The 144,179-nt window shown below is 42.1% G+C and overlaps 1 protein-coding gene across 1 annotated transcript; it reads left to right on the top strand.

Annotated features, from left to right (window-relative positions):
* Nucleotides 1–18,110: 18,110 nt before the first annotated feature.
* On the top strand, nt 18,111–113,756 carry KITLG (KIT ligand). Its single transcript, XM_077265450.1, has 10 exons — nt 18,111–18,448; nt 58,584–58,685; nt 68,777–68,839; nt 86,753–86,914; nt 91,577–91,733; nt 91,818–91,883; nt 101,915–102,027; nt 109,134–109,207; nt 112,399–112,457; nt 113,161–113,756. The coding sequence occupies exons 1-9, from the start codon at nt 18,434–18,436 to the stop codon at nt 112,436–112,438; spliced, it is 792 nt and encodes a 263-aa protein (XP_077121565.1). The 5' UTR covers nt 18,111–18,433; the 3' UTR covers nt 112,439–112,457; nt 113,161–113,756.
* Nucleotides 113,757–144,179: the final 30,423 nt, after the last annotated feature.

A 144,179-nucleotide genomic window follows, 5' to 3' on the forward strand; every position in this document is an offset into this window, starting at 1 on the left:
AATGGGGGGACCCCAAGCCAGATTTTTAAATTATTTATTTAAATAATTTTAAAAAATCAGCGTGGATACCCCTCTATTCTTGATAACCAGCCTTGCTAAAGCTGACATTTGAGGGTTGTAGCCCCTAGATGTCAGTTTTGGATGGCTTGTTATAAAAAATACAGGGGAACCCATACTGTTTTCTAATTTATTTATTTATAGTGCATGTGGCGGGTGATAAATACTCCCATCAGCCGCCGCCTGCCATCACTGCTATTAGCTAAATATAACTCTCATCATTCTCTCCTGATTGCACTGATTGCCAGCAGAACAGGGGAGAATGAGGAGAGCTGTCTTTAATCACCCGGCGCCTGGGATCAGCGCTAACTGTACCGCTGCTTCTCAGGTGCAGGATGTGTCACACGGATGTCTTCTCTGTATCATCTATGGGCACGTTTACGCTCCGTGCTGCTGCTAAAAAGCATTCATGTCAGCTTATTTTGCCCATGGACACATGGTCCGTAGAAACACAGACTGACATGTGCACCGACCCATTCACTTGAATGTGTGAAAACTGTTACCACTAGTGTTGAGCATTCCGATGCTGCAAGTATCGGGTATCGGCCGATACTTGCTGTATCGGAATTTCCGATACCGAGATCCGATATTTTTGTGATATCGGGTATCGGTATCGAAACAACATTAATGTAAAAATGTGTAAAAGAAAGAATTAAAATAAAAAATATCGCTATACTCACCTGTCCGACGCAGCCGGGACCTCAGCGAGGGAACCGGCAGCGTTGTTTGTTTAAAATTCGCGCTTTTACTTGGTTACGTGAATTCCCGGCTTGTGATTGGTCAGGGCGGCCATGTTGCCGGGACGCGGACCAATCACAGCAAGCCGTGACGAAATTACGTCACGGCTTGCTGTGATTGGTCCGCGTCCCGGCAACATGGCCGCCATTAACCAATCACAAGCCGTGACGTCACGGGAGGCTGGACTTGCGCACTTTTTAAAAAACGCGCGTGTCCAGCCTCCAGTGACGTCCCGGCTTATGATTGGTCACGGCGCCATGTTGCCGGGACGCGGACCAATCACAGTAAGCCGTGACGAAATTACGTCACGGCTTGCTGTGATTGGTCCGCGTCCCGGCAACATGGACGCCATTAACCAATCACAAGCCGTGACGTCACGGGAGGCTGGACACGCGCGTTTTTTAAAAAGTGCGCAAGTCCAGCCTCCCGTGACGTCACGGCTTGTGATTGGTTAATGGCGGCCATGTTGCCGGGACGCGGACCAATCACAGCAAGCCGTGACGTAATTTCGTCACGGCTTGCTGTGATTGGTCCGCGTCCCGGCAACATGGCCGCCCTGACCAATCACAAGCCGGGAATTCACGTAACCAAGTAAAAGCGCGAATTTTAAACAAACAACGCTGCCGGTTCCCTCGCTGAGGTCCCGGCTGCGTCGGACAGGTGAGTATAGCGATATTTTTTATTTTAATTCTTTCTTTTACACATTTATATGGTTCCCAGGGCCTGAAGGAGAGTTTCCTCTCCTTCAGACCCTGGGAACCATCAGGAATACCGTCCGATACTTGAGTCCCATTGACTTGTATTGGTATCGGGTATCGGTATCGGATTGGATCCGATACTTTGCCGGTATCGGCCGATACTTTCCGATACCGATACTTTCAAGTATCGGACGGTATCGCTCAACACTAGTTACCACACAAGTACAGGATACACTGACATGTGAAAGAGGCCTAAGAAATAGGCTACCACCACAGATGTATGAAAGCGGCTCTTTCATAGAGAACACAGAAGAACCCAGAGGACCAAGAGCTCCTGTGTTTGAGAGAGTCTTGTGAGATGAACCATCGTTTTGCCGAAAGTGTATAGGGGTTTAATCTAATGCTTGTACTCATACTGTACATGGCCTCGGTTAGGCAGCTGCATTTTTAGTCTGTGTGTTGTCCTTGTGCAACTGACAGCACACTGACCCTATAATGATCCATTGCCAAGTCTGACATATTAAGGATCAGAACTATCATAAGTACATTAATAGATAAGCGAGCTTAAAACAGAGATCAATTGCAATGTTAGGTCAGCCCCCACATATACAATTGTATCACATGAACCTACAACTCCCAGTATGTCCTTAATAATAGTAAGAAGATGATGGGAGTTGTTGTTACCAGCTATCATAAGACTGCAAACTATACAGGAACCACAGTACTAACGAGAAGCAGGCAAGAGCACTATTAAACATTTAACCCCTTCCCAACATGCTGCGGGAGCTGCGTTCCCACAAACAGCTGTGCAAATATATGGTGCGATGATCGCGTGGCTTCACGCCGAGAGCCGTCGCGATCAAATTCGAGTGTCAGCTCTATGTGAGAGATGACACCCTGCAGCAACGCCCATGATTGGTGCTAGCACTGATAATAGGCATTTAACCTCTCTTTTGCCGCTGTCTCTGCTCCTATAGGCACAACGTGATTACTATCGCATTGTGCACACGGTCTCCACAGTGATTCACTGTGTGAGAGACACCAATCTAATGCCGTGCAGTGCAGAAGTATTGCAGAGTATTAGATCAGTGATCAGTCAGAATATAATTGATGTCCCATCCTGTGACCACGTAAAACAACAAAAAATGAAAAATATTAATCCAATAAATACATTTATTTATGTAAAACAATTATAAACAAAAAAGTGCACATAATTTGTATATCCGAGTCCAGAACAAACTGACCTACCAAACTGTCCCACTAGTTAACCCCTTCGATGAACACCAATAAAAAAAAAAGAAAAATGAGGCAAAAAACGATGCTTTATCATCATACTGGAAAACAAAAAGTGGAATAAAACACGATCAAAAAGAAGAATGTAAATAAAAATGGTATCTCTGAAATTGTCCATCTTATCTCACAAATAACAAGCCATGATACAGCTTGATTAGGGGAAAAATACAAAAGTTATAGTTCTCAGAATAAAGAGATACATAAATATGTTTTTCTATAAAAGTTTTTAATGTGCAACAGCACCAAAACATAAAAAAACTATATAAATGTGTAATCGCCGTAGTCGTACTGACCTGAAGAATAAAGCTGAGTTATCAATTTTACCACATGCAAAATGGCATTAAAAAAGTATTACCTGAATTGCCATTTTTTGTTCATTTTGCCTCCCAAAAATCATAATAGATAATGATCAAAAAAATGCATTTTGCCTGAAAATAGTACCAATAAAAATGTCAACTTGTCCCACAAAAAACAAGCCCTGCATCCACTGAAAAATTGTTTTTGCAGTAAAAAGCATCTTTAAGTGTGTGAGAGAAGTCAAACATTAAAAAAATATAAATCTTGTATCACTGTAATCGCACTGACCTGAAGAATAAATTCACCTAATCACTTATACCGAATGAGAAATAGAGTAAAAAATAAATAAAAACAATTCTTAACCTGCTGTTGATTTGTTCATTCTGCCTCCCAAAGATCTCAGTAAAGCTCTACTCACATTTGTTCTGAGCACTTACCCCGGGGTTTAAAAGTAAATCTGTGAAATAGGTCATACTGACAGAGATTCCTTATCAAGAGTCAGATGGAGGCACTGTGGATGCAGTCTGGCCTGTGATCCAGTGTTGTCTGTCTTTTTAGGCGTTCATAAAAGCGCGGTCTACCACAGTTTTGTGCACTTATTGAAAGACGGACAATGCTAAAAAAGAGACCAGATGGCGTCCAGAGTAACTCTGCTGCCTCAATATAGTGAGTGGCTCCCTCGTGCATTTCATCTGAATCATATCACTCAGATATTTATGTTCAATTTGATTTTATTAATCAATGTTCAAAATAAAAAAATAACATGACCAAATATATTATGATCAGATAAGTCACACAGGACTTAACAAAACTTGCAATGATAAGAATATTTATGCGGAAATATAAACAGGTCACTCAACATTGCAGCTGCTAAAAAAACTACATACATTTTCATATCAGCAAATGAAAAATTATTCTGAAAATTCCAACATAGAGATTAGAAAGAGAGGGAAAGAGAAAATTTTTTTTAGGGAAGGGGAGGATTAGAAGGGAGAAGAGGGTTCAAAAAGGAGGGGGGTTAACAGGAAGAAGGGGTATGGAAAAAGGGAGGGAGGGAGGGAAAGATGAGGGAAATGAGGTGACAATCTTGAGGTAAGCACACAGCACCAACCCAGAACCACTTCATGTGAGAACGACCCATCTATTGGAATAGTTTATAAAAATCCACTGAGTACTGAAACAGGATCCAGTAACTGCACAATCTCCTAAGTCCATCACGGCGTCCAGAGCTTTCGGCTGTGAGTTCTTCCATCCTACAAATATTAACCCTCTCGGCAAACCATTCTGACATTAGGGGAGTATGGGCTGTTTTCCAATGTCTTGGAATCCCTGACCGCACTGCAGTTAAATTGAATCGGAGAGTATCTTTCTTATGGGAACCAATTGAAGAGGGAAAAATAGAAGAGCAATCTTAGGGTTGAACGCCAAACTTATACCTGTAACCGAAGAGTAATTTGAACAAACCTTTTCCTAGAATGGCTTCATTCTACTGCAATCCCACCATAAGTGTATCATATTAACTCTATCTCTTCCACATTGCCAACTTGTCTCAGGAACAGATGAAAAAATAGCATGCAATTTTGAGGGATAATGAATTATTTTATAGTTTTTTTCCTGTGCAGGGCAAAGGATTAATAATAAAAATAATAATCTTTACATAGCGCTAACATATTCTGCAGCGCTTTACAGTTTGCACACATTATAATCGGTGTCCCCAATGGGGCACACAATATAGATTCCCTATTAGTATGTCTTAGAAATGTGTGAGGAAACTGGAGTACCCGGAAGAAACCTACGCAAACACGGGAAGAACATACAAACTCCTTGCAGATGTTGTCCTTGGTGGAATTTGAACCCAGGACCCCAGCTCTGCAAGGCTGCAGTGCTAACCACTGTTCCACCATGCTGCCCATAGTTGATAGTTTATATGTAAATAGAAATCCTTTCTCCCACTCTGACTGAGATAAAGATTCCCCAATTTTTCAAAAGAGGAGGGTGTGAAGTGGCATAAGCGTTTTAGACCCTTATAAGACATAAGAGATTGAAATTGCACATATTCAAACCAAGAAAGGACTTTGGACGGGTACTGAGCCTGCAGGGAATTGAATATGGGCAACTTACCATCAATAAGAATATGATGTATACGGGTGTCCTCCATTACCCTCCAACCGAGAAATGATGTAAGAGAACTGATCCTTACTGAAAGTGTGCCATATTTTGAGTGTCTTTAATGTGAAATTATTTAAGCCACCAAGTCTGGAGACCTCTGTCCACAGAATCCACGGCAAGTTAAAGGTATATCCCCTCCTTCTTGCTCAATCTCAACCCATTGCTTCTTAACCAGGGAAAAATGACAATCTATGAACCGAGCTATGGTAGAGGTTTGGAAGCATGTTTTAAAGTTAGGAAGCCCTGCACCTCCCAATGCTTTAGGGCGTGTTAAAGTTTGCATACTAATTCTAGGCCAAGATCTACCCCCACAGAAATGTTATCATAGCAGAACGAAGCCCATCAAAAAAATCTGCAGGCAGGAGATACAGGTGTTGTCTGAAACCATGATGGGTCTAGCTCTGCTAAATCTAGATGGCAGGCTGAATGGTTGCATGATGCAACCATGCAGCCTGTCATCCAGTAAACACTCAGCACCATGTGCTCAGTATCTGCCTGTGATCTGCTATTCCATCTGAGGTCACCGCAAGTGTGAGAAAGTTCTCCTGCTTGCGGTGCCATCAGAGAGGTCTGCGAGTTCACAGCCAATGAACTCATTTCACCTATGTGATGTGAGCACGGTAGGAAATTTTCCCACGGCACTCGCACTGACGTCAAAAAGGTGAAGTGAGTTAATTGGCGGTGAAATCGCAGGACCTGTCTGACAGGACCATGAGCAGGAGAACTTTCTCACGCTCGCGGTGCCCTCAAACAGGGAATTGCAGTTCACAGACAGACTAGATGCGCCTAATCTGGGCAGCTGTGGGCTGCAATTTTTAGGCTGGGGTGGGCCTATATTCATGGCCCATTACCAGCCTGAGAATACCAGCCCCCAGCTGTCTGCTGGTTGTCAAAAATGGGGGGGATCCCATGCAGGTTTTTTTTTATTTATTTTCAGCACAGGAGCGGCTAATGAATACTCCCATCTGCTGCTCCTGCTCTCACTGTTATTAGTGGCAGCAGGTGTCAGCTGATGGGAGCTGTAGTTCTATCAGCTGACATCAGTGACCAGAGGTAAACTTTATACCTCCGATCACAGCTGAGTTCTCACGCTTTCTTCTGACAGCGTGGGAAACGCGGCTCTCTGACCGGCAGGCATGATTTCACCGCTGATCAGAAGTACTAAGCCTGTGTTTCCCATGCTGTCATACTTCGTGGGACACACCGGCTTTTGTGCTGTGTATGCAAATTCATCGATAATGAGCAGAACCGATTATTGAATAATTTGCTCATCTCTAATCAGGAGCTCTTTAAACGCAACATGGCATCCACTAAAGATTCCAGCAAATTTTGCATTCAAAAAGTCAAATAGCGCTCCTTCCCATCCGAACCCTCCTTGCGCCCAAACAGTAGTTTTCCTCCACATATTGTGAATCAGCGTACTCAGGAGAAATTGCACAACAAATTGTTTGGTGCATTTTTTCTGTTACTCTTGTGAAAATAAAAAAAATTGGGGCTAAAAGAACATTTTTGCAGGAAAAAATAGATTTTTTTTATTTTCTTGGCTCAACGTTATAGACTTATCTGAAGGACCTGTGGGATCAAAGTGCTCATTACATATCTAGATAAGTTATTTGATTTATTTGAGGGGTCTAGTTTCCAAAATGGCAAAATGGAGTCACTTCTAGTGTTTTTCCACATCAGTGGCTCTTCAGACACGACATGGCATTAGCTAATGATTCCAGCAAATATTGCATTCAAAAAGTCAAACGGCATTCCTTCCATTCAGAGCCCTGCCATGCCCCCAAAACAGTGGTTTTCCCCCACATATGAAAAATTTGTGTCTAAAGTAACATTTTTGGAAAAAAGTTAAATGCTCAGTTTTTCCTTCCATATTCCAATAATTCCTGTGAAGAACCTGAAGAGTTAATAAACTTCTTGAATGTGGTTTTTAGTACTTTGAGGGGTGCAATTTTTAGAACAGTGCAAGTTTAGGTTATTTTCTGTCATATAGGCTATTCAAAGTCACTTCAAATGTGATGTGGTCCCCCAAAAAATGGTTTTGTAAATTTTGTTGTAAAAATGAGAACTCACTGATCAACTTTTAACCAATTTAATTTTCTTATAAAAAATGTTTCAAAAATTGTGCTGATGTAAAGTAAACATGTGAGAAATGTAATTTATTAACTATTTTGCATGACAAAACTGTCTGATTTAAGGGTATAAAAAATAAAATTTGAAAATGCTAAATTTTTAACATTTTCGCCAAATATCTTGTATTTTCACAAATAATCACAAGTCGTATTGAACAAATTTTACCACTATCATGAAGTACAATATTTCACGAGAAAACATTCTCGGAATCACTGGAACCCATTGAAGCATTTCAGATTTATTACCTCATAAAGTGACACTGGTCAGAATTGAAAAAACTTACATGGGCAGGGTTGTTAAGACGGGTTTTGGTGTGAAGAAGAGTAACTTCAATTTTAGCATTTTTTTGCTTGTTTTAAGTTTTTTATTCTGAGATCAATTAGTTGACTTTGTGGAACTTTCTTCCGTCTCCCTACGACATCTCTGGAGCTCAACCACAGTGATCTTGGGGTTCTTCTTTACCTCTCTCACGAAGACTCTTCTCCCACGATTGCTCAGTTTGGCTGGAAGGCCAGGTCTAGGAAGACTTCTGGTTCTTCAATTTAAGGATTATGGAGGCCACTGTGCTCTTAGGAACCTTGAGTACTGCAGAAATTCCTTTATAACCTTGGCCAGATCTGTGTCTTGCCACAATTCTATATCTGAGCTCCTTGGCCAGTCCCTTTGACCTCATGATTCTCATTTGGTCTGACATGCACTGTGAGCTGTGAGGTCTTATATAGACAGGTGTGTGCCTTTCCAAATCAAGTCAAATGACACGTCACTCCTTAGTATATGATGGTGCTCGGATAAGGGTTACCAATCCCTTTATCATATGTTCAAAAAAAGGATCCGGCACTCTGAGAGTTAATGCTTAATCAAAAATTGTTTTATTCAAGAAAAATAATCCAGCATATAACGTTAAATTCTTGATTATTTTTCTTGAATAAGACAATTTTTGATTAAGCATTAACTCTCAGAGTGCCGGATCCTTTTTTTGAACCTTTCCAAATCAAGTCCTATCAGTTTAATTAAACACAGCTGGCCCTTCAATGAGGCAGTAGAACCATCTCAAGGAGGATCATAAGGAAATGGACAGCATGTGACTTAAATATGAGTGTCTGAGCAAAGGGTCTGAATACTTAAGACCATGTTTTATTTCAGTTTTTCTTTTTTAATAAATTTGCAAATATTTCTACATTTCGGGTTTTTTCAGTCAAGATGGGGTGCAGAGTGTACATTAATGAGAAAAAATGAACTTTTTTGAATTTACCAAATGGCTGCAATGAATCAAAGAGTGAAAAATTTAAAGGGGTCTGAATACTTTCCGTACACACTGTATATGAGCAGTACTTGGCACAGTATACTTAAATCACTATGTACAGACAAAGTTAGCATCTTATTCATTTAACAATCAACCCAGTTCATTGTTATATAAATGTGTGATTGATAGTGTTGAGCATTCCGATACTGCAAATATCGGGTATCGGCCGATATTTGCTGTATCGGAATTCCGATACCGAGTTCCGATATTTTTGCGATATCGGAAATCGGAATCGGAAGTGTGCGGTGCGTATGGTTCCCAGGGTCTGGAGGAGAGGAGACTCTCCTTCAGGCCCTGGGATCCATATTCATGTAAAAAATAAATTATAAAAATAAAAAATATGGATATACTCACCCGTCCGGCGGACCCTGGACCTTAGCTGTGTAACCGTCAGCCTCCGTTCCTAAGAATGCAGGGAGTGAAGGACCTTCGATGACGTCGCGGCTTGTGATTGGTCGCGTGAGCGGTCACATGAGCGGTCACGCGACCAATCACAAGCCGCGACGTCATAGAAGGTCCTTGACTGTGCATTCTTAGGAACGGAGGCTGCCGGTCACAGCGCGAAGGTCCAGGGGCCGCCGGAGGGGTGAGTATATCAATATTTTTTATTTTTATTCTTTATTTTATACATGAATATAGATCCCAGGGCCTGAAGGAGAGTTTCATCTCCTTCAGACCCTGGGAACCATTCCGATATTTTGTGTCCCATTGATATGCATTGGTATCGGTATTGGCGATATCCGATATTTTTTGGATATCGTCCGATCCAATCCGATACCGATACCTTTGCATATCGGAAGGTATCGCTCAACACTAGTGATTGAGGATAATGTCACATTTGCATTTAGTTGAAAAGTGGGGCCCTGGAGTTGGTTTCTGGTGGGCCCTCCTTCACTGTTGATATGACACTGAGATTAAAGCTCTCCGAAATTTCGGATCAATGCAAATCCCTATATTCATCACTTGCTCCAAAACGTCTAAGAAGATTATTTGATCAGAGGTAGTCCTATCCCTAAGAAAGGTACCTCCCCACCTCTGTGTCAACAGATCTCAGTCTTGTTGTCTTCTTCCCAGCAAAGCTCCCTGCTGCAATCATCTAGTCGCTACAGGAGGATCCTACCTCAATGGAAATGGAAGTGTTAGCTCTCTTTCTCCTCCCTTGTTAGAATTAGTTTTTCTCTTCCAAGCTATAACTAATCCCATATGTTCAATGTGGAATTCTACTTCAATGGAGGTTGAAGTGTTAAGGCCCCGTCTCACATAGCGAGATCGCTAGCGAGATCGCTGCTGAGTCACAAGTTTTGTGACGCAACAGCGACCTCCATAGCGATCTCGCTATGTGTGACACGTACCAGCGATCAGGCCCCTGCTGCGAGATCGCTGGTCGTGTCGGAATGGCCTGGACCTTTTTTTGGTCGTTGAGGTCCCGCTGACATCGCTGAATCGGTGTGTGTGACACCGATCCAGCAATGTCTTCACTGGTAACCAGGGTAAACATCGGGTTACTAAGCGCAGGGCCGCGCTTAGTAACCCGATGTTTACCCTGGTTACCAGCGTAAATGTAAAAAAAACCAAACAGTACATACTCGCCTTCTGATGTCCGTCAGGTCCCTTGCCGTCTGCTTCCTGCTCTCACTGACTCCCGGCCGTACAGTGAGAAGTGAGAGCACAGCAGTGACGTCACCGCTGCGCTCTGCTCTCACTGTACGGCGGCTCAGTCAGAGCAGGAAGCGGACGGCAAGGGACCTGGACACCGAAAGGCGAGTATGTAGTGTTTGTTTTTTTTGGTAACCAGGGTAAACATCGGGTTACTAAGCGCGGCCCTGCACTTAGTAACCCGATGTTTACCCTGGTTACCCGGGTGCTGCAGGGGGACTTCGGCATCGTTGAAGACAGTTTCAACGATGCCGAAGTCGTTCCCCTGATCGTTGGTCGCTGGAGAGAGCTGTCTGTGTGACAGCTCCCCTGCGACCACACAACGACTTACCAACGATCACGGCCAGGTCATATCGCTGGTCGTGATCGTTGGTAAATCGCTTAGTGAGACGGGGCCTTTAGTAATTATTCCCATATGTTTGATGTGAGGGTGATATGTCCCCTCTCCGGGGATGTCTTATGGATTTAAATTTTTCTCTATGACACACAATAACTGTGAAACATCCACTCTATCAACTACGGCCTATACACTGTCCCTCTTACACACTGTACCTACACTATGAACTATACCCTCCTAACTGTACCCATCTTCAGTGCCCTTCCCACAATCCCCCCAAAATGCTCCCTATATACATTGTACTCCCTCCATACTGTGCCCTCAATAAATCCCACTCCCCTCACTGTCTACAGGAAATATTCCTTGTATCTTCATCTCACTGAAGGAGTGCTTACCTTCCACTCCTTTGTGGCACTCTATCACATACAGTCTGCACACCATTTGCCACGTACATACAGCCTGCACTTTCATGTACTTCTCCATATACAGGCTGCTCCCCCATGTCTGCCACACATTCAGACTGCATCCCTTCATGTACCCATCCCATACTTCTTGCACCACCATATACCCACCACATACATCCTGCACTCACCACATACATTCTGCCCATTCACATGTATCCCGTCTCTGCCCATACAGCCCCACAAACTTTTTGCACCCCATGTACCACCTACATAAAGCTTGTACTGTCATGTGTATCCCCATAGACCCTCCACCCCATATGTACGACCATAGAGCCTGCACAACTGCATATAGTCTCCATAAGTAAATACAGTCTGCTCCCCCATATGTAACCCACAAACCACGTGCACCCCTTTATGTACCTCTATCAAACCTGCATTCTATATGCACTCCCACACAGTCTTCCCCCTACTTGTGCCCGAACACAGTCTGCACCCCCACATGCACCCCCCCATAGAGCCTGCACCCCCATGTGTACCCCCTTACAGCATACACCCCTTCACACAGCCGGCACCCCCATATGTACCCACACACAGCTTGTACCCCCATGTGTACCCCCATATAACCTGCACCCACATTTGTACCTCCTTACAGCCTGCACTCCTGCATACAGCCTGCACCCCCATATGTACCCACACACAGCTTGCACCCCCCATACGTACCCCCATAGAGCCTGCACCCCCATGTGTACCCCCCATATAGCTTTCTCCCCCATTTGTACCTCCATATAGCCTGCACCCCCATATGTACCCACACACAGCCTGTACCAACCAAACGTACCGCCATAGAGCTTGCACCCCCATATGTACCCCCATAGAGCCTGCACCCCAATATATATCCTTCATATAGCATGTACGTCCACATATAGCCTGCACCCCATGTAACCCTTTTCCCTAATTACCTGTCACCAGTGCCCCTTCTTCTTCTGCTCCCTGCCGGAGAAAACATTTCCCTTCCTACAATCAGTTTCATGGCTCTTCCCACAAAAGTCATATGAGCATGACATCATCACAGGTCTTTCACTTCACTTCTTGGATTTATCTTGTTCCATTATGGCAGGAAGATGATCAGTGCGCCTCTGCCCATGTATCCCCACACCCCAATTAAGATAAGGTAAGAAGGAGGAAATTAAAAAATATATACATATGTTTTTACAACTTGCTGCCCTAGGCACCCGCCTTATGGTGCCTAATGGCAAATATGGACAAATACGCTGAGTTTTATGTGCAGATTTTCCCCATAGAATTTTTAATAGATGTGGAAAATCTGCATTTAAAAACTTACATGTGGTTTTTGTGCCTTTCTGCTACAGAAACACACAAAAACATATGTAATCCGCACATGACTGTATCAATGAAGTTTTTTCTAAGCCAAATACTAGGAAGTACCAAAAACAAAGCAGCTTTATTTACAGCACGTGTAGGAGGTTTTCCCCATAGATATCAGCGATGAAGACAATATCTACATTCATATTCTTCAGGTAATGTATTGTTCCATTTGGAATTACGTTTGGATCTGCAAAATCAGCTAAATGTAAAAACTGTATGCTTGTCTTTCCAATTCCTTGTCCTAAGCTAAGCTCTGTTCATACATCTCCAGTGATGCCATGAGGTGTCGTCAGACTGGAGCACCTTGGGCCCACCAGAGAAAATCGTTCTTGGGGCACACTATGTAGCTACATAAAAATAAATACAAGACCACCAATTGTGTGGTAAAACACGCTAATATTAGGGTATAATCCAAGGTAATACACGTCTTAATGATATAGCAGGGATTGGGGTAGCCCTCTCATAGAACATAATGTAGCCCCCCTCATAGAATATAATGTAGCCCCCTCATAGAATATAATGTAGCCCCTCATAGAATATAATGCAGCCCTCATATAGTATAATGCAACCCCCTCATAGAATATAATGTTGCCCCCTCATAGAGTATACTGCAGCCCCCTCATAGGGTATAATGCAGCCACCCCATAGAATATAGTGTAGCCTCTTATTGAGTGTAATGCAGCCCCTTCATAGGGTATAGTGCAGCCCACTCATAGGATACAATGCAGCCCTCCCCATATAATATAATGTATCCCCCCTAATATAGTATAAAGCAGCCCCCAAACACTATAATGCACACCCTTAGAGTATAATGCAGCCCCCCATAGAATATAATGTTGCCCTCTTATAATATAGCCCCCTCACAGAACATAATGTAGCCTCCTCATAGAGTATAATGCAGCCCCCTCATAGGGTATAATGTAGCCCCCCAAGAATATAATGTAGCCCTCTCATTTAGTATATTGCAGCTCCCCATAGAATATAATGCAGCCTCCTCATAAGTTATAATGCAGCCCCTCATAAGGTATAATGCAGCCTCCCATGGAATATAATGTAGCCCCCTCAGAGTACAATACAGCCCCCTCACAGGGTATAATACAGCCCCCTCATAGGGTATAATGCAGCCCCTCCATAGGGTAAAATGCAGCCCCCTCAAAGGGTGTAATGTAGCCCCCTCATAGGGTATAATGAAACCCCACTCATATAGTATCATGCAGTCCCTCATATAGTATAATGCAGCACACCATAGAATATAATGTAGACCCTCATATAGTGTAATGCAGGCCCCCAATTAGAATGTAATGTAGTCCCTCCTTAGAATATAATCCAGCCCCACAGTACTACAGTATTATTTCCACCAGTACTCACCAATATATATATAAAAAGAAAAAACACAATACTCTCCTCTCCTCCTCATTCTTCAGTTGATCCCGGCTCAGCTTTGGACTCAGCAGCTGCACTGCCGTCTGTCTGCCACACAGCATGGTGCGTGATGATGTGATGTCATCGCACCCACTTTGTCAGAAGGGAATGATGGCGGAGGGAGTGTCATCTGACTCCCTTTTCTCCATTATTGTTTTCAACTGTATTGGCATCAGGCGGTGGGTGGGCACTATTAGTGACATGCCACTGGCTGCGGGCCCCTGGTGAACAAGAGACCCTAGTCTGGCTGCCCCTAACGATGGCCCTGATAGCAGGCAGAGGTAGCCGCAGCCGCAGGCTTCCTGCTGTTGGGCGATTACGTGTGCCCTCTACTAAAGGGAATGAATTTTCACTGCTCTTCACTCCCATGGGCATGGGAAGCAGTGATTAATCATTCTCTTCAGTAGCGTGATCGCCCAGCTGCTGCTTACTGCTCTCCACATCCATTGGCATGGGGAGCAGTGAATATTAATTTCTCTTTAGTAGCAGGCTCAGGCTTTAGCTGCTGCAGCCGGCTCCTGCCTCCTGTCTCCAGGTGCTCCACCGCTGCTGCTCTGCTGGCACCAGTAGGCCCCCCTGACTCACTGGCCCCGTAGCAGCTGCATGGTGTGCCGCTATTAGCAACATGCCACAGACTGGGGGTAGTGGAGGCTCTGAGCAGCTGCTGGGCCTGTATGCCAGCAGACGTCAGAACTTGGGCCCACCGGAGAATGAGGCCATGGATATTACCCCCCACCCAGCCTAAAAATAGCAGCCCACAACAACCCAGAAAGGGCACATTTATTAGATGCACCAGTTCTGGTGCTTTGCCTGGCTTTTCCCACATGCCCTGTAGTGGTGGCAAGTGAGGTTCAAATTTGTGGGGTTGATGTCACCTTTGTATTGTCCAGTGACATCAAGCCCATGGATTAGTAATGGAGAGGCGTCTATAAGACACCTATCCATTACTTATCCTATAGTTATATGGTAAATAAAGACACAGCAAGAATAAAGTCCGTTATTAGAAATAAAACAAAACACACTTTTACTTTATTTAAAAATAGCAAACACTGTTATACTCACCTAATGCCTAATTCCACTGAATCCCTTGACTCCTGTAAAAAAAACAAAAATAAAAAACAACATCCCTCACCTGTCCGTTGTTCTGTCCCACGCTGTAATCCATGTCTGAGGGATTAACAGTTTTCAAATTTCACGGTGCCAAGATGTGACCAGCCAGGCTGAGAAACACTCTGGGTGACTGTGGCTGCTATTTTTAGGCTGGGGGGCCAATATCCATGGTCCCTTACCAGTCTGAGAATACCAGCCCCCAGCTGGTTGTCAATAATGGGGGGATGATTTATTTAAATAATTAAAAAATATGGAGTGGGAACCCCTCTATTCTTGATAACCAGCCTTGCTGAAGCTGACAGCTGAGGGTTGCAGCCCCCAGCTGTGAGTTTTGCCTGGCTGGTTATCAAAAATACTGGGGAACCCATGCCATCAGCCGCTCCTGCGCTCGCTGTTATTAGTGAGGCTAGAGAGATTCACCGCACACTCTGTTTTTTGTTGATACAAGTTTTTTTTTTATTTCGTGCGAACAAGCAAAAGAGCAGCAGCAGCCAGAGAAAGGAGTGCTCCATCCGGGGAGCACAAGCATCGTGCAGACCAGCGTCTGCCATCTCACGCCACCAGCAGCGGGGATTAGAAAGGGAGAGTGATGTGCAGTGTGTGCCTGATGACTGCGGAGAGAGGTGCAGTGTAGCGGTGACTACCAGAGAGCAAGGCGCCAAACGCACCCTGTCCGTGAGTACAACACATGTGCCTCATAAGAGTGACCGGGGACAGGACAGACCCTTGCACCCTGACTGTGCCATTATAGATTTGCTGAGCTACGTTGGCCTTGTACAGGACTGTGGCCCGTACCCTTGTCAGACACTGCAGCAGGGACCAGTGAGAGCTTTGGTCCTAGAGCATCCGTACAGCATAGACCCGTGCCCAAGCACCGCCACCGCTGACAGAGACTGTTAGGGTAGTCGTGCGGGTGCCACGTCGGGCTCAGTGTCGTGGCCCACGCTTCTCCAGCCACATCAGTATATGGACTAGGGCTCAGCGGAAGGTACCGGAGACCGACCGCTGCCACCACAAGATGGGGCATTGATGCCCACAGGACCTTCTTGGAAAAGATACTGTGCCGGTTCCTGTCGGTGCTATCCATTTTATGGACTTAGAAACCACTAACTTTCTACAGAACTCCCGTTGTCTGAACCGTTGTCCTTCCACTCCCCATATCCTTTACCTTTTATACTGTTTCAAGCCCCTGTTTAACCCATTGCATCCCTGCATGGAGTATTCCCTATTAATAAACCTGTTAACCCTTGCTCTGTCTCCTGCCCGTCACTGCATCTCACGTTCCTGCCTGAACCTTACACACTGTGCAGTGAGGAGGTGGCATGATGCTACTCCCTTGTTGATAAGACCTGGCCAGATTCTTGTGCTTTGTCTGCAGTCTCTATCTGAGGCACAGTAGATTTATGGTGACTGCTTGAACATATACACAGATCGGGTCATCGTCAGTGCTAGTCGTCCCAGCATCACCCAATCTGTAAAAGACTTCAAAGCAGCTGCAGTGACTAAGGCTAGGTTCACATTGCGTTTACAGCAGCCCGTTCAACACATACGGTAGTGGGCAGCTGTAAAAGCAAGTGCTGGTATGGCAGCACGCTAGCGCAGATAGGGCATCTGCTAGCTCTATCTGAGCTAGCAGTGACGGACCCGGAAACGCTGCAGCCCGCGTCTCAGGGTCCGTCACTCGACGCGTGTGCTAGTGATGCGTCCGACATTGGAGTCAATGGCGGCGTTAAACAGACTACGTTACACCGCGTTATGCCGCGGTGTAACGTAGTCCACCTAATGGACGCCTCTAACGTAATGTGAACCCAGCCTAATAGACGTGAACCTGGCTGCAGGACCCCATAGATGAGGATATTTGACTCTTTCCCATAATATATATAAAAAACTTCCTTCTCACCCCCCAATGGGGGTGGTTGTTTTTTATCCTTTTTCATTCTCGGGTCCTCTACCATAGGCCTGGGAGTTTAAGGGTTCTGCGTGGAATCTTAGTTGTTCAGGTGTCCACCCATCTCTAGTGTCAATATGTCATCTCTGGAGCCAGATCAAAAGCCAAAGAATAGTGGGGGACCAACGAGATCGCAGCATTCCGTGAGGCGGCAGAAGGCTGACAGCCACTCTGCCTTTGGATCGGAGACCCCACGGCACAACGCGGGGTCCCAATCTTTGTCACGGTGACCCGATGTCGTCATGATGACATCTGGGTCACCAGACCTAGAAAACGTTCTGATCATGCAAAGTGCACCCCCATGCTATAGAAGCGATCTGCCTGCAAAAAATGATATTCCCATAGTGGGACAAAGTAAAAAAGTTAGAAAAAAGTTTAAAAAAAAAAAATGTTTTAAATAATTGTAAAAGCTAAAAAAAAAAAATAATAATAAAAAAATCAAAAGATATTTTATCTCTAAACAAATATTTGAATGAAAAAAATATAAACAATACACATTTGATATTAATGTGTCCGCAACGACCCGATCTATAAAACTGTTCCACTAGTTAACCTCTTTAGTGAACACCATAAAAATAAAAAAACAAGGCAAAAAACAAAAAGGGGAATACAACGTGATCAAAAAGACCGATCTAAATAAGCACGCCACTGCTGAAAATGCCGTCTTGTCCTGCAATAAACAAGCTGCCATATAACGCTATCAGCGGAAAAATGAAAAAGTTATAGCTCTCAGAATAAAGTGATGCAAAAATGATTATTTTGTTCTATAAAATAGTTGTATAAAAGCACCAAAACATAAAAAAAACTATATTATTGAGGTATCGCTGTAATCATACTGACCCGAAGAATAAAGCTGTCTTATCAATTTTACCACACAGGGAACAGCATAACCCCCTCCCTCCAGAGTTATGTCCTCATAAAGGTACAGTGCTCAGAATTGTAAAAATTAGCCCGGTTATTAACATGCAATCCACCCTCGGGGGTTAATTGATCTAGCTGTTTCTTCACATGACAATGAACCATAGTGATTTAGAAGAATTGTAATCTGCTCTGAAAATCCAGATGATAATCCAGTGGAATGTGTCATCCACCTACTCTGTGCAGATGAGGAGGGATTCCCTGCTGCCCTTGTCTGCCTCTATCATGTACAGATTATGTCAGTGCCGGCTGGGATTGCAATGTGTTAACGAGCAGCAGCAGCAGCAGCGCAGGCAGCAGAGCAGGCAGCAGGCAGCAGCAGGCGTGGCCGGCCCAGGGATGAGCAGGAGGGGGCCGGCTGCTATATAACTAGTGATTGGGATCAGAGTGCACAATCCCACCAAGTGACTATGAGAGAGGATTACTGCACAGTGCTTCAGTGCTTGCCATCACTGCTGGACAGGGAAAGCCAATGCACGGACTAGCTGAACTATGCTGGGGCTCCACAACAGCTGAACGGCTACTCTACAAGCTACCTGGACGAGAGAGCGCCATCCTTTCCTTATGAAGAAGACAAAAGTAAGTAGCTCCAAAGTGACCTAGAGCAGAGGTGCGATGTGCTGCTGCAGCTGGCCCAGACATATATATATATATATATACTAGTGTGAACATGCACTTCCACCTGGTGCAGCAGGGGTTAATTACCTGCAGTGCAGGCAGCAGAGCCTCCGGAGGAGCAGCTGGAGCCATACAAGGAGCAGTAGGACACCTGGAGCTAGGTGGCCGCTGTCCAGCCATTGCACTGGTGCTCTGGACTTCTGGCATGGAAATAAGGCGCAGGGGATTTGTTCCTTTTTCCATGGAAGGACAGTCTTGTTGCTATTTGCAGCTCTTTTGAGACTTATCTGGCTTCCATCCTACTGAAAATTATTGTTCACTTGGATGCATTCACACATTGCAGCAGCACTTTTCTTAATATAGTGATCTATAATCTGCAAATATTAATTGCCCAACAATTTATTATTCTGCTTTGCTTGTATAGCACTATTAATTGCACAGCACTTTACACACAATATCGGCACTGTCCCCTTTGGGCTCACAATCTACAGTACCGATCAGTATGTCTTTGGAGTATGGGAGGAAACCCACCCAATCACAGGGAGAACACTCAAACTCTCTTAAAGCTGGTGTCCTTGGTGGGATCTAAACCCAGGACCCCAGCGCTGCGAAGCAACAGTGCTAACCGCTGGGGAACCATGCTGCCCCACCTCCAGGGGCATCTGCAGCCCCTGTTGCAGGCACCAATGTACCAGGAGGAATGTTGTATCTATTTGGTTGCATTTATACTACAGGGTGATAAACCCTTGAAATAAAGTAGCGATACGTTGTGTGACCTGACGTTCTGCACTGTTATTTGCCTTGTGGCCCTGTATGGATTTTTTAATTACTATGTCAGAATTTTCCAGGAAAGTTGAGATTGTGAGATTTGACACCCAGAGGTCAATAAATTAGAACTTTCAGGGTGTTCCCATGTTGTAGTTTACGAGTATACTGAAGATATGACTGTATTGCAATCTTTACAGCTTTATCCATACTCATGTGGGCGTTCATGGGCAGCAGAATAGTAATTGTAGCCACTGACAAACTTTTACAGCTAGTAATGATACATTTTCTTCTGCATTATGTGCTGTAATGAGTCTTTATTTGGTGTAAAGTGGCTATAAACCTATGACTGCAGCATTCTTCACCCAGTGTTTCCTTTTTTTTATTATCCTAGTGTAACAGACTACAAATTGTAGTTTTGTAAATATGGTAATAAAGCATTGCGTATGTTTATTCTATGTTCTTGCTGCATTAACGCTCCCGATATGAAGCTTCAGCCCTATACAATGTCAAGCAGGATGGCTTTGTGTCTGACAGCTCCTCTACAGGCAGGGCTCTGCTTCCCCTTGATTTAGTGCAGGATCTGAGGTTTACTAATATCTGTCAATAGGAGGCTGACAGCCCAGTCTGATGTCCGTGTGTGCACAGTGCTCTGAATAAAACTATCAGCAAGGCCATCCCTGTAAAAGCCTCTACTCTGCAGGTATTCTATTAAATAAACAGGGAAATGCCAGTCCTCAGGTCTACAGAGTGTACTAGCACCATTCATTCACATTTCCTGGCTGATAAGACTTTCTGTCCAACAATCATATCTGGATTCTACAGGTTCCAAATCCAAGACTATTGAATCCACCCTGGATTTATAGAGCCTACTAGTAATGAGTTACATGATTTTATAATACTTTAACAAGCATTAGAGCAGAATGACTTTGAAGTAGGATAGGATTAAAGGTTATGCATTTACATATGAAACTTTGCCAGGGTTAGCATCAAAGTAGGAATGTGCAGAGGTGAGAGGTACAATTCACCTCCGGTCTATAATGACCAAAAAATATCTTCTGTCCCACATCTGGTGGGTGACCTTGTCAGTACAATGAGTTAAAACACCCTTGGTTGAGCCCATAGAAGTTATCAGTTAGCAAAGTCATAGGTTCTTTTTCATGTCCTTGTAGAGATTATTGCACTATTCTGAATGATTGCCTTTGCTAAATCTTCCCAGTAGAACAGATAGGCGGTATTAGTCATAGACAAAGCTGACACATATTATATAACTAACTAGTAGCCCTAAAATAGTCTATCAGCTAAGGATATACAAGGAATGCCTAATGCTAAATTTTCTTCTGATAGCTAGGTTTATGTAACCAAGGCATAGTCCTAGCGTGGTGAAACACCTAAGCCCAGGTAAGACACCACTAGTCCTAGCATGTATCAGCTTTCTGTAAACTACTACTGCACTCCATTGTATTGGCAATGCTTATGTTATGAACTACTTTCCCAGAGTTGTGTATCAACTAATCTCAAGTAAGGAGCTAGGGTGCAGCTGGTACAGTAAGCTTACGTGAGGAACTAGTAGTCCTAGACTGGCGGATTAGCCAAGCCTAAGCGAGGACCTGTTTTCATAGACTGGTATATCATCAAAGCCTACGTCAATGTATGCCCACTGTTCTGAAGTCCGTACCATAGACTATGTCCCTTCTGGATCTGCCCTGTGAATGAGAAGCAACTTATGTAAATTTCCTGATGACTATTCTTGAATTAGAGGTGCTCAAACTTGTCACGGAAGAAAACATATGGCGCAAATCACTTGGGTGTGGTATTAACAGAAAAATAAGCTTCATTGGAACTTTATTTCGTAAAAAAAAACAAATAACCTCCTACTGCTATTATCTGAACTAATTAGCTACTAGGATGTGTTCAATAAACAGGCCTATCCCATAGTTAGTCCACCTTGTACTGCTTTGCATAGATGTGTTTAATAAACAGGCCCATCCCATAGTTGGTCCATCTTGTACTGCTTCGCATAGATAGATTACAACAGCATCAGCAATGGGAAAATACGAGTCACCATGTGGCTCACTGAACTTGTTCTTACTCGGTAAAGAACTTGTAAACTGGCTCCGTTCAATAAATATGTCTCCTGTAGTCAACTTGGCATTGCCGAGGTTGTCGCCGATTGTCAGATTTACTAATAGTGATGATATTTTAATACTCCATCTCCCACAGAAGCAAGGAGTTTTTCAATCAGCAGGGCTTTTACTTTCTTGCAACCATCCAGCTTAGACTTATCCTTGTGACCTTGGCTAGATACGTGCTTCACCGTACATTTGGTATGTAAAATGTTTAGTCTCACTGTCATCCTTTAACACAGGTACCTTGTATGAGATGTTCAAGCATGTTGTATATACCACGTCATATCTTTTAAGCTTGTGGGACAAGCCAGAGACCTAATTTTTCTTAAGAAGTCTACAATTGAGGTCTGAGAGCCTCACCATTCAGCATCCAGTGATATGGATGTACTTGTTATCTACTTTTATTATTAAAATATTTATAGTCTGCAGAAATATCAATACTGGAGAACACATGTGAGGGAGATTTGCATTTTTAATGGCCATTTCTTTATAGTTGGGTTTTCCTTCTACCATTAAGGTTCTATTCCCAGTAGTCTGCAACATGATGCACCGTGGCTGAAGTCATCTATGAAGAGCATAGACCTCCGCTGTCTTGTCAAACAATAGAGAGCGCTGTATCTATAGGAAATTTCTTAACCAGGAGCAGGTATTCACGAGAAGAGGACATACTGGTCTCATAAAGTGCAGTCCAGGAAAACTCTGTAAAATGCCTCCTGCTGAGCTGGAATGTGATAATGTGGCAGACGTTACTCCACACATGTCCTCAGTACATGGTAGAAGAGCCTCTTTGGTGCCTCAGAGCAATCTCCTAAAGAGTATTTCCCATATGATAAGATCTAAATAGATAATTGAGTATTTATGCTCTCCCCTTTTCTCTTCATGTATCTTGAGATTTTGCAGCCACCCGTGTGCATCTGTCAACAATTATACCATATCCATGCGACATGTCTGGCTAAACTGCTTTATGTTGTCAAAATCTGGGCAGACTGAAAATATTGGGATCTGCACTGAGGAGCTTTGTACAATATGCTGTGTTATTAATAAAGGAAGCGTTAGCCAAGCTTAAGTGTTCTACATTGCGTGCCTGCCACTAGGACAAAAGGGTGAGGCTCTCACTTGGCATTCTGCTATTTACAAAATTTTCTATGTTTTGGAAATGAAGAACCACTTATTAATGATCTGAACAGAAATATGTCGAATATATATAGAAGCTGTTGGTTTTCTTTTTTTTTTGTATATGTTTAGGCATAATTGTTATAGAGTAATCATTATATAAATGGTACTCGAGCCTTTTATTTGCTGGCCCATTAAAGTTGCCCCAGGATTTCTTCTATTGTGCTGATACACCGATGTCTGTCTGGAATTAACTCCTTTCTCACTTGCATAAGATTCTTATCATGTCTAAGTACACGATAATTAATTGTAAATGTTTAGTGTGGCAATGACTAAAGCCCCCGTCACACTAAGCGAGGTCGCTAGCGAGATCGCTGCTGAGTCACAAGTTTTGTGACGCAACAGCGACCTCAGTAGCGATCTCGCTATGTGTGACACGTAGCAGTGACCAGGCCCCTGCTGTGAGATCGCTGGTCGTGTCGGAATGGCCTGGACCTTTTTTTGATCGTTGAGGTCCCGCTGGGTAGCACACATTGCTGTGTTTGACACCTTACCAATGACCTCGTTGACTACAACGTCACACAGGACGTCCCTCATCGAGGTCTGAATCGTCATAATAGCTGCCATGTGACAGGGTCACAACGACCAATGACATCGTTGTACAGGTCGCTACAGGTCGCCGCATCGCTGCTGCGTCGTTGGGAAGATCTCACTGTTTGACATCTCACCAGCGACCACATAGCGACGCAGCAACGATCCCTGACAGGTCGTATCGTTGTCGGGATCGCTTTAGCATCGCTAAGTGTGACGGGGCCTTAATCCTTACTGAAGGTAGGATATTTAGTGTTACTGTTTCTAGGTCTCCATTAAAAAAGATACCTATAAAACCTGATTTTGTTTGTTTTTTTTGACTGGTCAATTGACCTTTTAAGCTGGGTTGTCAAACCTGCCCGGCTCCCACCCTAGATCTATTCTCTGCTGCTGTAATCCAAATCTATTATTTTCTTGTAAGCGAGATTATGATGCCGAAGGGTATATAAACTTTTATCTATTATTTTTTTTTATATATAATGACTTTGTATACAAGGAAAAAAATGTAGATCGTTAGGTTGAAATGTAAAACTCGCTTGTGAATATAAATCCTTTAACCCACATTTATTGTTCAAGCGGCATTGTTCAAGGGACATGATGAGAAGATGTATTAATGCTGCTTAACCCAACCAACAGGTATCAAATATCCTCGCCTGACGCTTCCTATGCTAACACAAACACAATGAAAGAACCAAAAGAATTAATCAATTCAAGGGAAAAAGCATAGTTTTCCATGTGCTACTTCTGGGAAGTCATGGGAGAGCTATTCAGAAGTATATTGACTAAAATTGTAGCAAATTTTGCAAGAATTTCTCGCATTGGGGCAACCATACACATTCATTTTCATGCAACGGCTTAGGTTTGCAATGGCTGAAACCTTTTTTTTTACTGACTTTTATTATTACTTTTATTATTTTTTATAGCGCCATTTATTCCATGGCGCTTTACATGTGAGGAGGGGTATACATAATGAAACCAAGTATAATAATTCTGAACAATGCAAGTCACAACTGGTACAGGAGGAGAGAGGAGACTTTCTAGTTATATATGCTTATGATTAGATGGCAAGTAAAGGTGTACACATCTTATAGGGGTTTTATATAGAATTCTTGAGTGCCAATCTGCATGTTCATATTAAAAATAATAGTCTTCTACTCACGTTCAAGCAGGCTCGGACTGGCCAATAGGGTAACAGGGCAATCCTCGGTGGGCCCCCAACCCCACTGTATGGGCCATACATGGCATAATTCACTTGAATCACTGCATACAGAAAAAAAGCAGCGTCTCATCATCCATTCACCAAACTATTCATTTTATTATTATATAGACATATAGGTAAATTTGTGAATGAGGTAAAAAGTGGCCCCCCCAAAGTCAATGTTACTGGTGGGCCCTTGGCGCCCCAGTCTGACACTGTGTCCAATCGTCGACTCTCGATCACTGCTCCCAATTTTTATTTAGACTGTCCTCCGTGTCAGTGGTGATGTCACATCTACGTCTCCGGTAACCTTTTAGGCCAATTACTGTGTTTACACACTCAAGTCATTGACATGAGTCGAGCCCAGTAATTGGCTGCAGTGGTCAAGTGAGCTGTAGTTATGAAATCACCACTGCAGTCTGTCAACAAAATACTAGGAGCGGCAGTAGAAGCGTCACAAGAGCAAGGAAGGGTATGTAGGGTAGCGGTTATTTTCAAGTTTTATAAATGGGGAAACTCCTGTAACCTTGTAAGATTTTTTTTTTTTGTATTAATGATAAAATCAGCTCTTTTATAATTACTGATTTTACTGATTATAATAAAATGTTGAGACATGTTATGAGCTGTGATCTTTTCAACACTTAATTCCTACTGTAATATCAGGTGAGAAATCTTCTGTTATGGTGAGTCAAATGTGAATTCTGTAGCTGGGCCCCTTTTCCCTCAATCTTCCATGCACCATTTATTATACTGATATCTAGCAGAGCCCCTGGTTGTTACTGATTATAGAAATAATTGTAGCGAATCAGAGTAATTATCCTCTTGGAGAATCAATTGAGAAGACCATATTTGATGATTTGCTTAACCCTGTTGTAAATGTGATGCCTTGAAGCAATGGTTACTGTACGGCCACTGAACACATTAAAGGGAACCTATAATTAGCATATGACCTATTGTTTGAATCAGGTTTTTGTATTGAGCGTATTTCTTAAATGTTTTCAATTGTTATCTTCATATCACTTATTAAAAAATAAAATTAGTAATCTTGCAATTTTCACACGGACCGACCACTGGAGCTTTTTTAGACATATACTTCCTGTCCTTACAGGAAGAGTATTCATCAAAGTTCTAAATTAACAAAGGCAGGATCCCAATAAGAGGTAACACCTCTGTAAATACCAGATCTGCTAAATAGCCATCCATTTTTCTTTCATTTGAAATTGATCTGGTGAAGCAAAAAACGGATCCTTTTCATATGAAAGAAAGACGGATGGCTAATGAACGGATTTGTTTTCCATAGATTTCAATGTAAAAAAACAAAAACGGATCCAGTTGAAGTTCATTTTTTACAGTTACATAGTTATGTAGGTTGAAAAATGACCTAGGTCCATCAAGTTCAACCTTTCTCCACCACCAATTTGTTTCTAGATCCATTCTAACAGATAATTACTGGACATACAAACATAGCCTAACACCGGTCTGATAACTTCAAAGGTAGGTGGAAATGCTTGCCGTAGTCAAGGCTGTGTCCTGGTTATATGTAACCCAGTGTATGGTGAATGCCAGTCAATGGATGTTAAAATTCACAGAAATTAAAGATGCATCGCTTTGGGTAAAAGTTTTTATCCAAACTTTTGTCTGTTTACTTTCTGTTGTTTCTTGATAATCGTGAAATTTAAACAGTGGCAATTATCTTATGAATGAGGAAAATGCTCATTCATCAGGTGAAACTATTAAACTTGCTTGAAAAAAAAAAAATCTTCCTTCTCGGCATTTGTGCTGTGTAAACAGGATGGGTGCTACGAAGAACAATCATAGTTTATGCATGGAGGTGTTGTCGGCCTGTCTAATCCATCTATTGAAGGGAATCTCTCAGTAGGCTCAACTCTCCTAAGCCATCTATATGGACATGTAGGTCATAGAAAGTTGAATAAAATGATTTCTGTGAGCCGTTGTCTTACTCCAGAGAAATCCACTGTTTTATTAATATGTAAATTAGGCTTTAAAATATTTGGTTCAGTCATGAATCTCTCCCAAGAATCTACCCCCAGAGCTTCTTTTAAGTGTAAGGGGGAATTACTAGTGTGTGACATGTAGATCAGGAGAGCAGACTTTCAGTCATTACATGTCTCACACTGGTAATGCCCCCTTTCATGTAAAATAATCTCCAGGGACAGATTCTCGGGAAGATCTATGTCTGTCCGATAAATCTTAACAGCTCATTTCCATATTAAGAATAATATGGATTTCTCTGGAAGAAGACAACAGAGCTCTAATATCAAGGTGTCAGTTTATTCAGCTTTCTATGACCCACAATCCCATATAGACGTCTTAGGGGGAATGATCCTTCTAACAGATTCCCTTTAAATGACCACCTATTGGCAGTGGTGATCAGGCTGTTTAAATGTACCCTTCTTATTCCCCATTGAAAACACATTCGTGCAGGGCCTACCTGAGCGTACATACAGTATGTATGGAGAGGGTAGGTGGAATAGCGATTGAATGGACCAGCATTCAGTTCAGCCTACAGCTATTTCAGGTGCATGGGTACCTACACCACCATAAAGTGCACATTGTTTGCCTCCTATATACAGTGTACACAATCATTTTGGAGGTAAATCCCACATTCTACATATTCAGTTGTTGAGCTTACTCATGTTTGAAGTATAGGTCACATTATCATTCAATAATAGAGTATTAACCTGCTTTACTTTTCTCAAAGAATTAGTTTGTCCACCTTTTTTGTAAAACGGGTCACTGATATTTTAACTAGTAAGCCTTCTTGTTGTCACCATCTGGATAAAAAAAAACAAAAAAAAGGAAATAACCAATCCATGACAGTAGTTTTCTTTAAACTGCTAGCTATATCATCCCCATTAATTTCCTAAAAGTTAATGGGAAGATGGCTGCATTGTTCCCATCAACTTCCTCTTGTACATACAGATTTATGGTAAAGAGAATCTCGACAAGTCTTCCAGTGGAATGGAAAATGCATTAAGTACTTTATTGAGTATTTACAATCTGGTTAATGCTTTGTGTGGGTAAAAGCTCTTATTCCCTGCTGAAAGCATGGTAATGGTTATTTAATAATATGCTATTCATATCAATATGTGCTATAAGGGTACCGTCACACAGTGCCATTTTCATCGCTACGACTGCACGATTCGTGACGTTGCAGCGTCGTATAAGTATCGCTCCAGCGTCGTATACTGCGGTCACACGTTGCAATACACGGCGCTGGAGCGATAATTTCATGACGTATTTGCGATGTAGAAGCCGTTGGTTACTGTGCGCACATCGTATACAACCTGTGTCACACAATGCAATCATGCCACCACAGCGGGACACTAGACGACGAAAGAAAGTTTCAAACGATCTGCTACGACGTACGATTCTCAGCGGGGATCCGGATCGCAGTAGCGTGTCAGACACAGCGATATCGTAAATGCATCGCTGGAACGTCACGAATCGTGCCGTTGTAGCGATCAAAATTGCACTGTGTGACGGTACCTTAAGTCTATCCGTTGTCACTAAATAAAAATCAACAAAAAGGTGAATGGTTTAGGAACAGATTGGGTAAATATAGTTATTCCTGGTCCTTCGTTTAAAATGTCATTCTTCCATGCTATTTTAGGCAGGAAAAAATCTTTAATCAACTTTTTGTGAATCTTAAGCAATGTACCATACTATAGAAATTAAGAAGGACACATGGGATAATGTGTAAATTGCCTCCTAAGAGAAAAAGAGGACTTGAACTCTATAGCGCCACCTGTTGGAAGTAGCAATCCTACAAGTCACAATCAACCTGTTAACGAGTCTTGCAATATGACTTAGGATAAAAGCCAAATCAGTATCTCAATTCGCAGACACGGTGTTTCGGGCTGTTGAACCTCGTCAGTGCGAAGCATGAGAACTGATTTGGCTAGGTGAGAGGCTCTGGACAGAGGTCTAAGGGGTAAGGTTTCTCCTTGTGGAGAGTGACATACCAACTCTGGCTTGTCAAGGTAAGGAGGCTTATTTGCCGTGCAATGCTCCTTACCCCTTAGACCTCTGTCCAGAGCCTCTCACCTAGCCAAATCAGTTCTCATGCTTCGCACTGACGAGGGCCAACAGCCTGAAACGCAGTGTCTGCGAATTGAAATACTAATTGTTTATGGGGCTGACTTGATATTACAACTGATCATTGTACTAAGGTTGGTTCTTGTATTCAAGTACTCTTGGCTCTGGTCATGTATTCATGTACTGATGGAGGTTCTGGTGACATACTAATGTAATGATGGTGGGTTTGTTGATGTATTCATGCACTGGTGGATCTAGTCATGGATTCATGTACTAATGGTGGTTCTGGTGACATATTCAAGTACTGATGGTGGTTCTAGTGACATTCATGTACTGATGGTGGTTCTGGTTGATTATTTTTATATAGAAGCATAGTTAAATTTGCGAATTAGACTAATATTCTCATGTAGCTGAACAGCAATCCCTGAGTGTCAATGTTGGGCCTCATGCACACAGCTGTATTTTTGATCAGTATTTCTATGCCAAAACAGGAGTGTCTCCAAAACACAGAACAGGTGTCAGTCTTTCAATTACAGTTTTTCTCAGTAAGTTCCACTCCTGGCTTTGGCATACAAACACTGATGATATGCAAAATACTGACCAAATACTGACTTGTGAATGAGGCCAAATGGGTGGACCCTCGGTATGCCAGTCCCACACTGAAGTCCCTACCTCCCCAGCATACATATTAGACTATAGACATGTCGGCTGAATCTGTTGATAGACTAGAACAATTGAATATCGGAAGTTAAGGATATGGCATATCTGATTCTTTTGTTCTCCCAGAATAGAAGCAGCTGCAGACATGACTGGTGGTAGCTGGATCATAGAGAACACTAAAGCAATTGTTCCCATATATAGCAGAGATGGCTAAAATGTTTGCCAGCCAAACGGTCAGTTGAACCATCATTTGGCCAATAGCCATTTAATGTGTATGACTGGTTTAGATCTACATAGTCCTGGTCAGGACTCCACAGTCTCAATTATAGATTGAAAATTAGTTTTCACTAGAAAAGTATATGCAAACCCACTGACATATGCAATTATCCCACAACTAAGTTAAAGACAACAGTAGGACTGTCTTGTAGGCTAATATTGAGATCCATTGGTGTTGCTCTAAGGTTCTGCTAATAGACCGGTATCTCCTAATAGACAACCACTATTCTGTGGACTTGTGTCATATCTAACATTCTCCTATGTTCTGTATATAGTCTGACTGAAGGAGAGTTTGTAGTTTTGTTTGGCTAGTGTATTATACCAGTTTGATTTGCTAAGGCTAGCCGTTTAGTGCCCATGTGTTTTCAACAGAGAGAGATGAGACGCACTGCCACTCTCCCGGCAACTTATCTCACCTGAAAACAAGTTTAGCATCCATTGAAATTCCAATGGTCTGATCCTTCTGTCAAGGAGGAGTAGTTCCATATAAACATCAGATGTTCCCTCCAAATTCTAATTTAGAAGGGCGCCTTAAGTAGTAGAAGTAGTTGTCGAGAGAGAGCGGTTTTAGTCCATTTTATGACTGCCTAAGACCACTCACTGCCATGCACCACACACTGCTTGGAAGCATGTTCTGCTGTACCCTACCTGAAAGTTAAGATCGAATCAATTCTTACTTCATTGCCAAGTATAAGGGTAAGCAATTGCATTCTTAAGAAAGATGAATTGGCAGCAGCACTTCTCGCACTCCCACACAGATTTCAGCTAGTATAAAGCAAATGCTTTTCCCTCGAGTCATTCTCTACTTTGTAGCTGGAAAGGAAGCATCTGAAATCCATAGAGACAAATTTGACAGACACTATTACTCTACTTTTTACTGGCAATCGAAGCAAGCTGAATAAATTACTGTATATCACAGATGCATTCTTAAATACAGCACAGTTATATTACTGTGTAAATGTTAGTCTGAAAGCGAGACATAATTATGTTTTGTCATACAGTAATAATTCATTAATTTATTGTTGATCATTGATTTGCAGTTATTCCAACTATTCTTGGAAAGGAATACTAAGCTTGAAAGAGGGCTAGACAAAGAAAGACTAGGGTCACACAACCGTATTTTTTCTTGTTTGAGAAAATCTGTCCGATTATGCTAATCACAATCTGATCAGAGTGTGATCTGTCTTTCTTGGCTGTAGATAAGATCTCTCTTCTGACAGTCTGTGAAAATCCAAGCACGGATATGTGCACAACCCCATAGAGTAACATTAATGCAAGTGTGATCTGATGTTTTGTCGGATCGTTCTCGGACTGAAAATATGGTCATCTGCACATGGACTTAGGTAATCAAATTTGAGAAAATCTCGTCACCATGGAATATAGCAACCTTACTCCATATTTCATTACCATTATATCTTATCAGCTATAAATTTACATGTCTGTTTCTCAAATGTTATTGTACGGTTTATCTTTTTCTGAAACTTTAATGAAAATTTACTGGACAATTTCAAGGCAATTTTTCTTTTTTTAACACAATTGAGTGAGCGCTTATGGATACTTGTAACTGTGACACTGCAGATGTAAAGTGAAAGCTACTGAGCAAGGTTTCTTTTCAGGCTAATTAAAGGGAGGGAACTTGTCACGTGGAAAATAAAACGCTATTAACCTGCAGATGTGGGATTAATCTGCAGGTTAATAGTGATCTAACACCTAGCGGCGCCTGCACTTAGACCTCCACTGCTGGGAGAAAATAACTTTATTTCCTCCCCCATGGCATTGTTTGGGTTTCAGTCACGGGTTGGGACCTTCACGGGTTCAGTCACTGCTCTTTGTATAGAGAACAGTGGCTGTAAATTTACCCGTTGCACTGATGGACAGTCGGCCCTACTGCTAAGCTGCTGTCCATCAGTGACGGGGGGGCTTGGTTATAGCTGCGGCTTTCTACACTGAGCAGTGACTGAACACATGCCAATGCGGTTTATTTGCTCCCGGCAGTGCGTCTCTTAAGTGTGGGCACCGAGCATGTTCAGATTGCTATTTCATATGACATGTTCCCTTTAAGGGCATACAAAGCAGGGCCCTCACAGTATAGTCTTAATAAATATACCCTACTTGGTTGTTTCCCATTACTCTACATTTTGAATGGTTTGAAGGGGGTGGGGTCCAGATCCTTCTGTTGAAGCAAGCATATGAAGTGGTGGTATGAACCAGGACAAATGAACGCATATTTTGCTAGATACAGTCATGGCTGAAAGTGTTGGCACCCTTGAAATTGTTCAGGAAGAATTATTTCTCCCGGAAAATTATTGCAATTACACATGTTTCATTATACACTTGTTTATTTCCTTTGTGTGTATTGAAACAACACAAAAAAAACAGAGGGAAAAAAAGGCAAATTAGGCATCGTTAGGCAAGCAAAACCTCAAAAATGGGCCGGAAAAAATTGTTGGCAACCTCAACTTATTACTTGGTTGCACACCCTTTAAAATAAATAACTGCAAATAATTTCTTTGTATAAACATCAACAAGCTTCTTACACCTCTCAACTGGAATTTTTTTTACAAACTGCTCCAAGTTTCTCATATTTGAAGGGTGCCTTCTCCCAAATTTTAAGACTTTTCCACAGGTATACAATGGACTCTACACTCACCGGCCACTTTATTAGGTACACCTGTCCAACTTCTTGTTAACACTTAATTTCTAATCAGCCAATCACATGGCGGCAACTCAGTGCATTTAGGCATGTAGACATGGTCAAGACAATCTCCTGCAGTTCAAACCGAGCATCAGTATGGGGAAGAAAGGTGATTTGAGTGCCTTTGAACGTGGCATGGTTGTTGGTGCCAGAAGGGCTGGTCTGAGTATTTCAGAAACTGCTGATCTACTGGGATTTTCACGCACAACCATCTCTAGGGTTTACAGAGAATGGTCCGAAAAAGAAAAAAAATCCAGTGAGCGGCAGTTCTGTGGGCGGAAATGCCTTGTTGATGCCAGAGGTCAGAGGAGAATGGGTAGACTGGTTCGAGCTGATAGAAAGGCAACAGTGACTCAAATCGCCACCCGTTACAACCAAGGTAGGCCTAAGAGCATCTCTGAACGCACAGTGCGTCAAACTTTGAGGCAGATGGGCTACAGCAGCAGAAGACCACACCGGGTACCACTCCTTTCAGCTAAGAACAGGAAACTGAGGCTACAATTTGTACAAGCTCATCGAAATTGGACAGTAGAAGATTGGAAAAACGTTGCTTGGTCTGATGAGTCTCGATTTCTGCTGCGACATTCGGATGGTAGGGTCAGAATTTGGCGTAAACAACATGAAAGCATGGATCCATCCTGCCTTGTATGGAGCATCTTTGGGATGTGCAGCCGACAAATCTGCGGCAACTGTGTGATGCCATCATGTCAATATGGACCAAAATCTCTGAGGAATGCTTCCAGCACCTTGTTGAATCTATGCCACGAAGAATTGAGGCAGTTCTGAAGGCAAAAGGGGGTCCAACCCGTTACTAGCATGGTGTACCTAATAAAGTGGCCGGTGAGTGTATATCTGAACCAATGCTGGCACTTCAGAACTCTCAAGTGCTTTGTTTCCATTCATTGCTGGGTGCTTCTTAACCCTTTCATGAGCCCACATCAAAGTCGCGACATGTCAGCTGTTTTGTACAGCTGACATGTGCGCGCAATAGTGGCGGGTGAAATCGCTATTCACCCGCCGCTATTAACCTGTTAAATTGCCGCTGTCAAACGCAGACAGCGGCATTTAACTGGCGCTTCTGGCCGGGCGGCCGGAATTGACGTCATCGCCGACCCCTGTCACATGATCGGGGGTCGGCGATGCATCAGGATGGTAACCATAGAGGTCCTTGAGACCTCTATTGTTACTAATGCCGGCCTGCTGTGAGCGCCCCCCTGTGGTCGGCGCACACAGCACACCTGCAATTCAGCTACATAGCAGCGATCTCGTGATCGCTGCTATGTAGCTGAGCCAATCGAGTGGTGCCAGCTTCTACCCTCCCATGGAGGCTATTGAAGCATGGCACAAGTAATAAAAAATGTTTTTAAAAATATGAAAAAAATATAAAGGTTTAAATCACCCCCCTTTCGCCCCATCCTAAATAAAACAATACAAAAAAAAAATCAAACCTACACGTATTTGGTATCGCCGCACTCAGAATCACCCGATCTATCAATAAAAAAAAGTATTAACCTGATCGCTAAGCAGCATAGCGAAAAAAAATTTGAAACACCAGAATTACATTTTTTTGGTCGCCGCGACATTGCATTAAAATGCAATAACGGGCGATCAAAAGAACGTATCTGCACAAAAGTGATATTATTAAAAACGTCAGCTCGGCACACAAAAAATAAGCCCTCACCAGACCCCAAATCACGAAAAATGGAGACGCTTCGGGTATCGGAAAATGGCACTTTTTTTTTTTTAAGCAAAGTTTTGAATTTTTTTTCACCACTTGGATAAAAAATAACCTAGACATGTTAGGTGTCTATGAACTCGTAATGACTAGTGTTGAGCATTCCGATACCGCAAGTATCGGGTATCGGCCGATACTTGCGGGTATCGGAATTCCGATACCGAGATCCGATACTTTTGTGGTATCGGGTATCGGTATCGAAACAACATTAATGTGTAAAATAAAGAATTAAAATAAAAAATATTGCTATACTCACCTCTCCGACGCAGCCTGGACCTCACCGAGGGAACCGGCAGCGTTCTTCGCTTAAAATGCGCGTGTTTACTTCCTTCCGTGACGTCACGGCTTGTGATTGGTCGCGTGCTGCCCATGTGGCTGCGACGCGACCAATCACAGCAAGCCGTGACGTAATTTTCAGGTCCTCAATGCCTAATTCTAGGCATTCAGGATTTTAAAATTACGTTCCGGCTTGTGATTGGTCGCGTCGCGGTCACATGGGCGACGCGACCAATCACAAGCCGTGACGTCACGGGAGGCAGGAAACGCGCGCATTTTAAAATTACGTCACGGCTTGTGATTGGTTGCGTGCAGCCCATGTGACCGCGACGCGACCAATCACAGCAAGCCGTGATGTAATTTCAGGTCCTGAATGCCTAATTCTGCATTCAGGACCTGAAAATTACGTCACGGCTTGCTGTGATTGGTCGCGTCGCAGTCACATGGGCGGCACGCAACCAATCACAAGCCGTGACGTAATTTTAAAATGCGCGCGTTTCCTGCCTCCCGTGACGTCACGGCTTGTGATTGGTCGCGTCGCCCATGTGACCGCGACGCGACCAATCACAAGCCGGAACGTAATTTTAAAATCCTGAATGCCTAGAATTAGGCATTGAGAACCTGAAAATTACGTCACGGCTTGCTGTGATTGGTCGCGTCGCGGCCACATGGGTGGCACGCGACCAATCACAAGCCGTGACGTCACGGAAGGAAGTAAACGCGCGCATTTTAAGCAAAGAACGCTGCCGGTTCCCTCGGTGAGGTCCAGGCTGCGTCGGAGAGGTGAGTATAGCAATATTTTTTATTTTAATTCTTTCTTTTACACATTAATATGGATCCCAGGGCCTGAAGGAGAGTTTCCTCTCCTTCAGACCCTGGGAATCATCAGGGATACCGTCCGATACTTGAGTCCCATTGACTTGTATTGGTATCGGGTATCGGTATCGGATTAGATCCGATGCTTTGCCGGTATCGGCCGATACTTTCCGATACCGATACTTTCAAGTATCGGATGGTATCGCTCAACACTAGTAATGACGTGGAGAATCACAATGGCAGGTCAGTTTTAGCATTTAGCGAACCTAGCAAAAAAGCCAAACAAAAAACAAGTGTGGGATTGCACTTATTTTGCAATTTCACCGCACTTGGAATTTTTTTCTAGTAAAAGACATGGTAAAACCCATGGTGTTGTTCAAAAGTACAACTCGTCCCGCAAAAAATAAGCCCTCACATGACCATATTGACGGAAAAATAAAAAAGTTATGGCTCTGGGAAAGAGGGAAGTGAAAAACGAAAATGCAAAAACGAAAAAGGGCCGCGACTTGAAGGGGTTAAAGTATGTTTGAGGTATTTTATCCTGCTGGAAGTCTCATGACCTAAGACGCAAACTTAGCTTTTTGACACTGGGCACTACATTGCAGCCCAAAATCATTTGTTAATTTTCAGATTTCATGCTGCCTTGAACAGTCAAGGCACCCAGTGCCAGTGGCAGAAACACAGCCCCAAAACATCTTTGAACCTCCACCGTATTTGACTGAAGGTACTGTGTTCTTTTCTTTGTAGGCCTTATTGTGTTTTCGGTAAACAATAGCATGATGTGCTTTACCAAAATGCTCGATCTTGGTCACATCTATCCATAACATGCTTTCCCAGATGGATTTAATCTTAAATAAATTTTGGCAAACTGCATCCAGCTCTATGGCTCTGTAGCAACAGTGGTGCCCTCCTAGGTCTCCTGCGAGCTTGAATTTCTTAGGAAATTGATGGGGGCTGCTTATCCACCATCCAAACAATCTTGGATTGCAGCCTTTCATTAATTTTTCTCTGCCATTCATGTTAAGGGAGATTACCTACAGTGTCATGGGTCATAGACTTCTTGATTATGTTGCGCTCTGTGGACAAATTAACATCAAGTTCTCTGTAGATTGACTGGAAATTGAGAAACCTTGAGATTGGTGATATTTTTCAACAATTTTGGTTCTCAAGTCCTCGGACAGTTCTCTTCCCCTCTTTTTGTTCTCCATGCTTAGTGTTGCACACACAATGTAAACACGGAGTCAACTTCCCTCCCTTTTTATTTGGTTTCAGGTGTAATTTCTTTTATTGCTCACACCTATTACCACAGGTGAGTTTGAACGAGCATGCTTGAAGCAAAGTTGTTTAGCTACAATTTTAGGAAGTTGCCAACAATTTTTTCCATAAGATTTGGGGGGGGGGTTGTGTGAAATTATGTCTTTTTTTACTGTTATTTTTGTGTTGTTCAAATACATGGAAAGAAAATAAACCTGTATAACAAAATATGTATAATTTCTATAATTCTCTGAGAGAAAACTTTTTTTTTTTCTGGAACCATTTCAGTGTGCTAACACTTTTGGCCATGACTTTCTGTTTTTATACATAATAGCGGCATATGTGAAACTGTTATCACTGTGTTGTGATTGTTGAACTGTACATTAGAAACATACAATGGCTGGTTGACATGGTGATGACATGTACTATAAAATATATAAGTTTGTATTGCTTTTGAGCCCTGTGTTTGGCATGTATGCTTGAAAATGTCTATCCCTATTTGTTTCACGTTTTCATTTTTATAAAGGTGTGGTTGATTGCACTATATACTATATTTTATTACTGTAAATATGGAAGTCAATAAATGATGTATGGCATCTGAGCCTTTTACATTGTCACATACTGGTTCCTTCTATTAGAGGTGTAGATCAGGCAGTTTTTCCAATGTATCCATCTGACGGAAAGCCAGATTTTCTCAGATTTTGTGTTAATATTCAGATTAGTAACCAAGTATATTACTAATCATTTATAAGGTTTGCTTCAAATTATCACTTTGGTATTTTCATAGTTGTAGACTGCATACTTTCTGAAGCCTATTTAAGGCTACTTTCACACTAGCATCGGGCACTGTACGTCCCAATGCGTCATTGTGGAGAAAAAACGCATCCTGCAAAGTTGCCCGCAGGATGCGTTTTTTCTCCATAGACTTTTATTAGCGACGCAGTGCCGCATGTCGCAACCGTCGTGTGACGGTTGCGTCGTGTTTTGGTGGACCGCCGCCACAAAAAAACGTTACATGTAATTTTTTGTGTGCGTAGAGTCCACCATTTTCGACCGCGCATGCGCGGCCGAAACTCCGCCCCCTCCTTCCCGGACCTCGCAATGGGGCAGCGGAAGCGTCGTAAGACTGCTTCCGCTGCCCACGTCGGGCATTTTTTTTCACAGTATGAATCGGTACGTCAGGCCGACGCAGCGCGACGGCCCCGTACCGACGCTAGTGTGAAAGCAGCCTTAAGGGATTGTCCAAAACTTACAGTAATACCGTGAGGAAAAAAGTAGTTAGCCACCAATTGTGCAAGTTCTCCCACTTATAAATATGATAGAGGCCTGTAATTGACATCATAGGTAGACCATAACTATGAGAGTCAAAATGAGAAAACAAATCCAGAAAATCACCTTGTCTGATTTGGCAAGATTTATTTTGCAAATTATGGTGGGAAATAAGAATTTGGTCATTAACAAAAGTTCATCTCAATATATTGTTATATATCCTTTGTTTGCAATGACAGAGGTCAAGCGTTTTCTGTAAGTCTTCACAAGGTTGACACACACTGTTAATGGTATGTTGGCCCATTCCTCCATACAGATCTCCTCTAGAGCAGTGATGTTTTGGGCCTGTTGCTGGCAAACATGGACTTTCAACTTCCTTCAAAGATTTTCTATGGGGTTGAGATCTGGAGACTGGCTAGGCCACTCCAGGACCTTCATATGCTTATTACAAAGCCACTCCTTCGTTGCCCTGGTGGTGTGCTTGGGATCATTTTCATGCTGAAAGACCCATCCACATTTCACCTTCAATGCCCTTGCTGATGTAAGGAGGTTTGCACTCAAAGTCTCACGATACATGGCCCTATTCATTCTTTCATGTACACGGATCAGTTGTCCTGGTCTCTTTGCACAGAAACAGCCCCAAAGCATGATGTTGCCACTACCATGTTTCACAGTAGGTATGATCTTCTTTGGATGCAACTCAGCATTCTGTCTCCTCCAAACATGACAAGTTTTGTTTCTTCCAAACAGTTCTACTTTGTTTTCATCAGACCATATGACATTCTCCCAATACTCTTCTGGATAATCCAAATACTATCTAGCAAACTTCAGACGGGCCTGTACATGTACTGGCTTAAGCAGGGGGACACGTCTGTCACTGCAGGATCTTAGTCCCTGGCGGTGTAACGTGTTACTGATGGTCCCAGCTCTATGCAGGTCATTCACTAGGTCCGCAGTGTGGTTATGGTATTTTTGCTCCCCGTTCTTGTGATAATTTTGACCCCACAGAGTGAGATCTTGCATGAAGACCCAGATCGAGGGAGATTATCAGTGGTCTTGTATGTCTTCCATTTTCTTATTGCTCCCACAGTTAATTTCATCACACCAAGCTGCTTGCCTATTGCAGATTCAGTCTTCCCAGCCTGGTGCAGTGCTACAATTTTGTTTCTGGTGTCCTTCCACTGCTCTTTGGTCTTCACCATAGTGGAGTTTGGAGTCAGACTGTTTGAGGTTGTGGACAGGTGTCTTTTATACTGATAACATGTTCAAACAGGTGCCATTACTACAGGTAATGAGTGGAGGACAGAGGAGCCTCTTAAAAAAGAAGTTACAGGTCTGCGAGAGCCAGAAACCTTACATGTTTTTAGGTGACAAAATACTTATTTTCCACCATAATTTGCAAAATAAATGTTGCCAAATCAGACAAGGTGATTTTCTGGATTTGTTTCCTCATTTTGACTCTCATAGTTGTGGTCTACCTATGATGTCAGTTACAGGCCTATCTCATCTTTTTTAGGCGGATGAACTTGCACAATTGGTGGCTGACTACATACTTTTTTTTCCCCACTGTAGCTAATGTAATACTTATTGTCTAACTTTTTTAATTCTAAAAACAAAGCAGTTTTGCAATTTACACAAATTAAACATTTGCAATCATTCTGTCTCTACGATGTAAAAATTAGTTGAATATAATATTCGAGAGAGAGAGAATTGTCAGGTTTTTTTAAATCGCATGGACGAAACCCGAAAAATGGGCATGGTCAGGAAAAGGAATAAATGACCCGGTCTTGAACTGGTTAAATAAAAATTAGTAGAATGATTAAAAGGTTAACACTTTTTTTTAAAGTAAGGAATTTAGTTTTATGTTTGTGCCATCTGTGCTTTAAATCAAACTTTTAAACAGTTAATCCCAATCTAAATAAAGTAAGACAAACATGTAAGTGCTTATCTCCTTGTTTTATGATGGTGGGCTGCAGTGGCACCATAAAACAACTTTTTGACCTTGGCGTCCTTGTCCTATTTGATGGGAGGTTTAGGTCTGCCTCAATTAGTAAGAAGACGGCCTTCTACTTTATGTGAGCTTAATGCACACCACAAAAGAGAAGCGAAATCTGTGAATGCAATTGAAGAATTTTTTATTGTAGTAAATTGAGTGCTAAGCCTCCCTGAGGAATTAACCTTAGAAATTGGAAATCACCATAGGTTTGCGGTAACCTTAATAAGTACACTGGGAAATGTACACCCACTAGAGCAACTTTGACATTAATGGCGGTAATGACTTGTTCCAGCTGACTTCAATTAAATAGGCAGCTCTGTCTTGGCTCATTTCATGTAACAAATCTCATATCTTTCTTCATCATTAGCTGTCTGGGGAATAAGTGTGATGATTGAAGTAACTCCACTTAAAGCATTGTTCGGTCTCTTAAGTTGCACCTGTAAGAAATGTAATAAAATGTGTAACTTAAGAACAATGAAAGTTTAAAGAAAGGGGGAAAAAAGCTGTGTTGTCATAGGACAAAGAAAACTCATTACGTGGAATGTGCACCTCCAGCAGCTACTGAGGTAGACAAAGAGGTGCACATTGACTAAAGGAGTTCACTTGTTCCTTTCAGAATCTAATATTATGTGGATTATATGTTTTGAGAATATTGTTCTACTCAATGTCAGACTGGGGTACTATATGCAAGTATCTGTTAGCTATTTTCCCTATTAAAGTAGAGCGTCTACTGTAAAATACAGGTGGCTCCTGCAAATCTACTATTCCCAAACCATAACTGTGATACTGTGATGTGCAATCACAGTGGTTTGCACTAAATGGGCTCTCTGGTGAAAATACATAGTTTTTTTCTATCCATAGGAAAAGTGATAAACTTATTCATTAGTGGGGGTCCAACCACTGGGACACACGCAGAATTGGCAGATCAGAGAAAGTTTATACCAGACGGGACACTTTTTTTCTTGTTTCAAAATGGAATGGCAGGTCAGATGCCTGAATGTGAATGTGTCAGAAATACGGATACAAGATTCCTGTTTTGCCGATCGTTACAGGTCTCATTTGTCTTGTAGAGACGGGATAACTTGTTTTCATTATAGAAATATATATTTCAATAGAGATGTCCTCTCTGGCCCTCCTACAGTGTTAATGCATTTGTGACCCCATACAGTAGTGAAATTCCTCTTTATGCCCCAATCAGAAGAAATGTCATATTTGTTCTCAAATACAAGAGTAATACACTCTAACTACTGGCACCCATACAGTAGTAATGTACAATTTTTCTGTTCCCACAATGAGGAACTCTTTCTTCCTCTTCCATCACCCGTCACAGGTGGCACAGTGCAGTGATATCATTACACCCCCGGCAGCATCACTTCCAGCCACTGGCCCCTAATAGGCTAGTGTCCAACTGTTCCACAGTACTTTTCAACTGCATACGCATCAAAGTACACACACCTAGCTGAAAATAGAGCAGACCCCTGGCAGGACCCCTCTGCTACGGGTCAGGTTCTGTGACCATGATCCTTACGGTTCTGCTCAAGGGCCCAATGAGAGATTCCACGGTCTCCTGGTGGGCCAATCCAAGCCTGGCTCGATTTCAGAATCACATTCTTAATTAATCCCTTTACCACCGTGGAATTTTCCATTTTTGCTTTTCATTGTTAGCTCTCCTTCTTCCCAAAAAACTTTTTATTTTTTCCATCAATATGAAATAAAAAAAAATGCTATTTTCTATGACTCATAGCCACTCCTTTTTTGGGGATCTGGGGCCGAGTGAGGGCTTATTTTTTTATGCACCAAGTTGTTTTCTATTGATACCATTTGGGTGTAGATACGATGTTTTGATCACCGGTTATTGAATTGTATTGCAATGTTGCAGCAACAAAAAAACCTAATTCTTTAATTCAGTTTTTTATTACTTTTTATATGCTTCAATAGCCTCTTTAGGAGACTTGGAGCTGCAATCTTCTGATCACTTGTGCTGAAATGCTGATCTGCTATGAATCCTGGCCGCTGGGTGGCATTCATTGCAGATCGGCAATGACAACCACTGTGTTCTCCTTCAGATTCTGGGTTGTCATGTCAACCCATCGGTGCCCTGTGATCATGTGGAAGGAACACCTATGGGAGGAGCTAGTGACATGGGCATGTTAAATGCAGTTGTCAGTGATTGACAGTGGCACTTAACATGTTAACAGCTGCGGGTGGATCCTGATTCCACCCGCGGATGAAAGGGGCACATGGCAGCTGATCAGATCAGCTTTCATGTACCTGAAAACATGCGGAGCTGCAACAAAGAGGGCGAGGCAACCTATGACGTACCTACGTCATAGGCCGTAAAGGGGTTTAAGGGTTTTTAGACATTAAACATTAAAAGTTTTGAGATTAGGTTAAGTACCCATGATAAGTTTTTGTGGAGATTTTGATGCTGTATATTTTTGTTGTGTGGGAAAAAAGCAGCTTCTTACTGGTTTTTATGTGTGGATTTTGCACATAGAATGCAATAAAAATTAATGTGAAAAAAAGCAAGTAGTTTAATTTAGTTAATTGGTGTGTCAATCTGCAATATCAAAAGCATAGCCTGAAACTTAAGATATACTTCTTGACTGAAGGCTTGGGTGTAATAAGCATTCCTTGAAGCTTAGTCTAAAATGCTTGTCTGAAAATGCTTGTCTGCAGATATCCTGATTAGCCAGGGATGACAGGGATGAGTTTAATACAATAAGACCCTATGGTATGTTAAAGTTAATTTTGTGGCTAGCACATGAAATTCATTAGTTTAGACTGTAATATTCCAAGGTCCAAGGAAAAGCTCCCGGCAGACATTCAATATTCAATATAATAATTACAAATTAACTCAACTATTCAGGAGATGGCTCCTCGGTATGGTGAATGATTATTCAGAATTTGCTCATAATGATTCTTCAGAATTTGTCCATGTGATGTTTGTTTTCTGATAAAATTGTGTACATGTAGCGCTCTGCCAGTAATCGTAATATAAGTACAGATGCTTCTCACGAAATTAGAATATCATCAAAATTTATTTCAGTTCTTCAATACAAAAAGTGAAACTCATATATTATATAGTCACTACAAACAGAGAGATCTATTTCAAGTGTTTATTTCTGTTAATGTTGATAATTATGGCTTACAGCCAATTAAAACCCAAAAGTCATCTCAGTAAATTAATATACTTAGTAACACTAGCTTGAAAAATTTATTTAAAATCAAATATGTTGGCCTACTGAAATGTACCTTCAGTATATGCACTCAATACTTGTTGGGGCTCCTTTTGCATCAATTACTGCATCAATATGGCATGGGAGCGATCAGCCTTTGGCACTGCTGAGGTGTTATGAATCCCAGGATACTTTGATAGCAGCCTTCAGCTTGTCTACATATTTGGGTCTGGTGTCTCTCATTTTCCTCTTGACAATATCCCATAGATTCTCTATGGTATTAATGTCATGCTACTTTGTTTGCAATCAAGCACAGTGACACTGTTGTTTTTAAACCAGGTATTGGTACTTTTGCCAGTATCGACAGGTGCCAAGTTCTACTGGAGAATGAAATTTCCATCTCCAAAAAGCTTGTCGGCAGATGGAAGCATGAAGTGCTCTAAAATTTCCTGGTAGACGGCTGCGCTTATTTTGGTCTTGATAAAACAGTGGACCTACACCAGCAGATGACATGGCTCCCCAAACCATCACTGATTGTGGAAACTTCACACTAGACCTCAAGCAGCTTGGATTGTGTGCCTCTTCACTCTTGCTCCAGATTGAGACCTTGATTTCCAAATGAAATGCAAAATTTACTTTCATCTGAAAACACCTTGGACCACTGAGCAACAGTTTAATTCTTTTTCTCCTTGGCCCAGGTAAGACGTTTCTGGTGTTCTCTATTGCTCATGAGTGGCTTGACACAAGGAATGTGACACCTGTAGCCCATGTCCTGGATATGTCTGTGTGTGGTGGCTCTTGAAGCAATGACTCCAGCAGTATACTCCTTGTGAATCTCCCCTAAATTTTTGAATGGCCTTTTCTTAACAATCCTTTCAAAGCTATGGTTATCCCGGTTGCTTATGCACCCTTTTCTACCAAACTTTTTCCTTCCACTCAACTTTCAATTAATATGCTTTGTTACAGCACTCTGTGAACAGCCAGCTTCTTTAGCAATGGCCTTTTGTGAATTATCATCCTTGTGGAGTGTGTCAATGACTGCCTTCTGGATATCTATTAAGTCAGCAGTCTTACCCATGATTGTGGAGTCTACTGAAACAGACTAAGGGGCCTTTTTAAACTTTTAGGAAGCCTTTGCAGGTGTTTTTTGTTAATTATTCTAATTTACTGAGATAATGACTTTTGAGTTTTCATTGGCTGTAAGCCATAATCATCAACATTAACAGAAATAAACATTTGAAATAGATCACGCTGTAAAGACTCTATATAATATGAGTTTCACTTTTTGTATTGAAGATAGTGTTGAGCATTCCGATACCGCAAGTATCGGGTATCGGCCGATACTTGCGGGTATCGGAATTCCGATACCGAGATCCGATACTTTTGTGGTATCGGGTATCGGTATCGAAACAACATTAATGTGTAAAAGAGAGAATTAAAATAAAAAATATTGCTATACTCACCTCTCCGACGCAGCCTGGACCTCAGCGAGGGAACCGGCAGCGTTGTTTGCTTAAAATTCGCGCGTTTACTTCCTTACGTGAAGTCCCGGCTTGTGATTGGTCGCGTGCCGCCCATGTGGCCGCGACGCGACCAATCACAGCAAGCCGTGACGTAATTTTAGGTCCTTCAGGATTTTAAAATTACGTTCTGGCTTGTGATTGGTCGCGTCGCGGTCACATGGGCGACGCGACCAATCACAAGCCGTGACGTCACGGGAGGCTGGACACGTGCGCATTTTAATGCGCACGTGTCCAGCCTCCCGTGACGTCACGGCTTGTGATTGGTCGCGTCGCCCATGTGACCGCGACGCGACCAATCACAAGCCAGAACGTAATTTTAAAATCCTGAAGGACCTAAAATTACGTCACGGCTTGCTGTGATTGGTCGCGTCGCGGCCACATGGGCGGCACGCGACCAATCACAAGCCGGGACTTCACGTAAGGAAGTAAACGCGCGAATTTTAAGCAAACAACGCTGCCAGTTCCCTCGCTGAGGTCCAGGCTGCGTCGGAGAGGTGAGTATAGCAATATTTTTTATTTTAATTCTTTCTTTTACACATTAATATGGATCCCAGGGCCTGAAGGAGAGTTTCCTCTCCTTCAGACCCTGGGAACCATCAGGGATACCGTCCGATACTTGAGTCCCATTGACTTGTATTGGTATCGGGTATCGGTATCGGATTGGATCCGATACTTTGCCGGTATCGGCCGATACTTTCCGATACCGATACTTTCAAGTATCGGACGGTATCGCTCAACACTAATTGAAGAATTAAAAATAAATTAACTTTTTGATAATATTCTAATTTTGTGAGAAGCAATATTTATCATAAAGCTATTTTCATATATAAGACAGTAGTCCAACAATGTAACTATGAAAAATTCATAATATATGTTGTCCAAAAAAATACCAATGAGTATCATTTTCAATCAAACACCCTATTTCTATGAATATCATGACCCTTTTATTTCATCCCCTACATAAAGCTTGTGTCCTCCATGCTAAACACGCCTTCATTGAGTGAAATTATCTTTTGGATGGCTTAAAAAGCTCATTGTTCTTGGTGGTATTTCATCCTGTGTAAATAGTAAATGTGCTGCTGAGAAAATTGCTCTAAGTGCATAGACTGCCAATCTATTGCTGATTTTTAAATATGGCCTGCCTGTCTAAACTGTTTATTAACCCCTTCACGACATACAAAATATATTTACATCATATGTTGTGTACCTGACTTTTATGTGGGCTGTGGCACTGAGTCTTCATCTTTCCCTGATTTAATCAGCTGTCTTGTGCCTTTAACAGCTGCAGGTGGATTGGAGCTCCTCCCACAGCTGTTAGTCAATCTACTCACCTTCTTACAAGTCTCACCAATCGGCAACCATGTCACGCGATTGCTGGGTGCCTATTGGTTGTCATGACAGCCAGGTGTTTGTAGAACACCCACATGCCTATCATTGTGAATCTCTTGTGAAAGCCGACTCATGGCCGGTATTCATAGGAGATTGTTATTTCTGCTATACATAGCAGTACTGAAGCCCTGCTATGTGGAGCGCAGGTGATCGGATGATAGCAGCTTCAAATTCAAGTCTCCTAAGGGGACTATTAAAATAAAAAGTTTTAAAAAAACCCACAAAAGTTGTTGAGGGCAGAGAAAAGTACTGCAGTGCGCAGGTGCTGGAAAAGGTCAGAGCCCCGGCACCAGCGCACTGCAGTACTTTGCTCTGCCCTCAATGGGGCAGAGAAGTACGCCTGTGCAGGAGCGCGATGCCGGGGGAACCTGTGTGGATGATGCAGGGTTGCGTCATCCCGATGAAGAAAGCAGGAGTGCGGCAATCAGTGGCGTAATGCCAATGGCAGTAGGCCACGCAACTGCTATGGGGCCCCGAGGGGTGAGGGGGCCCTCTGGAGTCGGACCGCAATGACTGTGCTGAGGTCGGATGTACTGCATGTGCAGCCAATGCGTCTCTGGGGGCCCCTGCAGGGCGACTAATAAGTGAGTGCAATCTGGCCTGTTTATCCAGCCCTGATAAAGCTGCATCGATCCATTCTGCTTCCTGCCCATTCTTCCTGTCTCACACAGCAGTCAGCGGCACAGCTGGATAACATCATCATTCAGCACCGCGGCTGCTGTGTGGTGAAAAGGGCAATGATGTTGGTGGTTGAAAGGGCAATAAATGGGGTGGTGAGGAGGAAATGATGGAGGTGGTGGAATGGGCAATGATGGGGTGGTTGGGGAGAAGGCAATGATGATGGCAGTGGAAAGGACAATGAGGGGGTGGTGGGGAAGGAGTCAATAATAAAGGTGGTGGGGGAGAAGGCAATGATGGGGTAGTGGGGGAGAGGGAAATGATGGAGGTGGTGGAAAGGACAATGATTGGGGTGGTGGGGGAGAAAGTAATTATGAACATGGTGGAACAGGCAATGATGGTGGTGGTGGAAAGGACAATGATGGTGGAAAGGGCAATAATGGGGGTGCTGGGGGAGGAGGAAATGATGGAAGTAGTGGAATGGGCAATGATGGGGTTGGTGGGGGGAAAAGGCAATGATGGTGGTAGTGGAAAGGGCAATGATGGGGTGATAGGGGAGCAGGAAATGATGGGGGTCGTGGAATGGGCAATGATGGGGTGGTGGGGGAAAAGGTGATGGAGGTGGTGGAAAGGGCAATGCTAGGGATGGTGGGTGAGGAGGAAATGATGGAGGTGGTGGAATGAGCAATGATGGGGTGGTGGGGAGGAGGAAATGATGGGGTGGTGGGGAAAAAGGCAATGATGGTGGTAGTGGAAAGGGCAATGAGGGGGGGTGGGGAAGGAGACAATAATGGAGGTGGTGGGGGAGAAGGCAATAATGGAGGTGGTGGAAAGGGCAATGATAGGGGTGGTGAGGAGAAAGCAATGATGGAGGTGGTGGTAGAACAATGATGAGGTGGTGGGCGAGAAGGCAATTATGGACATGGTGGAATAGGCAATAATGGTGGTGGTGGAAAGGACAATTATGGTCGTGGTGGAAACGGCAATAATGGGGTGCTGGGGGAGGAGGAAATGATGGAGGTGGTGGAATGGGCAATGATAGAGTTGGTGGAAAAGGCAATGATGGTGGTAGTGGAATGGGCAATGATGGGGGTGATAGGAGAGGAAGAAATTATGGAGGTTATGGAATGGGCAATGATGGGGTGGTGGAATGGGCAATTATGGGGTGGTGGGGAGAAAGCAATGATAGGGGTGGGGGAGAGGACAATAGTGGAATGCGTGGGAGGAGGACAATGAGGGGTGTGGGGGATTGAGAAGGGAGGAAGGGGGATTTATAATGGATTTAGGAACAGACGGAGGTGAAGGAAGACATTATTATCGCTTATTATGTTTAACAGTCACTTAGTATATAGTTTACTCACTTATGTATAGCACAGTCTTAGTATATAGTTTACTCACTTATTATGTTTAACACCATCCTTAGTTACATAGTTTCCTCTTTTATCATGTATAACACTGTCCCTTATTACATACCATCCTCTCTAGTTATATATGGTGCTGTCTAATATTATATAGCTTCCTCTGCTGTTATTTACAGCGCTGTCTCTTACATAGTTTATTCTTGTTGTTTTTGTTATTCACGGAGCCCTCTTTTATTACATAATCTTCTCTCTTGTTAGATATAAAATGACTGCTGATGGAGGAGCCGGTGACCAGACTACCAGTCCACCTTCTCCATTAGAAAAGAAGTTTTCCCATGCTCCATCAGCCATTATTGCATTATATAGCTAACAAGAGAGGACGGTATGTAATAAAAAACAGGGCTCTATATAATCCAATATGAAAGGGACGGTGCTGTACATAGCAAGAGAGGGCACCGTATAAGGGACAGCAATATACATAATAAAGGAGACTATGTTTTATATATATATATATATATATATATATATATATATATATAATGGAAGGAGCCGGACTAAGACCAGCGACACCTCTCGGACCGGACAGCCCCGCAGGTGAGTATAATAAAAGTTATTTTTCTTCTCTTTCAGGTCAGGTTGGGATTTATATACAACATTATAGAATACTGTATATGAGCCCTGAAAGGTGATGGCCATTTCTTTTTTTGTCCAAAACTGCTGACAGGTTCACTTTAAATAAAAAATAAGCTATACATATTTGGTATGTACATACTCGCACTGACCTGGGCTATGGATCCCTTAATGGTGCAAAAAGTGAGCAATTTTGTCATCTGTTAAATCCAGCTCAGGCGTATGACAACTGATATGTGTGAACCCAACCTTATCTACTATTTTCTCTATTATGCCACATCTTGTGTTTATGAAATTAGGCTTAAAAATTGTAGTTTTCTGCAGTAATAACTTCTAGTAGTGCAAGATTCTGTATTTCGCAAACTAGAGTAGGATTGCATTTTGGTATATTTTGCTGTATAACATTGTATCAAAACTGTTAGAATGCTCCCGTAATGGATAGGTGTAATTTTTCTAAGTATGGGTTCATATGATCTTGAAACATTTGGAGTCTTTCATAGTAATAACATTTGTAGAGAGAACTGGGTCATATCACGCATTTAGCCTCCCATTTAAGTTTAATATGTTGAAATCATCATATTATATAGCACTGTGTACGTACAATTGCTCATTTTGCCTTTCTACCCAGATAATTCTCTTTTCCATTAGGTCTATAACATCACGTGATTAAAAACTGACTATAGCTGAATCCTGCTAAGCTCTATGTAGACACAGGAGGTCAGTTTTCCCTACTGTACTTTGATGGGAGTGCTTGAACTGGGAGTACATTTATGGAGTAAGTTACACACTAAAGTGGGCAACTTGATATTAATTGGGAGGGCGAAGTCACTCTCTGTCCCACCAGTGCTATGCCCACATTGGACTAGCAGGCCGAAACTGGCGTAAAAAATTCCAAAAGTCACAATGTTTTTGCACAGCATCTGCTTTTCTAAAAAATATTGTGCCATATGAGAGCATTTTACTCCAGAATTCTGTCATAAACAACTTAATGAATTGTCCCCTACTTTTTTGCCATGGTTTAGAAAAACCATGTGTTTTAAAATACTGGAGGGACTATGCATAAATAAAAGCAAACCTATTGTTCCTTTTTCGGTTATTACTGTATATGATACATAGGCCATACAAACATGGGGAATATAAATGTCTTGTGGTGACTTTTAATTGTCATATTTCCTCATATGGATTATGGTTGGCTCGCTGTGTAAAGCACATTGGTGGTCCTGAGTCAGGTATTGTACACCCTGCTTCTCCGCCCTTTGTGATGTGCCATAACTTGTACTATTACAGATGATTTACATAATCAAATATTAGTGAGAGGTTGCTGAAATATTAGAACTATTTCATATACTACAGAAACTTTGTCATGACTTGAGCGCCATTTTTCATAGTTATAAACTATTAAATTAAAACCTTTGGACTCATTGTATAAAAACACAATCAAAGCGAATATTTACTATTAGAAGATATGCCATGGACTTGTTTTTATTGTCATTATTTGTTAATCATTTCATTTCCAGAGAACCTTTATTAGTATGTAAATAAGGAAGCCGAGCAGCTGTCGGTCGGCTTGGGTATCACATGGCAGTGTTACTGAAACCAGCCATGTTGTTTTCATTGAACTGATTCCGATATGTGGGCCGTGTTAAAATAATTCTTCAGATGCAAACTACATTTTGCATGGCATTTGCTTTAGCAAGTACAGTGATAACATACTATTCTCTGGAAAGGTTTTAGACATGTATATTTTTTTTACATTGTAAAAACTACACATAGGTTAAAATATATAATAGTAATTAACATAATCTGTTTCTTCAGCTTGTTTAGGAATTTGAATAGATTTACAGATTCCCAAGATACATAGAAACATGTGGAATAATCCAAAATCCATGTTAAACCTTATTTTCCTAAGTATTTCTTTCTTTTTTTTTTCTCTGACAGCCTTACACCCCCTTGGCATTCTCTCAGTCAGCTTCACCAGGTATTCACCTGGAATGACTTTCCAACAGTGAGGTACTAAGCCCTTTTGGGCTGCTTTGTCTTTACTTTGTGGTCCAACTCAACCTTAATTGTCTCAATGGGGGTTGATGTTGGGTGACTATGGAATCCTTGTCCTGTGATACAGCAATCCATCCCTTTCCTTCTTGGTTGCAAAGCCTGGAGGTGTTGTTTTGGATCATTGTCATATTGCAACACAAATAATGGTCCCACTAAGTGCAAACCAGAAAAGATGGCATGTCATTACAGAAAGCTGAAGTAGCTATGTTGGGCAAGTGTGCCCTGATTTTAGCCTCCAGTGTCACTAGCAAAGCACCATTGCACCTGTCATTCAGTGCCTCTCGATGGGCACTATACATGTAGAACCCAACTCTTTCTGTATGTCAAAGATCTAGCGGTTGGATCCATAAATGTCAAATTTTGAGTCCTCACTAGTCCTTGTGTTCCCATACAAGTCTCTTCCCGGTTGCAGTCTTTACTTTGATATTGAGATGTATTTGCTCCTTGATATTTGTGCATCATTTATTATGGCTGCAATTTGAGGTGCTGCCAATTAGCATTTTTTGACGCTGGTAACTGATGAACGTATTGTCTCCATCAAAGGTAATTCTTGGTTTTCCTGTTCTGGTCTCATGAGAGCCAGTTTCATGATATCAAATGAATGGTTTTCATTACTGCACTTGAGGATACCTTTAGAATGTAAGCAATTGAGCTTCATATGTTAAAGTAATGATGGTCTGTTTCTCTTTACTTAGTTGAGTAATATTTGCCATATTCTGGCTTAGAACAGTAGTGAAATAGGGCTCAGCACGGAACTGTGTACCAACGCTGCCTCTGCCTAATACTCCTAAACGTTTGCAAGCATTACCTGTTGGCAGGTTATTTAAGAAATGAAGTCTTGGTGAGGCATACCTGAGCTGAATTTCATACCTGGCATTTGAGAGCACACAGGCCCATACTGACTCCCCGCCTCTTACGCAGATGCAGGTCTCTGTTACAAATATTACCGTGCCTGAAGAAAATCAAGATTTTCTACAAGACAAATAATACTGCAATGAAAGGTTAAATAATGCTTGCATGCCATGACTATCTAATATCACCGCATAGTGACATAATAATACCATTATGCTGCTCATTTAAGGGATAGTAGTCCAATGAGTAAATTTTAGGTAAGTAGTAGTGCAACCTGTTAAATCATTATGGTGTATAATATGCACACCATTAGGATTTGGTTCTTCTTGCCAGCGCCAGCAATTGTTACTTGACTACAAGAATGTGATTTACATACTTGTGCTCATGTGCTTACTAAATCTCAGTCGCTTCACTCAATGTTCTATTCTAATTGGCATCTGACTACAATTATGCAAATCACAAAGGAACCAGAGCCAAATCCTAATAGTACACACTGTTGGGATTCGGCAACCTGCAGAGCTTGCTGAAAATTTACTCAGGGATACAAACCTTTTAATAAACATGACTATACCAAGGCCAATGTTGCAATATAATAGACATATAATACTATCAGTTACCAAATATTACCAGCATATATAATAATGATAATACCAACGTGCCGATCATTAATCAAAACTTCTCTACTCGGACTGATATCATCATACAATGACCATATAATGTAAATTTCAGTTGTATAACAGTGCTCTGCAGACAATAAAAAGTTATGGCTGAAAGTGTTGACACCCTTGAAATTGTTCCAGAAAATGAATTCTTTCTCCCAGAAAATTATTGCAATTACATGTTTTGTTATACACATTTATTTCCTTTGTGTGTATTGGAAAAACACAAAACTGAAACAGAGAAAGAAAAAACAAATTGAACATCATTTCACATACAACCCCAAAAATGACTGACAAAATTGTGGGCACCTATCCAAAATTTGGGGTAAATTTCTTTGTTTTAAGGAGGTGATGCTTGTTCAAACTCACCTGTGGCAAGTAACAGGTGTGGGCAATATGAAAATCATACCTGAAACCAAATAAAAAGAGGAGAAATTGACTCAATCTTTGCATCATGTCTGTGTGTGCCACACTTAGCTTGGAGAACAGAAAGAGAGTAAAACTGTCTGAGGACTTGGGAACACAAAATGTTGAAAAATATCAACAATCTCAAGGTTACAAGTCCATCTCCAAAGATCTTGATGTTACTTTGTCAACAGTGGCAATATACTCAAAAAAGTTTACAACCCATGGCCCTGTAGTTAATCTCCCTGGATGTGGATGGCAGAGAAAAAATGATGTAAGGTTGGAATGCAGGATAGTACAGATGATGGATAAGCAGCCCCAATCAAGTTTCAAAGGAATTCAAGCTGTCCTACAGGCTCAGCGTGCATCGGTATCACCATGAACTATGAGACGTGAAAAAAACTAGTTTGCCAAAATGTATGTGAGTAACACGAAATCCTTCTGGGAAAGCATCTTGTGGACAGATGAGACCAAGATAAAGCTTTTTGGTAAAGAACATCATTATACTGTTTTCTTAAAATGTAATGATTCTACAAAAAAGAACACCGTACCTACAGTCAAATATGGTGGAGATTTAAGATGTTTTGAGGTTATATTGCTGCTTCTGGCACTGGGTGCCTGACTGTGTACAAGCATAATTGAATCTGAACATTACCAAAGGATTTGGGGTCACAATGCAGTGCCCAGTGTCAGAAAGATGGGTTTGAATCGTAGGTCAATGGTCTTCCAGCAGGACAATGACCCCAAACATACTTCAAGAAACACCTAGAAATAGATGGAAACAAAGCACTGGAGAGTCCTGAAGCAGCCAGCAATGAGTCCGGATCTAAATCCCATTGAACACCTGTGGAGAGATCTTAAAATTTGGGAGAAGACACCCTTCAAATATGAGGTACCTGGAGCAGTTTGCAAAAGAAGAGTTGTCCGAAATTTCAGTTGAGAGGTGTGAGAAGCTTGTTGATGGTTATAGGAAATGATTGATTGAAGTTATTTATTCCAAAGGGTGCGCAAGCCAATATTAAGTTGAGGTTGCCAACAATTTTGTCCAGGCCATTTTGGGGGTTTTGTGTGAAATTATGTCCAATGTGCCTTTTTTTGTGTGTTCCAATACACACAAATGAAATAAACATATGAAATTGCAATAATTTTCTGGAACAACTTCAAGGATGGCAAAACTTTCGGCCATGCGTGTGTAAACTGTACAAATACTCGCAAGTGACATTCTCACTGATCATAATCATTCATAGTAATTAATTTTCCCTTTACTTTTACATTTGGCGCAGACCACCATACCCACTTTTCCATCAAAACTTGTCTTGCAAAATGTAACACAAAAGCATATTTGGCTTTCTGCTTTACAGCACCCTTGTCACATTTCCCTACCTAAACACAAGCAATATATATTGCTATAAACAGTGCCCTAAACATTATGAATGCCCCTACGTACCCCCAGGATGCTAATACTGTTAACTATTGTGGTCTGATGTGACTAACTGCTGAACTGGCTCATCTGGCATTTTCAAGATTTACTCTAATTAAAATCTATTCCAGGTAACTACCTGGTAAAGCTGGTTGACATAATGCCAAGAGGGTGTAAAGCTGTCATTAGATTAATAAGTGGTGTGGGTACTTTGATGAATCTAAAGTTTAACACCCATTCTTGATTGTTTAACACATTTATTTAATCATTGTTTCCATATCTATTCCTTCATGGTTTTGCCGTCTTCAGTGTGAATTTACAGTGTGCACATTCCAATAAGGACAACCACATGTATGTATCCAAGCTTTTGACTATCTATCTATCTATCTATCTATCTATCTATCTATCTATCTATCTATCTATCTATCTATCGCCCAAAACTGTCATCGTAAGTAATACTGAGAAAAGCAATGTCTATATAAGGCTAGGTTCACATTGCGTTAACAGCAGCCCGTTCAACACATACGGTAACGGGCTTCTGTTAACGCAAGTGCCGATATGGCAGCACGCTAGCGCAGATAGAGCATCTGCTAGCTCTATCTGCACTAGCAGTGACGGACCCGGAAACGCTGAAGCCCGCGTCCCAGGGTCCGTCACTCAATGACGGCACATAGCTAGCGCACGCCCATTGTGGGCGTGTGCTAGCGATGCATCTGTCATAGGAATTAATGGCGGCGTTAACGGACTACATTACACCGTGTTATGCTGCGGTGTAACGTAGTCCATCTAATGGACGCCAATAATGCAGTGTGAACCTGGCCTAAGCCATTAATCCTATACATGTAAGGTGTTTTAAAGAAATTGCTAGAAAAACATGGCTGGTTTCTTGACAAAAATAAGAGTGAGCTTCTGCAGAGGTTGTGAAAGAAGTATAAACTTGTTAAAATGCGGTGTGATATTCCAACTAAAACTGTGGACAGATTGTCCTTGATACAATTGACATTGGAAGAAGTGGTCCACTGGTCTAAGAAGGTAAACAAATCCTAGTAATTGACAAACTTTAATCCGGTTGATGTAAACTCCACTGCCAAGTATCGGCGTTGGTTCAATTTGTCCCTTTCCTCCTATATTAACTGTGTATAAATATTAATATTTTATACTTATTGTACATATCACAAACATATCTGGTGACTCAGTACGAAGAGTGTATTCAGTATAAGTAGCCAAATAATACCCGCCTTAAGATAAGCTGGACATATAAACTATTGATGTTGTTCTGAGTAGATTTTAACTTTTTGCCATATGAAGCAGTCGTTTGAGTGTCAATAATTTTACTTTAAACTGAATAGATTGAAAGCATCCTTATAAGAAATTAGGTCTATTTTGTCCCTCTATATTTCTTTTTCTACTTCTATTTTGTACGATTTGTCAGTCCAAATACCCCATTTATTTTTGAGGTCATAGTCAAGAAAGTCAATAAAGTATTTCAAAAACTTCTAACTTCCCAACCATTAATCTTAATGAAATTAAATGACCACTCCAGCATTTCTTTTTAAATTCAACACTGGAGTGGTATCATTATTCCATGTTCCTTGCCCTTAGTATTATATTTGCCTGTCCACCATCTTCTACTCTTCCGATCCCATTCCACCATATTAAAATCACAACTTTTGACTGTCCCGGAAGTCAGCGCTAATTGTGACAGTCTCTCAATATAAGTCTGAGAGGCTCGTTCTGGCTCTCATTGACTTGCATTAAGAGGTGATCTCCAGTCTAGCAAAAAATGGAGCGATCTAGCAGGTCACAAACTGCAGAAGACGTCCAGAGAGGCGCCGAGAAAAGAAAAGATGTTGTCTGTTAAATATTTTATTGGGGCAGGGTACATGCATTAGTGACACCACTCCTGCGGTACAATAAAAAAAAAATGCTGGAATGGTTCTTTAATATTTAACCTTGTTATTCAATCTGGGGAGAAATTTGGAAATGTGCACTTATTCTAAGCAACCTATATTCATACATTTGGAAAACTTGGTATGAATTCCATGAAGTGCAAATATATATGACAAAACTGTCACCTAAAGTATACATGTATCCTAAGTCAGACATGTATTGTTTCTTACTGAGACATGAACATGTGAAATGTTGCAACACCCAAAAAACTAAATTACTGCATACGAAAAGAAATAAAGGGGAATCTATAAAACTTTCAAAAACATAATTTCTCTGCTAAAATATGATGATCTAAACTTTACAGGTCCAGTGCCAGAGGCTGACATATTGTTATGACATAATTTCCAATTTTTATTCAGTTATCTGCACTGTTGCTATGGAGGGATGGCTTGGATTCAAATAACATGTATGGCAATATCTTAATCTTGTTTGTCTTTATTAGTGGCTATTACTTATGTCTATATGGGATCCTACTTCTGCCGCAGTACTGCAAGCACTACCCCTGCGATCTCCTCATCTACCAGTGACATTATTGAAATACACTTTTTCATTCAACTTCTCATCTATTGACATATCCTGTGAATTGTGTACCACAAGAAATGCTCTTTGGACATTTTGACTTACACACTTGAGTCTGCAGTAGGGATGGGCGTATTCATTCCTGGGTCTACAGACCATCGGCCAGGTCAGTACTCTGTGGATGGGAGACTCTGATACCTCATATTTTCCAGGATTCCCAACACCACAATGATGACATTGCAGCAGCCTGGTAAATAACCAGCTGTTCTGGGGATTTTGGAAGGTATCATAATTGCCAACCTCCAATCCAGCAGCCAGAGGCTACCGGCATGGCTGATGGACCATAGTCTCGCGAATGGACCATCTATCTCTAATGTACAGTCAACTTTTATGGTTTGCATGAACCTTTACATCCTTGGTGATTGTCTCTAAGAAAAAATCTTTTCTTTTGTATACCGGTCTTTTATGAATTACAAAAAATAGCCGACCAAAAATTTAACTATAATACCAAACACTTCAAATCAAATTACAATTATATAGCAAAGAGCGAAGTTAAATATGGCCGCTACAGGACATGAATGGCAGACCATTCGGAATACTGAGTACGAGCCAAGAGACCAAATATATGGAGATCAGATATTATATAAAAAAGGGATATAAAAAGAAGAGACAATTAATATATGAGTAAAAAGATATCTTTATTAAATATATATTATTAAATCAAGGATTGTATCCGAAACGCGCGTCGGGGTGTGCTGTGCTTGGAAGAACGGACCCCTAAAGGTATATATTATACATATTATTATAAATAATTCTTCACTCGGAGCCTGGCGTTTATCACGTGCGGTGAACACATAGTATTTAACCCATGTGAATTTTGCCAAATCTGGTAGCTGTTGGCACATATATATAAAAAATATTTTTGCAAGCATGCACTTTTTTTGTGGTAATTTGCACACATATATATGTCTGTGTGTGTGTATATATATATATATTTTTTTAATATCTTGTTACACATGATCACTTATATATATAGATATATTTTTGTACATATATCTACATTTAGTTCACACTATTTTGTTTGCACACTTATATATGCCCCTGAGTGTACAGCTATATACACTATTGAATTTTTGGTTGCTCTGCACACATATGTGTGCCTCTATATGCATGGCTGTACACATTATGGTCCAAGCGATTAATTGGTTTGTTATACTATACAATTGTCTTTAATTTTTCCTTTTTTGTGTCCGTTCTCTCTTGTGCTATAGTTTTATTATATTATTAAAAATATTTTTCTATATATTTAGATAATTGTTCTTATAGCACATAATTAGTATATTCTCCAAGTACAGGCACACGTTGTAGTGCCATTTTTTTATCAAATATATTTAATAAAGATATCTTTTTACTCATATATTAATTGTCTCTCCTTTTTATATTTCTATTTTATATAATATCTGATCTCCATATATTTGGTCTCTTGGCTCGTACTCGGTCTTTTATGAATGTATACTGGTTGGCCTCCATGAACTTTGCCATGCAGAATAATGAATATAATCTGTGGTGGACATATTATTTGGTGCTACTTCTTTGACCACATGCAAGGAAGTTGGATTTGTGCACTATGCTGAGCTATGGGACTGCAAATTGCCCGTATACTATTCTTCTACAGGGCCCTCTTCTGTCTGTGTGTCCACTCTTGAATATAGTTGTAAACAAAGTTAAATCTTCCAGCTATGGTTTTGTTACAGATTTTTGGAGGAAACAAGAATAGTTTTTTTTTTAACGTTTCCCTTTGACAATCAATAATGCCTCAATATAGCATTTTGTGTAGCTTAAATGCACTTAAAAGTCATGAATTTTCTAAAAAGAATAAAAGAAGTCTACCTGTAATTAGTAACCTGTCAGAAATAAAACGAAGCTCCTTTTGTTAGCCAGGCCACAACAGTCACGTCTGTATTGTGCAAGTTAGCAGATGGACAGACACTTCTGAATACCCTGTTCCAACCAGAGACAAGGTATTTCCTCCAGGCCGTTTTAGCTACTGTAGCTTCATTCTGCTGCAAGCCACATTCATTCATACATAGTAAAACATTCCTCCCAAAGATAAGATACTTACCAGTCTTTCATCTAGCTAATTCAAGAAAATTGTGGATTAAACGTCATTTTGTGGTTTCAACCAGAAAAGTGCATTAACAAGAATCACAAAACATTTGCTAAAGGCCATTCAGTAGATGCTATGCTTGGCACTATCGGTTATCCAGTGGGGGTCTTTGATTTTAATTTTGTGTTTCAAGTATTGACAGATGCATTACCGTAATTATTCATAGTAGTCACGTATTAAATTAAGGTTTGTCTAGATCATGTGATGAAAAAAATGCACTTATTATGAGCACGTGGTGTAAAATGTAAATAACGCAGGACCTAATACTGTAGACTCCAGAAGCTAATTCTATGTTGTTAGACTGAAAATAAAAGTTTCATAGTCAATAGCAGAAATCTATCCAAAAGGTTAGTTTTCAGTTGCCAGTGTCCTGCATCTTAGGAATCATGTTACATTTGGATATTAACTTATTCATTGAGAATAATACTGGAATATTTGTTGAAGACCACTTTTGTTTGGGGTGTTTTTTTATAGTTATTAAATATATAACCTTTATTGTGTTATTCTGTAGGCTCACAATGATCTATTTTCTTTCAGACTTGGATTATCACATGTATTTATCTTCAACTATTTTTTGTATGCTTTGGAAGCCCGTGCACAAATCCTCTGACTGATGCTGTGCATGACATTGAAAAACTGGTAAGGCAAATAATTTTCTATTTCATTGTTCCACAAGAATACTTAAAAATGTATGACATTGGATTTCATTGAAAACTTAGAAGACCTCCTTGGCACCATTTATAAAACCAAGTAGTAAAGGGGTGTTGTAGACTATGGGCACCTGTAGGCAATGGGCAGCTAATCCAATTCCAAATTTTTAAGTTAGAAAGTGAAATTATTGATCTTACTGGCTGATATACACAACATGTCTGTATTACTTTTTTCTACAATGCAATTGTCATCTAGGTAAAAAAAAAGGCCCCCTGTACACATTAAATTAATCTTGGCTGGTATTGGTGAGTTCATTCAACAGTCTAATGTATATGGGGACACCGGCCAACTTATTGTTAGGAGAGATGTCAATAAAGGATGTCTGATTTAGGACTGCCGTTCACATTGTTCTCCTGGAGAAAAGCCGCCGGCTGATGTGTTAGATGGCGACCTTCTGATATAGAACACAGGAGTGTTCATCCAAAAAAGCACTTCTGTGTATAGGAGATTTGACCGAGATGGCTGTAGGCTAAATAATTGTTTGGCTTACAGTCATCTTATTTATATGGCCAACTTAAGTGATTGATTGTACTCAAATTAACAGACATTGTATGCAAGACAGCTTAAAGGGCTGGCAGGCCACACACAACCCTTTAACATGAGATCAGCTGATTACTGTGAGTCTGTCTCCTGTGACGTGCAGCCCGCTGGTTATTATATGTAGCTCTATGGCTCAGAGTCTTGAGGGAGGGACTCCTAACTATGATATGGATTAGCACTTGCAGTATTTATGGGGCATCAACTTCAGTTACTATTGATGAAACTACTAAATGTGTCCCACATTACTATTTTAAAAGTACTGTCAAGCTGCCGTGAATTCCTATCACTTTTGTCAAGTTTCTGTACCACAAGCTTTTACTTTTGTTTTTAAATCCAGAATTGCCGCCATCTCTAATTAATGCAAAATGCATATAAATTGAATCTTAGAATTATGTGCATTTCTACTACAATAGCTTAAATGCTGCCTGCCTCTTTAAAATACCTAATTTTCTGCTCAATCCATCAACTGTCACCCATGTGCTTAGAACAGCACTTGAGTTTCTTAAACTGTTAGATGAAAGAAGCAAAAACTAGTCTTTTATCAAGTGACCTTCTTGGCTTTAGTTCTTAATGTCACCATAATGTGTGTAAGTCCATTTTCATTTGGATCACAGTGAATCCTACTGAATGTTTTTGACTTATAATGGGAATTGTCATGTTTCTGTACTGTCTAAATTTTTTTTACAATAGTGATACCACCAGTATTCATGAGTAAGAAAAGCAGAAATTTGACAGAAAAGAACCTGGCACCTATGTGCACAATTAATAGCACGGACAGTTGTTTGACAGTTTAATCTTTGCCATTCTGACCCAATGTAGTCATCACGACATCTGGGTCACCAGGGCTAGCAAGTAGTTAGATTATGCGCAGTGCATGATCTAACTAACTTATGTCAGTGCAGCATAAAAAGCATAAAGCATTGTGTTTAAAAAGTCAAATGATGCTGCTTCCCTTCCAAGCCCTGCTGTGCGCCCAAACAGTAGTTTTCCTCCACATATGGAGTATTGGCGTGCTCAAGAGAAATGACTCAACAAATTTTGAGGTCCATTTTTTTCCTGTTACCCTCGTGAAAATAAAAAAATGGGTCTAAAGTCAAATTTTAGTGATAAAAAGTAAAATGTTTTTTTTTTTTCTTCCACATTCCATTCATTTTTGAGAAGCACCGGAAGTGTTAATAAACCTCTTGAATGTGGTTTTGAGTACTTTGTGAGGTACAGTTTTTAGAATGGTGTCACTTTTGGGTTTTTCTGTCATATAGGCCCTCAAAGTCACTTGAAATGTGATGTGGTCCCTAAAAGAAAATGGTTTTGTAAATTTTGTTTGAAAAATGAGAAATTGCTAGTCAAGATTTAACCCTTTTAACATCCAAACAAAAAAAATTATGTTTCCAAAATTATGCTGATGTAAAGTAGACATGTGGGAAATGTTATTTATTAACTATTTTGTGTGACATAACACTCTGGTTTAATGGCCTAAAAATTTAACGTTTGAAAATGGCAACAATCAAATCAAACAATTTTTGCCATTATGAAGTACAATATGTCATGAAAAAGGGTTCAGAAAACAGTGGTTGCCACCTAAAGTGACACTGGTCAGAATTGTGAAATTTGGCCTGGTAAGAAAGATGAAAACAGTATTGGGGGGTGAAGAGGTTAAAAGGGTTGTAAACTTTTTAGGGACAATTTCCACATATATGTATATTTTAACATTATATGTATATACACTTTTTCTAATTGTTTTCTTAAATGCTTTATTTGGGGTTAAAAATCAGTTTTGCAATGTGTTTTTTTTCTTTAAACTGTCGTACTGGTGCCTGAATGGATTAACACCTTCACCACCTTGTAATTTCCCATTTTTAAAAAAAAAAAATTCTGTCATTATGGCCATATGAGGGCTTGTTTATTATGTGGCGAGTTGTACTTTTGAATTATGCCATTGATTTTACCATATACTGGAAAACGGGAAAAAAATTCCTAATGCAGTGAAATTGCAAAAATAATGATAAAACATGGTCATGGGACTACGTTCATTGGAGATTTACAGTGACATGCATGGGGGTGTTCTGCAGACCCCCAGCCGTCATGACAACCCTTCCAGCGTGAGTTAAATGCCGTTGTCAGAGATTGACATTGGCATTTAGCTTGTTGTTAGCAGTGGATCTCTGATGCCCACATCTTTTTCTGATCTGATCAGCTATCATGTGCCTCTAACAGCCGTGGGTGGATCAGAGATGGAGACCTCCTTGGATGTACCTATACGTCTAAGGTCATAAAGAGGTTGACTAAGAATCTGACCACTCAATAAGAGTTTTGAATGGTTATTTTTCTCTGTATTTGTTTTGAGAGCCTCAATTTATGACCGAAGTCTACTTTAAAGTGGAATATGCATAGGGAAGAAAATAAAAAACTATGGCATTGGGAAGAGAAAAAGGGGTTTTCTGGTTTTAAAAGAAATAATGAGAACATTCTTCTAGAAAAAATGTGATATATAATTATGACGGATGACATGTAGGCAACTACCGTATGCCAGAAGCAGATTTTCTTTAATTTTCTGGCTTATTTTCATATTGTTTAATATGGATAACTTTGCAACACATTTTTTTCATATCTTTGGATTTACCAAGATTAATTTCCATGTGTTTGTACTTGATGTAATTTGATATTGTTACACTCTATATAATCCTTAAAGGGAAATTTATGAACTAAACTATCCTTGACTTATTTTATGGCTGTTTGCACTTACCTTGAAAAGAACAAAATTGTTACAATCCATTTTTTTTTCCACTTTTTTTGTGCTAAAACAGATGTGTGGATCAAACATCACTCCTGATTTCCTTCAATGCAGGTGTTGCTCTTTTACTTTTTGCTCCATTTTATTGTTGCATGGTCCTGCTTATTGGTACTGTTTTTTTTACGAGCATTCGTGAGCAGTGTTGGCTCAGATTTTCCTTGTAACCTGGACCTTTGGCAAAGTCATTGGTTTTCCTTTATGTATAATCTGAGACTCCATAGTGTGCGTGCAATTTGTCAGGTCGTAAATCATGTTTCTTTCTATTGTTAAAATTGATCTACGTCCAATAAATAATGGATTGGACACATGTCCGCCTGAGTATTTGCTGCAGAACATTAGTTTTGCAAAGATAGCAGACAGTTGTTGCAAACAGTTGGTGTTGCAACATATGTATGACTAATTTTGCACCATTTTAATGTCACGGATCCTTTATGCACCTATATCCAGTATAAATAGTGCATTGGTTTACATTAATCATAACCACCATACTGTAGACAGACTATGCTCCCCTTCATCATGCGCCTGATGACAGGCATTTCTAATCATAGCGGCCCTCAGATCAGTAACCATAGATCAAAATTGTGAGCAAATTTAACTGCTACTGGTTCCCCTGATATGTAGAAAGTCATGACATTGCTGAACTCTTCTAGCACTTGTTAGGTGCTTTGTTGTCCTTTTAAAAAGATGTGGGAAATAGTGTGAAGTCTCTTCATGGTGGTTTCTCCACGTAGTGGAACAGATGTGTGAACAGCAGGGACTGTGTTTTGTTTTGTTTTTTCTTAAAAAGCCTGAAGCTAGTGACAAACGTTTGGAAAATCCCTCTAAAATGCTAGCACACTGTCAATGGATAAGTAGAAGTACAAACATATATGTACTTTCTCTTATGGCCTTCCCTCTATCTTAGACAATTGTTAGTTGTATCAGTGAAGTGAACGATCGGTCACTTCAAACAATGCCTGGCTGATCGTTCATCATCATTCTAAACATTTGTCCGATGGATTGGATATTTTTGTATGTGTATTACTGGTGACGAGTAGTGATGAGCGAGTGTACTCGTTGCTCGGGTTTTCCCGAGCACTCTCCGGTGACCTCCGAGTATTTGACTGCTTGGAAATTTAGTTTTCATCGGGCACCTGAATGATTTACAGCTACTAGCCTGCTTGATTACATGTGGGGATTCCTTAGCAAACCAGGCAACCCCCACATGTACTTAGCCTGGCTAGTAGCTGTAAATCATTCAACTGCCGTGATGAAAACGAAATCTCCGAGCAGGACTCGGAGGACACCCGAGCAACGAGTACACTCGCTCATCACTAGTGACGAGTGATCATAATTGGATAAGGTTTCATCCGATCATGCTCGGGCGCTAACTGAGTGAATTCGGCATGCTCCATAGTATGTTCGAGTCCCGGCGTCTGCATGTTCGCGGCTGTCTTACAGCCACAACATATGTAGAGATTACCTAACAAGCATGTGTTGTGGCTATCCAATAACCACGAGACTTGCAGCTGTGGGGACTCAAACATATAATTCAGGCACACCGAAGTCACGGGGTTAGCACATTATCTGGGCACGTTCGCTCATCACTATTTATCAGCACTGGCTGCATAAAAAAATCCAAGATTCCTTATACAGTGTTTCTTTTTTTTATTTTCTGACTAATCAATGGTCATCAGTACATTTTGTATTTAATGTGTAGGGAGGGCTTTTATTTATCAAAGAAAAGGGATGAATGGATGTAGGGAAAATTATCGGTTATTATCGTCATGCGTGCTTTCAATACTCTAAGTAGCCAAACGACCAACTTTTGTTTGTGTGTGCTCTTCTGTACACTAGAAGTGTGGATGTATTGGTGTAAGATACAGCATATTATGATTCCAGAGCCACTTCAATCACCTGCAGACAGTAGTATAGTAGTATATGCATACATGCCAGACTTTCCTTACTCTTATACTCATGACCTCTAGTACCCCATAAGGGTGTATCAAGAAAATGAAGACTTTGGAATTGTAATGGGCTGACTAAGCTATTCTCAGGCAGAGGAAACTTCATTGTCTGATAACCCATTCCAGAAATGCTTGTTTTATCGGTTGATAGGGAAGCGTTTTAATTAAGGAGTACTGGGATGTGGCCTTATCTGTTTTTTGATTGCACTGTTTAGCTTCTAAACTACCAGGAAGCAATGGGAAGGTGAACATAAAGTTACAAAAACGTAACACTTATTTCTAGTAATTGATGTGTTACATTCTGAGAAATATTTACTTAGGATTCTGAGAGCCTGCCTCCACTATGCATAGGTGACAGTAGAACTGCGAACATTGCATAAGACCGGTTTTAAAACATAGCTACTAAAAGTTACCTGGGCATGAAAATCATTTGCCTTGTTTGCTGAATAAATATGGTTTGGAACGGTTTGTTTGCCTCAATACGAAGGCTTTGCCAGCTTCTTAAAAAAGTGGCATAGCAAACACAAACTCTTAATGATGGTAGTGGAGCCAAAGCCTTAATCCTGAAATTTGGCTCCCTTCTCTAACTGTCATGAATGGACGGTGTTAAATAACCGTTGCTCAAACTGGTTCATTATATGCTGGGCTGACATCAAGCCAAACACTTTTCTTTTTTTTTAATTCATTATAAAATCTTATCAATACATTCATCCAGGTTTGTCTCTGAAACACACAGTCTTTAAAGGACACTAGCATAAAAAATTCTGTCCCATTCTCATACACAAAAATGGTACAATTTTTTTTCCCCTTAATTGTCGTCCATATGCAATCCGCTTTTTCACTCAGCAGTTATTAATCATGTATAGTTTCCTATGCTATTGAATTGCAATGTATCCGTAAAAAAAATCGGATGGCATACTGATGGTCTGTATAGTATCCATTTTTTTTGTTGTTGTTGCACCCATCACATTTTGGAGTGAAGTCACAGCATGAGGCAGTTTTTTTTTTTCTCATGTCGAATACAGCTTAGAAAAAATACACAGATCTGCACTGACTCATTAAATAACATTGACCCCAGTGCAGTCCCTCTCTTCTCTCTCCCTTATCTCTCCCTCTCTCTCTTCTGCTCTTTTCTCTAGCTCCTTGCTCTCACTTCGCTCTCTCCTAGTTTTCTTCTATCCCTCCTCTCTCCCTTCTCTCTCCTCTCTTCCTCTCTCTTCCTTTTTTCCGCTCTCTTTTCTCCCTCCCTTTCTCTTCTCTCTTCTCTCTCTCCTCGCTCTCTTCTCTCCCCGCTCTCTTCTCTCCCTCTTTTCTCCTCTCTCTCCTTTCTCTATCTTCTCTCTCTTTCTCTCTCTCTCTCCCTTTCTCCTCTCTCTTTTCCAGGAGAAGTCTGTGTTCAGAGTTGAGCACTAGACTAAGTATTCTGGTTCGCTCATCTCTTTTAAAAGACCGTGCACAAGCATATATATATATATATATATATATATATATATATATATATATATATATATATATATATATATATATATGCAATAGCATTTGTTATCACATACAAGTCTCATTGGGGAAGTGCATTATTTTCATAGATTAATTATCTCAAAAATTAGAACCAATTCAGCAAATGTAATGTGATTTTTGAATTCTGCACCCTCAGAATACCTTAAATCCATTGAAAAAACCTTGGCACCTGAAAAATGTTGTTTTATTTTTTTTTGTAGCCCTGTGTATAGTCAATTGTTCTCTGTGCTTCAGACGTGTTGTCAGCCTGTTTTTTTTACATTGCATTTTGGGGTGTGTTTTTTTACATGATTTTTTTTTTATTTTGTATTGCATTTTTGACTCTGCAGTTTGTTTCTTTTTTGTATTTCATGTTATAAACAAAGCTGCTGTGTTTTGATACAAAGCTATATTTGGCTTTGAAAAAGCTTAATTGGTATAGTCATGTGTGGACTATATATGTTGTTGTTGTTTTTACACACACCTATGGATTTTCCATATCTAATGCAAGTGTACTGGAAAAATCAGCATGCAACTTTTGACGCAGGCAGATATTTTGCCCAGAATAAGCGGTAATCAACTTCAATGTAATGTAAAGTACTATTTGACAATATAGTAATGCCAAACTAATTCTGCTGTTAGGGTGCGTTCAGACACTGCTTTTATTTTAGACAAATGTGGCACCATTTTCCTTCGTTATCCTGGCATTGACATTTTGAAGGCATATGTTGGCTTTTTGTGCTGTTCTTTTTTTTGTCTGTTACTAGTTACTTTATTTTTCCAAAACACCACCTCCCCCCTCGATAGACTTTCCGTTATGTGAATGTAGGAGAAAGCTTTAAATCTTTTTGATTTACAAATCTCATGACTTGTACAGTGATAAAAAATGCATTAGGCTAGTTTCACATTAGCGTTTAGAGGAGCTGCGGAGGGCTGCGGACTTCCTCTGTGAAGCCGCACCTCCGCCGCTAGCTCCGCCTATTTCTGCATGTGGCCGGCATGCGGCCTGTGTACCTATCTTTAACATTAAGTACGCAGGTCCTGCTGCTGTATGCGGATGCTTCCGCATGCGTCGTTTTGATGATGCAGCGACCAGCGTAGAACGCAGCTTGTAGCAATTTGATTTTTTTTCCGCATCTTCAAAACGACGCATGCAGAAGCATCCGCATGCAGCCGCATAATGTTGAAAAAATCCACACACAAGTACTAAAAGGTATTTAAAAACCATGTCCTAAACACTGTTTGTATTGTCAGGAAAATATTCATATTTTTTTTTGCTTTTCCTTTTAAAAGCTGGCATTTTTAATGATTTTTTCTTCCGTCAAAACATCTACTACAAAGCAGCTTAACCTTGTATATTGTGTAGTTCCTTAAAGAGGACATTTCAATAGTTTGAATGTTAAACTGCACACATTACGGCATGATGACTGCAGAACTGAATTATTATTTTTTATTTATTCTATCCATTGCGTAGATTTGAGTTTAATCAATCATAAGCAGTCAGCAACATATAGAGAGGAAAAGCATGCCCCACAACAGCTTTAGAACAGACTTTCTTCTGTGTGAGATGTGGTGATAGTTCTGCTCTCATTGCAGAGCTGTGTATGATTACAGAGTGCCAGGAGTAGAGCAGAGCTGAGTGATTGTTAACAGCAGGCAGTATTGGGAGAGTGATACATCACAGCTGACTGCACTGTGAAAACTGGCAGCATCAGACATGTTTGTAATGAGAGAACGCTCTCTTGTACTACCCCTCCCCCACACTGACTGCCTTGAGATTAAGGGTATAGGTAAGCACAGACATCTCTGCTGTACTCCCAGCACTTTGTAATCACACATAACTCTGCCTGTTTCAGGCTATTGTGAGGTTCTCTTTTTCCCTTGTATGTTGCTGCCTGCTTATGATTGGTCTACTTCATGCAGGGGAAGAAGTACATGCCTCCAGAGATGAACCTATGGTAACACCCAACTTAATTATAGCATGATTTGTAACTTAAACTTTACAAGCTTATATCTCTTTATTTTTTTAAATTTATCCTCTATGTTCTTTTACTTATGCTCTAAAGACATTTTCCATGATGCGGCCAGCTTAGCATGTTCAAACTATGAAAGGTCCTCGTTAAAAATGCAAATTTATTTATGTGGACACAATGTCCTCAACATTACCATGCTAGTTAGCAATATGAAAATAAGAGTCTGAATTCTTATAACAACAATCCAGCTTGGAAGACTGTAACACTATATATCACCAGGTGATTGATTTACATTAGTGTTATTAGATTATGGCCATGCTTCTCTGCAGGCAGCTCTGCTCTGCTTTTGTTCTGCCTACAATTTCGCTGGCTTAAAAATGAAATCTGATATGAATCACTTAACCCCTGTAGTTTGACCTGTCTGTTTTTTACTTTAGGGCTAATTCTGCTATACATGCTCAAAATATTTCCATTTGCAAAGGGCTTTGCAATATGCAGGTGGTTGATCTGTATGTGATGTTCTTGTCCAGAAAGGCAGTACCATGTGGGCATATGTTTTTTGGTTAAAAAAAACCAGGAAGACTAATTGTATGAATGACTGCTTTCTTTGTACTCCAATTATTTCTGGTCGCATAGTGATACTCACTTCATCTAATGATATTTAACAAAAAAAATATTTAAAGGTCCAGATCAATAAGTCTGCAGTCACTTTGTGTGACTTCAGACTTATGAATCCCTCCAGTGCATGTATGAGCTGGGATTGGAGAGTAAGTGTGAGTTATGCATGCTCCCGGCCAGGGTGGGCCCAGTGGGCGTGGCTACACTACCATATACTTGTATGGAGCAAGGCCACACCCTCTAGTTAGCCATTCTCAAAATCTCCAGATTTTAGTCGTAGGGGCGTGGCCACCGCTCAATACATAGTGATCATTGGCTGTGGCTGCACCGACACTGACTGACAGCTAGCTGTGCATTTTATGACTCAACTTGCCTTCTTTAACAGATAGCTAAATTATTTTTACGAGACAACAAAGGACTAGTAGAATGTGTTGCAGTGAAAGTGTGTACTGGCTAATGTTTAGCCAGTTTATTCAGGACACTATATAGGAAATATTTCTTATAAAAAATCATAATGGCAACATTTATATGAAATACTTATTGGCAACATCTAAAAAGAATTGTGGATGTATAAGAATTGATGCAGGAACGTTAAACTATTGAGATTGCAGAATGTATCAAATGCGCCTCACTTTTTCTATTTTTCATTTTAAGGTTGGAAATCTCCCTAGCGATTACAAGATGCAACTGAAACGTGTCCCAGCAAAGGATCACCTGGTAAGAATATCTGTGTTATAAATGCTGAGCAGCGTGAAAAATGTGATTGATTGGCTTACTTTGGTGCAATTAGGGTGTATTTATTTTTGAACACCCTTTTGAATGAGGACCATTATTTCTTAGCCTAAATATGTTGTATCGACTGACAGGGGTTGTTAAGACATGCCTCATATTCTCCATTTTTTCAATAACGTCTTAAATTGGCATTAAAAAAGTGCATCTAGCAGGTTGGTTCCACAAACAAATTACATTTTAATCAAGAAATCTTGAAAAATAATAATTTCCACAATTGGATGTGTTTATTTTTCCCCTGTGCTGAGATAATCTTATAAATGTACCCCTGCTGTGCACTGTGTAATGGTTGTGGTTAACCGTGCAGGATCATGGTGTGATCATCCCATGCTGTCCTGTCTGTATAGTCTTTTGCTTCCTCCCCTGCCCAGGAGCTGTGGTATAATCAGACCATGTCCCTGCACGGTCAGACACAGCCATTACACAGTACACAGCAGGGGCACATTTATAAGATTATCCATGCAAAGGGGAAAATAACACATCCAATTGTGGAAGATTTATTGATTGTATTGTGCTTTGTTCGAGGAACCAACCTTTAACGGAAACCCTGATTTAATTTATAGAAGTCCATTCTAATGGATAAAGTTCTAATAGCTGGCAAATTTAATTAATTTTTGTCTTTAAGATGGGATGTTTAGATGTGGTGATTGCATTGGTTGAAAATATCAATTCATTCTGCCATCGCTGCATGTTACAAACCATTCATCTCAGCAAGTCGGTATACTTCCAGTTAAACATTCAGTATTTTCAGTAATAACTGATACCAGTAAATTTAAAATGGTTTGTGTTTTTTTTGCTTTAAGGCCTTGAAAATAGGACATCTTTATAAATAGAATGCTTCAATTTGTTTGACTGTTTCCTAAATCGTGCATTATAAAGTAATTGAATAACTTGAACCCTTGAATAAAAAGTTCTGTTCAATTATGAGATAAAGGAAAATGGTTGCACAATAGAAATAAGATTTATACAATAAATGTTTACTTTTTTGAACGTAGCCTGCTGTAGAAATAATGGATGTTTCCATTCTGGCTGCCATGAGCATGTCCAGAACCATGTATATATTTGTACTGACATATCTGTGGGCATGCCAAACTTCAAAATTTGAAAAGAAAAAAATATATATATTATATGTATGCAGGGTCAGACTGGGGCCCATCCTACAGCTATAAACCAATATCTGTTAGCTGTTATCCCTGTTATAGTGGAGCATCAACTCTCAAACACATCTACTGTGCGCTACCATAACTGGGATGTACAATTACGGTAGTTTACATTTAAAAGGTTCTTTGATTAAAACACAAGTTATCATTGATCCATGGGCTCTACAGGATAGGTGATCGTTTAGGTTCAACCATTAGAAACTGCATCGATCAGAAGAATGAAGAAGTTTTATCCCTGATAGGACAATTCTCCCCATTTTAAAATGGAGCGGCAGGTGGGATGTCTGACCGCAGCTCCATTCATTCTTTGAGGCTTCCAGAAAAAAATAAGTGCAGTAATTGCTGCCACTGAGGGAATGAATGGATCAGTGGTCAAGTCGAACACACCGCTCCAGTCTAAAGGTGATAAAAAGTTCCATATTCTGCCTATTGGGTCAAAACAGACGTCCACCAATAATACATCATCACTTATCTTGTGGCAAGGTGATTACTTTTTTCCACAGGAGAACCCCTGTAAGTGCATCTCTGCCGATATGTTCCAAGTATTTAATCTCTAATGGAAATAAAGAATCTTCTCCTAATTAATATCAGAGAGAACAAATGACCGCCATAAACAACACAATCCACCATACCAAGATCAATACTACCACATATAGTGAAGAAATGCCACCACACCATGACCAGACCACATATTACCACCACATAGTGACTGAATAACACCACCACATACAAGGGACAAATACCAACATACTGTGACCAGACCACAAATTACCACCACATAGTGACCAAATACTACAATGCTAATCATGAATACAAACCACAATATTAACAACACTGTTATTACCACCAGTGACATTATACACAGTACCTCTGTATATAGTGTCAGTGTACAGGTAATACTGTGATCACCAGTGACATTATACACAAGAGCTCTGTATATAGTGTACAGGTAATACAGTGATCACTGGTGACATTATGCAAAAGAGCTCTGTATATAGTGTCAGTGTACAGGTAATACTGTGATCATCAGTGACATTATACACAGGAGCTCTGTATATAGTGAATAGTGTACAGGTAATACAGTGATCACCAGTGACATTCTACACAGGAGTTCTGTATACAGTGTCAGTGTACAGGTAATACAGTGATCACTAGTGACATTATGCACATGAGCTCTTTATATAGTGTACAGGTGCATTGATCACTAGTGACAGGAACTCTGTACACAGTATATAGTGTGCGTCTACATGTAATACACTGACTAACTAGTGACATCTGTAGTTGAAGTCCTTCATCTTTGCTTTTCTTTATCATCTAGCACAGATCGCCATCACTTTTTCCCGCCAGGACTCGTCTCTGCAAAAAATAACAGTCATCAATAGCTGATCACTTCCAGAGCACATTCCCCACTTTTTGCCTGACTTCTACACTACTTCAGATGAAGAAAAGCAGTGTAGTGCCTCCCTAGACAGTAACAGGACCTCCCATTTGTTCCCTTCATGGAAAACAGTTTCCTAAAAAGTAAATTATATTACAGTTGTAATAATGTCCCTAATTGGACCGTAAAGATATTATGTTCCCCACTTGTCACCATAAACTTTTATAGCATGTTCCTCATTCTGGCCCCCAAACAGTAATTAGGTCCCCCATTCTGGCCCACTTTATTTAATAATTTTGCCCAGCCTATCACCCTTTATTTTATAATGTGCCCTAGCCTGACCTCCTAAGTCCCTTGTCCAGCCTAGCCCCCAGATAACCATCCTGCCCCCCAGCTATCCATTCTGGCCCCCTTATGTCCCTTGTCCTGGCCCGCCCCTCCATATATTCATCCTGGCCTCTCCATATATCAATCCTGGCTCCCACATATATCCAACCTGGCTCCAACTTATATCCACCCCCCATATATCGAGCATGGCCCACCCATATATCCATCCTGGCCTCCCATATATCCATCCTGGCTCCCCCGTATTTTCTTCCTGGCCCCTATATATATCTATCTATTCTGACCCCCATTATATATCCATACTGGTCCCTTGTCCTGACCCCTCCATATATCCATCCTGGCCCCTCTATATATCCATCCTGCCCCCCCAGATATCCATATTGACTCCCTCAGATATCCATCCTGGCTGCCCATATATATACATCCTGGCTCCCCCTTATATCCATCCTGGACCCCATATATTCATCTTGGCCTCCCATACATTTCCATCCTGGCTCCCCCATATATCCACCCTGCCATCCCATATATCCATCCTGGCATCTCCATATATCCATCCTGGCCTCTCCATATATCCATCCTGGCTCCCCCATATATCCATCCTGATCTCTTGTCCTGCCCCCTTCATATATCCATCCTGGCCCCCCATATATGCATCCTGACCTCCATATATATGCATCCTGGCTTCCCCATATATCCATCCTGGCTCTCTATCTATCTATCTATCTATCTATCTATCTATCTATCTATCTATCTATCTATATATACATATCTATATATATATATTTCCTGTCCCCTCCATTTATCCATCCTGGCCCCCCATATATATGCATCCTGGTCCCCCATATATCCATCCTGGTCCCTTGTCCTGCCCCCTCCCCCACATATACAGTATATCCATCCTGGCTCCCCCATATATCCATCATGCCCCCTATAGATCCATCGTGACCCTTGCACCATGTTGCATGCACAGAGAATGAGAGAGAAAAAAAATAAAAAGAAATGAATCTTACCTGCCTGCTTTCCTGGGGCTGTGTCCTCCTCTGTAGGTCCGGCTCGCTTGTAATAAAATGGCCGCCGAACTAGCATATAGCACAGCCACGTAGTGTATATCACAGCCCACGTAGCATATAGCACCGCCACGTAGCATATAACACAGCCCATTTAGTATGTAGCACAGTCACGTAGTATATAACACAGCCAATGTAGTATATAGCACAGCTCACATAGTATATAGCAAAGCCACGTAGTATATAGCACAGCCCACGTAGTTTATAGCAAATCCACGTAGTATATAACTCAGCCATGTAGTATATAGCACAGCCATGTAGTATATAGCACAGTCCATGTAGTATATAGCACAGCCACGTAGCATATAACACAGCCCACATAGCATATAGCACAGCAATGTAGTATATAGCACAGTCCGCATCTCCCCCCGAGAATAGCCCCACAGTCCAGTACTCACTGTTATAGTAAAAAAAAAACACACTCCTCACCTCTCCTCGTGCCCACGCTGCTCCCTGCTCCTGTCTCAGCGGCTGCACTGCCTGGCACACAGTGAGTGCGCGATGACATCATCGCGCACCTGCAGCAGAGGCAGAGTGGGGAATGATGGGAGAGGGAGCGTCAGCTGATGTTCTCTCCTCCATCATTGCTTTGAACTGTACCGGCAGACGCCGATATAGTGCAATGATGCAGCGGGGGAGTCGGTCTCACAGGGGCCCCATAGTGGCTGCGAGATGTGCCGCTAGCTGAGGGCCCCTGGGGGACGCCAGCCCTGCCTGCAGGGCCCCCCCGGAGCCTCTGTACTGTACCATGAATGGGCCCCCCCATCTTGCCAGGGCCCCGGCACTTGCATGGGTGCGCTGGGTGCTGACTCCGGCCCTGCCGCCAGGCCAGTCCGACCCTGTATGTATGTGTGCAATATGGCAAAAATGTGCATAGATGTATACATGGGAATAGATGAGACCATGTAAATCAGAGTAACATCTGCTGCTAGCATTTAGAGATCTGGAAAACATTGCACACATATTTAGAAATAAAAGTATAAGACAAATTATTATATTCATTTTTTGTTTATAAAAGACACATTTATACTATAACATTTTTTTTGCTCTTATTAAAGTGCATAGATAGCTTCTACTGGCATATGAAGTATACAATGAAACACACCTTTCTTCCAATAATTCCTGTTTTTACTTTAATAAAACTTCATTGAGATCAAGTTTACTTTGTAGAGTTCAGTTTTAGACACTTATATTAGTAAGAGTTCCACTTTCAACAATCTTTGGCAACAAACTAACAAAACTAACACAAAATGCAACATCATTGACTGTACCACTACATTTATGTGTGCAGTTATTTGGATCTCTTATTAAAAAAAAACAACTTGAAATTTCAAACTAGTTTTGGCTGTATTTTAACATCAGTCTTTACCTTATGTGATCAATAGCTTTGCTACCTATTGAGATCAGCAAGCATGAAGGGTAGGGATGACACCAACAAGGGAGTATGCCATAGCATGTATTTAGCTCCAGTAAGTTCCTTGGCAAAGTACAGCTGAGAACAAACGTGTTGGAAAAGGAACAAGAGGTCATAAGTTAGCAAAACTGTGGAATGTGAGTACACCAGATAACATCATCAAAGATTTTGCCCTTGCAGTCACGAAAGTGTACTAGACTAGTAGGCGTACTTGTACTATGGTATTTTTGCTAAAGAGCTGTGTGTGTATATATGTATATAATATATGTGTACAGCTTGTATAACACTCTCTCTCTCTCTCTCTCTCTATATATATATATATATATATATATATATATGTGTATGTGTGTGTGTGTGTATACACACACACACACACACACACACACACACACACAGCTCTGGCAAAAATTAAGAGACCACTGCAAAATTGTCAGTTTGTCTGATTTTTCTCTTTATAGGTATACTTTTGAGAAAAATGTAAATAGTTTTTTTTATTCTATAAACTTTTGTGAGCTTTCCAAGCAATACATTTTATATATTTTTTCTGAAAAGGAGAAATGGTCAAAATTTAAAAAAAAATAACCAGTGCTTTCAGACTTCAAATAATGCAAAGAAAACAAGTTCATAATAATTTAGAAACAACAATACTAATGTTGTAACTGTAAGACAATGTAAGATTTCTCTTACTGAGTGTATTGGGGGACACTCACTTGGCGCGGGATTAATGTAGCCAGGCACAATTTTCTAACAAAACAGTCCATGCGGTTTATTGAATATGCCATAAACCGGGTTATGCAAAGTTCATTACTTATATCACATAAAACACAACAGGCACCAACAGTCTCTTTGGTACCTGACGGGAGCTCCTGCTCCTCATGCCGACTCCGTTAACCTCTACTGGGTAAGCTGCCTAACGGGGATACCAACTTGCCTGGTCAATACACAGTAGTCAGTCCAGACCTCACCGAAGGACTCCAGCTTCCCCACACTCCGTTAACACTCTTCTGGGTAAGCTGCCTAACGGGGATCCCCAACTTGCCTGGTCGGCACCCAGTAGTCAGTCCAGACCTCACCGAAGGACTCCAGCTTCCCCACACAGTAACTGTCCCTGGCCCCGCAGATCCCGGTCCTCACCTCGTGCTATTCAGGGATCCGGTCCTCGTCGCAGGACCTCCCAAAACCCAGGTAGCCAGGACCCTGCCTGGTGGCCTAGTCCGGGTATTCTTCAGGACGTACTTCCCCAGCCGGGAACGTCCAATACCCAGGCCACCCGAAGCCAAGTCTCACGGTCTCAGGTGCATGCAGTACCCTAGTCATTCCTAGGACGATCCAGCACCTTCACCGGTCAGGTCCATACACAGGAACCACACAGGACCTACCGGACACACCTCTCAGCTCCAGACACAGGGAGCTCACAACGAACACTGACCCACACCCTGGTCACGTTACATACTGGTAACCACTCCCCTGGGTGGGAGTGTGTGTGTGGCTAGTCTGACCCTTCCATCTCTCATGACTAGCCCTGCCAATCTCCCATGAGAACTATACACATAACACAAACTCTTGAGGGACTACAGGTCCCAGCAGACCAACTTACATTCAGATTGACAGTGCAGAGTAACCTCCTCTGCAACACACATATTGGCCATTTACAATTCTGCCAAACTTTCTCTCTTCACCATCACGCCTCCAAGCGCATACTGGTGAGTTCATGCAGCGCCTCCTACCTGTTACAGGGGTTACTGCATCACATATATCACATAACTCAGGAGGACGAGTTCAGAAATCAATATTTTGTGGAATAACCATGATTTTTAATCACAGCTTTCATGCGTCTTGGCATGCTTTCCACCAGTCTTTCACACTGCTTCTGGTGCAAAAATTATATCCGTTCTTCTTTGTTTGATGGCTTGTGACTATTCATCTTCCTTTTGATTACATTCCAGAGGTTTTCAATGGGGTTCAGGTCTGGAAATTGGGCTGCCCATGACAGGGTTTTGATGTGGTAGTCTCTTCATTTTTGCCAGAGCTGTTATATATACAGTTAGGTCCATATATATTTGGACAGAGACAACATTTTTCCAATTTTGGTTATAGACATTACCACAATTAATTTTAAACAAAACAATTCAGATGCAGTCGAAGTTCACACTTTCAGCTTTCATTTGAGGGTATCCACATTAAAATTGGATGAAGGGTTTAGGAGTTTCAGCTCCTTAACATGTGCCACCCTGTTTTTAAAGGGACCAAAAGTAATTGGACAGATTCAATAATTTTAAATAAAATGTTCATTTTTAGTACTTGGTTGAAAACCCTTTGTTGGCAATGACTGCCTGAAGTCTTGAACTCATGGACATCACCAGACGCTGTGTTTCCTCTTTTTGATGCTCTGCCAGGCCTTCACTGCGGTGGTTTTCAGTTGCTGTTTGTTTGTGGGCCTTTCTGTCTGAAATTTAGTCTTTAACAAGTGAAATGCATGCTCAATTGGGTTGAGATCAGGTGACTGACTTGGCCATTCAAGAATATTCCACTTCTTTGCTTTAATAAACTCCTGGGTTGCTTTGGCTTTATGTTTTGGGTCATTGTCCATCTGTAGTATGAAACGACAACCAATCAGTTTTGCTGCATTTGGCTGGATCTGAGCACACAGTATGTCTCTGCTTACCTCAGAATTCATTCGGCTGCTTCTGTCCTGTGTCACATCATCAATAAACACTAGTGACCCAGTGCCACTGGCAGCCATGCATGCCCAAGCCATCACACTGCCTCTGTCGTGTTTTACAGATGATGTGGTATGCTTTGGATCATGAGCTGGACCACGCCTTCGCCATACTTTTCTCTTTACATCATTCTGGTAGAGGTTGATCTTGGTTTCATCTGTCCAAAGAATGTTCTTCCAGAACTGTGCTGGCTTTTTTAGATGTTTTTTAGCAAAGTCCAGTCTAGCCTTTTCATTCTTGATGTTTATGAGTGGCTTGCACCGTGCAGTGAACCCTCTGTATTTACTTTCATGCAGTCTTCTATTTATGGTAGATTTGGATATTGATATGCCGACCTCCGGGAGAGTGTTGTTCACTTGGTTGGCAGTTATGAAGGGGTTTCTCTTCACCATGGAGATTATTCTGTGATCATCCACCACTGTGGTCTTCCGTGGGCGCCCAGGTCTTTTTGCATTGATGAGTTCACCAGTGCTTTCTTTCTTTCTCAGTATGTACCAAACTGTAGATTTTTCAACTCCTAATATTGTAGCAATTTCTCGGATGGGTTTTTTCTGTTTTCGCAGCTTAAGGATGGCTTGTTTCACCTGCATGGAGAGCTCCTTTGACCGCATGTTTACTTCACAGCAAAACCTTCCAAATGCAAGCACCACACCTCAAATCAACTCCAGGCTTTTTATCTTCTTAATTGAGAATGACATAACGAAGGGATTGCCTACACCTGTCCATGAAATAGCCTTGGAGTCAATTGTCCAATTACTTTTGGTCCCTTTAAAAACAGGGTGGCACAGGTTAAGGAGCTGAAACTCCTAAACTCTTCATCCAATTTTAATATGGATACCCTCAAATGAAAGCTGAAAGTCTGAACTTCAACTGCATCTGAATTGTTTTGTTTAAAATTCATTGTGGTAATGTATATAACCAAAATTAGAAAAATGTTGTCTCTGTCCAAATATATATGGACCTAACTGTATACAGTGTCTTGTAAAAATTTGGGCACCCCAGTCAAAATTATGGTTATTGTGAACAGTCATACAAGTTGAAGATGAAATGATCTCTAAAAGGGCTTAAAGAGGACGCATTTCCTTTGTATCGAAGGCACACAATATATATATATATATATATATATATATATATATATATATATATATATATATATATATATATATATATATACAGTATATGTATATATATATAATTTTCAGCATTTACATTTTAAAATTTGAAAAATACAAAATGGGCTGATGCAAAATTTTGGGAACCTTGCATGGTTAGCACCTAGTAGCACACCCTTTTGCAAGTATCACAGCTTGTAAACACTTTTTGTAGCTAGCCAAGAGTCTTTCAATTCTTGTTTTGAGGGATTGTCATCCATTCTTCTTTGGAAAATTCTTCAGCTCTGCGAGATTCCAGGGTCTTCTTGCATGCACTGCTGTTTTGTGGTCTAGTCACAGATTTTCAATGATGTTCAGACAGAGAACTGTTAGGGCCATTGTAAAACCTTAATTTGCACCTTTTGAGTTAATTTGTGGATTTTGACATGTTTAGGGTCATTATCCATTTGAAGAAGCCTTCCTTTTTTGAACTTCAACTTTTTACAGATGTTTACATCTAGAATTTGTTGAAATTTCATAGAAATTTTGTACCCATTTTTCTCCACACACACCTTTGATCATTGTGGCCAAAGTTTTATTTTACCTCATCGCTCCACATGGCTTGTTTCCATAATGCACCAGGCTTGCTTAGAAATCCTTTTGCAGATTTCTGACGCTGAATATTATGGTGTAGATGCAGGAGAGGTTTTCTTCTGATGACTCTTCCATGAAGGCTATATTTGTTCAGGTGTTTGATCAGTAGAACAATGTACCAGAACTCCAGAGTATTTTACATTCAAGTGGGGGTTCTGATTTGCCTCTGTAGCAATCCTATGAGCAGCTTTCACTGAAATTTTGCTTGGTCTTCCAGATCTTTTCTTGTCCCTCACTGTTCCTGCTAAATGCCATTTCTAAATTACATTTCAAACTAAGGAAAGGGCAACTTGAAAACACTTTGCTAGCTTCTTATAGCCTTCTCCTGCTTTGTGGACCTCCACTATTTTCGTTTTCAGAGTGATAGGCAGCTGCTATTTGTTAGCACAAGGTTAGAAGAGGCTGGGTTTTTATACAGCTGGGGAATTTGCATCACCTGGCCTTTTCTAACGAAGATAATGAACAAGCCATAACTCCAACAGGCTGATTAAGGTCTGAAATCTTGGTCAAAGTTATCTGAGCACATAAATCTCCAAGGGAGTCCAAATCTTTGTGCCCATTTTCCTTTCTTTTTTCTGTGCCTGGCCCTGATATATTATCTCAGAGAAAAGGGAGAAAGGCAGAGAGATGTAACTTCTCCCCCTCTCATGTATGGGTTATTTGGCCATGACTAGCATTAAATAATGTCAGTCCTTTATGCTGGATTGTAGCATCCTTATCTGTACACAAGGCCAATAGGTCAATGGAAATGTCTTATTGAAAGTTGAAATGTACTTTCTGTCCGAATGGGTTTTTTTCTACATACAGTACATATACAAGGTCATTTTGATGGCTATGCAGTGGTCATTAACTCGGAATTAAAAAGTTTTCTTCTAGCTTCAATTATATACATTTTCTAGATTTTCTCCATGAAACTGGCCATTCAAGTGCTATTTATTAGGCACCCGGTTTGAGTGTTTTGCTAATTGCATGCTTTAAGGCACCTCCATCATATTGTGCATGTGCAGGGACGTGTCATAAATGAATGTAAAAAATGACTAGCGTGTCGCTGAAGTGTTTTAGACAAAAGCAAGTTAAGCACCCACACTGATGATGTGACTTTTGCTCTTAATTCTTGCTATTTCCTGTGAAGTACCCCTTGTGGGATTCTGGCAACGTCTGCCTCTAGTCAAACAGTCACGCTTTTCTACTTAATACCTGAATAGCTCCTGTGAACCATTTGACCTGTTGTTATTATCACAATGTTATGTTACTTTCACAGGAATGCGGTATTTATAATAGCACAGTGGAAGCACAAAATCCAGTAAAACCTATAAATTATCACTACCATATATGTAAAAATCCTTGCTTTTTCATCAAAATCTTTAGTAAGGATAAATTTGGTATTCAATGAAATAAAATCTACTCATCATTGAGGTTCTCGTAAACTTTTTAATTCCATCTTTCTGAGTTATCTTGGCTCACTATATACCGTAAGTATTAATTACTGGGTGACAACTACTTAAAGGGGTTGCAGGTTTTTTTTTCCAACTAATTGTCCATAAATGTCCCTTTTACAGCTCGTCCACACGTTTATTGTGCTGTGCCATGATCTGTTTTCATTAATGGACCAAGATCTAACACTGTACACACTGATTTGGCAAGATGAAGCAGCAACCAATATACCATTTGTTTTTTATTTCATATATTTTTTAACAAAGCAATTATAAAGTTATTATACAGTATTGGGGACGCTTGTACAATGTTAAACCTTCATCTTAAACAACCTCATTAAAAGGTTATAACAAGATCTGTCGTAGATCATTCTTCTAATTCACCCTCATTTTTTAAAAAATCTTTAGATAGATGTATGTGTATTTATCAAGGTAGATCCCTACAATTACAGCCTGATTTACGTGCCAGTGAATTCTGTTTTAGCTACAAATTATTCATTCTGGTAACACTGAAAGCTGTGTCTTAATGAGGACATGGGTTTTTTTTTGTGCAAACGTGTAAACTCTTAGCTTGAAATACAGGTTGATCAACTTCTTTAATAGGCCAATTAAAATGGAATCCCGTAACCTTCCTATTCCCTTTTGACCTGCACTTCTTGAAAATTTCAAAACCTTCTTATAGGGGCACTTTTTGTGTGCTGTAGACAGCTTCTGGAATTTTTCCATAGGTAAAAATGCTTAAGTTATGCAATTATGACTCACTTGTTGTAGCGTTATTGCGCTTACTTCTATTATTTTAAATAATCATTGAATTGACTTCAATGTATTTTTTTTTTCCTGGTAATATAATTCTTAAGTCTGTAACAAAGAACATTAGATTAATACATATGTGAGTTTCTTTTTTTGAGCATTAGGGCCCCTATACACAACGGACTAATAAAGGTCAATTCCACCGATATCGGTTCTGCCTACAGTCTAATGTTTATGGGGTCCCCTGACGTTTTCCTAGCATCTGGTAGATGACAGAGTTAAATTTCCAGCATGTTTAATATTAAACTGCCGATCCTTTTGTTCTGTAAGACATAAGCCACTGCCAGAGATGACTTGTAGTGGCTCTCTCATAGAGAACAATGGAGTGCTCAGCAGAGCGAGCTTTCCAAATGAATAGGACAGTCAGATGAGATGGCTAGCAGCTGAAATATTGTTCGTCCTACAGTTTTCAAAAACGTATGGGGAGCTTTAGAGTATGATCAAAGTGACGTTTACCCATTTATATGGTCAGGTAATTGCACTGGTAGAAAGCTTTTTGCATTCTAACTTTTGTTAAACTTCCCTGTCAGTCTGTATAATTCTGCTATTCCCTTTCTTCATTAGTTTATCCAAGGCTTACCTGTACAATTAGTTTAATTTATCCACCATGTACACTCACTAGTTAAGTTTTTTATTTTTTTTGGGGGGGGTGGGGCAAAATTTATTTTTTATTATTAATAATAATAATAATAATAATAATAATAATAATATTAGATTGAGTAATGATGCCAGTCTTGTTTGATTACCTGAATTATGGTCTAGCTTATTTACTGAATGTAACATTTTATATATATTTTTAAAGGATTATATATTGCAAGAGTCTGCTCTATTATTAACCATTTTCATAGACAATTGAATAAGTAGTAAATCCGTATTAATGCGAAGGGAAAAAAGGAATATAAACTATGAAGTTGAATTCTTTTGTGAACAATTCTATTAATTGTTTGCATGTTATATCTGTTCTGGGAAAGGTTGGAGAGGTTGGGAAATTCCCACACACGTTACCAAGATTTTTACTGGATTCATGATCATCTTGTCTTCCAAATTATTCAACCACATGTGCAGAGTAGGCGTGCCACTACAGAAGTATCATTCATTGTTATATTTCACTCTACAAATAAACTTGTAGCTTTTAGATCTAGTTACTGTCAAATGCTAGAAAAAAAACCCTACAAACTATTAATTTACAGTCCGAGCTGTTCTGTAACTTTGAAGAGAACCTGTCATCTGATTTCATGCTGCCTAAACTATGGGCAGCATGAATCCGAGCCTGGCTGCAGAATTACAGCCAGGTCTGCATTTGTCTGAAACGCTACAGTGATCTGGCATGGAGATCTGGCTAGGGACCATGGGCATGTCACGCCGCCGGTCATGCCGCCTCCGCTGCCGCCTCCTGCAACCGCTCATACTTACCTGTTCCCGGCATCTCGGCGCAGCTCTCCTGCAGCTTCCTCTCTCCAGCGCTCGCTCCCGACCTCTGCTGGCCGTTGGGCGCGCGTGCACGTCAGGTTCTCTTCTGTGCGCGCGCACCTGTGACCTCTTCTGGCTCCTTCTGTCTGGTCCTCTCTATCGTCGTGGAGGACCCTCTTCACCCGGAAGTAAGGCGCTGCGTTCCTATTTCTTCCTCTCTGCATCTCACCTCTGTGCCTGAGGATCACTTGTGTCTCTCTAGTGCTCCAGGCCGCACGTGTGTTCAGTGCATCTATTGTCCTCTGATTCTATGCTCTGCTTTCTCTCCGCAGATCCTCTCTGTACTCTCGGTCCTGGCAGTTCCTGTGTTCCTGCAGTCCCCGTTGCTCTTCCATTTCTGTGCTCCTGTAATCCCAGTGTCTCTGCAGCTCCTGTGCTTCGCAGGCCCAGTCTCCCAGCGGTCTCTGTGTTTCTGCAGTCCTAGTCCCTGTGGTACTCCGTCTGTCCTTTGTCTCTTCCGTTCCCGCCAGCTTTTGTTTCTCGTCTACTCCACACGGTCCTCACTCTCCGTTTTTGTTTCTCCCCTTTTTCTCACCTAGTTCCCTCCGGCTTCTGTGGCGATAGTCCCTTGCAGTCCTGCCCCTAACTCTCCCTGTATAGGGGGAGGTCTATCTGGCCAGCTTGCCCGTGAGGGGATCGTACGTCGTTACAGTCTAGTGGGTCCACTCTTTCTTGGTAACCTCACAGGGCAGAGATGAGATTAGTCCAGTTCAGTCCATGGCTGGTTTCTCCCCACACCACCCCAGGTCTCTCTCAGACAGAGCAGTGCAGGAAGAAGCTGGCTGGAGACATGCTAGATTAGTCATGTCTTTGCCTATGATCCTTGGCTGCCATTTTTGAACTATGTTTTCTGCTAAATTCTGGTGCATTTTGAGCAAAATATGGCAGGTCACAATTGTGCAGCCAAGCTCAAATTAAAGCTGACAGGCACCTTTTAAATAAATTCTCTTCCAAAGTTTCCTTAATTTGTTAGCTGAGATGTCCTCAACCTTCACCTGAGGTGTCCTTTGTAGAATACTAATCCTGAAATGTTTGGGTAAACTCTTGACCAAATGCAACCATTTTGAATCCACTCAACTCTTTTCTGTGAATAAACTATTGCTAGTATTTTATGACGATGGAAGAATTAGTGCAACGATTCCAACATTTTAAAGCCTACAGATCATATCAATGGTAACAGCTCCAGGTATTTACAAGCAGTGCAGGCATGCTCAACACACAAAACACTATTCTTTGTAAAGCATGATTATCAACCTATGGCAATCAAGGCATTAACGGATTCAGATTGGCAGGGATGTCAGGGTTAAATTTGAGCCTTGACCTAACATTGCTTGTTTAGTTGATAGTTTTAGTGGGGGGTTCCTTTCTGAAATTTAACTAAGTAGTATATATATATTTGTACTTAAAGTGCAAATAGCTTCTTAAGAAAGGAAGAGGACAGGAACTCTAATGTCTCCTATAAGAAGTAACAATCCTAAAAGTCAACATAGACCCTTTAAGGGGAGCATTTTTAGTCTCTGTATGCCAGGTTGGTGCCCTTTACCTTGTAAACACCATGTTCTTAATATGGCATACTTGCTTTCATGTCAGCAATGCTTTCCTGCATTGTGGCTTTTTCCATAAATTAAGAAGAACAAACCACAAAGCATAGAGGCCGATTAGTGGCATAGTGCAAGATCACACTGCAGCAGTCTTGCTGGTGTAGAAGGCACCAAATTCATTGAGGCGCATGACACTTAATGTATTCAGTGCCTCTTTTGAGTGGTGTGCAACCTTGCACCATGCCAAAGATTCTACTACAGTCAATGACTGTAGTAGCATTTCTGGCCTGTAAAACACCAGCATATTTCATTAATTTGATGGCAAGATGTGGCCACATCCTGGCTCCCACCCAGTCCCAATATTTTTGGGCAATTCCCCAAGATGTCTCCCAACAGATCCTATAAGTGCGTTCTGAAGCTTCAGTATAACTGCACTCCTCCAATCTTGCAAAAGCGGAAGCTTCAGAACAGCACTTACAAGATGTCTCCAACAGAGCCTATAAGTGCTGCGCTCCTTTGCTTGGAAACCAACGACTGCTGACAAATTGCAGCAGTGGCCACTAAACTAGGCAAAGAGCAATAAACAGTATGTCAGGACTGGTGGAATACACTAAATATTAATTAGAGGCGATATCGTTCGCAGTCCGGGGTCCATCGTGCAGAAAAGACACCTTCTGCTCCGTAATGACAGACTACATGGCTGTATTCAGAAAAGACACACACGGGTTAGCTTCACCCGGTATGAAGGAAGCGAACCCTGTTGTGTCACAAGGCCGAGATACCGCACAGATAGCGCAAGCAAGGAGTCACAGAACTCTGCCCCAAGACTCAGGGTAAGAGTCCCTCTAGACCTCTTGCGCTCGACACCGCTACGGTGGTGTCAGGGAATAAACTAAACTAAAGATTAACTGCACAAGAGTGCGTGCAGCGCCGCTCTGGCAGACGCCACTAACCACCCTAACTTGGGCCAGGATAGCGCACTATTTGCGCAGGGCGCCGCACTGGTGGTTGCTGCTAAGACTGTCTCTTGTGTTAATTGTGCGGGATCACACTGTCAGGCGCTAGGTAGCTCCACCATTCACGAGCAGTCAACAACTCTCGGAAGGGGAATGCTTTGGAGCTTTCATACATTGACAGGCATACATCCACACACATGTTAACAGGCTTACACTAGCGCATGGCCGAGCGGCCATGCACACCTTTTGTAGTACTAGCGCTCCGGGACCTTCCTGATGATCCAATAGGAGTCGCAACAGGACCTGAGCATGTGATCCCCGACCTCCAATGGGAGGTCATCCCGTGGGCATGCTCATTATGGGAAAAGCAGGACTCAGTCCCTGAAACGCCTTCTCACTGTTGATCAGTGCTGGCTACAAAGGCAGAGCCTGGAAAGGCAGCAGTAACCAAATGCACAGTATCAGCTTGAGCCAGACGCTGGGATCTACGTCTCCACTGAGGCTGGAGAATGGGAGACTGCAGCGGACATGGTTCGAGATTTCCCCTGTGCAGCGGCAGGAACTCGACACCTAACACAGTAACATTAAAAATCCCAGTGCTCCTGAAATCGAAGAGATCTTGGTTTTATAAGCACTTTGCAATTTTAACTATTTTTTTATGATGAGAGCAGATCTAACTTGCATATAATTCCAGGATTGTGACATCGTTAAGCCAAACCACCGACTCAGACTCTGACTCCTCAATTTCTCTGACTTCTGACTCCAAAACAAAAGAAAGTCAAAACCGCACCCTTTTATATAAAGATTGAAGGTCTCAGCGGACAGAAGGGCGCACGTCCAAAACCAGGGAGCCCATCCCGGACAGTACCAAGACCACAAAAAGCAAAGAGACAGCACCACAATGGATGGTGAAAAAATAGGAGCTTACATTTATTCTGCCTCCTGTAGCGACGTTTCGGTCAACACCTTGATAAAGGTCTGTTGACTGAAACGGGAAGCAGAATAAATGTAAGCTCCTATTTTTTCACCATCCATTGTGGCGCTGTCTCTTTGTTTTTTGTGACTTCTGACTCCAACCCTGACTCCGACCCCACAGCCCAGGTCACTATTGAGCATGTACGTAAAGTGAATCACAGATTCATCTCAACAAAAAGCCGAGATCCTTAGATCAGGAACAGACATTTATTGGACATTTTATAACTTTCCCAAATTATGAAAACATTTACAGCACATCCTGCACTGTACTACTGAACTCAATTTATTTTATATTTTAGGAGTTGGAGTCACTGCATTTTATACCGACTCCAATTCTGACTCCATTAAAATGGACATCGACACCAACTCCACGACTCCTATTCTCAGTCCAGAGCCCTGCATAATACATTATATAGAGCATTCATTCCTGCTGTTCTTAAATACAAGGATGGGTAAAGCATATTGATTTTTAATTATTTGGCATTTCTAGAACCTTTTTTTCCTACATGAAAAGTTACTTTAACTTATAGAATTGTGCTGCGTATTTGTAGTAATACATAAATATCTATTCTGGACAGAGTGATATTATATTTGAAACAATGAACATCTGCACTGGATAAAGCCGGACCAGATGGTAATTGAGCTGAAATGTAATTTTGCTTGTCTGACATAATGACAGCCTTGCATCATTTTGTTATTAAAATAATTGCTCGGGGCTCGATATTTTTTGAACATTTTACATCAGAAGAGCTAGATTTACAAGCACACTGTATATTATTTAAACTGCCTTTGTACATAAGTGTTTATTTCTATCCTTTGTGTTGCAGGCCAAGCACTGCTGGTTATACGTGATGGTGTATGAATTGTCATGGCGCCTTGAAACGCTTGTAAACAAGTTCTCTAATACATCACAGAATTATAAAATCTTAGAAGGCCTGTCCCTAATATTTCGGGAGATCAGGAACTGTGTCAATCTCAATGAGCAAAAGGTAATTCTTTTAGTTCATGTTTCCCAAAAATGTGTATGTCAACGTTGGTTAATGTTTGTTTCTTAAAGAAGCACTCCTCCCATCAAAGTTTTTATCCTCTTAATATATTGCAATCATCATCTTATATAATACTGTGTACTTACAATTGCTCATTTTGCCTTTCCACCCAGTTCTTTTCTCTGCCCTATAGAAACAGGAAGTCTCTTGTCCCTGCATTAGTCATCCCCATCTTCACCTCCTGACCCAGCTGTGCCGTTCCTCCCCTGCCATAGACTTTTGCAGTGACTCATGACTCATGCAGGGAAAAGGGACCTCCTGTTTCTACATAGAGCTTAGCAGGATTCAGCTGCTCAGTTTTTAATCACATGATTTCATAGACCTAACTTAAGAGAAGAATTATCTGGGTAGAAAGGCAAAATGAGCAATTGTAAGTGCACAGTGCTATATAATATGATGACTGCAATATATTATGATATCATTTTGATAGGAGTGCTTCTTTAATTAATACATTAATACATTAATACATTTAGAATTTAAACTAACTGCTACCATTTATTTTAGTATTAAAGAGAACCTGTCATCCCCAAAATCGAAGGTGAGCTAAGCTATTCTGGAATGCTGTAGATAAGCCCCCGATGTATCCTAAAAGTTGTGAAAAACAGGTTAGATTATACTCACTTGGGCGGGCGGTCCAATCCGGTGGGCATCGCGGTCCGGTACAGAGCCTCCTATCTTCATTCCATGTCGTCCTCTTCTGGTCTTCACGCTGCGGCTCCGGCGCAGGTGGTACTTTGTCTGCCCTGTTGAGGGCAGAGCAAAGTACTGCAGTGCGCAGGCACCGGGAAAAGTCAGAGAGGCCCAGCGCCTGCACACTGCAGTACTTTGCTCTGCCCTCAACAGGGCAAAGTACGCCTGCGCCGGAGCCGCAGCGTGAACACCAGAACAGGACGTCATCTGATGAAGATGGGAGGCTCCGGACCAGACCACGACACCCATCAGACCGGGACCTCCCCTGGGTGAGTATAATCTAACCTCTTTTTCTTATCTTTTAGGCTACATCGGGGGCTTATCTATAGCATTACAGAATGCTGAAGATAAGCCCCTGATGCTGGTGGGCTTAGCTCACCCTCGATTTTGGGGGTGACAGGTTCCCTTTAATAGTATTGTAACCAGCAGTAGTTTATTTACTTTATTGGACCAATTAGTATTTAGTAGACAGACTAGTAGTAAGTGCAATGAGCCTTGACTCTGTTGTATTTTCTCTGTGTATTTCTAAGTATTATAATTGCTTTCTATTTAAAATGTGTCACAAAGTAGAAACAGTGTAATTGTTTGTCTCTTTTATTGCTTCATGGCCATAGAGAGCACTCTTTGATGATATAACATGTCATTATAAGCACTTACATGAGCCAAGGCAAAGAATATGGACGCCAAATGATTGTTCGGTCCCATATTGTTTTCAAATTATTATTATTATTCTTCATTTTTATAGAGCCATTTATTCCATGGCGCTTTACATGTCAAAAAAGGGGCATACATAAACAAGTACAATCAACATGAGCAATAAAATGCATACACAAGTACAAAAGGAGAAAAGACCCTGCCCGCGAGGGCTCACAGTCTACAGGGGATGGGTGAGGATACACTAGGAGAGGGTAGAGCTGGTTGTGCGGCAGTGCAGTAGACTGAGGATCACTGCAGGTTGTAGGCTTGTCGGAAGAGGCGAGTCTTCAGGTTCCTTTTGAAAGTTTCCATGGTAGGTGAGAGTCTGATGTGTTGTGGTAGAGAGTTCAAATATGGAGGAAGCACGGGAGAAGTCTGGTAAGCGGTTGAGGGAAGAGGAGATAAGAGGGGAGTAGAGAAGGAGATCTTGAGAGGATCGGAGGTTGCGTGTAGGTAAGTACTGGGAGACGAGGTCACAGATGTATGGATGAGACAGGCAAATTGTCGGAGGCAGATGTGTGGCCAGAAACAAAGATTTGGGGGCTGACATAAGTAATCCAATCAGTAGACAATTGTATGATGTCCTCATTTGTCGGTTGATATATGTTAGATTGGGAATGGGCAATGCTAATTTGGCCATATTGCCTAATTTGGTCTTGGCTTAGTAGATGGCTATATAGCAATTATGTTGTGTGTAACACACTACTACTGACAAAGTAAAATTAAAGTGATGTCTTGTATGGGAACCATTCGAAACCTGTTAGGTTTCTTTTTGTCACAAATTCTGGTATGGCACCATTCCATGTAAGAGACGTACTTTAATTTTTAAGAATAAAGGATATTAATATAATTCTTCTTCCTGCCATGAACAATGGGTAACATGGTGCATTGCTGCATTTCCTTTGTGCCTTCAAGTCAAGTGAAGACAGTAAGGACAAGTTTAACATTAATTTACCAGAAATTAATCAAAAACACTGCAGTAATAGACGTTCTTTGAAAATATGAAAGAAGCTAAAGGGCCCCCCACAGAGTAGAGAATGTAGCTGCAGGCCAAGACATAATTGCTGGAATAAGCAGCACATTCTTCCATGTGTGTGCAAATAGGTGAAAAAACTTAACTCAGTAGCAAGAACATGGCCTCTTGTGTCTTCATATGTATTCTGTGAGTATTGCATTTAAATATTTAAAATTCACTCCATAAATAAATTATGCTGAAAACTCAGAGCAGAAAAAAATTAATATATGATTAGAAAACCTTAAAGGTAATGTGTCAAAATGACCTACTGTGACATTTAGGTTTTTATGCTAAATGTACCGTATATTTTACAGGGCTTTTTATAATGTATTCTTTTTTCATATCACTATTACCCCCCCAAAAAAATGCCATTTTTACTTGCCACCTGGTCTGATATTAGACTCCTGATATCTTTCTTTCATATGTACATAGCAAAAAGAAACTGGCCTTGTTCATATAGAAATATATCCCATTATCTGCTATTATAATATTGTCTGTGGTGATAATGAAACGTCATCTATACAGAATAGTCATCTATACAGTGATTAGGTAAAATTGAAAAACCCTATTACCATATATACTCGAGTATAATTTTTGCTATCTTGACCTTTTTTCAGAGAATATGAAAGATAACACCAAAACTTTTTCTCCACTCATGGTTAGTGGTTGGGTGACTCCATTTATTGTCAAACTACTGTGTTTTCTCTTTCTAAATCATAATGATAACCCAAAACATCCAAATGACCCTGATCAAAAGTTCACATACCCTAGTGATTTTGGCCTAATACCATGCACAGAAGTTGACACAAATGGGTTTGAATGGCTACTAAAGCTAACATCCTCACCTGTGACCTGTTTGCTTGTAATCAGTGAATGTGCATAAAAGCTGAGTGAGTTTCTGGGATCCAGACAGACTCTTGGATCTTTCATCCAGCCACTGATGTTTCTGGATTGTGAGTCATGGGGAAAGCAAAAGAATTGTCAATGCATCTATGGGAAAAGGTAGTTGAACTGTATTAAACAGGAAAGGGATACAAAAAGATATCCAAGGAATTGATAATGCCAGTCAGCTGCGTTCAAACTGTGATTAACAAATGGAAAATCAGGGGCTCTGTGAAAACAAAACCACGGTCAGGTAGAAAAACAAAAATGTAATCTACAACTGCCAGGAAAATTGTTCAGGATGCAAAGAAAAACCCACAAATAACATCAGCTGAAATACAGGACTCTCGGGAAACTAGCAGTGTGGCTGTTTCAAGATGCACAATAAGGAAGCACTTGATGGGCTGCATGACCGTGTTGCCAGAGGAAAGCCATAAAGTATCTCACCTTCAATATGCAAAACAGCAGAGACAAGCCTCAAAACTTCTGGAACAAAGTAATTTGGAGTGATGAGACCAAAATTGAACTTTTTGGCCACAACCATAAATGTTACATTTGGAGAGAGATCAACAAAAAGCCTATGAAGAAAGAAACACCATTCCTATTGTAAAGCACAGAGGTGGATCACTGATGTTTTGGGGATGTGTGAGCTACAAATGCACAGGAAACTTGGTCTAAGTTGAAGGAGAGATAAATGCAGGACATTTTCAGCAAATACTGGAGGCAAATTTGCACTCATCAGCCCGGAATCTGTGCATGGGACATACTTGGACGTTCCAACATGACAACGATCCAAAACACATGGCCAAATCGACCTGTCATTGGCTACAACAGAACAAAGTGAAGGTTCTTGAGTGGCCATCTCAGTCTCCTGACCTCAATATCATTGAGCCATTCTGGGGAGATCTCAAGTGCGCAGTTCATGCTAGACAGCCCAGGAATGTACAGGAACCGGGAACTTTTTGCCAAGAAGAGTGGGCAGCTTTACCATCTGAGAAAATAAAGAGTCTTATCTTTTCAAACTTTTGAGCACAATTATATATATTCTTTGTATACGTGTATATATGTGTGTATGTGTGTGTGTATATATATATATATATATATATATATATATATATATATATATATATATATATATATATATATATATATATAATATAAATTATGAACCCCATCTAATAGGGTTTTAGGCTTTTAAAGTAGTAAATTTCCTCATTCCATATTCCCTTTTAAAAAGCCTTCCGGTTAGTCGATCACTCAAATTATGTATGCTCTCTTAATGCGAAAGCAAAGGTTGACATTTTTTCTTTTTCTTTTTATAGGAGTTTGCAGAGTATTATTTAGAAAATGTTTCAGAAGGGGAATTTGAACCCAGAGATTTTTTTTCCTCTGTGACCAGGACGTTTGATGTTTTCAAAGACATAAACAATACAAATTATAATACTACATGTGAGACACCGACAACTGATCCCGAGATTGGTGAGTATTTCTTCTATAAGGCTCTGGTTGCCTTACAACTTGCAGTTAGGCAAAGGCTGATACATGCTGTTTTCTGTTATAAAGGGCCTTTTGTTACGAATGGAAACACACAATATGCATCAAGCCATTTACGAAATAACACTAGAATTGGTGAGTAATTTAAGTATCTCATGTCTAAGAAACTAGAGGGTTTTTTTACTGTCTGATCTGCTTTTCTCATACTTAATTCTGCTTATCACTATATAAAAAATGATTGCTGAACTATTGCTGCTGGGCTGATACTCCCTATTAGAACTTTTAATCAATAATTATTATGACAAACTTGCTACACCTTTTATTATAAAGCTGGTGGTAGTAGATAACACAGTGGTGGACATAGCTAAGACCAGACCAAGCCATAGCTCTCCCCCATAGAGGTCAGTCGGTCATTTTTTAATAAGTCATCTATGTCCATTTAGCTCCTGTAAATCTAATCTGAGCTGTTACTGTACTCGGCAGATCAGGGAAAACATGTTCCCAAAAATTTTGTATCGAAAAGAAAAAATTTTGATTCATAATGTCGCTGTAGAATTAATGGCGCTATCAGTGAGTAAAATAAATAAAAAATAAATACGTTATAAGATATATATATATATATATATATATATATATATATATATATATATATTTATTTATTTTTTTTACCAGAAATACATTTGATCAAACCATAGTGACCTATTGGTGCGTAGCCCCTTATTAATCATGTATCTATATGTATCCTGTGTTGGTGTGTTAGGTTCCGGTATGTTTTATTTTACCAGGAACATTGAATTGATTATTGGTTGATAACATTGTTAGCAATGGTTGCCAGTCACAGTAACTTCAGCAAACATATATTAAGCAAATCTTAACTGTTTACTTACTTTACTAAGATCAAAATCTTAAGAAATTCTGGAAATCTTTATTGGCTATTTTATAACTGTTAGCATTGTATTATTTTAAAAGGTAAATTCCACGATGCAATATAACCAGGAGGGATATTGTAGACGTTACACTGTATTGTCTGTTCTACAACATCTATGAAGCTATTCATTCCTGAGGCATGCAATGCAAAAAAAAAAATGACCGCTTCTTACAGGTCCTTTGCCAAACTAAACCTCTAGCACAGCTGTGACAATTGTTATTGTTTCCTTTAAAGGGAATGTCTCCTAAGACACCTACTGGTGAAATCAAGCTTTTATGTTTTATGTATTTTTTGTGTTTTTATTTTTATAATTTTCTGCGTTATTATCTATAGTGAACAAAATAATTGAAAAAATGTTATAAATCTCAGAGTTTTCCCTCTGCACACATACAACACTGTAAGGCTACTTTCACACATCAGGTTTTTGCCATCAGGCACAATCTGGCGAATTTTTTAAAAAAACGGATCGTTTTTTTTCTCATAGAGTTGTATTAGCGCCGGATGGCCTAATGTTTCATCCATTTTTGCCAGATCTATTGAAAATTAGATTTTCCGCGACCGGAGAAAACGTACAGAGGATCGTTTTTTCTGTCCGGTGGAAAAACGCACAGCGACAGTTCCGGCGATAAATGGATGAAACATGAGGTGAAATGTGTGATTCCGGCTACCGATTCCAGTTTTTTTACACTGAGTATGCCTTGTAGCTGCATTTTCCATTCTCTCTCTCTCTCTCACTCTCTCTCTCTCATCCTTTTTTTTCAAAAGTCGACAGATCCAGCCTGACGGCGAAAACCTGATATGTTAAAGTAGCCTTAAAGGGAGTCTGTCACCCCCAAAATCGAGCATGAGCTAAGCCCACCGGCATCAGGGGCTTATTTACAGCATTCTGTAATGCTGTAGATAAGCCACCGATATATCCTGAAAGATGAGAAAGATTAGATTATACTCACCCCGGACCGGTCCAATGGGCGTCGTGGTCCGGTCCGTGGCCTCCCATCTTCTTACGATGACGTCCTCTTCTTGTTTTAACGCTGCGGCTCCGGCGTACTTTGTCTGCCCTGTTGAGGGTAGAGCAAAGTACTGCAGCGCGCAGGCGCCGGGAAAGGTCAGAGAGGCCCGGCTTGTGTATTTTTAGTCTTGAGTGCAATCCAACCCATGATCGGATTACACTCGGGCCAATGTTATTCTATAGGGCCATGCACATGTCCGATTTTTTTTTTTTTTTCCCTCAGACTGAGTCTGTCAGCGTGAAAAAATTGCAAAACGCATGAATTGCATCTGATATTCAGACTGCATTTGGCCATGGAAGTCTATTAAAAAAATGAGACCGCACTTGGAAGATATCTGAAGGCAATCTGATTTTCATGGACTGACAAAATGGAGAAGATGGAGAATTAATTTTTTTCCATCATCTCCCCATCTGAGAAAATCAAACTGTGATCAGAGTGTGATTATCATAATCGGACTGATTTTCTTGGGCTAGAGAAAATATGGATGACCCTAGTCTTAGTGAGGGCAATCTTCTGAAAATATTCTACTATTCTCTGCACAAAAGAACATGTATGCTACTAAAGGTGAATGAATTTGCCTTTTAGACACATTTATACAGTACAGTTAAGGTGTGACATTGCCTTGAGCTTTAGTAGATACAACATTTGTATGTCTGTTTTAATGTACAATGCTAATTTATGATATATTATTAGCATAATGAGGGGAGATATAGCACTATGCATCAGACCTTGTTCCGAACCTCCAGGCATCAAACAACTAACAAGGACTGCAGAGTCAGCTGCAAAGTGATAACTCCCTCATAACTTGGATATTCTTTACTTCATAAATGAGGCTAAACTAATAGAGCACTTAACATTCTTAATAAGCACTTAAAGGAAACCTGTCGCGTCCCAAAACACTGCTAACCTGTAGATATAGAGTTAATAGTGTTTCGGAGCTGCTCAGCTGCTGCACTAAAAGCATGGCTACCGGGAGAAAATGAACTTTATATCCTCTAGCTTCCAGTCCAGCGCGGACACTGAAAGCTGATGATTCCGGGAGGAATAAAGATCATTGCCTCCCAGTAGCCGGGTTGTCAGTGCAGCCGCTGGGCAGATTTGGAACACTATTAACCTGCAGATTAACCCAATATCTGCAGATTATTAGCATTTTGGGACATGACAGATTCCTTGTAGTATTCTGTGTTTTAGGCAACGTGCACACGTTCTTTATTTTGTAAGTATTTTACCTCAGTATTTGGTCTGTATTTTACCTCAGTATATGTAAGCCAAAACCAGGAGTGAAACAGTCAGAGGACACGTATAATAGACAGACACACATCACCTCTTCTGTATTTATCATCCACTCCTAGCTTTGGCTGACAAATACTGAGGTAAAATACTGACCAAATACTGAATGTGTGCACGTGGCCTAAGGCTACATGCCCACAATCAGGAATAGCAGCATTTTGGATGTAGCGCACCTGCGCTACATCCAGTACGCGTTCTACATCGCAAGCACAGTGGATGGGACTTATAGAAATCCCATGCCCACTGTGCTTCTATTTACCGCTGCGTATACTCACCCATAGTGCCTGTTGACAAGCCACAACCTTTTAATTTCGGCAGCGGAGATGCTAGTCTCCGCTGCGTAGCTCCCCCCATAACCTTCCGCATAGGTCACTAAGGCCATGCAGATTTAACTGCGAGATTGAAACGCAGTGATTTGCAGGCAGCGAAAATACGCTGCGTCCAAAATGCTGCTATTCCTGATCATGGGCACATAGCCTTATAGTAACTCCCCAAACATGGACCTTAGCCATTGCATGGAAGGAAATGCTTAATACCTGTGCATACATATTTAGATTGAAACTATTCTTAGAGGTTTCTTAGCACTTTGTCTATTAATTTCAAGGTAGAATGCAAAGGGTTTGTGCTATGCTGAAATACTAGGCACAGCTCATGGACAATGGTGGCTGTTTCTAAAAAAACCTTACTATTTTATTGCAGACAGCTCATTATTTTATCGAGTGGGATAGCTTCGTCTGGTATGGTTATTGTCCAATTATCAGCATATTGTGGACTATGGCTTTAACAACCTGCTGTCTAGACTGTATAAATCAGATCAGCGGAGTTTTCCATGGCAAACAATTGCATTATAACTTTGTTTATTCCAGCGCAGGTTGGAAAACCTAGTCCTAGGTTAGCTATGTGTGTGCTGTATAGCATTATTTCTGTACATTTAAAGAATAATGCAAGTCCAGTAACAACACAATTCATATTTTGTTATCAGAATATTTCCCTTGTTATGAGTTAAATTAAAACCAAATTCCTCAATATCAGTAGATTACAAGTTGTTTTGTAATGTCTAAAGGCCCAAATGTCAACCACATTCACCCTATGCTTTAATGTGTATGGGAACACAGGCCAATAGATCGTTGATATCAGTCAGAAATGTCTGATTTCAGACTCAAGAAAACTTTTTTCTCACAGAGATAAGCCGCCGGCAGGGATGTCTGTCGGTGGCTTTCTCTTAGAGAATGCAGAAGTACTTAGCCAAGCGAGCTCTCCTGTGTATGAGGATGACATCTGAGAAGGTTGTCGGCTGAACGATCGGCCGATGAAGTGTTCTATTGATATCCATCTAATGTGTATGGCCATTTGAAGTCTCCATTGTGCTGTGAATGGCAGTCGGTATTCTGGTAACAAGCTCAGTATATGAGGTTTCACATCCTTGATACCGAGCTGTTTTATTCTTGATTCCCTCTTTTGAAAAAGAAATGATTCTGAGAATACATATAGGTCAGGTTGTGGATGTAAATGTCCAAAACGTGAAGTACTCTGGAGCTTAGACAGAAAATAGCCACAATTTTCCATCATGTCGACACAATTTTCACAAAGTACCTGCACAACAAAACAAGTGTGAATGTGTCTGTAACCCCCTTGAATTTATTGATATTTATATTACATGTACTAATGTTATACAGTTCAATAGGCAGTGTTCTGTATCAGATTAACCTTCTCCAAATATTTACATTGTGGCATATTCCTGTGCTATACACTTGGCCTTCCACATTCTAAATACAGAGACATTTGCAGTACTTCAAATACTTTCAAGTTTGTATTTTTTCCCTTGGTTCCTTTGTTACTTTACATCATACTTCTGGCAATCTTTTATATCTATTAATCTTATTTATAAAATATTTACACTGAATTCTGCTTGGCAAGGATGGAATGTAATGTCATGGTACAGCTACCACTTTACTGCTATGTTTGGTATTTCATTTGAACCTGGTGCTCCTGCTGCTACATAGTGGAATGCCTACTCTATAAATACATTTATTTCTTTGTCACAGTTTATTTCTGATCTTCAGTTCAGGAAGGAGACTATTTTACAAAGAGCCGACCTGTGCGTTGGGGCTAAGCTGCTTGTTGTCCTGGTTTTCATAATGCCCTGTGGGACAATCTATGCTATTGCCATGCTATGCGATACAATGGTCAGGGCCACAATTTGTATATGTTTAAAAACCACAGTTCTGTCACGGTTTACATTTTATTAGTCAAAGATGCTCTCCCACCTATTTTTTTCCCTACTATTACTGTCTAACTACCTTTATTGTATTACCTTTTAATGCATTAATGTACTATTGATCGTCATCTTACCTGGTTTACACTGCTGCTATCCTCCTGTTCCAGATCACGTGACTTATATTCTGACTCACTGGATGTCACAGGCGATTGTGTGGACCAAAAAATCGCTTTCTCAATGTAAATCTATGGAACCTCATTCTGTGTATCCGTATGCTTATATTGAGAGCGTAGCACCACTTCACACAAGGGTCTTTGTGTGAACTAGCAAAGATGTTGACCTAGAAGAGGCCCAGAGCAGCATTGGAAACTTGGGAAAATGAGGTTCAGTAATTATATTAATAGAGTTGTCCAGCATTAGGGTACAAGTCTACAGTCATTGTGCTCACTGCCTGCTCTGAGGATGTGCCGGAGGATGCAAGTTTGTGATTTTCATACATGTGTTCACATGCCGACTAGATGGGCGCAGCCTCGCTTAATGCAAGTGTATTGAGCGAGGCCAACACAGTCTAGTCTGAATGTGGACAGAAGTATGTAAATCACATACTTGCGGTCACATGGCGGTGCCGGCACTGGAAAATCCTCTCAGTGCATGCTAGATGAGGATTCACAAGTCTGCAGTCACATAGAGTCACTGCAGACTTGTAGCTTAAAGCTGTACAACTTCTTCAATGCATATACATAACATTACATGGATAATTACACCATATTAGGGAAAAAAATGTTGGGAATGCGTCTTTACCTATTGTACCTATTGCGGGTGACTTTTCAGAATAAACTATCAAGTGTGTGCATATGGAATTACAATATTTCTGACCATTCTAGGACTTGTATCCTCCATTTTTCGCCAGTTTTCCCTTCTGATATATCATTATATCGAGCTTTCAGTTCTCTCTGAAATATTGGGGAGAAATATTATGTCACCCATGCAGAGTTCACTGAAACAGAGATTCATGCTCTCCTTTCACTGTTTAGGACATGTCCTTTTATGCTTCTGCTGCCACTTCTGAACATGATACAGGAGAACTAAATACTGTAGCTATCAATCCAGCTCTAGGAGAAAATCACTTACTAACTGTATCATGATCTGTCGGTTTCTGCCTCTGCTTGTTACTGTATCATGATCTGTCGGTTTCTGCCTCTGCTTGTTTTCTCATTCTGCTCCCCACTCCTCCTCCATTTCCTCTCTACATCCAGTATAATATGCTGTGTAACTCGATACCTCACTCTTTTGGCAGTCTGTCTTGCTTTGACTATGGTGGATTTGAACTGTTTTTTTCCGGAGTGGATAGTGAGTTTAGACGGACGGAGAGGGAAGTGGCTCTAAAGTGGAGACATTTTTCTGATACTATGTATTATATTAAGTTTCTGATATTTTTTTGTTCTATTGATTCATGCATTTTTTTTTAAATAACAGTAATAATTTAATTTTTAGAATATAAGAAATGTAATCATGTTACTTAAGGTACCGTCACATTAAGCGACGCTGCAGCGATAGCGACAACGATGCCGATCGCTGCAGCGTCGCTGATTGATCGCTGGAGAGCTGTCACACAGACCGCTCTCCAGCGACCAACGATGCCGAGGTCCCCGGGTAACCAGGGTAAACATCGGGTTGCTAAGCGCAGGGCCGTGCTTAGTAACCCAATGTTTACCCTGGTTACCAGCGTAAAAGTAAAAAAAACAAACAGTACATGCTCACCTGCGCGTCTCCCAGCGTCTGCTTCCTGACACTGACTGAGCTCCGGCCCTAACAGCACAGCGGTGACGTCTCCGCTGTGCTTTCACTTTCACTTTAGGGCCGGATCTCAGTCAGAGCAGGAAGCAGACGCTGGGAGACGCGCAGGTGAGCATGTACTGTTTGTTTTTTTTACTTTTACGCTGGTAACCAGGGTAAACATCGGGTTACTAAGCGCGGCCCTGCGCTTAGTAACCCGATGTTTACCCTGGTTACCAGTGTAAAACATCGCTGGTATCGTTGCTTTTGGTGTCAAACACAACGATACACGGCGATCGGACGACCAAATAAAGTTCTGGACTTTATTCAGCGACCAGCGACATCACAGCAGGATCCTGATCGCTGCTGCGTGTCAAACTAAACGACATCGCTAGCGAGGACGCTGCAACGTCACGGATCGCTAGCGATATCGTTTAGTGTGACGGTACCTTTAGTCCATGGCCAGTGGGCCTTGTAAGAGAAGAAGCCCACTTCCATCTTAGAATGAAATAAGCAGAGCTTCTTACAAGTGCATGTAAAAAATACTACTATTTACAGTCAAGGACATACAATTCTTAAGAATAAGGTTGTTACATAAGAAGAGACCCATATACTTTTCTAGCATAAGGGTCCTGTATTGCAAATGTCTGCATATTTCTCTTCCACTGGTGTTATAAATGAGCTGTACTGTTATCTGTGCAGCATGCTTGTTAGGGAACATCTGTATAAAGTTAAAGTACAAGTGATATTTTTCGGTGTAAATCCTATATCCTCATTAAAGGTTCATCTTTTCCTTGATCTTATTTAAAACATCTGTTCCTTTCCCTTTGTCATGCTTTATTAGTTCAGGCTGTAATTAGATACGATCATGATCTCTTCTCCTGCTTTTAAAACATGTTCAGCACTGCTGCTTGGCTGCCCCAAAACGGATAATAGGTATAGACAAAAATTACAGTATATCTTAGAATAGGTGTTAATGGAAGGAATCAAATTTTGCAGATAATGAATGTGCTAAAACCATGACAGATTAGGGAGTGTCTTGATATTAGATTACTTTCCAAGAACCTTTAATCTTATAATATCTGTAGCCTAACAATTATTTCAAGTCTCCATGAATAACCATATTCTCCATTTTACATGCATGGCCATGGTATTTAGATGTTTCAAGTATGATTTAGGAATCCATGATTAATTTTGCGAAACATTGTTTTGCAATAGATTTTTATATCATGATTCTCTTGTAATGCATTTTGTCTTTTAGTATATATTTTATACTTTTTTACATCTCACTTGTAAAGCGCCATGGAATAAATGGCGCTATAACAATAAATAATAATAAATAATAATAATTTTATGAAGCCATGGCAGTCATGCAATTCAGTATCAAGGCAAGTATCATGATTCTCTGAGGCCACAGGTTCAAAAAGGCTACCTTGGGCAGACTAGGGACAAGCCACTCCAAACCCTGACCACCCTTTATCCCCTGGTCTTACATCGGGGTACAGTGGAATGCTTCCATGCAAGGATTTCCATTTATAATAGCGAACCAGAAGCAGGAAGGGTCATCAAGCAGGGTCAAAGCGAAGAGGCCACATCAGGGACAAAATCATAAAGCAAGCGAGTACTCAAAAGTCAAGGCTAGGTCAAAGAGCAGGATCAGAACTACAAACAGGAGTACAGCAGTATACACCAGAATAGCAATTCTATTGACTGACAGTGGAGTCAGAGCTTAAGGGGTTTAAAGAGCTGATTGCCCTGACCAGGGCTGCAAGGAAGGTGTTATCTAAACCTAGACCAAAATTAACCCCATGGCTCCCTTATAAGGCAGCAACAAGTACCAGGTAACAAAACAGGAAAAGCATCACAAGCACCAAAGGACAAAGTGGAAACAGAGGAGGCATGAATCAGCACAGATGTTACAGAAAGTCTTCGAGAGTTTCAGTTGATCTCCTCTGGTTAAAATTTTGGGTGTATAGCCAAGGCTTAAGAGTTAAATGAGCTGCCATTTTAGGATTAATCATAAATGGTTGATCATTTGAGGTCCAACTTTTGGGACCTCTTTTACTTTCAAGGACTAGGGTCTCAAAGCCCCCTCAGAATGAAGCAGTAGTGCACTACACATTAGCAGTGCTCCTGTAAACAGTGACTAACAAAGAGGAATTTCACACCCTTTTTAAGAAAATCTCCAATGGACTTTGAAGTGCTTCAGATGTATCATTAAGTGATGAGTCCTATCGTTCAGTAGGGTGCTATTTAGTGGATGGTCATCATTTTTATTACGCTACAAATTTTAATATTTATCAACAGGTTAGACCCTTTCTTAGTGATGACCAAGTAAACTCAGTTTTATTTATTAATTAGATTAAATATTGGGATTTTTCCACTCAAAACATAAGCCTGAGTTTATTTTCTGTAATATTTTCAGCATTAGAAGTCTGGAAATCTGTTTATTTCTTCAGTAAACAAGAAGATTGCTGAATTACACAAGTTCTAAAATTTCTACCATTTTTCATGTTTTATTATGACATGTTATAGCTGATAGCTGGAGAGGGGATGGGGAAGATACATAAAATGGAGTATTCAATGCAATTATTTAACATTGTTAGATAAAACCAAGATTCATTCTAACTAGAGAGGCCAGGTATATTGTCTGGGTTGCTAAGTTTTATTTGCAAATGTGATTATCAGTACAGCTAAACATCATGTCCCTTTATGAAAATATTCAAATGTCAAGTATAATATTTTGTACAGTAAATGTTTTTTGGACAACTTCTACATTAATTTACCGTACTTAAAGTAAAAAAAGGTGGTAGCTTGAACTCTCTAAACTCCAATTTATTTATTTCATCTTCATACATTTATCTTTGTTATAAAAAAAAAAAGTGCTGTTTTTGAGTAGGCCTTTTAATTGGATATGTAAACTTTTCGCTATGTTTCCTTACAGGGTACACAGGGCCAAGTGAAATCAGCAGGCTGTCATTACAGTGGCCAAGCATAGCATCAATAGCACTGATGTCGCTAGTTGTTGGATTTGCCTTTGGTGTTTTATGTTGGAAGGTAAGGTTTATAGCATGCAATGCCTATATCCTCTAGTAGGAAGTTAGTCATTCTTGTTCAATTTATAATTGTGATAGGCCTCTTTCACCATAAAATGGGAAAGTTGTGTCTTTTGCTTTTTTTTCAGAAGAAAAAATTAATTTGGGAAAAAAAGCTTTAGTACAGGTAGTGAATTGCAAATCAAGACTGAGGCTGGTCATACCGTTATGGCCCCCATACAAATTAGTCAGAAGAACTCCTTTTTTTTATGGGATGAGCTGACCATTTAGGCTGTGTTCACTCATTGCATTTTTGCTGTTTTTTTTTTTTTATGCAAATGAAAAGCTTTGTCTTATACAGTAATGGCAAAAGCTGTGGGATTTCAGAAATCTCCTGCCCACATTGCTTTATTTTTCCTGACTGAATGGGAAAACAGCAACATGTCACTACTTTCAGTGTTTTTTCAGCATTTTGGCAGTGGTTTTTCACCCATATTAAGCAATGAGTGCAAAACGCAGCAAAAACACAGGTATTGGGTTTTTTCTGCTTTTTTGGTGCAGAAAACTCAGGAGCGACAGGCACTAAACTGTATCTGCATACACAAGAGACAAATGTACCTGAAAAATTCAGCAAAAAATGCAGCACAACCAGCTATTTGGCAGTAGAGAAGTTGCTTACAAGAGAACAGGTTTTGCCTACAGAAAAAAACTTGGCAAAAACGCAACGTGTGACCATAGCCTTAATGTGTTTGCGAGTCTTTCCCCCGGCAGGCTATTTAGGGGAGCTAAGGGTCAGGCAGTTTGAATATACAGTAAGTTCTCGATTCTTTTATTCTTCAGGAGATAAAGTGCTACAACATAAGTGTGGCAGCAGCAATCTCACCTACCCTACATAGAGAACACATGAATGCTGGGCTGAGCGAAGCATTCATGCATATTGGGGAGTCGGGATAGAGAGCGGTCGGCAAAAAAACAAATGTTTTCATAATGTACCACAGGGAATTATATCCAACCCATCAAATAAATAACTGGTATAACAAAATGGGGATATTAAAACTTAACCTTTAATTATGTAAAACCAACGAAAACATATAATAATTAATAATGAGCGAATAGCATTGTTGCTCAGGTCTCTCGGAGCACGCTCCGGTGGTCTCCGAGTATTTGTTAGTGCTCGGAGATTTAGTTTTCGTAGCCTCAGCTGCATGATTTACAGCTGCTAGACAGGCTGAATACATGTCAGGGATGCCTGTTTGTTAGGGAATTCCCACATGTGTTCAGGCTGTCCAGCAGCCCTAAACCATGCAGCTGAGGCCAAGAAAACTAAATGTCCGAACACTACAAAATACTCGGAGATCACCCGAGCGTGCTCGGGGAGACCCGAGCAACAATGCTATTCGCTCATCACTAATAATAATATAACAAAAAAGAACATGTGTTCCCACACAGGTGCCCTCAACCGGTTAACAGTGGAGTGTGTAGTACCCAAAAATGTCTCAATTGCTGTATTCAGCACATGAAATATCAGTAAGACATAGTCCAGATTACACAAGGACTTAAACTTGAATACCTTATTCTTTTTCCTTTCAATGAGTATATACTTGGAGCGCCCCCACACCGCCGCAGGGCCGAGGGGTACCCGGAGCCGGGCCTCTGGGTCTCAGTCCTGGGGTTGTCACGGTGGCTAGACCCGGTCCGTGGCCCTGTCTGTCAGTGGGGGACGTCCGGTGCAATAAGTGGTGTTGTAACGGTGCAGTTGTGAGGTGCAAGTCGCGGTAAATAACGAGGACACCAGGTTGCAGTCTCTTTACCTCTTTACTGAAGATCTCTGAGTCCTCAATCCAGAATACGGCTCACCAGGCTACGCAAGTCCGGCCGGTCCAATGACACTTCCAGAGTTCTCTTCACAGGAGGAAATCTGTGCCTTCCCCCTAGCGCTATGTGTTGTAGTCCTTCCGTGCTGTGCTTACGGAAAGTACCCCACAACTGTTGTGTCTGTTTCTGATGTTCCCTCACAACTCGACTAGATGATGTTCTGCTAATCCTCCGTCCCTCCCTGAGGTTCGGGTAGGAACGGCACCCGTTTGTCGGGTAGGCCTGGAGTTCTTCCGGGACCCTAGAGACGCCCCTCTCCCGCAATTGCCTCCCAAGACTTCATAGGTGATTTGAGTTAGACAGCCCGCCTGAGACTGACTGCCCTGCCGCTGTTTGGAGTATTGCTTGAAGCTGAATGTTATTCTACTCCCTCGGCGTTCCGGCCATCGGTAGTGCGCCTCAGTAGGATGTTGCTTCGGTCTTACAGCACGACTCCTACTGGTATTTCTCCTTTGCGTGATCCCGTTTCTCACTCAGCACAATCTATCTCGCTTCTAATCCTTTCTTGGGTCCTGCCGCTTCCCGGAGCTGGCGCGGACCCGTTACGTTCTTTTCAATGCCAAGCCTCTGTCAGGATCCCACCCCTGACAGAGACCCTACTGTCTCTTCCTCCACAACACCCTCTGCCACCAGGTGTTGCTTCGTCCAATCCAGTCAGCTTTCTCATCTAACTTCCTGCCTGACCCCCAGTTTACCCACTATGGTGGGGAGTGGCCTAATGAATAGCACCCTTAGCTCCCCCCAGAGGCCCAGCTGTGAAATGTATTGGTGTCTGTGATACCTGATCAGATGAACTCCTTCAGTGCCATCGGACGCACCGCAGCTCCCCATAGTGGCGGAGCCACAGTACTGCAACGACCAGGACTCTGGGGCGCTGCACTCCCCCCTGGTTAAACACAGTACTCCGGGACTGGGAAGAAAACAACAATACAAGTTAGCAAAAAGACATACAATTTTGTTGAGTGCAATAACAATAAGCATATTTGAACAGAGCTTCCCTTTATGGGAGGTGAGGACACTTGAACGTTACAAACATGGTTAACATTATAAATTACAGGCTATAAATAACTCCTGTTACCCAACCGGGCATTCTACTTAAGTGCAAAATTGTTGAACAATAATTTAACATTGCCTTTAAGGACTCACACTCTAAATCCACCAAAGACCTTCCTATAATCACATTATAAGGCACTTTAACTTTCTCATTCTCCTTCTTTAATTCTGCAGGACCGCCTGTCCTATCGGCACCAGACCTACTGCCTCTCCTTTCTGTTACAGGACCGCCCCGTTCAGCCAGGGCCTACTGCCTTTTCAACTACTATACACAGTATACAACATAACATTACTTTCAGTTTAAGAGCACTGAGTCATCCCTACATGACTCCTATCAGGACTCAGGGTTTACCTTCTATCCTAACTTTCTATCAGCATTATCTAAACATTGTCTATCGAACATTAAGCCTTCTCATTATCTTTCTTCCTTTCTTGCATGCTGGACACCACATCTATTTCTACGGGCCCACTGCATCCCTCTTCTATCTTTCACCTTTTACTTCTCAGAGCACATCATCAGTATTCCTTCACATTTAACTAATTAAACACATATAACTCTCTTGTACAAACATTATCATCACTTTTCTCTCATTGACATTATTGCTATTTATCTTAAGCAATTTTACTATTGAAATGCGATAAATGAACATCCCCTTTAAGAGGGGACCAAGTCTCTGTGAGGTAGCGTGTCTTCCCAAGCTACCAGTCCATACTCAGCAAAGGTTCCAGTGCGGTATCTTCGCAAAGAGTCTTTAAGTAAAACCAGTAGGGAGCACCTTTAATAAGGTGCAAACTATTTACAAAAAGTTCGGATCATGCACTGTTCATGATTTCACAGTTTTTGAAGAACATAGAAAAATAGAAAAAATAACCAAAAACAATAGGGATCCCGGGTCCATAGAAGGATCCCCCTAAAAGTTTACCCTGAACGGGTTTTAGCAGAACAGGAGGAAAACAGTTAACTATTTACATTCCAAGCATCTTAAAATCTTACTCAGGAGGCAACCCCCACCGAGGCTTTACCTGGCAGGTGGCTTTCTGCTGGCCGGATTCACTGGGCTCCAAGCTTACCCCTGCGGCCAGGGATACCTCGTGGGTTCGGGTCTTCTGCACGACCAGGTTGTGCGCCGCAATGATGGTCTACGTGGGCCGATGGATACGGCTGGCAGCAGCAGCAGCGGCAGCGGCGGCTTCAGCGGCAAGCTCCTCCCCCTCGGTGCGGGATACTGCCAGAACAGCGGTGCAGCGCTGCATGTCCCGAGCCCACCATCCGCTCCCCTTTAGGTGCCGACGGTAGGTGACTACATCCCCCGGCTTCAGGAAGGACTTGGCGCCGTCTCCATTCAGGCAGGGCTCCACTTCCTCCCGGGTGATGCGGACTCTTAGGGCGGTCCCGATCTCCTGCACGAAGCCCTTTCCCGTCTGGGGCAGGTATACAACCACCACGCCCCACTTCGGCAAGGAGCCCTCCAGCAGCTCACCTCGCGCCTCCCGCTCCACTTCACGCTGGAACTCTGCGATTAGATGGTTCCGATATTCCCCCCAGGGGAAGGGCCCGAGGTCATGCCCCCCCGGTGCATTGGTGCTAGACGGCGGGGACATCGGGGCGTCACCGGTCGCAGCAGTGACCGGGCCATGTGCAGAAGTGAGGTGGCCATCCCGGGGATCGCGGCACGGGGTACCTCCACTTGTAGTAGCCCCTCCTGGGGAAGGCATATGAGTCGGGGACCGTCCAGGCCCGGGATGCTCCAGCGGCAGCTCCCAAGGATCCAAATCCTCCAGCGGAGGCATGTCAGAATAATCCGCTGGTGACGGGGGTCGATGCGGAGCCATCCTTTTCTGTAGGCCTGTCCTGGTCTCCAGTTCCACCTCATCTGAGTCATAGTTTCGTTTCTTCGGTCTCCGCCCGCCATAGAAGATCAGGAGGCGGATCTCTCCTGTCAACGGGCCCGCCCTTAAGATGCAACAATATTTAGACTGGGCGGCCATGGTTGTTCGCGCTCTCCAGCTTGTCTACGCCTACTTCACGCCCCTTCTCTCTTCAGCGCTGCAATGGCGGCGGATTTTGGCGGTAAATGGCGCAACACAGTCTTCGTAATAAAGCACAGTCAAAGCACAATAAATCACAGTTCCAAGGCACACATGACCCGATTCTTCAGGCTTAAGTAGATCCTGTTCGTGACGCCAAGTTTGGAGCGCCCCCACACCGCCGCAGGGCCGAGGGGTACCCGGAGCCGGGCCTCTGGGTCTCAGTCCTGGGGTTGTCACGGTGGCTAGACCCGGTCCGTGGCCCTGTCTGTCAGTGGGGGACGTCTGGTGCAATAAGTGGTGTTGTAATGGTGCAGTTGTGAGGTGCAAGTCGCGGTAAATAACGAGGACACCAGGTTGCAGTCTCTTTACCTCTTTACTGAAGATCTCTGAGTCCTCAATCCAGAATACGGCTCACCAGGCTACGCAAGTCCGGCCGGTCCAATGACACTTCCAGAGTTCTCTTCACAGGAGGAAATCTGTGCCTTCCCCCTAGCGCTATGTGTTGTAGTCCTTCCGTGCTGTGCTTACGGAAAGTACCCCACAACTGTTGTGTCTGTTTCTGATGTTCCCTCACAACTCGACTAGATGATGTTCTGCTAATCCTCCGTCCCTCCCTGAGGTTCGGGTAGGAACGGCACCCGTTTGTCGGGTAGGCCTGGAGTTCTTCCGGGACCCTAGAGACGCCCCTCTCCCGCAATTGCCTCCCAAGACTTCATAGGTGATTTGAGTTAGACAGCCCGCCTGAGACTGACTGCCCTGCCGCTGTTTGGAGTATTGCTTGAAGCTGAATGTTATTCTACTCCCTCGGCGTTCCGGCCACCGGTAGTGCGCCTCAGTAGGATGTTGCTTCGGTCTTACAGCACGACTCCTACTGGTATTTCTCCTTTGCGTGATCCCGTTTCTCACTCAGCACAATCTATCTCGCTTCTAATCCTTTCTTGGGTCTTGCCGCTTCCCGGAGCTGGCGCGGACCCGTTACGTTCTTTTCAATGCCAAGCCTCTGTCAGGATCCCACCCCTGACAGAGACCCTACTGTCTCTTCCTCCACAACACCCTCTGCCACCAGGTGTTGCTTCGTCCAATCCAGTCAGCTTTCTCATCTAACTTCCTGCCTGACCCCCAGTTTACCCACTATGGTGGGGAGTGGCCTAATGAATAGCACCCTTAGCTCCCCCCGGAGGCCCAGCTGTGAAATGTATTGGTGTCTGTGATACCTGATCAGATGAACTCCTTCAGTGCCATCGGACGCACCGCAGCTCCCCATAGTGGCGGAGCCACAGTACTGCAACGACCAGGACTCTGGGGCGCTGCATACTAACATTTGCCTCTTTGTTTAGAGCAATTTATTTACCATATATTTTTTTGCAGATCCTAATGATAATTCAGACCTCTCATTCTTCAGATCTTATGGAATAAAGTGCTCTGGCATTGGTATATAAAGTGAATACAGTGGGGGGGGGTGAGTGAGTCAAGTGTGTGACGCCCTATCTACACTATAGCCCCAAATCCACTGTAAGGTACATCAGAAAAACAGCAGGTATTCAAATTTAAGTCCTTGTGTAATTTGGAACATGTCTTACTAATATTTCATGTGCTGAATACAGCAATTAAGACATTTTTAGGTACTGCACACTCCACTGTTAGCCAGTTGAAGGCACTTGTGTGGAAACACATGTTCTTTTTTTATTATATTTTTCCCTTGGTTTTAAATACTTAATTAAAGGTTAAGTTTTAAAATCCCCGTTTCGCTATACTAGAGCTGTTTTCATAAGTCTCCATCAAAACAAGCACACTCAGTATTGTATACTTATTTCAGTGGGAACAGTAGGCAGTTACTTCTGGTAGTAGCTTACTTTCCAGCCAAAGAAAAGAAAATTGAAATTCAACATACCCATTTTTTTTCCGCCAACATCTGCAATCAGAGGCATGGTAAAGACATAAATCCCACCATAAATTCACACTGCTGTTTGGAAAAATAAATGAGACAAGCTTAAGCTATGATCCCTTTTACTGCTGCACTTTAATAATGACAGAGCATAGAATGTAAAATCTCATTGCACCACATAGACTTTTTACAAAATTTTTAAAGCTTTTCTGATTGTTTGAAAATTGACACCCATGTTTTTTCTTTTATTTATCCCATAAATGCATATCTCTTCCATTATTAAGGTAAAGCACAGAAGAGGTCACACAGCAACCGAAATCCCTGAAACCTCCATTGATCAAAGAGAGGCTAATGAAAAGTATGTTTGTTCCTTTCTACATTTTAAAGACTTCATGCATTATTTTGTCTTTGATATATTCCAGTTTTTCTTGGTTAAACACATATGTCTTTTTAGGATGTGTCTGTTAGATCCTTTTTTCTGAAAAAGTCATAAGAGTGGGAAGATATTATGTAGAGATTGAAGTTGTAATTGGCACAAAATTATTCAGTCTCCCTTCAGTTTGCTCCCATTGCATACTAATTATAGATGAGCAAATTTATTCAAGTAAAATTGAATTATTTTCAAATATACAAAAACAGCTTTTCTGAAAATATGGACTTTTGCAAATTCACTTTACACGAATTCAGAAAAATAAAGGTAGAGAACTGCATCTTCCTGCTGCCACCAAACCTCGTACGTCACAGATGCAGCGCGCAGCGACCGCTGAGGCCTGGTTGTGGCCAGAAGTCCTGGCAAAGACTGAACAGGACTAAGTTGCAACAGTGCAAAGAGGATGAAGCATTTGTTTTTGTCATCACTCGCTGCCAGGACTTCACTGCTTGTCACACGTACATGATATTACAACGTGCAACACACAGTGACCACCAAGGTCTTGTCACATCCGGAAATCCAGGCCTAGAGTGAGCAGGCCAGGAGGTGTGGCTTACGAAGGTGGGAAAAAAAGAGGTAGACCGGGCAGCTGGCAGCAAGTAGTGTAGGGGCTGGAGAGGTGAATATACATTTTGTTTATTTTTTACAGTATATGGTCTAGAGCAGTGTTCCCCAACTCTGGTCCTCAAGAGCCACCAACAGGTCATGTTTTCAGGATTTCCTTAGTATTTCACAGGTGATAATTGCATCACCTGGACAGGCAAGCATTCAATAACCTGTGCAATACTAAGGAAATCCTCAAAACATGACCTGTTGGTGGCTCTTGAGGACCAGAGTTGGGGAACACTTGTCTAGAGGAACCCCACAGCATAATAAGGGACATTGAATTTGCAGAGAATAACTTTGTTGCAAATAAAATTTTCCAGGAAAATCCGCGCAATTTCTCAAATTTAAATTTTGTCAGATCTGCTCATCTCTACTTATAATGACTTGTGTAGAAGATTTCCAGGTGACTGAAAGATCATAATATTTTTTCCACTCTTATGTTGAAGGAAATAAACAAACCATATCAAGGAAACTCCTCTGGCACTATATGTGTTGTATTATTGCAGACTGAAATGGCCTCTGAAATGAGATTTGTCCTTTTTTGTAACTTATTAATGAATATGCTCTATCAGGGGCGGACACAGACAGCTTTGGGCCCCTGTGCAGTATATGTCTGGGCCCCCTCCTTTTAAGGCAACAAGGCTATATATATATATATATATATATATATATATATATATATATATATATATATATATATATATATATATATATATATATATAGCCACACACACAAGCTCATACATATATATATATATATTGCATAGTCTCCTTTATTATGTATATTGCCGTCCCTTTTTATACAGTGCCATCTCTTATGTGCAGCACCCTCCCTTACATATTGGATTATATAGAGCCCTGTTTTTTATTACATACCATCCTGTCTTGTTAGCTGTATAATGCAATGATGGCTGATGGAGCATGGGAAAGCTTCTTTTCCAAAGGAGGAGCTGATGGACTGGTCATCTGGTCATTTTATATCTAACAAGAGAGGGGACTATGTAATAAAAGAGGGTGCTGTGAATAACAAAGATAAAAAAGAATGCACTATGTAAGAGACAGCACTGTATATAACAGCAGAGGAAGCTTCATAATAAGGGTGGGCATCATATATAACTAGAGAGTATGGTACGTAATAAGGGACGGTGTTATACATATTAAAAGAGGAAACTATGTAACTAAGGATGGTGTTATACATAATAAGGGAGTACACTATATACTAAGGGACTGCTATACATAAAAAGTGACTACACTATATACTGAGGAATGGCGCTATACATAATAAGCGAGTACACTATACGCTAAGGGACTGTGCTATACATAAGTGAGTACACTATATACTAAGGGACTGTGCTATACATAATATGTGAGTACACTTTATACTAAGGGACTGTTAGACATAATAATCAATAATAACATCTTCCTCCACCTCCCCCTGTTCCTAAATCCATTAGAAATCCCTCTCCTTCCCATCCCAATCCCCCACACCCCTCATTGTCCTCCTCCCCCCACATCCCATTATTGCCCTCTCCCCCACCCCCAAGATTGCCCTCTTCGCCACCTCCATCATTGCTTTCTCCCCACCACCCCATTATTGCCATTCCACCACCTCCATCATTGCCTCCTCCCCACCACCCCCATCATTGTCTTTTCCCCCACCACCTCATCAATTAGCCATTCCACCCCCTCCATCATTTCTTCCTCCCACACCACCCCATCATTGTCCTTTCCACCACCATCATTGCCTTCTCCCCCACCACCCCCATCATTACTCATTCCACCGCCTCCATCATTTCCTCCTCCCCACCACCCCCATCATTACCCATTCCACGACCTCCATCATTTCTTCCTCCACCATCCCAATCATTGCCCTTTCCAACACCAACATCATTGTCTTTTCCCCCACCATTGCCCATTACACCATCTCCATCATTTCCTCCTTCCCACCACCCCCATTTTTGCCCATTCACCACCGCTATCATTGCCCTTTCCATCAACTCAATAATTGCCTTCTGTCCCAGCACCCCCATCATTGCCCTCTCCACCACCTATACACATACACAGACACACACACAAAAACCATTCACATCTCTGCATACACACACACAGCACCATTCACCTCTCTGCATACACATACCTCACCTTACCTTTGCACACTGTATACTGAAGCCCCACCATCGCTGGCAGCTTCCTGTCTCGCACAGACACACTGATGAATGATGATGTCATTCGAAGCAGGACGGATCCATTCACTGCAGCTCCACTGACATTTTCTCTTGCAGGCAGCGGAGCTGCAGGGATTGCTCCCTGCCCACCACACATGAGGGCAATCTGACAAGGGCCCCCCCGGAGCCTCGGGGCCAGATAAACTGGCTAGATTGCCCTCTTTATTAGTCTCCCTGCAAGAGCCTCCGGGCCACACCGGTTGAATCGGCAGTATGTCTGCTCATGAATACTATATAATGTGATGAATTATTAGTATATGTAATATACTTTCTGCTATCTCTTTTTAGCATGCTACAACAGACAGCAAGAGGAGTCTCTGTAATATAAACATCTTCAGCAATATCTGGTAAGTAATTACACTGACATTTTACAAATATGCATTTTATTATTTAATAGTACAAATACCATAAGTTCATCTTGTAACACATTTTGTGCAAGCCTTCTGAAATATTGCCAACAATAAGAAGTACCAAAAAAATTGCATTGATACGTGTTTTATATTAGTGAAAAACAGCCACTTGTATTTGTGATCTTGGGATATGTTCAGAAGTGGTGTGGAGGGAGTCAGTATTGGAGCTAGTTTTGGGTGCAGATGGAGTAGGTAGAAATGTACGAGATTTGACTCCAATTGGAAAAAATACATGATCTGTTGCCATTATTATTATTATTATTATTATTATTGATATTAATATGTTTATGAAATAATGACAGATAATTATGTATTTTAACAAATTATTGAAAATTTATGAAGGCGTCCCGGCCTGAACAAATAGGAGTCAGAACTTTGTCTTACCCACTCCACAACCCTGATGGCAGACTACTGAGATGGTAGATTCCCTGCAACATGGCCATCTTATATGTTTGCGATGTTTCATTGAATACAAGTTTAACACCTAATCTTGTATTGCGAAATAGCTGAAGCTGTCTGGTAGTGTGTAGCTTCACTCACTTTTCTGACACAGCCTATGGATAGCAGTGGCATCACCGTATGTAAACGTATACCAAACATTACCTATTTTGAGAATATTCTGTCTCGATTTCTTCTACAGGTGTCAGCGCTCTATTAGCTTTAAATCTTGAACAGTCGAAAACAGACTCCTGTTCTTTTGATGCAGCAAACTATTATTTGGACTCCTCTGAGATGAACTGAATAATTGCCGCCCAATTTGACACCATTTGCAAGAGTTTGTGCCTCACTGGATTGTCTACCATGCACACTTGCCCTGACAATAGCTATCATTTGTGGAGAACTTGTAACAGAAGATATATGGAGAAACAGAGCTATGCCAAACACTAAACGCTTAGGAAACAATTCTATGGTAGAGACATTATCCTGCCAAGATGGAAAAAAAAACAGATTTCACAATTACTGGATAATTTAGTCTGTTTTGCCTTTTATTCAGAGTTGTTTTACCATACCATTGATGAGATGGAGCAGAAATACATTAGTTTTATGAAAATGTGTAACACTCCTTACGATCCCGACTCCTGGAATACGGTCACACCTTGTCAACATGAAGAAACGTGGAGAAACGTTCGCAACAACATTATATCTATATATAGGACCGAGTTGTCCTAGCACAAGAGTCAGGATTTACTTATATACTTTTTAAAGATCACATAATAAATATATTTTTTTATATTAGACACGCATTTCTGTACATAAAGTATTATAATATGTACCACTTACATTGAGTCGGTAACTCTGTTGGCTTAACGGGATTTTTAGCTATAAATTAAGAATACAACATAATTCTAAATGATATAACCAACTATGAATGATATAATCTATTTAAATCCATTTCACTGGGACATTGTGGCATAGCTCTAATTGCAGTCATACAAAAGGGTTGATGACAGTATTTGTGCCACAAAGAATGTTTCTCCAGCAAATTACCATGGGAAAATAGCGCTGGAGCTGGTGTAAAAAAGAAAAAAAATACATTCAGTTATGCATTGAATAGCATAACAAAGTGGTCTGTATTTATATACAATTTAAATTATTTATTGCAACCATTTACTATAGTAGAAATTATGATCTTAAATACTTTATTACACATCTGTTGTCATAACATTAATAATTCATTTGAGAACATATGCCAGTTGTGACATTTGCTTGCAGTGCTACATTGGAATCTGTTATAATATTTTGCTCACGTTGCATTGAGCCTAATAATCGTGACATGAAATAATTATCTTTTTTTTTTTTTGTTAATCTCCCATGCTTTAATGCAAATTTCCAAAATATGATATTAATAGAAAATTCTCAAAGTAATATGTAGCAGCATATACCTGGGAATTGTAAGTTAAATCTTCTTGGTGAACAGGTGAAAAATAGCTAATATTTATGTGGGACACTAGGTGGATGATGGTCTCTGAAGTTACAGTAGTTGTAATAAAGAAAAAAGTCATTCGTAGTAAAAAAACAAAAAACAAATTCGTCCAAGTGTCACTCTTGCACAATTTCACCTAAAAAAAAAAAAAAAAAAGATGCTTTGCTGTTTTTTTTCTTTGTTTGTTTGTGGAATACTGGGTAAGAAAATTACCTGTGTGTTGTCATTATCTGAATATTACCAGTTATCTATGCAGAAACGTCATTAACGAAAGAAACCTAGTTCTTTAAGTATCTAATATAGATATAAAAGTTGACAAGCTTTTTTTCAGTGCCTTTTGTGGATGCTTGTGTATGACGCTAGTGTTATTATATATGGTTCATATCATCTAATGAGGGAAAATGTACATTTTAAAGAATAACTTAACTTTCTTTGTGATTTATTCATACTTGGCATACCCTTGAATTGCCTGTAGGTCAGTTTCCGGGTTATAAGACCTCCACCGATTGCACAGTAGACCTCCAAGAAGTGTGCAACTCAGCAGATAAAAGTGCTCAGCCCCAGTCTTAGCACGCACACAGACTGGAATATGGATTCAGTTGAAAGCATAGGATTTATAGTCTGTACTTTCTATTGAATCTGCATGTGTACTCAGACAGGAGCTTTGTGCTTCTGTCTTCTGAGCTGCACACTTCTGTCTGCTAAGCTGCATGCTTCTCGACAGACATGGATCTGCATACAATTCAAGTATCTGCCAACTATAAAATCGGGAAGAAAGCTTACCTGCTGTTTAAATCATACTTTTAGATTCTTATTTTACTGACTGTTTCAGCCAAGTTATCAGTAGTGTTGAGCATTCCGATACCGCAAGTATCGGGTATCGGCCGATATTTGCTGTATCGGAATTCCGATACCGAGATCCGATACTTTTGTGGTATCGGGTATCGGTATCGAAACAACATTAATGTGTAAAATAAAGAATTAAAATAAAAAATATTGCTATACTCACCTCTCCGACGCAGCCTGGACTTCAGCGAGGGAACCGGCAGCGTTGTTTGCTTAAAATTCGCGCTTTAACTTCCTTACTTGAAGTCCCGGCTTGTGATTGGTCGCGCGCCGCCCATGTGACCGCGACGCGACCAATCACAGCAAGCCGTGATGTAATTTTAGGTCCTTCAGGATTTTAAAATTACGTTCCGGCGTTGTGATTGGTTGCGTCGCGGTCACATGGGCGACGCGACCAATCACAAGCCGTGACGTCACGGGAGGCAGGAGACGCGCGCATTTTAAAATGCGCGCGTGTCCTTCCTCCCGTGACGTCCCGGCTTGTGATTGGTCGCGTCGCCCATGTGACCGCGACGCGACCAATCACAGCAAGCCGTGACGTAATTTTAGGTCCTTCAGGACACATGGGCGGCGTTTCCTCTCCTTCAGACCCTGGGAACCATCCAGGATCGCTTCCGATATTTGTGTCCCATTGACTTGCATTGGTATCGGGTATCAGTATCGGCAATATCAGATATTTTTTGGATATCGACCGATCCAATCCGATACCGATACTTTTGAATATCGGAAGGTATCGCTCAACACTACTTACTAGTGGTTTTTAAAATAAATACAAAAAAATCTATCACATATTGAAAGATATTTATCAATACTATTTAAGTGAAAACTTTGCTAAATTTGGTCCATTTTATTTCTGATAGGTTTTAAACTCATCTAGTTAAATCTACTCTCCTCCAACTAATAGTTGACTATCTTTATGTAAAAAAAAAAATTCACCAAAATTCTGGGACATGTTTGGGCACAAACTGTTGCATATGAGGTCATATCTTACACCCTTTTTTTGGACAAATCACCCCCTTGTTGGGCAAAGCACAGAAAGTGACAAAAATAATTAATACATATGGAATAATCATCAAAGAGGTTTCTTTTTATGCAATTTGTGGCAGAATTCTGGTGCACTTATGTGGATAAATCTCCCCCACTGAGTTTATTACTTTAATTTTCATTACCATGGGTCAATATCAAGTAAGACTAGTAAATGATTGCTGCTAAGAAAAGTGGCTTGCCATGATAAGAAACTAATACCTTAAATTATGTCCCAAGCAGAAGTATTTATAATTTAGCAAGGAGAGACAAAGTTCAGCATCTTGAAAATATTCTAAAAGTCCATTTTTATTAGCAAAAGTAGAAAGGATGCATGATCCATCTCAAAAGTGCAGTAAAACTTGAATTAAAATAGCAAAATCATAGCGACGTGTTTCGATCTAAATAGATCTTAATCCAAGCAATAATGTTCTGCTGTGTTGAAGGATAAATGCATTTCAGTTTTGCTAAATGTTTCCATAACGTGCTCATTTTAGAATTAGTATTATGTATTTAACACCTGAACTGCCTACAGGTCTTTTAAGCAACAAATGTGATTACCTTAGTAGTGCATTGGACTGTGTTCATCCCAGGTGTCCAAGTATTTATGCTATAATACAGGCTCTAAAATGAGGCCCTGTTTGAAGTCGGCCTTTTCTTGTACAATATGTTTTATGCTCACATTATTTTTTGTTTTCTATATTTTTAATGTAAAGGTACAGAAACTAAGTTTGTGGTTACTTTAGCAGCAAAGAAATCAAGATGGATTTGTGCAAGAAACGTGTAATGCCTACTAACATATGCAAATGCTCAGACAGTTGCCGAGGATCATGCAATTATAATCTCTCAGGCCAAAGTTTCTTTTAAACCTTTTACTTAAAATCATAAATCAGGAATGTCCATATTTTTTTAGTTGCAAAAAACACTTAAGACCCTAATTCAAAACTTTTATACCAGAATTCTGTAGCTTTAGGAAGCTTGCAAGGCTGGGCAAAAATTTGATGCCATTTTCACGCGATTCTTACAAAGTTGGGACAAAATCAGAGCTAGCTCGGGGCATGGTGACCCCCGCTCATCAAATTCCCAATGAGCGATTGGAGTAAGATTTGTGGCATGGCACACGCTGAAACGAACGCCAATTTGCGCATTACATCATTCATTAACAGACTTGTGCCACTTAATAAAACAGATGCTTCTCACTCCACTCAAGACAGCATGATGAATTGGGGCATAAATATATCTTGTAGAAAAGATTACATTTGTGCCCATTTGGTTCGTTTTTATTCAAATAGATGAAAACATGAGATTTACTATGTTTTTTTTTTACTATACACTGGAAAGTGGAAAGTATAAGATGCTTTGGTGAGCCAGCCTTCATGTCTCCAAAAAATACAGCAAAGCACAATCTAACGGTCAATAGTTTAAAAAACCTCTTTTTCAGTTAGATTTTGCCTGGACTCCTCTTGAAAAGTGCCCAATAAAATAAAATGCACAGCAATGTCAAAATGACCTTGCTGTGTAGATGTACAGTCTTATGTCCCTTATTTTACCTGCATCAGGGTGTGCAAACACTGGCACAGTTATAAGAAGTGACATGCTCATTCTTCCAATGACTTCTGCTTCCTTCTTTCTATACATGCCAGTGGCGGAGTCACCACAAGAATGACCGCAAAGCCGCCTTCGAAAGCGGCTGTGCAGGCATTTATGACAAATCTGCACATATCCTAAGTGCTCTTGCCTCCTAGCTTTCTTAAAGCAGTTATACAAGATAACATTTCTGCATTTTGCTTTTTTCAAAATATCGTGCAACAACTGGTGTCCATGGGTTCTATAAGATATTGGATTTCATCCCTAACTGGTTGACTTACAACCCAAAAGACAGGTGTAGTATTGTTTTTGGAAGAAATTAGCCATGTTCTTGTGATCTTGTACAATTTCTTTAATACTTCTTAGTGAAACTCATGCTCATTTTCATTAAAGGCACAGTATTGAATTAAAAAAAATGTACATTTAAGGTCTCCATTATCTTCTTGTTAACGTATCCATCAAATTAGGAGTTTAGATTACAGGACTTTTTTTTAGATTATTTTATTTTTAAAACTCGTATTTGACCTAAATATTATTTTTTTGTATGAGTTAACACTGAAAGGATACCAAAGGAATGGCTTTTTAAAATTTTAAGACCCTTTTTGTCCAACAGAACTTACTAAAACAGTCCACTAAACCAACATAGCTTTTTTTTTTTACAAGTTTGCATAATATTAAACGACAATAAGCAAATGTATTCTAACAGATTCAAGGCATTGCCAATTGTCTACTGACTGCATGGTGATAATCTATAATCACAATGTTGCCATTTTTTTTTTTTTACTGGTGGTATGATGGTAATATACAGTGCCTTGGGAAAGTATTCGGCCCCCTGGAACTTTTCAACCTTTTCCCACATATCATGCTTCAAACATAAAGATACCAATTGTAAACTTTTGGTGAAGAATCAACAACAAGTGGAACACAATTGTGAAGTTGAACAAAAGTTATTGGTTAGTTTAAATTTTTGTGGAAATTCAAAAACTGAAAAGTGGGGCGTGGAATATTATTCGGCCCCTTTACTTTCAGTCCAGCAAACTCACTCCAGAAGTTCATTGTGGATCTCTGAATGATCCAATGTTGTCCTAAATGCCTAATGATGATAAATATAATCCACCTGTGTGTAATCAAGTCTCCGTATAAATGCACCTGCTCTGTGATAGTGTCAGGGTTCTGTTAGAAGCACAGAGAGCATCATGAAGACCAAGGAACACAAGAGGCAGGCCCGTGATACTGTTGTGGAGAAGTTTAAAGCTGGATTTGGATACAAGATGATTTTCAAAACTTTAAACATCCCAAGGAGCACTGTACAAGTGATCATATTGAAATGGAAGGAGTATCATACCACTGCAAATCTACCAAGACCCGGCTGTCCCTCTAAACTTTCATCTCAAACAAGGAGAAGACTGATCAGAGATGCAGCCAAGAGGCCCATGATCACTTTGGATGAACTGCAGAGATATACAGCTGAGGTGAGACAGTCTGTCCATAGGACCACAATCAGTCGTACACTGTACAAATCTGGCCTTTATGGAAGAGTGGCAAGAAGAAAGCCATTTCTCAAAGGTAATTTAAAGTTTGCAACAATCCACCTGGGAGACACACCAAACATGTGGAAGAAAGTGCTCTGGTCAGATGAAACCAAAATGGAACTTTTTAGCAACAATGCCAAGCGATATGTTTGGCGTAAAGGCAACACAGCTCATCACCCTGAACACACCATCACCACTGTCAAACGTGGTGGCATCATCATGGTTTGGGCCTGCTTTTCTTCAGCAGGGACTGGGAAGATGGTTAAAATTGATGGGAAGATGGATGGAGCCAAATACAGGACCATTCTTAAAGAAAAGTCTGCAAAAGACCTGAGACTGGGACGGAGATTTGTCTTCCAACAAGACAATGATCACAAGCCTAAAGCAAAATCTACAATGGAATGGTTCACAAATAAACGTATCCAGGTGTTAGAATGGCCAAGTCAAAGTCCAGACCTCAATCCAATCGAGAATCTGTGGAAAGAGCTGAAAACTGCTTTTCACAAACGATCTCCATCAAACCTCACTGAGCTCGAGCTGTTTGCCAAGGAAGAATGGGCAAGAATTTCAGTCTCTCGATGTATAAAACTGATAGAAACATACCCCATGTGACTTGCAGCTGTAATCGCAGCAAAAGGTGGAGCAACAAAGTATTAAGTTAAAGGGGCCGAATAATATTGCACGCCCACTTTTCAGTTTTTGAATTCCCACAAAAATTTAAAATAGCCAATAAATTTTGTTCAACTTCACAATTGTGTTCCACTTGTTGATTCTTCACCAAAAATTTACACTTGGTATCTTTATGCTTGAAGCATGATATGTGGGAAAAGGTTGAAAAGTTCCAGGGGGCCGAATACGTTCGCAAGGCACTATGTGTGTGTATATATATTATATATATATATATATATATATATATATATATATATATATATATATATATATATAGATGTAGAATATATCCAAAACATTGCCATTATTACTCGTGGTAGCATAAATGAATGTTTTGTGGCACTTGAAATAATGAGGATGTTTACAGCATCAGTGCAGGTATGAGCAGTGGAACCATTGGATATTATGGTTTGGATAATTATATTCTGACTGCAAGCCAAAAGAAAAAATAATGTCAATCGTTTATATAACGTAATATGTATATATTTGTTTTTAAAAATTTATGTATGTCCTGATTTATTTTTTACTGGTTTGAATTTGGTATTGCTTTGTATACATATACTTTATTGTTATAAATAAAGAATTCTATGCACTGCCATAAAATTGTTCTAATAACTCATACGTACCAAAATAAATTACAGCGCATCTGTCACCAGATTGCACAACGGAGCTACTCTGACTTGCATTTTTCAAAGTACGTACACCAGTGTCATTTAGTTAGATTTATAATATATGTAGTTTGTATTATGAAGCCTTGTGACAGATCCCCATTTCTCGATACATACAGGGAACAGGGATTCCACCTCACCAATTTACAGGTGCACAGGCACATAAAGCGGTCAGATGTTAATGGTCAAGAGATACCTGGTACTCTGTGAGTGGACTAAAATCTTCAAATTCATTTCCGGAACATAAATATAGACAGGACAACCCAGTCAGCAAAACCAACACGTTTTGACCAGAAGATGATGCATTAAGACCTTCTGGTTGAAATACGTTGGTTTTGCTGACTGAGCTGTCCTGTGTATATTATGTTCCTGACATAAATTTGAAGATTTTAGTCCACTCACGGAGTACAAGATATCTATTCACCAATACAGTCTTCAGCTACTTCTGTACAGCCAATAGCAGAAATGCGGCTGCAGCAGAAAATGCACGAATACAAATTGATAAACCATAGCTATATGGGGGTGCAAAGAGATTATCCTGAGATTGGTTAAGGCACCGTCACACTCAGCGACGCTGCGGCGATATAGACAACGAGCCGACCTAAACAAGATCGCTGGAGCGTCGCTGTTTAGGTCGCTGTAGAGACGTCAAACACAGCAGCTCCAGAACGATGCAGGAGCGATCCAGTGACGTAACGGCGACTCACTTCTCGTTCTCGCTGGTTGTTAGCTCCATGTCAAACAGCCGGAGTGTACCGACTGGCTAGAAGGAGACGCTGCGACGCCCCCTATGCTCGTTGCTGGCGTCGTTGCTTTTGATGTCAAACATGACGATGCACGCCGACCTGGCGATGAAATAAAGTTCTGGACTTCTAGCTCCGACCAGCGATGGCACAGCGGGATCCAGATCGCTGCTGGCTGTCTAACACAACGAGATCGCTATCCAGGACGCTGCAACGTCACGGATTGTTGTCGTTCTCTTTGCAAAGTTGCTGAGTGTGACGGTACCTTTAGTAACTTAAGCCCCTGATAAGAGTTAGCTAATTTTCCCATTGTTACAGTAGAACATTGAGTTTGTAATATGATTTAATTTCAATATGTTAAGTGAAATAAAGGATTTTTTCACTTAATTTATTTTTTTCTACAAATGTGTTAAATACATTATTATTTGGCAGTTGAAGATGCATATCGAAGTATCAATCACCTGTGGTTTACTGTTCTAATATGAGCCTATTAATGCAGTCTTCCTAACAGACTATGCCACACACATGGGTACAAAATGGCCGCTGGTGGAGGAGTTTGGGACCAGACCTGTCCATTAGTGATGAGCGAACGTGCTCGGATGACGTCTTATCAGGGCACGTTCAAGTGTTATTTGAGCATCTGGGCGTGCTTGTAAATTATGTTTGAGTACCCGTGGCTACGTTATCTGCGGCTGTTAGACAGCCTCAACACATGCAGGGATTGCCTGTTTGTTAGCAAATCCATACATGTGCTGAGTCTAACAGCCGCAAAGCATGTAACCGAGGGGACTCAAACATAAAAATACGAGCACTGCCAGATGCTCACATAACACCCGCTCATGCTCAGATAAGACGTTTCCTGAGCACGTTCGCTCATCACTACTGTCCATCAATCTCCAATTGAAAACTGCTTTCACAAGATGTGGTCAGAAGCTCCTCCACCAGCAGCCATCTTGTGAACAAATGAAATGTACAGTCTGTTAGGAAAGATGCACTAACAAGCTCATATAAGAACAGTAAGCCACAACAGAATTATGCTGCTCCATTTTGTGTACCAGAGAGCTGTTCAGTCTGTGAAGAAGTAACCTAGAGAAGAACCTGTAATATATTTATGGTTATACTTTATCTTTAGAAATGTGTTGTGGACATGATGTTGAGGTTCTTGCTAGTACATTAAGTGGACAACCCCTTTAAATAAACCATTAGGCCATTAAAGTCTTTACTTCCTGTATGGATGTAATAAACAGCCTGACTCTTAGGAATTCTATGAAAACTTGTGGTCTTACTTGCTACTGTGCATATCTCTTTAGAGGACAGTATTTCAAACTCCATTACATTGAAACTTTACTGTGTAAAAAGCCACCCTACCAATTATGTTTCCATGAATAATATAACATGTTTCGAGCTCCATATGTTTAAGTTGCATTATTTATGGATCACGTCTGTAAGACATCCTAGCAATGTCAGCTATGTCTACAGTGAAACCCCATTCACAGTTAACTTGATCTAGGAGACATAATGCAGATTGGAACAGCAAGACATGGCAGATTTCTCCTGAAACAAAATGTTCATGACCTGAACTTTTCCTGACCCTTCAAATCAGACAGTTACTCTTTGGCCTTTTGGTGCAGACAATGATTTGATTTTTTTTAGTTACTCGCAGATTTAGCTACTGCTGAAACTTGGGATCTACAGTCTCGTGACTTCAAATGTTAGCCATAGAATTGAGAAGAGACGTAAAATACAAATAGATCACAGTTTAGCATCTCAGGTGCCAAAACCAATACGTATGGACACTTTGTTTTTCACAATAGTCTAAAAATCAAAACATTTTTTGTCTTCGGATCTGTTTACACTAACCAAAAGCAGTCCGGTACGACCATTGATCGGTAAAACTTTACCAATCAGCGGTAGTTTAAAACCCAGTTTACACAGGCAGACCAAAGTAAACGATGCACACGGTGATTTGTAGTAGATTGCTCTGTGCGCATGGGCTGCCATTCTTCTCAGAAGTGAGAATACCTCAACACTGAGAGTGATGATCTTTTGAGCTGTGCAAATGTTCACCCAAAGGAGGAGAGTTTCGCTGAATTAAGGGGTGATCGGCAGCCAGTTGACACTGGAGATAACTGTGAAATGAGAGTTTTTAAGAACGATCTCCTTCATGATTATCTTTCAGTGTAAATGCAACTTTAGTCTAATATGAGAAAAAAATGTCCTGAAGATGTGGTGATTACATGAGAAGTTAGCAAAGAATCCCTACATCTGTATTTGCTGGTATCAGTCCAACCTGTGGGATCTACACTGGGACCAGTACATGCCAGACATTTTTTCCAGAGTTTCAGCAATCTTTATTGGGTTGAAATACTTGAGAATTGTGTAATATGCATAACAGATATTTGGAGATTTGAAATGTAGGTTTGAAAAGAGAGCAACAATTAGGAATTGTGACAAAAGATGGTAATTGAAATTGTCCAAAAGGTCACCACATTTTAAGGGAGTAATTTAAACAAGTCAGTCATCAACCTTATGATTGATAATTAAATTTGTATTCAGGGTATAAAGTAACCATATATGCAAAACAGTAGAATTGTAGACAGCTTCTAGAAAGGAGGTGAGACAAACCTGGCATTGGTACATAGATCAGGGTTACCACATCTTAATAGATTATTTCCGTCTTCGTAGTTGGGTATTGTCAGATAGTGCTTGTAAAAATGAACACTTTTGCAATTTACTATCAATTCAAATTTTAAGTCTTTTTTTGAGTAAATAAAACTCTTCTTTTGTTTACAGCTGGTTTCCTCGGAGACCTACCACTACTGCTCTTTTCTATTGAGCTTATTGTTTTGAAGCTGGCCAGGATCACTGGAGAACGTTGTAAAATCCTAATCCTAACCAGTTTAATTGCGGTGATTACAAGCTAGAAAGAGTCGAGCTGTAAACAAAAGTACAGAGTAAATATCTCAAGAACAGCTGCAAATATTAATGCCCAGTAAATTGCAAAAGTGTTTTATTTTTCTTACGAGTACATCTTCAGAAAGTATCTATCTCAGAAGACATGAATAACCCCTTAAAAATCTAATACCATTCACCCTCTAATATGACATCATGCTGAAGAACCTGGTAACTACCATTTCATCAAAATATAAATTGAAAGATATTGATGATACATATAGTCTGGATGCCATGCATATAAATTTAGCAAGCTGGTTGATTACTGTATCCAATGGGTTTACTTGCTAATATTAAAACTAGGGATGAGTGACATTTTTGTAAAAAAAATGGAATTGAATTCTTCTCAAATTTTTACTCAAATCCATATTAAGAATAATTTTTTTTTGCAATTTCAGCACAATGGCAGCGAGCATTTTAGAGACCCAAGCAAATGGTTTAAAAAATAGAAAAATCTCACCTCCCAGCTAAATTGTCCTACCGTCCTGTGTTCTGTGCCGCCTTTTTTCCCTTTCGGCCATTCTCTCTGGTGTCTTCACTACAAGATATGTTAACTATGCATGTCGACTACACGACGCACGGTGATCTCTGATTCCTAGTTGATCCAAAGATCCATCTTAGAAAGAAGACACCTAAGAGAAAGTCGGAAGGGGAAAAACAATGTTTGAATTTTGGCAGATCCAATCACCACCAGTTAAACCTGATAGCCTTTGCCTTTCCTAAAGAACTGTGACTTTAGTATTGATGACTTACAGCCTGGATCTGTGCACTCTTTTAGAGCAGTTGTCGGACACGTTATGGGAGTATTATAGACACAAGGATGATAGAGGAGAGCATTCACACCCCATTTTCAGTGATTGCGTCTCTGAGGTGTACATCAGGAGAATTACACGTCCAACGCATACCTTCAAAATATGCCACTGGCTCCTAGGTAGGTAAGGTCCTTTGAGAAAGGGGTCTTCCAAGTTAAAGTTTTTCATCCTCATCAGCTTCTGCTACGTTAAAATAATAAAACTTGGGTTTTGCTTGTCCTCCTTAGGCACAGTGCTTCATCTCTGCCAATGTAGACAGCATACCCCACCGAGCGCAGTGATTGGCTACAGTGAACATGTGGCCTGAAGTTGTTGTGATATCATCATTGCAGCCGATCTACAAAAAAAACACTTTTACTATATAACATTTATTATACCACTCAAATGGAGAAGCAATGATTCCTTATCAATAATAGTGTTGAAAGATCAAATCCAACAAATTTTAAGTATGGAGAAACTGGCGGGATGAGGAAACAAAACTTTGCAACCATGGATAAATGATATAAATGAACAACAGATCTCTACATCATACTAGATGTGGCTACATCACATTAGACACCTTTTATCACCCACTCCATAAAAAAATACACCATACATACTCTAGCATCTAATACCCCACTCTATTGGGATTTTACATTTTATTACAAGCGAACAACCCACACGTTACAGGTTTCTACATGTTTAACATATCTCTTTGTTTCTTACTGAAAAGAGGTTGGATAAAAAAAAGGAATAACATAGCACATGCATATGTATACTCAGTCTGACAAACTGGACAGTGGGCTTATGTTAAGGAGGTTGTCAAGAATTTACATATTTACCTGTGGGATGTGAAATCAGCTGGTATTGGATGGATATAAGCTTTGTATGAAGGGGAAAAAGCACAGCTTCTTACATTGTTTAGTGACCACTGCCAAATACTGCAGTTTATCTCCCGTTCACTGATTACAAGAAAGCTAAGCAGCCATACTCGGTGATAGGCAGCAGCTGCAAAAACAAGCAAGATTTTAGGGTGTATGAAAAAAGAGCTAAAATCCAGTAATGTTAATGTATTGTTACCCCTTTATTAGTCACTGGTGAGGCCAGATCTAGAATATGGGATCCAGTTTTAGGCTCTAAATTTTAAAAAGGATGTTCAGAAGTTAGAGTCAGCTCAAAGGTTGGCAAATAGATTATTATATGGGATGAAAGGCCTGTCCTATAATGAGAGATTAGAAAAGTTGGACCTTTTTTAGCTTAGAAAAAAGACATCTCATTAACATATATAAACACATGTGAGGTCAATGCAAAGGACTGGTACAGTACTTATTCCTTCCAAGGACTTTAGAAAGGACCAGGGGACCTTCACTATATGTGGAAGAAAGGTGATTCCAGCAGCTAAATAGGAAAGGGTTCTTTACAGTTAGAGCAGTCAGACTGTGGATTGCCCTACCACAAGAGATAGTAATGGCAGACACTATATCAGAACTTTAAAAAAGGCTGGGCTTTTCTCACAACAGATGGCATTGTAGGTTATAAATAATGTAGTGATAGATAATGTATAGAAATGAGTCCAGTAATGGACATCTTTAGATGTTAGGAGCACAGGAAACGCTTTGTCAAGGCATGGAGCAATCACAAATTAGAAGAAAATCCAGCTCAACAAACTTGTGAACAACCTTCTTTCTTTATTCACCAAAAGTGCTCAGCAGAGGGTAAAACAGCATCAGTGTTATGCGACATCGACGTGTTTCAGGTGGTTGCGCACTCGTAATCATGATGAAACACGTCGATGTCACATATCGTGTAACTTACTCGCTGATGCTCTTTTACCCTCTGCTGAGCACTTTAGGTGAATGAAGAAAGAAGTTTTTTTACAAGTTCGTTGAGCTGGATTTTCTTCTATTTTGTGATAATGTATAACTGGTAGAGAAAGATTAACCCCTTTCTGACCTCGAACGGGATAGTACGTCCGATGTCAGATCCCCCTCTTTGATGCAGGGCTCCGGCGGTGAGCCCACATCAAAGCCGGGACATGTCAGCTGTTTTGAACAGCTGACATGTGCCCGCAATAGCGGCGGGTGAAATCGCAATTCACCCGCCGCTATTAACTAATTAAATGCCGCTGTCAAACGCAGACAGCAGCATTTAACCGGTGCTTCCAGCCGGGCGGCCGGAAATGAACGCATCGCTGACCCCCATCACATGATCGGGGGTCAGTGATGCTTCTGAATAGTAACCATAGAGGTCCTTGAGACATCTATGGTTACTGATCCCGGATAGCTGTGAGCACCCCCCTGTGGTCGGCGCTCATAGCACACCTGCATTTCTGCTACATAGCAGCGAACATCAGATCGCTGCTATGTAGCTGAGCCGATCGCATTGTGCCAGCTTCTAGCCTCCCATGGAGGCTATTTAGGCATGGCAAAAGTTAAAAAAAAAGTAAAAAAAATGTGAAAAAAAATAAAAAAAATATAACAGTTTAAGTCACCCCCCTTTCGCCCCATTCAAAATAAATCAATAAAAAAATTCAAACCTACACATATTTGGTATTGCCGTGTTCAGAATCGCCCGATCTATAAAAAAAAGCATTAACCTGATCGCTAAACAGCGTAGCGAGAAAAAAAATTGAAACGCCAGAATTACATTTTTTTGGTCGCCGTGACATTGCATTAAAATGCAATAACGGGCGATCAAAAGAACGTATCAGCACCGAAATGGTATAATTAAAAACACCAGCTCGGCACGCAAAAAATAAGCCCTCACACGACCCCATATCATGAAAAATGGAGACGCTACGGGTATTGGAAAATGACACAATTTTTTTTTTTTTTTTTAGCAAAGTTTGGAATTTTTTTCACCACTTAGATAAAAAATAACCTAGTCATGTTAGGTGTCTATGAACTCGTAATGACCTGGGGAATCATAATGGCAGGTCAGTTTTAGCATTTAGTGAACCTAGTAAAAAAGCCAATCAATAAACAAGTGTTGGATTGCACTTTTTTTGCAATTTCACCGCACTTGGAATTTTTTTCCCGTTTTCTAGTACACAACATGCTAAAACCAATGATGTCATTCAAAAGTACAACTTGTTTTGCAAAAATTAAGCCCTCACATGGCCAAATTGGCGGAAAAATAAAAAAATTATGGCTCTGGGAAGGAGGGGAGCAAAAAATGAACACAGAAAAACGGAAAATCCCAAGGTCATGAAGGGGTTAAACTTGATAGACTTAAGGGTACCATCACACAGTGCCATTTTCATCGCTACGACGGCACGATTCGTGACGTTCTAGCGATATCGTTACGATATCGCTGTGTCTGACACGCTACTGCGATCCGGAACCCCACTGAGAATCGTACGTCGTAGCAGATCATTTGAAACTTTCTTTCGTCGTCTAGTGTCCCGCTGTGGCGGCATGATTGCATTGTGTGACACAGGTTGTATACGATGTGCGCACAGTAACCAACGGCTTCTACATCGCAAATACGTCATGAAATTATCGCTCCAGCGCCGTGTATTGCAACGTGTGACCGCAGTCTACGATGCTGGAGCGATAATCATACGACGCTGCAACGTCACGAATCGTGCCGTCGTAGCGATGAAAATGGCACTGTGTGACGGTACCCTAAGTCTTTTTTTAACCAATCTAATTATAGTGCTTTGGAACAAAGCACTATACTGTTATTCCACCGTGGTAAACTTCTTCTTATTCTTATTATTCAGTCCGCACGTAATGCGGCCCGAACCGCTAAACTCACAGACTCCAGTGAGGTGTCATTTCGAAGCCAGCGTCCCCAAGAGGTGTGCTAAGTATTTTTCGTGCCGATCGGATTTGTAGTTTTTGCGCAATTTGTGTTTGAAAAAAGTCTTTCAATGCGTTTCAATAGGGAAATTGTCCCATACGTTTATAATGGGCTGGTTTCTGAGGCAATTTCTAAAAATTACTGCCACCTGGCCGATTAGCTCATTGATATGCGCAGTCAGACACAGTTACTATGCCAACTCCTATGAAGTCTACATCAGCTCACCAGGTCACAAGTTTTGTCAGATAATATCAGCTCTTAAAGTGACAGTACAGCACAATTCCAAACCACTATCTGTAGTCTTATAATTATTAGACTGTGGCCCGATTCTAACTCATCGGGTATTCTAGAATATGTATGTCCACGTAGTATATTGCACAGCCACGCAGTATACAGTGCAGAGCCGTGCAGTACACAGCGCAGAGCCGCGCAGTACACAGCGCAGAGCCGCGCAGTACACAGCGCAGAGCCGCGCAGTACACAGCGCAGAGCCACGCAGTACACAGCGCAGAGCCGCGCAGTACACAGCGCAGAGCCGCGCAGTATAAAGCGCAGAGCCGCGCAGTACACAGCGCAGAGCCGCGCAGTATAAAGCGCAGAGCCGTGCAGTACACAGCGCAGAGCCGTGCAGTACACAGCGCAGAGCCGCGCAGTACACAGCGCAGAGCCACGCAGTACACAGCGCAGAGCCACGCAGTACACAGCGCAGAGCCACGCAGTACACAGCGCAGAGCCGCGCAGTATAAAGCGCAGAGCCGCGCAGTACACAGTGCAGAGCCGTGCAGTACACAGCGCAGAGCCGCGCAGTACACAGCGCAGAGCCACGCAGTACACAGCGCAGAGCCACGCAGTACACAGCGCAGAGCCACGCAGTACACAGCGCAGAGCCGCGCAGTACACAGCGCAGAGCCGCGCAGTATAAAGCGCAGAGCCGCGCAGTACACAGCGCAGAGCCGCGCAGTATAAAGCGCAGAGCCGCGCAGTATAAAGCGCAGAGCCGCGCAGTATAAAGCGCAGAGCCGTGCAGTACACAGCGCAGAGCCGCGCAGTACACAGCGCAGAGCCGCGCAGTACACAGCGCAGAGCCGCGCAGTACACAGCGCAGAGCCGCGCAGTACACAGCGCAGAGCCATGCAGTACACAGCGCAAAGCCGCGCAGTATAAAGCGCAGAGCCGCGCAGTACACAGCGCAGAGCCGCGCAGTACACAGCGCACAGCCGCGCAGTACACAGCGCAGAGCCGCGCAGTATAAAGCGGAGAGCCGCGTAGTACACAGCGCAGAGCCGCGCAGTACACAGCACAGAGCCGCGCAGTACACAGCGCAGAGCCACGCAGTACACAGCGCAGAGCCGAGCAGTACACAGCGCAGAGCCGCGCAGTACACAGCGCAGAGCCGCGCAGTACACAGCCCAGAGCCGCGTAGTACACAGCGCAGAGCCGAGCAGTACACAGCGCAGAACCGCGCAGTACACAGCACAGAGCCACGCAGTACACAGCGCAGAGCCGCGCAGTACACAGCACAGAGCCGCGTAGTACACAGCGCAGAGCCGAGCAGTACACAGCGCAGAACCGCGCAGTACACAGCACAGAGCCGCGCAGTACACAGCGCAGAGCCGCGCAGTACACAGCGCAGAGCCGCGCAGTATAAAGCGGAGAGCCGCGCAGTACACAGTGCAGAGCCAAGCAGTACACAGCGCAGAGCTGCGCAATACACAGCGCAGAGCCGCGCAGTACACAGCGCAGAGCCGCACAGTACACAGCGCAGAGTCGCGCAGTACACAGCGCAGAGCCGCGCAGTACACAGCGCAGAGCCGCGCAGTATAAAGCGGAGAGCCACGCAGTACACAGCGCAGAGCCGAGCAGTACACAGCGCAGAGCCGCGCAGTACACAGCACAGAGCCGCGCAGTACACAGCGCAGAGCCGCGCAGTACACAGCGGAGAGCCGCGCAGTACACAGCGCAGAGCCGAGCAGTACACAGCGCAGAGCCGCGCAGTACACAGCGCAGAGCCGCGCAGTACACAGCGCAGAGCCGCGCAGTACACAGCGGAGAGCCGCGCAGTACACAGCGCAGAGCCGCGCAGTACAGAGCGCAGAGCCACGCAGTACACAGCGCAGAGCCGCGCAGTACACAGCGCAGAGCCGCGCAGTACACAGCGCAGAGCCGCGCAGTACACAGCGCAGAGCCGCGCAGTACACAGCACAGAGCCGCGCAGTACACAGCGCAGAGCCACGCAGTACACAGCGCAGAGCCGCGCAGTACACAGCGCAGAGCCGCGCAGTATAAAGCGGAGAGCCGCGCAGTACACAGTGCAGAGCCGAGCAGTACACAGCGCAGAGCTGCGCAATACACAGCGCAGAGCCGCGCAGTACACAGCGCAGAGCCGCACAGTACACAGCGCAGAGTCGCGCAGTACACAGCGCAGAGCCGCGCAGTACACAGCGCAGAGCCGCGCAGTATAAAGCGGAGAGCCACGCAGTACACAGCGCAGAGCCGAGCAGTACACAGCGCAGAGCCGCGCAGTACACAGCACAGAGCCGCGCAGTACACAGCGCAGAGCCGCGCAGTACACAGCGGAGAGCCGCGCAGTACACAGCGCAGAGCCGAGCAGTACACAGCGCAGAGCCGCGCAGTACACAGCGCAGAGCCGCGCAGTACACAGCGCAGAGCCGCGCAGTACACAGCGGAGAGCCGCGCAGTACACAGCGCAGAGCCGCGCAGTACAGAGCGCAGAGCCACGCAGTACACAGCGCAGAGCCGCGCAGTACACAGCGCAGAGCCGCGCAGTACACAGCGCAGAGCCGCGCAGTACACAGCGCAGAGCCGCGCAGTACACAGCACAGAGCCGCGCAGTACACAGCGCAGAGCCACCCAGTATACAGCGCAGAGCCGCGCAGTATACAGCGCAGAGCCGCGCAGTACACAGCGTAGAGCCACGCAGTATGCAGCGCAGAGCCGCGCAGTATACAGCGCAGAGCCGCGTAGTATACTGTGCAGAGCCCCGCAGTAAACAGCGCAGAGCCGCGCAGTACACAGCATAGAGCCACGCAGTATGCAGCGCAGAGCCGCGCAGTATACAGTGCAGAGCCCCGCAGTATACAGCGCAGAGCCGCGCAGTACAAAGCGCAGAGCCGCGCAGTATACAGCGCAGAGCCGCGCAGTATACAGCGCAGAACGCGCAGTACACAGTGCAGAGCCGCGCAGTACACAGCGCAGAGCCGTGCAGTACACAGCGCAGAGCCGCGCAGTACACAGCGCAGAGCCACGCAGTATACAGCGCAGAGCCGCGTAGTATACAGCGCAGAGCCGCGTAGTATACAGCGCAGAGCCACGTAGTATACAGCGCAGAGCCACGCAGTATACAGCGCAGAGCCACGCAGTATACAGCACAGAGCCACGTAGTTATACTGCCCAGTCACGTAGTATATTGTCCAGTCACATAGTATACTGCATATCCCTGTTAAAAAAAAAAAAGAATTAAAATAAAAAAGTTACATACTCACCTCCTGGAGCGGCCGGTATCTGATGGTTGTTGCACCTCCTAGAGCGGCCGGTACACGATGCTTGTTGCACCTGGAGTGGCCGGTACCCGATGCTTGTTGCGTGCTCCGGTCCCAAGAGTGCATTGCGGTCTCACGAGATGATGACGTAGCGGTGTTGTGAGACAGAAAGACGGAAGTGCCCTTAGACAATTATATAGTAGATTACCCCGCTCACCAAATCGGACCCCGAGGGGCCCGGCTCACCAAATCAGACCCAGAGTGACCCCGCCCCCTAAATCAGTCCCAGAGTGACCCCGCCCACCAAATCGGACCCAGAGTGGCTCCGCCCACCAAATCGGACCCAGAGTGACCCCTTCCACCAAATCAGACCCAGAGTGACCCCTTCCACCAAATCGGACCCAGAGTGACCCCTTCCACCAAATCAGGCCCAGAGTGACCCCGCCCACCAAATCGGACCCAGAGTGACCCCACCCACCAAATCGGACCCTGAGGTGCCCAGCCCACCAAATCAGACCCTGAGGTGCCCAGCCCACCAAATCGGACCGAGTGACCCCACCCACCAAATTGGTCCCTAAGGTGCCCCGCCCACCAAATCGGACCCAGAGTGGCTCCGCCCACCGAATCGGACCCAGAGTGGCCGCGCCCACAGAATCGGACCAAAAGTGACCCCGCCCACCGAATCGGACCTAGATTTACCCCGCCCACAAAATCAGACCCAGATTGACCCAACCCACCAAATCGGACCGCCTGAGGGGCACCCAAGTGTCAAAGTCTTGCAGGGGCAGCCCGGGCACCATTCCAAAGCACTATCTGTAGTTCCTTCAGGAAATACCCATCTAGTTATTATTATTATTCAGTCCGCACGTAATGCGGCCCGAACCGCTTCACTCACAGACTCCAATGAGGTGTCATTTCGAAGCCAGCGTCCCCAAGAGGTGTGCTAAGTATTTTTCGTGTCGATCGGATTTGTAGTTTTGGCGCAATTTGCGTTTGAAAATGTTTTTTCCCCTCATTGTAATGCATTTCAATAGGGAAATTTTCCCATAGGTTATAATGGCCGGGTTTCTGAGGCAATTTGAAATGTACCTGCCACTTGCCACCTGGCTGATTAGCTCATTGATATGTGCAGTCAGGCCCAGTTACTATGCCAACGCCTGCGAACTGTACATGACCCCAGCACAGTTTTGCCAGATAATATCAGCTCTTAAAGTGATAGCACAGCACAATTTAAAAGCACTATCTGTAGTCTTATTATAATTATTGCCCCGCTCACCAAATCGGACCCAGAGTGGCGCCGCCCGCCAAATCGGACCCAGAGTGGCGCCGCCCGCAAAATCGGACTCAGAGTGGCGCCGCCCGCCAAATCGGACCCAGAGTGGCGCCGAACGCCAAATCGGACCCAGAGTGGCGCCGCCCGCCAAATCGGACCCAGAGTGGCGCCGCCCGCCAAATCGGACCCAGAGTGGCGCCGCCCGCCAAATCGGACCCAGAGTGGCGCCGCCCGCCAAATCGGACCCAGAGTGGCGCCGCTCGCCAAATCGGACCCAGAGTGGCGCCGCTCGCCAAATCGAACCCGGAGTGGCGCCGCCCGCCAAATCGGACCCGGAGTGGCGCCGCCCGCCAAATCGGACCCGGAGTGGCGCCGCCCGCCAAATCGGACCCGGAGTGGCGCCGCCCGCCAAATCGGACCCGGAGTGGCGCCGCCCGCCAAATCGGACCCCGAGTAGCGCCGCCCACCAAATCGGACAAAGTGTGGCGCCGCCCGCCAAATCGGACCCGGAGTGGCGCCGCCCGCCAAATCGGACCCGGAGTGGCGCCGCCCGCCAAATCGGACCCGGAGTGGCGCCGCCCGCCAAATCGGACCCAGAGTGGCGCCGCCCGCCAAATCGGACCCAGAGTGGCGCCGCCCGCCAAATCGGACCCAGAGTGACCCCGAACGCCAAATCGGACCCAGAGTGGCGCCGCCCGCCAAATCGGACCCAGAGTGGCGCCGCTCGCCAAATCGGACCCAGAGTGGCGCCGCTCGCCAAATCGAACCCAGAGTGGCGCCGCCCGCCAAATCGGACCCGGAGTGGCGCCGCCCGCCAAATCGGACCCGGAGTGGCGCCGCCCGCCAAATCGGACCCGGAGTGGCGCCGCCCGCCAAATCGGACCCGGAGTGGCGCCGCCCGCCAAATCGGACCCCGAGTAGCGCCGCCCACCAAATCGGACAAAGTGTGGCGCCGCCCGCCAAATCGGACCCGGAGTGGTGCCGCCCGCCAAATCGGACCCGGAGTGGCGCCGCCCGCCAAATCGGACCCGGAGTGGCGCCGCCCGCCAAATCGGACCCAGAGTGGCGCCGCCCGCCAAATCGGACCCAGAGTGGCGCCGCCCGCCAAATCGGACCCAGAGTGACCCCGAACGCCAAATCGGTCCCAGAGTGACGCCGCCCGCCAAATCGGACCCAGAGTGGCGCCGCCCGCCAAATCGGACCCAGAGTGGCGCCGCCCGCCAAATCGGACCCAGAGTGGCGCCGCCCGCCAAATCGGACCCAGAGTGGCGCCGCCCGCCAAATCGGACCCAGAGTGGCGCCGCTCGCCAAATCGGACCCAGAGTGGCGCCGCTCGCCAAATCGAACCCAGAGTGGCGCCGCCCGCCAAATCGGACCCGGAGTGGCGCCGCCCGCCAAATCGGACCCGGAGTGGCGCCGCCCGCCAAATCGGACCCGGAGTGGCGCCGCCCGCCAAATCGGACCCGGAGTGGCGCCGCCCGCCAAATCGGACCCCGAGTAGCGCCGCCCACCAAATCGGACAAAGTGTGGCGCCGCCCGCCAAATCGGACCCGGAGTGGTGCCGCCCGCCAAATCGGACCCGGAGTGGCGCCGCCCGCCAAATCGGACCCGGAGTGGCGCCGCCCGCCAAATCGGACCCAGAGTGGCGCCGCCCGCCAAATCGGACCCAGAGTGGCGCCGCCCGCCAAATCGGACCCAGAGTGACCCCGAACGCCAAATCGGACCCAGAGTGGCGCCGCCCGCCAAATCGGACCCAGAGTGGCGCCGCTCGCCAAATCGGACCCAGAGTGGCGCCGCTCGCCAAATCGAACCCAGAGTGGCGCCGCCCGCCAAATCGGACCCGGAGTGGCGCCGCCCGCCAAATCGGACCCGGAGTGGCGCCGCCCGCCAAATCGGACCCGGAGTGGCGCCGCCCGCCAAATCGGACCCGGAGTGGCGCCGCCCGCCAAATCGGACCCCGAGTAGCGCCGCCCACCAAATCGGACAAAGTGTGGCGCCGCCCGCCAAATCGGACCCGGAGTGGTGCCGCCCGCCAAATCGGACCCGGAGTGGCGCCGCCCGCCAAATCGGACCCGGAGTGGCGCCGCCCGCCAAATCGGACCCAGAGTGGCGCCGCCCGCCAAATCGGACCCAGAGTGGCGCCGCCCGCCAAATCGGACCCAGAGTGACCCCGAACGCCAAATCGGACCCAGAGTGACGCCGCCCGCCAAATCGGACCCAGAGTGGCGCCGCCCGCCAAATCGGACCCAGAGTGGCGCCGCCCGCCAAATCGGACCCAGAGTGGCGCCGCCCGCCAAATCGGACCCAGTGTGGCGCCGCCCGCCAAATCAGACCCGGAGTGGCGCCGCCCGCCAAATCGGACCCGGAGTGGCGCCGCCCGCCAAATCGGACCCGGAGTGGTGCCGCCCGCCAAATCGGACCCGGAGTGGCGCCGCCCGCCAAATCGGACCCGGAGTGGCGCCGCCCGCCAAATCGGACCCGGAGTGGCGCCGCCCGCCAAATCGGACCCGGAGTGGCGCCGCCCGCCAAATCGGACCCCGAGTAGCGCCGCCCACCAAATCGGACAAAGTGTGGCGCCGCCCGCCAAATCGGACCCGGAGTGGTGCCGCCCGCCAAATCGGACCCGGAGTGGCGCCGCCCGCCAAATCGGACCCGGAGTGGCGCCGCCCGCCAAATCGGACCCGGAGTGGCGCCGCCCGCCAAATCGGACCCAGAGTGGCGCCGCCCGCCAAATCGGACCCAGAGTGGCGCCGCCCGCCAAATCGGACCCAGAGTGACCCCGAACGCCAAATCGGACCCAGAGTGGCGCCGCCCGCCAAATCGGACCCAGAGTGGCGCCGCCCGCCAAATCGGACCCAGAGTGGCGCCGCCCGCCAAATCGGACCCAGAGTGGCGCCGCCCGCCAAATCGGACCCAGTGTGGCGCCGCCCGCCAAATCGGACCCGGAGTGGCGCCGCCCGCCAAATCGGACCCGGAGTGGCGCCGCCCGCCAAATCGGACCCGGAGTGGTGCCGCCCGCCAAATCGGACCCGGAGTGGCGCCGCCCGCCAAATCGGACCCGGAGTGGCGCCGCCCGCCAAATCGGACCCGGAGTGGCGCCGCCCGCCAAATCGGACCCGGAGTGGCGCCGCCCGCCAAATCGGACCCAGAGTGGCGCCGCCCGCCAGAGTGGCGCCGCCCGCCAAATCGGACCCGGAGTGGCGCCGCCCGCCAAATCGGACCCGGAGTGGCGCCGCCCACCAAATCGGACCCGGAGTGGCGCCGCTCACACAATCGGACCCGGAGTGACCCGGGCCACCAAATCGGACCCAGAGTGACCCGGGCCACCAAATCGGACCCAGAGTGACCCGGGCCACCAAATCGGACCCAGAGTGACCCGGGCCACCAAATCGGACCCAGAGTGACCCAGCCCACCAAATCGGACCCAGAGTGACCCGGGCCACCAAATCGGACCCAGAGTGACCCGGGCCACCAAATCGGACCCAGAGTGACCCGGGCCATCAAATCGGACCCAGAGTGACCCGGGCCTCCAAATCGGACCCAGAGTGACCCGGGCCACCAAATCGGACCCAGAGTGACCCGGGCCACCAAATCGGACCCAGAGTGACCCGGGCCATCAAATCGGACCCAGAGTGACCCGGGCCTCCAAATCGGACCCAGAGTGACCCGGGCCACCAAATCGGACCCAGAGTGACCCGGGCCACCAAATCGGACCCAGAGTGACCCGGGCCACCAAATCGGACCCAGAGTGACCCGGCCCACCAAATCGGACCCAGAGTGACCCGGCCCACCAAATCGGACCCAGAGTGACCCGGCCCACCAAATCGGACCCAGAGTGACCCGGCCCACCAAATCGGACCCAGAGTGACCCGGCCCACCAAATCGGACCCAGAGTGGCCTCAACCCTGAGGGGCTACAACTACCAAACCAGCGCCTGAGGGGCACCCAAGTGTGAAAGTCTTGCAGGGGCAGCCCGGGCACCATTCCAAAGCACTATCTGTAGTTCCTTCAGGAAATACCCATCTAGTTATGTTTATGCAATTTAACATAACTTGATTCACAAGAAAACCCTTGATAATTATATGTGTATATTCATACTAACATACACTTTTATCATAGATGCGGCAGCATTGTTCTGTGCTCTGTTTCCGTGTCAATCATAATCTGGTGTAGTGCCAATATGATAAAATTAATCTCTGTATACTGTTCTTTATCAAGTCTATTATGGAAACCTAGAGATATGTAACTTTGATGAAGTATGAACCTTAGTATGAATGTTTTTTCACCTTCTTGGACATTTTTAGACTGTAGAAATACAACTTTAGGATGTTGGGTCTTTCAATTATTACACTCAACTGGAGTTAGATAGGCATCTTTGGTAATATAAATTTGATTCAGATAAACCATGGGATTACTGGGTGTTGTGGCTATGTAATGGATATTAACATATGCAGCTTTATATGTGCGATCACATTTGTTGCTCCTTTCAGATGCCTCTGATAAAGGAAACTTTTCAACTGCCTAAGCCCCTCTAAACCTTCACCATGTCTGCATTGGACTCTTTTCCTGTGTTCTAACAAGCCACTTTTTGCTGCTTACTGATTACTCATTAAATGTAAATTTAACTTTAAACCCTACGCTCACGCACGCTATATAAATCATTGGCTCAACAGTAATGGGGTGTGGAATTCCCAAGATTACTCTTCCCTCTCATTATACATTGAAGCCTCTGTAGGCAAGAGTGACATGTTTTGTAACAATGAGGTCACCATTGGTTCTTTGCAAATCACTTGGCTGGTTAAGATTTTTGTCAATGGTGCCGTACTGGGCATGTGTCGTGCGCATATAAAGCCCTAAAGCATACATCCAACTTCATTACGCATTCCCAGGGGTCACGCGAATGTGCAATATTTGCAAAGCACTGGTGATGACATCACTTACATTTCATGTCACTTGTGACCACAGGGCCATTCTTACATGATGAGAGGGAGGTTCAGTCCATGTAAATCAAACTTCGAGTAGTCACCCAGTGGTTTACATAGCACGAGCGCAGGATGTAAAGTTAATTTTACATTTATTCAACAATCACTACCTAGCAAAAATAATTTTGTTAGAGGGGGTTAGGGGGACAGCTAACAGGTTCCCTTTAAGCCATCCAAATTTTTCAAAAGGTCTAATTAAATGAAAAATCCTAAAAATAATAAAGAATTATTTTTTCTATGTAGCAGGTGTTGCTTGTGATAAATGACATGACTCTACATTGAACCCAGAAAAGCTAACATTATAACATTTAAAAAAAAATAAGACCAAAATCCCATGTGACTGAATAATTGAACATTTTAATAAAGAAGCCAAGAAAAGTAAGAAAAAAAAAAAAACCTCCCAGAAACTATCTGGGCCTCACATCAAGATAATTTGTGAGAATCAATAGGGAAAACAAAAGGACAATATCCAGATAAATGTCAAACAGAATGGGCACTCAGCCAGTTAGAAACAGGAACATCTCTTTTTGTATTCCTTCTTGGCATAGTCATAAATTATAATCCACATCTACTTGAGCTAGCATGTAAAAAAGTCTATTTGGATGAAGGCCTCATTATTCTCTGTGCGAAGTTATGGCATCCTAAACAACAGCATATGACATGGCGCCAGTTTAACATCCATAGCTGGAAGGCATGAAATGTTCTATTCATTGGTAAGGGCGAAAAAATATTAAATTGAGATATATTGTATTCCTTGGTAAAGAGAAGTCAAGTGCTTACTTGGAGTCATTTTCACAACATTTATGGAAAATCTATGACTTTCATTATAAAAACATTGTTGAAGATGAAGATTCACTTGTAAAATGATTTAGCACCTACACAAGATCTCAGTAAGAAGAAGACAGTCCCAGCTATGGAAAGTCTTGCGGCACTTCCTCCGCTCTACAATGGGGACCTTTGTACAGTGCATGTTGGTGGTGCCTTCAGCTATTACCACTTTTTTTTCTGCCTATTACATCAAGTGAAGACCTTTTAGATTTCCTCCCCCTAAATGTGAATTGATTTAACAAAGCATTGCACTGTCTTTCAGTCAAAATGTGGCAATGAAATTGTTAATTAATGAAGCTGAATGGATTATTCATAGTGGTACTCGTAGCAAGCAAAATAAGGTTTAATGCCATAAAGCACAAATTCAGAGAAATACAAACAAGTGTATTACCATCGTGCTAAGCATTTTGGAGAAGAGCGCCCTACATGACTCGAGGGCTTTTTAACCTCCGAGAACAAACACTATTTTATCATTTTTCTTACAAACCATTTTTTTCTATAACAAGTAGAAAAGCAGGAAAATTCAGAAAGCTATGTATGAATATATATTTCAGCCTCCATTGTCTAAAGGGCAAATAAAGTGCTGTGTCACTTATTGGTAAGCCACATACAATTGGTTCTGCTTGTGTATATCAATAGCAGTCATGAGATAAACTAAGTACGCCCTCTTTGAACTTTATGGTTTTACGTGTCAAGACTTAATAAAAACAGTAAAACATCGAAGGTCTTAAAATTTAGGTAAATATAACCTAAGATGAACAACAATATATTACAAATTACACCGTCATTATTTAATTCACGAAAACTAGGCCAAAATGCAGAAACAGTGTCTGAAAAATTAAGTACACCAGATGAATAAATGACCTGTAGAACCGCCATTAGTAATAACTAAACCCCTACACACCAGAGCCATAACATTTTCATTTTTCCAGCTATTTGGCCATATGAGGGCTTGTTTTTTGCTGAATGAGTTGTATTTTTGAATGAAGTTATTCATTCTGGCCCAAAGTGTTCTGGAAAACGGGAAAATAATTCCATGTGCGGTGAAATTGCAAAAAAAAGTGCAATTCCACAATAGTTTTTTTTTAATTACCATATTCACCTTGTGGTAAAAAACATGTATTTTTTTTTATTTTAATATATATATATATATATATATATATATATATATATATATATATATATAGTCTCCATTTTCTGAGACCCGTAACGTTCTCATTTTTTAGGATCTAGGGCTGGGTGAGGACTTATTTTTTTTGTGCCCTGAGCTAACTTTTTACTAATACCGTTTTGGGGTAGATATGATGTTTAAATTGTTTCTCATTGCATTTTATTGCAATGATGTAGGAACTAGTGATGAGCGAATATACTCGTTACTCGAGATTTCTTGAGCACGCTTGGGTGTCCTCCGAGTATTTTTTAGTGCTCGGAGATTTAGTTTTTATTGCCGGAGCTGAATGATTTACATCTGTTAGCCAGCATAAGTACATGTGGGGATTCCCTAGCAACCAGGCAACCCCCACATGTACTTATGCTGGCTAACAGATGTAAATCATTCAGCTCCGGCAATAAAAACTAAATTTCCGAGCACTAAAAAATACTCGGAGGACACCCGAGCATGCTCGAGAAATCTCGAGTAATGAGTATATTCGCTCATCACTAGTAGGAACCAAAAAAACGTAATTCTTGCATTTTGATTTTTTTCTCATTGCGCTGTTTACAGATTGAATTAATTAATTTTGTATTTTGATAGATCTGACATTTATGAAAGCGGCAATACCAAATATGTGTATTTTTTTTAATTATTTTATTTTCAATGAGGCAAAAGGTTGTGATTTGAAGTTTTGTACGCAGTTTTTTTAAATTTTTTTTATATTTTGGAAAACATTTTTTACTTTAATTCCCTTAGGAGACTTGAAGCTGTGATCGTCCAATTGCCTGTGCTACACAGAGCAGTGCTTCAGCATGGGCCGGCATTCACAGGAGAATTGTGATGACAGTCTTCAGCAGACACCCATGTGTCATGACAACCCATCGGCTGCCTGCAATCACGTGACCTGCGTGCTGATGGGTGGAATCAATCATGTGCTTCCTGTCTGCACAAGTTAAAAGCCGCCGTCTGTGATTCACAGTGGAATTTAACTGGTTAAGTGTCATATACCCACTGCTGTTAGAGGCACTTGATGGCTGATTAAATCACACACTGAGCCTGCATCAAAAGCAGGGACACGGCAGAAGAAGTACAAATAATTGTTTTCTGTATTTCACATTAGCATTCTTCAAATTGTTTGTTTATGCCCAACTCTCTTAAGGTCACACTCCAGTATTTCAAGTGGGTTGAGGTCTGGACTTTGACTGGACCATTGTAACATCTTTTTTAGCCATTCTGATGTAAATTTACTGCAGTGAATGGGATCATTGTTGCATAACCCAGTTGCAGCTTTAAGACTTTAACCCCTTCCCAACATGTGTCGCATTGGTACTGCTCTGTGGGAACTGCGTTCTCGCAACAATGTAAAACTTGGTGCTAACACACAACCTTGGCGGTAGAAATGTAAATTATTTTATCTTTACTGCTCAATGGTATATCAGTCTGTGACACACCTGTGGTGTCAATATAATCCCTGCACCCCTAGATGAATTCATTAAGCAGTTAAGTTTGTAAAATGGGGTCATATATGGGGGGTTCTGCTATGTTGCCACCTCAGGGGATCTGCCAGTGTAACATGGCACACTCAAAACAAGTGCACTGTAATATGGTGTTTCTTCCCTTCTGAGCTTTGCACTGTGCCTCAAAAATAGTTTTTGAGGACATATCAGTGAACTCAGGTGAAATTGCACAACAAATATTGGGGTCCATTTTCTCCTGTTACCCTTGTGAAAATACAAAATTAAAACTAAAAAAGATTTTTGCGGAAAATATGTGATTTTTTTTATTTTCACAGCTTAACATTATAAACTTCTGTGATGGACCTGAGGGTTCAAAGTGTTCAGTACACATCTAGATAAGTTTGAAAGGGGATTCTAGTTTCCAAAATGGGGTCACTTGTGGGGGGTTTCCACTGTTTAGGCACATCAGGGGCTCTCCAAAAACAACATGGCATCCGCTTCCATCAAATTTTATATTCAAAAAGTCAAATGGTACTCCTTCCCTTCCAAGCCCTGCTGTGTGCCCAAATAGTTGTTTTCCTCCATAGATGAAGCATCTACGCACTCAGGAGATATTACTCAGCAAATTGTATGGAGCAATTTCTACTGTTACCCTTATGAAAATGCAACATTTGGAGCTAAAAAAGATTTATCTGGGAAAAATTAGATTTTTTTTATTTTCACAACTTATTGTTATAAAATTCTGTGAAGTACCTGGGGGTTTAAGTTGCTCAATACACATCTATAAAATTTCCCAAAGGGGTCTAGTTTCCAAAATGGTGTAATTTGTGGGGGGTTTCCGCTGTTTAGACACATCAGGGGCTCTCCAATCGCTACATCGCATCTGCTACTAATTCCAACAAATTTTACATTCAAAAAGTCAAATGGCCCTCCTTTCCTTCCGAGCCTTGTCGTACACCCAAACAGTAGATACCCCCTACATATGGGGTATGAGCATACTCCGGAGAAATTGCCCAACAAATTGTATGGTCCATTTTCTTCTGTTACCCTTGTGAAACTAAAAAAAATAAATTTAAAGGAAATTTTTTTGTGAAAGAAAAGTAAAATGTTTATTTTCCCCTTCCACATTCCAAAATTCCTGTGAAGCAACTGAAGGGTTAATAAACATCTTGATTGTTGTTTTGAGTACCTTGAGGGGTGCAGATTTTAGAATGGTATAACTTTTGGGTATTTTCTGCAGATAGGCCCCTTAAAGTCAGTTCAAATGTGAGGTGGTCCCTAAAAAATGGTTTTGCTAATTTTCTTGTAAAAATTAGAAATCGCTGGTCAACTTTTAACACTTATAACGTCCTAACAAAAAAAAATAATGATTTAACAATTGTTCTGATGTAAAGTAGACATGTGGGAAATGTTATTTCTTAACATTTTGTGTCCTATGACTCTCCGATTTAAGGGCATAAAAATTAAAAGTTTGAAAATTGCAAATTTTTTAATTTTTTTTTCCAAATTTCCATGTTTTTCACAAATTAGCGTATGTCATATCAAATAAATTTTACCACTATCATGAAGTACAATATGTCACGAGAAAACAAACTCAAAATCAGTGGAATCCATTGAAGCATAATAGCGTTATACCCTCATAAATTGACAGTGGTCGAATTTGTAAAAATTGGCCTGGTCAGGAAGGTGAAAACAGGTTTTGAGGCAAAGGGATTAAGGATAAGAGGTTTTTTTGACATTATGTCCTGACACATAAAACCATATAATTCAAATCAAGTGTAAAGTACTTAGTTTTAATACAATTTTACTAAAGACTACATATATACTTTGTCTTAAATGTATAAATATCTTATGATGTACCTTATCCTATATTCAATAGTTCCAACATATAAAAGTGAATTCTACAGAAATTATTTTGCGCCTCCTA

Source organism: Ranitomeya variabilis, chromosome 5 (genome assembly GCF_051348905.1).
Source record: "Ranitomeya variabilis isolate aRanVar5 chromosome 5, aRanVar5.hap1, whole genome shotgun sequence".
Classification (NCBI taxonomy): domain Eukaryota; kingdom Metazoa; phylum Chordata; class Amphibia; order Anura; family Dendrobatidae; genus Ranitomeya; species Ranitomeya variabilis.

Coding starts and splice junctions, on each gene's coding strand:
- KITLG (XM_077265450.1), top strand. Junction 58,686..68,776: donor TGCATGACATTGAAAAACTG/GTAAGGCAAATA, acceptor TTTCATTTTAAG/GTTGGAAATCTCCCTAGCGA. Junction 91,884..101,914: donor ACGAAATAACACTAGAATTG/GTGAGTAATTTA, acceptor GTTTCCTTACAG/GGTACACAGGGCCAAGTGAA.